The sequence below is a fragment of the Leucopleurus acutus genome, assembly GCF_964270905.1.
Source record: "Leucopleurus acutus genome assembly, chromosome: 9".
Classification (NCBI taxonomy): domain Eukaryota; kingdom Metazoa; phylum Chordata; class Mammalia; order Artiodactyla; family Delphinidae; genus Leucopleurus; species Leucopleurus acutus.
In genome coordinates this window covers 48665319-48809497 of record NC_139144.1, presented here as the reverse complement: position 1 = coordinate 48809497, position 144179 = coordinate 48665319, and the positions used below count along the sequence as shown (strand labels likewise).

Here is a 144179-nt window from a genome sequence, read left to right as displayed (position 1 = left end):
CACTGCTGGACCAGCACATCATGTCTGGGATGTAGAAGGCCTTTGCCCTCAGAAGCTCCTGAATTCTCTGCATTGCCCTGAAACTGGAATGTCTGGTGTGCTGAAATCACAGTGCGAGATGAACTGGAACAAGGTGTGAGATGAATCTCTCAGATTTTGTGCTCTTAGGAGTCCAGCTGAGGAAGTGACCAAGTAGTTCCCCACAGATGCAGATGACTGGAAAAAAAAGGTAATTTGTCCTACAAGGCATGGAGGACCTGGCTGCATATGCCTCCCAAAATTCCTGAAAAAGAATGAGGTTTGGGGCTTCCCTGGTGGCACAGTGGTTGAGAGTCTGCCTGCCGATGCAGGGTACACGGGTTCGTGCCCCAGTCCGGGAAGATTCCACATGCAGTGGAGCGGCTGGGCCCGTGAGCCATGGCCGCTGAGCCTGCGCGTCCGGAGCCTGTGCTCCGCAACTGGAGAGGCCACAGCAGTGAGAGGCCCGCGTACTGCAAAAAAAAAAAAAAAAAAAAAAAAAAGAATGAAGTTTGGACACATCAAAAATTAAAAAACAAAACTTTCTGATTAAAAAATCTATACCCATTCTCATGAATTTGAAGAACAATTATGCATCTATAATCCCTTCATTCAATGAAATGGTATTTTGTGATATCCCCTTCTTTAACTCCTTTATGAAATTACAATCAGAGACGGAACAGGAGCTGGAATCACATGATTCTGTTACCCTGAAAAAAACAGGAGATGCAGAAGAACTCAGATGCTTAAGATGGCAGGCTTGTGAATCCTTGCTTCCACGTTCGTGTGTGGCTGGCTTCCCACCACCTTAATTTAAATAGTATCTTTGAGGAGTAGGAAAAAAACTCAAAGAATCTGGGTTAAATACAATTTGGTTACCATAGGGGATGGTCATTAAATATTTCATAAGGTATTTTATGTAGTATCTATTTACAAAAAAGACATACAATGCTACTTAAGAGCCTTTATTAGGCACACAAAATGTTGTTATAAGATGCTATGTTCAGAACATAAGCTATAGCCTAAACATCTCGAATAACTAAAATATCCAAAATATCTTTAATGGCTCAGTAATGAGAACTGTGTAAACACATGAGAGAGTGTGCTTTGAGCTTCCAAATTGCCCACTGTATTAAAAGTCACATTATGAAACAGTGAAACAGAATTCAGGGATTCTGATGTAGCAATAGACCTGTGACACATGTAACTAAATGGAACGCTCAAAGTCAGATATCAAGTGATTAAAAAAATTTTAAAAACCACTTGAAAAAGAACTAACCCACTAAGTCAATATGGCTGCATATACTGCTTAAGAAACGACATCCCAGTCCTAAGCACAGCACTGCAGTATGCTCAGTGCTAAGGAAGAAAGCTGAATTAAAAATAAGAATGCAACATTTTGCAGCCAGCCTATTTTAGAAATTATAATATACCCTCAGACAGGTAGCCTGAATTTGCCTCCTGGGCAGAGACTGGATGTGGGGGAGATCTGGGTTATGGAGCATTTTGGCTGCAAGTATTATGGATTTAAAAATTTTCTCTTGCGTTGAAAGCTATTTAAAACGCACTGTACTTCTAATTCTAACCCTGTGGTAGGCTAGCAACAGTGACATCTAGTGGTCACCTCTCTCCCTCGCTCTCTCTCTCCCTCTCTCTCTCTCTCTCTCTCTCCCTTCTTTCTCTTTCCTTGACTCCCCCCACCAAAGAAACAATGTTATCAGAGTTAAGCATTTCAAGTTGAATCTCTCTATTAATATCCACACTTAAATGGTCTTTCTGGGTCTCCAACACGTGCTTCAAATACATGTGTTGATGGATTACGACTGAAATGTTAACTGACTATTTCTTCGACTTGTAATGAAAGTCACCTAGCTGTATAGTAAAGGGAGAATAATTGGGCTCAAGTATTTAAAAGGACAAGTTTGACAGCCCAAAGCACATGGTGATGGATTGAATGCTCGCAGGTGCTCCATTTGCTTCAGCACTGCCCCTGCCCGCTTCATCCCATCCACACAGAAGGCTGCCACTAGACTAATCGTCCTGCAGAGTAACTCTCCTCAGTCCTTCAGTTGCCCACCACACTGAACTCAAACGTGCCTACCTAGCTTTTAACCACCCATAAGAATAATCCACTTTACCTATTTCTCACAGTTCCTCAACTCTTTTCTCTATTTCAGTCAAATCAGTTTCCTCACTGTCCTCTCGACCCATCATATTAATTTCTCCTTTCCTGCATTTTTTCTTCTCTCTCCCTTTCTATTCTGTGGCCTATCTTTCAAGGCTCAGTGTAAGCTCATCTCCTCTATGAAGCCATATCTTCTTTATTCTTTAAATCTACATTGATCTCTCTGTTCTCTGAATTCCTATTTTATTTATACTTAGTACCACACTGTTTAGCATTAAACTGCTTTTCTAGTATTTCGTGCTTCTTTATCTTGTTTTGTTTGCTAGAGTTCAAATCCTGCAAAAGCAATGGTTGATGTCTTATATGTATTTTTGTATTTTCCTTAGGGTTTTTGTTGAATTGGGGGGTAGAGGGTGCCGAATTACTTTACTTGAAGGAATGGTACAAGTGGAAGAACTTAGGCAGATGTTTTGGTACAATCTGTTTTTTAATGGTGTAAAATAAGGAAAACATATCCTCTTCTAAACCATTCCTTAAACTTTCCTCATGTTTCAGTGGAAAAGTTCTATTTCCTTTTGTCCAACCAGCTGAAGGACTATAGTTTTTGATGCTAAGTTGTTACACGAGTCAGTAAAATAAGCCTTAGATCAACTTGAGTTGTGAAAGTTTATTCTCAGGAGATTCTCAGGGAAACGTAAGCATGAAATAAATTCTCGTAGAAACATGTGATCCTACACAGACAGAGTAGAATGACATAGAATAGTGTGGAAATCTTTCTCAGTATTTGAAGAGCTCTATTTATTTTCCTTTTGGAAGGTCATCCGCTCTAAAAATGTTATCCTCTATCTCCAACTCAAGTTCTGTTCGCTGTTGTTTGACATCTCACTGCTTTTCAAATACTGTCGTATACTATCATGTGGCCTACCTAAAGAACACTTGAATGTCAAGTTAAAAATCCCTAATTTCTATCATTTTTTAAATAAAAGGAACTTCCATACCAGAATTTGGATAAGTAATATTTGAGATTCTATTACACATGCTGTAAGCATTGACCAGGTTAATAACATATTGGGTAAGATTCAACGGAAGGATTTAATTCTCTCCTGGGCACCACATTTTAAAAGAGAGAGACAAATTGGACAGGGTTCAGAGGGGAAGAACAAAAATGATCAAGTTTGGAAAATCAGCCCTGTGAGGAAAGGTGAAGAGAATCAAGCTGGTTCTGCCTAGAGAAGAGAAGCCTGAAAAGGGCTATAATAACTCTCCAAAATACATAAAAGGATGTTTTCAGGAGGAAAGGGACCAATTATCCTCATTAGTCAACAAGGACGGGACCAGGAGTAATGGGACTTAGGCTACAGCAAAGGAAGAAGAAAAAGGATTAAATATTCTGAAAACCTTCATTTCAAGGCTAGGCCTAATGCTTTTTCTGAGTTAGGGATAAAGATATCAGTCCTGCTGTGATGATTGGGGAAATATTAGAAATTACCAGAGAAAACCCTGACAACTCAGTAATTCTAAGGAAAAAAAACAAGCAGGGAATTTTTATGTTACTTTTAATGTTTAAATAATGTCTACCACACCAGCCCAATGAGGGGGTTATTTTCACCCAAAGTCATAAAAACACATATTAGTCACACACAAAGATGCACAGAGACATAGATCACAAAAGAAAAAGATACTTAATTACCCATTCCTATACCATCTTGGCTCATTCTTTCACAGAACGAACACAGAAAAATAGGTTTATCTTAAAATAATATACTGTCAATGTGCTTTGTTCCTGGGTTAAATATAATAATAATATTAGGTGACGGTAGGACTGCTAGACATTTAAGTACAGATAAGTCAAGCATGAAAGCAATGACCATAGATTGAAAGAAAATATAATAGATCTGAAAATAATCAACATTTGTCCGTATGTGATTTGTTTTTATTGCTTGCAATTTACTCACTGTTTTCTTAACCTCTTACTTCACTGAGGAAGTCAGTGTTATCTAGCTTCAGTGCTGTATGTTCATTTTATTCCGCTTATATCTACATACATTTCCTTTCTGTACAACCCTGATTCTAAATCTGCTTTTCTCCATCCTTTCCTTCTTTCAACTCTTATATTATATCTGCTGTTTGACCAGAAACTGGGATAGTGCTTTTACCCAGTTTCATTGAATCAATCACCCAATTGTTTATTCAATGAACATTTATTGAGTAACTCCTATATCCTGGGCACCATGCTAAACACCCTGGCTATACCCAAGGCCAAGACATATTTTTTCCCTGCCCTCGTGGAGCATACAATCTAGACATAAACACGCACATACAATGCGTGATGGAGTGTTGGGAAGGAGAGGTTAGGAGTGCCGTGGGAGCACATAACAGGAGAACCCAAGTTAGCCCAGGGAAAACTGCCTTCCAAAGGAGGTGAGATCGGAAAAACAAATAGAACTTAGGAGGTAAATGTGAGGGGAAGGTGACGAGGCCAATCTTCTAGGTAAAGGGACTAGCGTGTGCAAAACTTCAGAAAGGAGAGAGAGAATTCGCAGTTCACATAAATTGTAAATTTTTGTATTTTATAAAACCACCGTAGCAGGTCTTTTTACAGAGTGGGATTGGGCTTCTACACAACTTCAAACCATTTGTAGGAGTTGCCCCATAGATACATATAGACTTCCAAAAAAGAGATATCTACCTCTACAGAAAAAAACAAAACAACTCATATTTATATTTACCCCACAAGTGTTATCTTTTTAGAAACTTTTTATGATTATATTATAAGTGTAGAGCTATTAGTATTATGAATTCATCACCTAGTTTCAACGATAATCAACATATGTCCAATCTGTTTCATCCATGTACATCACTCCCCCCACCACACTACAGTTGTTTTGAAGTAAATCAATGGCTTTGTTTTTTGGTATGAAATGTTTTGTCTACCTGTTCTGGAGTGGAGGTTAAGAGATTATTCTGCATAGAAAATGTTAGAATTATTGAGTTTCCTCTAGCAGTTGGGGAGAGAGGGTCTAAGGTGCCCTCTTAGGCCTGAAAGGGGAGGAAATTGGAAAAAGATGTATGCATCAAGGAGAGATAGATCCCCCCAAGTATGGTGGAAAGTGGAGCCCAGGGAGAAAAACTGACATTGAGAAATTCCTTAGGACTGGGATGGGTAAGAATAAATAAGATTTAGAAAATTCTATTTAATGTTATTTACTACTTGATTTGAAATATGTCTCCATTTCCCTCAAATTCTAGTAAAAGTGGGAATATCTGTGAAACTTTGTGTTAATGACGTTTGGGAAATGAAGATGGCTAACAGTGCAGAAGCACTTGAAGATGAGCAGAAAGGGAGGGCGAGCAAGATGATGAATGTAGATCAAAAAGTTAGCCAGAGCACGGCTTCCCTGGTAGTGCAGTGGTTAATAATCCACCTGCCAATGCAGGGGACACGGGTTTGAGCCCTGGTCCAGGAAGATCCCACATGCTGCGGAGCAACTAAGCCCATGCACCACAACTACTGAGCCTGCGCTCTAGAGCCCGCGAGCCACAACTACTGAAGCCCACGTGCCACAACTACTGAAGCCCGCACGCCTAGAGCCCATGCTCCGCAACAAAGAGATGCCACTGCAATGAGAAGCCCGCGCACCACAACGAAGGGTAGCCCCCGCTCGCCGCAACTAGACGAAGACCCAACACAGCCAAAAAAAAAAAAAAAAAAATTAACCAGAGTAGATACTTGGGCCCAGAGATGGTGATGATAACTGCTGTAAAGGAATCCCAAGACACTTTGGGATGTGTGCTAGATACTGTAGACATTGGGTAAAAATTTAAGCCACTCGATTTGGATATTACTAGAAAGGGATATTAAAGTAGGATGGAAGCCTTGGCGATTTTTTTTTTTCAAATCAGGATTAACCTAAAAAAATTTTTTAATTGAAGTATAGTTGATGTGTAATATTATATGTTATAGGTGCACAATATAGTGATTCACAACTTTTGAAGTTTATATTCCATTTATAGTTATTATAAAATGACTATATTCCCTGTGTTGTATAATATATCCTTGTAGCTTATTTTATACATAATAGTTTGTACATCTTAATCCCCTACCCCTATATTTCCCCTCCCCACTTCCCTCTCCCCACTGGTAACCATTAGTTTGTTTTTTATATGACTTGGGGATATTTGGATTATCTATATTTTTCATTTCTCAGATGCCAGTGATTGTATGAGGAACCGTTATTTTATTTTATTTTATTTATTTATTTATTTATTTTTTTTGCGGTACGCGGGCCTCTCACTGTTGTGGCCTCTCCCGTTGCAGAGCACAGGCTCCGGACGCGCAGGCTCTGCGGCCATGGCTCACAGGCCTAGCTGCTCCGCGGCATGTGGGATCTTCCCGGACCAGGGCACGAACCCGTGTCCCCTGCATCGGCAGGCAGACTCTCAACCACTGCACCACCAGGGAAGCCCTGAACCGTTATTTTAATAATAAGTTTGAGGGATTGAAAAAACACTTCCACATTAAAATGAGGGAAGAAATATGTCTTGAACATATTTGTAAATGTTTTAACAAATGGGATCTTTTTTTTAAATTTAATTTAATTTATTTATTTTATACAGCAGGTTCTTATTAGTTATCTATTTAATACATATTAGTGTATATATGTCAGTCCCAATCTCCCAGTTCATCACACCACCACCCCCCACCCAGCTTTCCCCCCTTGGCGTCCGCACATTTGTTCTCTACATCTATGTCTCTCTTCCTGCCTTGCAAACTGGTTCATCTATACCATTTTTCTAGAGACCACATACATGAGTTAATATACAATATTTGTTTTTGTCTTTCTGACTTCACTCTGTATGACAGTCTCTAGATCCATCCACGCCTCTACAAATGAACCAATTTCGTTCCTTTTTGTGGCTGAGTAATATTCCATTATATATACATGCACCATATCTTTTTTACCCGTTAATCTGTTGATGGACATTTAGGTTGCTTCCATGTCCTGGCTATTGTAAAGAGTGCTGCAATGAACATTGGGGTGCATGTGTCTTTTTTTTTTTTTTTTTTTTTGCGGTACGTGGGTCTCTCACTGTTGTGGGCTCTCCGGTTACAGAGCACAGGCTCCGGATGCACAGGCTCAGCGGCCATGGCTCACGGGCCCAGCCGCTCCACGGCATGTGGGGTCTTCCCAGACCAGGGCACGAACTCGTGTCCCCTGCATTGGCAGGCGGACTCTCAACTACTGCGCCACCAGGGAAGCCCCTGCATGTGTCTTTTTGAATTATGGTTTTCTCTGGGTATATGCCCAGTAGTGGGATTGCTGGGTCATATGGTAGTTCTATTTTTAGTTTTTTAAGGAACCTCCATACTTCTCTCCATAGTGGCTGTACCAAATTATATTCCCACCAACAATGCAAGAGGGTTCCCTTTTCTCCGCACCTTCTCCAGCATTTGCTGTTTGTAGATTTTCTGATGATGCACATTCTAACGGGTGTGAGGTGATACCTCATTGTAGTTTTGATTTGCTTTTCTCTAATAATTAGTGTTGCTGAGAAGCTTTTCATGTGGTTCTTGGCCATCTGTATGTCTTCTTTGGAGAAATGTCTATTTAGGTCTTCTGCCCATTTTTGGATTTGGTTGTTTGTTTTTTTGATATTGAGCTGCATGAGCTGCTTGTATATTTTGGAGATTAGTCCTCTGTCATTTGCTTCGTTTGCAAATATTTTCTCCCATTCTGAGGGTTGTCTTTTCATCTTGTCTATGGTTTCCTTTGCTGTGCAAAAGCTTTGAAGTTTCATTAGGTCCCATTTGTTTATTTTTGTTTTTATTTCCATTACTCTAGGAGGTGGGTCAAAAAAGATCCTGCTGTGATTTATGTCAAAGAGTGTTCTTCCTATGTTTTCCTCTAACAATTTTATAGTGTCTGGTCTTACATTTAGGTCTTTAATCCATTTTTAGTTTATTTTTGTGCATGGTGTTAGGGAGTGTTCTAATTTCATTCTTTTACATGTAGCTGTCCAGTTTCCCCAGCACCACTTATCGAAGAGGCTGTCTTTTCTCCATCGTATATTCTTGCCTCCTTTATCAAATATAAGGTGACCATACGTGTGTGGGTTTATCTCTGGGCTTTCTGTCCTGTTCCATTGATCTGTATTTCTGTTTTTGTTCCAGTACCATATTGTCTTGATTATTGTAGCTTTGTAGTAGAGTCTGAAGTCAGGGAGCCTGATTCCTCCAGCTCAGTTTTTTTCCCTCAAGATTGCTCTGGTTACTTGGGGGTCTTTTGTGTCTCCATACAAAGTTGAAGATTTTTTGTTCTAGTTCTATAAAAATTGCCATTGGTAATTTGATAGGCATTGCATTGAATCTCTAGATTGCTTTGGGTAGTATAGTCATTTTCACAATATTGATTCTTTCAATCCAAGAACATGGTATCTCTCTCCATCTGTTTGTATCATCTTTGATTTCTTTCATCAGTGTCTTGTAGTTTTCTGAGTACAGGTCTTTTACCTCCTTAGGTAGGTTTATTCTTAGGTATTTTATTCTTTTTGTTGCAATGGTGAATGAGATTGTTTCCTTAATTTTTCTTTCTGATCTTTCTTTGTTAGTGTATAAGAATGCAAGAGATTTCTGTGCATTAATTTTTTATCCTGCAACTTCACCAAATTCATTGATTAGCTCCAGTAGTTTTCTGGTGACATCTTTAGGATTCTCTATGTATAGTATCATGTCATCCACTAACAGTGACAGTCTTACTTCTTCTTTTCCAATTTGTATTCCTTTTATTTCTTTTTTTTCTCTGATTGCCGTGGCTTGGACTTCCAAAACAATGTTGAACAATAGTGGCGAGAATGGACATCCTTGTCTTGTTCCTGATCTTAGAGGAAATGCTTTCAGTTTTTCACCATTGAGAATGATGTTTGCTGTGGGTTTGTCATATATGGCCTTTATTATGTTGAGGTAGTTACCCTCTATGCCGACTTTCTGAAGAATTTTTATCAAAAATGGGTGTTGAATTTTGTCAAAAGCTTTTTCCACATCTATTGAGATGTTCATATGGTTTTTATTCTTCAATTTGTTAATGTGGTGTATCACATTGATTGATTTGCATATATTGAAGAATCCTTGCATCCCTGGGATAAATCCCACTTGATCATTGGTGGATGACCCTTTTAATGTGTTGTTGCATTCTGTTTGCTAGTATTTTGTTGAGTATTTTTGCATCTATATTCATCAGTGGTATTGCTCTGTAATTATCTTTTCTTGTAGTATCTTTGTCTGCTTTTGGTATCAGGGTGATGGTGGCTTCGTAGAACAAGTTTGGGAGTGTTCCTTCCTCTGCAGTTTTTTGGAAGAGTTTGAGAAGGATGGGTGTTAGCTCTTCTCTAAATGTTTGTTAGAATTAACCTGAGAAGCCATCTGGTCCTGACTTTTGTTTGTTGGAAGATTTTTAATCACAATTTCAATTACATTACATGTGATTGGTCTGTTCATATTTTCTATTTCTTCCTGGTTCAGTCTTGGAAGGTTATACCTTTCTAAAAATTTGTCCATTTCTTCCAGGTTGTCCATTTTATTGGCATAGAGTTGCATGTAGTCGTCTTTTAGGATGCTTTGTATTTCTGTGGTGTCCGTTGTAACTTCTCCTTTTTCATTTCTAATTTTATTGATTTGAGTCCTCTCCCTCTTTTTCTTGATGAATCTGGCTAAAGGTTTATCAATTTTGTTTATCTTCTCAAAGAACCAGCTTTTAGGTTTATTGATCTTTGCTCTTGTTTTCTTTATTTCTATTTCATTTATTTCTGCTCTGATCTTTATGATTTCTTTCCTTCTCCTAACTTTGGATTTTGTTTGTTCTTCTTTCTCTAGTTCCCTAAAATGGGATCTTATAGACACAATGTTCTGAAACTTTGAGTATTCTTTGGAAAATGACAATATTTTCTTTTTTTAAAAAAAAATTTTATTGAATGTAGCTGTTTTTCAATGTTGTATTCTTTTCTGGTGTACAGCAAAGTGATTCAGTTATACACACATATATATTATTTTTTATATTCTTTTGCATTATGGTTTATTACAGGATATTGAATATAGTTCTCTGTGCTATACAGTTGGAACTTGTTGTTTATCTGTTTTATATATAGTAGTTTGTATTTGCTAATCCCCAAACTCCTAATTTATCCCTCTGCCACCCCCTTTCCCATTTGGTAACCATAAGTTTGTTTGTGAGTCTCTTTCTGTTTTGTAAATAAGTTCATTTGTATCATATTTTAGATTCCACATACAAGTGATATCATATGGTATTCATCTTTCTTACTTACTTCACTTAGTATGATAATCTCCAGGTCCTTCCATGTTGCTGCAAATGGCATTGTTTCATTCTTTTTTATGGCTGAGTAGTATTTCATCGTGTATATATGCCACACCTTCTTTATCCATTCATCTGGTGATGGACAATTAGGTTGTTTCCATGTCTTGGCTATTGTAAATAGTGCTGCTATGAAAATTGGGGTGCATGTATCTTTTCAAATTACAGTTTTGTCCATATATATGCCCAAGAATGGGATCGCTGGATCACATGGCAACTCTATTTTTAGTTTTTATGAGGAACCTCCATAGTGTTTTCCGTAGTGGCTGCACCAACTTACATTAGCACCAACAGTGTAGGAGGGTTCCCTTTTCTCCATACTCTCTGCATCATTTGTTATTTGTAGACTTTTTAATGATGGCCATTCTGACTGGTATGAGGTGATACCTCATTATAGTTTTGATTTGCATTTCTCTAATAATTCGCGATGAGCGTCTTTTCATGTGCCTATTGGCCATCTATATGTCTTTGGAGAAATGTCTATTTACATCTCTGCCCATTTTTTGATTAGTTTGTTTTTTTGATATTGAATCGCATGAGCAGTCATATATTTTGGAAATTAAGCCCTTGTTGGTCGCATTGTTTGCAAATATTTTCTTCCATTCTGTAGGTTGTATTGTTGTTTTGTTTATGGCTCCCTTTGCTGTGCAAAAGCTTATAAGTTTGATTTGGTCCCATTTGTTTATTTTTGGATTTATTTCTATTGCCTTGGGAGACTGACCTAAGAAAACATTGGTACAATTTATGTCAGAGAACATTTTGCTTATGTCCTCTACTAGGAGTCATAAAATCATGTCATGTCATTTTATGGAGTCATGTCATTTTATGGAGTTATGTCTTATGTGTAAGTTTTTAGGCCGTTTTGAGTTTATTTTTATTTATGGTGTGAGGAAGTGTTCTATCTTCATTGATTTGCATGCAGCTGTCCAGCTTTCCCAACACCACTTGCTGAAGAGACTGTCTTTTCTCCTGAATATTCTTGCCTCCTTTGAATGACTGTATTTTTGTTCTTTGGGGATAAACTTGATTTTCAGACAGAAAAAATAGCACTAGATTTTTTTTTTTTTTTTTTGCGGTATGCGGGCCTCTCACTGTTGTGACCTCTCCCGTTGCGGAGCACAGGCTCCGGACGCACAGGCTCAGCGGCCATGGCTCACAGGCCCAGCCACTCTGCGGCATGTGGGATCTTCTTGGACCGGGACATGAACCCGTGTCCCCTGCATCAGCAGGCAGACTCTCAACCACTGCGCCACCAGGGAAGCCCACACTAGATGTTTTGATGGTCAAAAAGATTGTGAGACTACCTAACTCTAACAGAGGATTTACAAAAATATTTTGTCCTGTTCACAAAATGTATAAAACCTGAAGGTGTCTACTTTAAATAATATTCTTTTGGATGTATGCATTTGCTGTTTACTTTTCAAAGTCTCATTATTTTATGGTTAAGCTTTAATATTACAAATAAACTGGAATTAACATATATACACCACTATGTATAAAATCGATAACTGGGGGGTTCCCTGGTGGCGCAGTGGTTGACAGTCCACCTGCCGATGCAGGGGACACGGGTTCGTGCCCTGGTCTGGGAAGATCCCACATGCTGCAGAGTGGCTGGGCCCATGAGCCATGGCCGCTGAGCCTGCGCGTCCGGAGCCTGTGCTCCGCAACGGGAGAGGCCACAACGGTGAGAGGCCCGTGTACCGCAAAAAAAAAAAAAAAAAAAAAAAAATCGATAACTAATGAGAGCCTACTGTATAGCACAGGGAATTCTACTCAGTGCTCTGTGTTGACCTAAATGGGAAGGAAATCTAAAAAAGAGGGGACATATGTATACATATAACTGATTCACTTTGCTGTGCGGCAGAAATGTACACAACATTGTAAAGCAACTATACTCCAATAAAAATTTAGAAAAAAGCACGAATAAGCTGGAAAATAAAGTACTTACTTGAAAGTCTCCAGTGAAGCTAGAGGAATTTTGTCGCTAAGAAAATCATGAAAGGAGCGGTGATTGGGTAGCAGCTGAGCTGGACATGGCCACTGCTGTATTAACCCCAGTCTCTCCTGCTCCTCTTCATCTGAAGGTCCTCTGTCGACCTGGCAGAAGGCATTCAGACCCTCAGATATGGGAAGAGTTGTAAAAAGAAATCTTAGCACACTGGAACTACTGGGGAGTAGCCAAGAATCCTCAGTTGTAGATGCTCTTAACAGAAGTGAGAAATGTGTATTTGAGCTGCCTCACTCTGTACTAATAGCAAGTTCAATGGCTACTCAAAGGGCGTGTGTGTATGTTGTGTGTGTGTGTTTAGTGAAAAAAACTTTGAATATTCTTAACACCATCTTCCATTTAAAAAGATACTGAAGAAAAGGGTGACCAGAACCACGTGTTACAGATTTTCTCCTAATTATATTATTTTTATCATTTTCTTCGTTGTGAAATTAAGTTTACAGTACTATGTAGGCATTATTTAGGTAAATTAATTTAGTATTTAAATTAAAAAGGTGTGACAGCTGTCCTAAGTACAGTTCTTTGGTTTCAAGTAACGAAAACCAACTCTGGCTAATTTAAACAAACAAGGAAATTAGTAGAAGGATACTGTTGCCAGAGCTCAAAGTGCCTGGTCTCTAAGAGGATGGGAATTAGAATAGCTCCAGGAGTAGAGGTAACAGGAATCAGAGGACAGTTCTTAGGGTCGCTGCCGTCAGAATGAATGAACTTGAATTTATCTTAGTTCTTGTTGCTTGCTCGAGATTCAGTTTCTAGGAAGAGAGCCTCAGATTGGCCTAATCTTGATCACATGCTCATTTCCTTGATTTCAGTCCTCTCAAGGGCATAGCCAATGAATGAGACTTGGTCTCCCAAAGAGGAACAGTTAGTAGATGCTGAGTGGGCAAAAACAGCAGATGTGCGCTTCTCAAAAGCATCTTCACTTGCAAAAATATGAAGTGCCACATAAGTAGCATTTCCGTTGTACTATGCACAGTGATTCTTGAGCTCGAAATTTTGATTAAGATTCATGCCTATGAAACTATGATTGTCATGGCTTTTTTTTTTTACCCATCAGTACTTACTTCTAGACTCTAATTAATATGGTCCAGAGTGCAGACCTTCAAACACAGAGATGCTTCTGTATCAAACGTTATCCTTATATAAGTGCAAGTCACATGCCTACCTTGAAAACCAGAAAAAAGCAAACAGTTTTCTAGAGTCACATGCTAAAGTCTTTTCAAAGATAAATCACAATTTTAGTCAAATTACATGGGGTTGGGAGACAGAACCATAATCTTTTCAGGACTTGGAGTCAGCCCTTAGCAAGAAAGGAGGCAGAAATATGAGTTGGGAGAGTGCTGAAGCAGTCTTGATATGAGATCGTCATTTAAAAAAAAAAATTATTTATTTATTTTTACCTGCGTTGGGTCTTCGTTGCTGCGTGCGACCTTTCTCTAGTTGCGGCGAGCAGGGGCTCCTCTTTGTTGCACTGCGCGAGCTTCTCATTGCGGTGGCTTCTCTTGTTGTGGAGCATGGGCTCTAGGCGCGTGGGCTTCAGTAGCTGTGGCATGAAGCCTCAGTAGTTGTGGCTTGTGGGCTGTAGAGTGCAGACTCAGTAGTTGTGGCGCATGGGCTTAGTTGCTCCGTGGCATGTGGGATCTTCCTGGACCAGGGCTCGAACCCGTGTCCCCTGCATCGGCAGGTGGATTCTTAACCACTGTGCCACCAGGGAAGTCCCCAAGTCATTTTAAATTAGGGTTATGATGATGGAGATGAAGACAAATATGTAGATTCAAGAGATATATTGGACGTGGGATTTATAGGATTCTACATTGTAAATAATTTTAGAAGTGAGAATCTGAAATGCCTGTAATAATACTATGAAGTATTTGCTTTTAACATCCTCTTACCTGGTACTGTAAAATGTCCCTCTGAGTATGAGTAACGTTATTATTACTACAACTCTGCAAATACAAAAAGAAGACCTGCATATATTTAGAGCTTTATGCAAGATGAAAATGGAATCCTGTCACCTTCTTTTATATTGTCAACTTGTTTTATATTGTGTTATAGCACATGTGATATCTGTTTTTTCTGCATTTTTATTAACTATAGGTTTTCAAGGCACTTCCAGTTACCTTGCTACCTTCAAAATCAAGACGTGTTCATCCATCTGTCTAAAAGCCCCCATTTTTTTTTATGTTGTGCATTTTGGAATGGAAGACAACTGTATATACATTTTCAATGAGGAAACGGACAGCATATCACAGAAATCAGGACCTTTTCAAAAACCTGCTTGGAAATTCTACTCCTTTTATATCTGTTTTGTCATATTTTGTTTGTTCTGACAGTAGTTAAGATGATGGCAATTTTCATGAAAAATGTTTGTTAGGGAAGAAACCCATCATGATTTCTTTTTACCACATCTACTATGTGGAGACTCTACAATTGCAAAAAGACAGATGGCAAAAACCATGTCTGCTCTACTGAAAACATGAGGTTTCTTAGCATTTGTTTAATTAAATACGGCTGCTTCCACAGCTTCTGAGCTGATGTTTTGAAGAAACAAACTCTCTTTAAAGAAAAACTTATTCATTTCATTTTATTTGCACAGTTGATGCCAAGTTTTCCAACCAACTTTCTTTACAGAGCTGTAATAATATCCAGGAGAACTCAGGGAAATATGTGAAAAATGGGTTGACTATGGAGTGTTTAGAGTAGGGATTTGGGTTCAGCTCTGGGTGCTCACAAGTTCGTATTTAGCACTTGCTGGTGGCATTTACAGTTTCTAGCCATTGGGACACACCCCCCGAAAAATCCGGTTGCTGAGGTTGTGATGCTTGTTGGAAGGATTTAGTGGATTAGGCTAAAGGAAACGGGGTTTTGGTTTCTGGCTCTGTTAGTGATGTCTGTGTGACTTCAGACAAGTTACTTAGCTTCTTTGTGTACCCCTCTCCCACTTTTCCCCCCAGCAATGAAAGGGGAAGTGAAAAATAGAGGGGAAGAATATGATACTAACATACATTTCAGGGCCAACATAAGTAAATCTGAGTTGATGCTTCGTGATACATTGTCTCTTTGTGATCCAAAAAGAAAAGAGTGTGATTAAGAAGTCATGTTATGTAACATGGTCCTTTTATTTACACTTTCAGAGGACTCTTTTATTATATACTTCCCTGCATTGTTGAACTTCAAGATTTCAAAATTCATTTCAATCAGCTTCTCTTGGTCTATATCTATCTGAACCCTGTAAGCTGAAAGTGTATCTCTTTTTAAGAGATATTTTTCCATTATTATTTTTTGCAAAGGTTTTTATTGTTCTATTTCATGCCTGACAAATTTCACTCAGAGGAAAAGATAATAATGACTGATGTGTCAAAGGAAGTTTGTTTGGGCGTGCATTAAGGATACAACTTGATGTTTTCATAAAATACTGTGTGCAATAGATCTAGTCCAGTGCTTGCTTTTAGCAGATGCCTAGTTCTAAAAGAGAGCGTAGTTTTTGTCTGTGGGCAGTAAAGTACTTGGCAATTGATCATCTGCAAGTATATTTTGCCTTTTACAAATGATCACTTTCTGATTATTTGTTCCTCAATTCCCTTTAGCCTGGGAGCATTTACCCCAGTTGAAGGCATGGAAATACATTTAAGCCATATGCCATGATGTCTAAAGTTGGGGACTGTGTAGTTTTCCTTAGTCTGGCTCAGGGCTGTGATGTTTGTTGCTCCCAGTTCAACTGGGTTGACTCCATCCCCTGGCATTATGGTTGGCACATGGCCCAGGCCTCACTGATGAAGGTGCCACTCTATCCCTTACACATGGTGACTGGTTCAGTGGTGTGTGTGTGTGTGTGTGTGTGTGTGTGTGTGTGTGTGTGTGTGTGTTATCCTATCCAGGCAGTGACAGTCAGTTTGGGAAAGAGAGGCTCTTTTTCCTGGCACTGCTATGCTAGTAGGATGTAAGCCTAAAGCTGATATTGCACATCTTTGCCATCATACTCTATTCATTTTTGTAAAAAGACATAAGTTTGTAGGGTGGAAATTTCTGTAATTTTTCTCATACCCAGGACTAATTTATTTTGTAACTGAAAGTTTGTACCTCTTTTGTTCCCCTCCCCAGCTCCCTCCCCTTTGACAACCATCTGTTTGTTCTCTGTACCTATGACTCTGTTTCTGTTTAGTTATGTCTGTTCATTTGTTTTGTTTTTTAGATTCCACATATAAGTGAAATCATACAGTACATCTTTCTATGACTTATTTCACTTAATGTAATACCCTCTGGGTCCATCTGTGTTGTCACAAATGGCAGGATTCCATTCTTTTTTATGGTTGAGTAATATTCCATTGTGTGTGTGCGTATATATACATATATATATATATATATGAATATATACGCACACACACACACATACATAAAGCATCTTCTTTATCCATTCATCTGTTGATGAAACCTTATGTTGCTTCCATATCTTGGCCATTTTAAATAATGCTGCAATGAACATAGTGTGCATATATCTTTTCAGATTAGTGTTTTCATTTTCTTTGGTTAAATACCCAGGAGTGGAATTGCTGAAACATATACTCTTTTCCATAGTGGCTGTCTGTAATGTTTTTTTTTTTTAATTTTTATTTATTTATGTATATATGTATGTACGTATTGGCTGCATCGGGTCTTCCTTGCTGCGCACGGGCTTTCTCTAGATGTGGTGAGCAGGGGCTACTCTTCGTTGTGGTACGCAGGCTTCTCATTGCGGTGGCTTCTTTTGTTGTGGAGCCTGCGCTCTAGGCGCGCAGGCTTCAGTAGTTGTGGCGCGCGGGCTCAGTACTTGTGGCTCGTGGGCTCTAGAGTGCAGGCTCAGTAGTTGTCGCGCACGGGCTTAGTTGCTCCGCGGCATGTGGGATCTTCCCGGACCAGGGCTCGAACCCACGTCTCCTGCATTGGCAGGCAGACTCTTAACCACTGCGCCATCAGGTAAACCCTGTAAGGTTTTTTGAAAGCAATTGAAAATACTTATCAATATTCTTTGTCAATATCATATTCTTTGTCCCAATAACTGGGAAACTATTCTAAAGAAATAACTCTAAATACAGAAGAGTTTGGCACACAAAACCAGAAACAACTAATGTCCAAAGACAAGAAAATATTAAATAAATTATAGCAGATACATTTGACATTTTGAAGTCAAGTGAAGAATAAAAAATTGTAAACTTATAGTCCCTAAATGCCATTTATATTATAATTGATTTGTTATAAATATGATTTGTCTCCATGATACTTTCCTTTATAATATATATTAAACACTCACTATTGTCACTTTAAATGACACTTTAAATTTCCCCCATATTCCAAGTGCTAATGTGCTGTCTCAGCCAGTGATACCTAGTGGAGTCTATAAGACCTTTAGCTTCAGCTCGCCCACATTCAGTATATTGTGCAGTGGATGCTGTTTATTCTTCCAGGGTCTCTCTTCCTGCCATTTAGTTTGTACTTAGGGAATAGTTTTGCCTCAAAATGGTTGACGCGACGTGTGCAACTAGGAGTGGAGCAACTGTTTCCAAGCATCAGATGTTAAAACTCAAGTTTTCTGGAAGCTTGAGGAGTCTTCAAGGAAATGGCAGAGGCAATAATAAATACATAAAAATAAAATAAAATAAAGAGGATAAGGAAATTAGGGGTTGGTGGAAATCCTTCAACCTTTCGAAAGTATATACACATCATTATAAGTGAGTAAACATTTTTAGGACAGAATTCCTCTCTCTGTGAGAAAATAACTCTTTCTGGCTATGTAATTTGTAATACATAATAAAAACAAAAAAATCTCTACATAATACGTAAATAATACACTACATAATAAAAACTCTTTCTGACTAAATAATTTGCAAGATAAAAAGAAAAATGTGGAGCCCTTGTTTAGAAAGCAGGTGGAAAAGTAAAGGTATATGAAGCACTTACCTGGTGGCACAGTGGTTAAGAATCCGCCTGCTAATGCAGGGGACACAGGAGCGAGCCTTGGTCCAGGAAGATCCCACATGCTGCAGAGCAACTAATCCCGTGCGTCACAACTACTGAGCCTGCGTGCCACAACTACTGAAGGCTGCGCACCTAGAGCCTGTGCTCTGCAATAAGAGAAGGCACCGCAATGAAAAGCTGGCACACTGCAACAAAGAGTAGCCCCTGCTCGCCACAACTAGAGAAAGCCCGTGCACAGCAACGAAGACCCAACACAGCCAAAAATAAATAAATAAATTTATTTTTAAAAAAGAAGGTATATGAGAAGCTTTTTCCTTTTTGCCATCCTCTCTCTCTTGACCTTGCCATGGTGTTTTTTTTTTTAATTTGCTATTTAATATCATTCTAAGTAAAGAAAAAAATAGATATTAAATAAAAATTAGATATTAAATGAGTATTCCCACTTTTTATATTGTGCAATGTCAATTTTAATAAATATCAGAGCACAGTGTAAAAATGAAGTGGAAATATTTCCTGGCTCTCGGGGACCAGAAGAGCAAATACCAGCGGTACTCAGACAGGAGGAAGGAGGAAGAGAGGGCTCCCCCAGACAGGAGCTGGGGGTGCTTGTGGAGTGAGTGCAGCCCCTCACAGCTGCCCAAGGTCGTGTGTGCTTGGGCTTGACAGTTACCAGCTTCTGCTTCTGGCAGCTGTCAACCCAGGCAAGGTGCCTTGGCTGGGGGCGGGGTCTAGGGAAATTGAGGCCACAGCAAGATGGATGACCCCCTGAGATCTTTAAACCTCAGGGCCTGCAGGTGCTGCGGATCTGGATGAGGGTAGGGAAGAGGCTCGCCCACCCCCAGACGCAGCCTCTGGCCGGTTGCCCAGCAGATGCTGCTGTCTGCCGAGGGCGAGCAATGGCCACCACTCATCCCTTCAGTCCCCACACTGCGCCCGGGCTCCTGCCAGCGGAGAGGGCGTTAGCAGTGCTGGGGCGGGAGGGGGAGGTCGGACTGCCTAGTGTGTGGGGCGTGGGCGTGTGAGCGGGGAAGGCCGTTGAGAACCAGTCCCGGGAAGATGGAGGTAGGCGGGATCATGCTGGAGCGGAGGCGCTAAGATCCTGGCGCATGCTCTATTGCCTCGTTGGACTTCACTCACAAAATCCAGATCCAAAGGTAACATTATTAAGAATTTCAAGACAGCAGCCACAGAGCATTAAACCCCAATTGTGGGACCTTTCCAGCACCTGGCCCTGTGTGACTGCGCTGTCTTTTTGTGGGAGGCACCTGGGCTAGTTAATCTTGCCGCAGTCTTCCAGTTTCAGGTTATGTGGTTCCAGTCTAGGTCACGTTTCTGTCTCTCTGTATGCATATGGCATTTAAGATTATATAACCTAATTTAGTACTTATTAAAAAACATTGGGTGGTGGCGCAGTGGTTGGGAGTCTGCCTGCTGATGCAGGGGACACGGGTTCGCGCCCCGGTCCGGGAAGATCCCACATGCCGCAGAGCGGCTGGGCCCGTGAGCCATGGCCGCTGAGCCTGCGCGTCCGGAGCCTGTGCTCCACAACGGGAGAGGCCACAACTGTGAGAGGCCTGCGTACCGCAAAAAAAAGAAAACAAAAAAAACAAAAAAGAACATTGCCCCAGTAAAACTACCTGGACACCAGTTAGACCCGTAGCGTGTACAAGACCAATGTGAACATTATCTATTTATTTTCTTACGTGAAAGTCTGTCTCCCCAGCTGCCTTGTTAATGCCTTGGAGGACAGAGACCCTGTTTTATACTTCTTTAATCCCCTTGCCCCTCATCATCAGCTTGTCATTGCCTAACATGTGACTTGAGTCTTCTGTGTATGATGGTGGTAAAGTTTGCTCTCTCCAAATGAGGTGTAGTTACCTTATTTAGAGCAATAAACACATACCTAGTCTTAGATTAATATTTATGATTCATTAAGAAAGGATATTGAGTCCTATGATTTTAAAGCTGGGCTTCCCTGGTGGCGCAGTGGTTGAGAGTCCGCCTGCCGATGCAGGGGATACGGGTTCGTGCCCCGGTCCAGGAGGATCCCACATGCCGCGGAGCGGCTGGGCCCGTGAGCCGTGGCCGCTGAGCCAGCGCATCCGGAGCCTGTGCTCTGCAACGGGAGAGACCCCAACAGTGAGAGGCCCGCGTACAGCAAAAAAAAAAAAAAAAAAAAAAAAAAAAAAAAAAAAAAAAAAAAGCTGGAAGGAAGATAGGAGAAGTGGGTTTGCACTACTGGTCTAGAGTAACACAGCTTATTATTGACACGTTCAGGACTAGAAACCACGTCTCCAAATTCCAGCTCAAATGCTCTTTATAATGTATGATACCCCTTCTGCTACAAGTTAAATTAGCAACCTACTTTGAATCTTCATAAGCTCAGAGCTAGTTGTACTATACACAATGGGGAGATGACTTAAGTTATATCTGAGAAATAAGAACAAACTGTGAGAGTTATACGTGTTAGAATATGATTCATTAGCAACTTGAGGAGGATAATGAGAAAAAGGAATGGCTTATTCACATAATATAAATAATACTGCTATTTGTATTTTCCTGTTAAATCTCTGCTACCTCCATGAAGTGTATTCTTTGTGGTATAGAAATGGAAAATGTAAATTCCAGACCAGTCATTCTCCCCCGTCATTCTCCATCTCTCTGGCAGACTTCCTTCACCATCTGTAATGCTAATGTTAACCTTAATTTGCTGCTCCTCGAAAGATATCTCAGTTGATTTCCCCCAATTATTCAGTGCTTATTTAACTCAACACGTTTTTGCTGAAAACCTATACTGGGTTAGATACTATGGAGGATATAAAAATAATTAAATAAACAAACAAATCTAAAAAACCCCATTTTCAAGGAGCCCAGGAACAAGGAAGGGTCACGGAGTTTATTTGCTATTTTGTTTAATCCAGCTCACTGCTACCTCTTACTATGACTAATCAAAAGTTGAGGTGTAATAGAAGAAACTAACAGCAGATGGGGAAGCTGGAGACATGGAATCTAGTCCTTACTCAACATTTAATTAGCTGTATGACCTTGGGCACGTCACTTAATCACAATGGAACTCCATATATATATATTTTTATCTCTAAAATGAGAGGTTTAGACAGGAAATAATTTCAAAGCGCCCTTCAGAGTCTAACGTCTCAATTTATGATTACAATATATTTATGGGAACTAAGCAATCTTCTAATTTATTCCAGATTATGCCAAAATTAACTTATAATTAACTGATGTTACCCTCACTTTAATTTAGAGCACTGAATAAAACTGAAATTACAAATTGAAATCAAAATGAAACAAAGGTTTTAGTGTTAGTGATGTTGGCAAGAAAGTTGGTAGTTAAGGTTCAAATGACTACTATAGATTCTTTTTGTTTAGCTTTTGCCCCATCCATAGTTGCTGAGCCTTACTCTCTGATGTCTTTTTATTGCGATTTAAGGTACAAAGCATGTGTGTGCGTGTGCACACACACACACGCACACAGACACAAATCCTACTTAAGGACAGAGGAAGGTAAAAGAAGGTATTTTGACCCAGGGCTCACAATTCACCTATTCTTTGCACCAAATGAAGGTTTCCTCTTTCAGCTGTGGTTAGTCTTGGTTTCTGTGTGGAGCACTGGGCAGGCTGGTACAGATGCATATACAGCTTTGCCACAGATCATGCCCTTCACAGCTAAAAACTGTACATTGGTGGTCCTGACCCTTAGGAGCCCTATTTGACAGGGTGCAGTATAGAAGAACTCACATTCTTGTTTGTGTCCTCAAAATTGATGTGTGTGTGTGTTTTTTTTTTTTAACATTTCAGCATATCTTTGCTTTCCTTTGATTCTTCTGAGGTTTAAGGGTGGTCATTGGCAGAATTACACAAATAGAGTGTTCACAGCTCAGCAGTCGTTGGATCCACATTTGGAGTTCTACGTGGGTGGCACAGGAATAAATGCCAATGAGAAGCCAGGACAGATCTGTTAACAGAAATTAAATGACTCAGGATACAGCTCTGAAAGCTTCCATTAAAAAGCCTGAAACACTTAAAAATTATAATAGTAGGAAAAAGGCTGATTTAAAAATTGCTTTGAATCTATTAATCTTTTCAAAAGCATATATCTTTTCATATGTCCAATAATTAGTATTTTTAATATTTTTAAAAGTGAGAGGCAAAGTAGTCTTCAGAATTGAGTTTTGCTTCACTTTAGATTTTTAAAAATTGAAGCCAGAAACAGAATTTCTTTGTGTTCCTGCTCTGGCAAAAATGGAGTTGTGGGAACAGATTGAAAGATGAGAAAAATATTACCGAAAACATAGTCTATGAAATACAGCCTGTTCTTCTAAATTTATACCTTTCTATGGGATGTTATCAGTTATACTGATGCAATCAAAATCGATTTCAACGTAAGTATTTAGTTACATTTCCAGAATTGTAAGTAGTGCAATATCAATGATCTGTGCCCAGCTTTCTTTTTTCAAAAATATTGAGCTTGGCTCACCTTACTATTAATAAGTAGCTTGCTTAAGAGTTTCACTCAAAAATTACAATGATTAAACAATTCATTTTGCATTTGTGTAGAAGTATAGACATATATTTTTCAGAAAATAATCTCAATTTTAGCTTTTAGGGTAGCAGCTATTTCTGGTTCTGCTTCTGTCTGGTTGCAGGCAGGATAAATACTGAAATATATAGTAAAAATAATTAATTTTCAGTATTTTCCTTTAACCATTGAACATTAGAAGTATCCTAGGTTAAGGACTGTGTCCGCAGTTGCTGCCCACCTGGTTGGCTGGCCACCCATGCTGAGAAGCCACAGACCCTGATTTCTGTAGTAAAGCATTATTTTCCTTTAGTGGTCACCATACCATGCTAGGATTGCCATTAAATGATGGCCTTAGGGCTTTCCTGGGACACTGTAATGTGTTCTTTCCTGCCTCATTGCCAGGGCGATTATTCTCAGGGAAAAGCTATTTCCAGGGGGATTGTAAGAGATGTGCTGGCTGCCCAAGAAGGAATTTTGAAAAGAGCTGTGGTGCTGGAAGAAATGATGCTGACCACATGTGTTCTCTGAGATCTCACAGAGAGCAAAGCCCAGAAAAAGAGGCCATTTAGAGAAGACTTTTTCTACTGTTCCTCCCATTGAAAAGCAATGGGGCCTCCCCCTGTGGAGTTACGGAAGAGAGATTTAGGATGGGAAGCAGCATTCCCCTCTGCAAATCATGGAAGGGCTAGTGCCTTTCATCTGTAATTTAACAAGTCAGAAGGTAACTGACATTGACCTGGAGTCCATTGGCTCTACTGAGTCTGTGGAGATGCACTAGAGGAAGTCTGCTCATCAAATTGTTATCTATGTCATGCAGCTTCAGCTTCTTCATAGATTTTCATGAAGATGAGCAGGCATGAGGATATCAAGCCACAGGTGACAGTTACTGAACACTTGCCTTGGGAGGATTGTTCCTTCTGTGTCCTGTTGACCCTCACAGCCTTCCTAAAAGCCACATAGGCTCTTTGTAGAAGAGTCTGTGGAATCCAAAAACTCAGGTGAATTGCTTAAACTCATCCTTTTCAGGCAAGTTGGGGCAAAGGGGAAAGACTAAGACTCTTACCTCCAAACGCTGTGGTCTGTATGCTAAAATTCTCAGGCAGCAAGGCCTCTGGCCGGAAAAACTCCTTTTCCCTCATGGCCCCAGCAAAACTGGGTAGTGAGCTCTGTACTTTGTACTTTGTACTCTGTTCTAGTTATCTGTGCCGTGTAACAAACTACCCCAAAACTTGGTGGCTTAAAATAACAGCATATTTTATAATATTTTGTGGTTTTTATGGGACAACAATTCAAGAAGGGTTCAGCTAGGTAGTTCTGTCTCAGAATCTCTCATCTAATTATAGATAGACAGTGGTTGGAGCTGGAATAGTAGACGACTAGAACATCTGGAAGCTGACCAGTCATCTCTCTCTTCCTATAGTCCTAGAGGCCTTTCCTTGTGGACTCTCTTTGTAGGTTTAGTTTGGGCTTCCTCACCGCATGGCAGCTGAAAGGTAGAACTTCTTAACATGGCATCTCAGGGCTTCAACACAAGTGTTTCAGCAAACTGGGTGGGAGCTATATCTGAGATTGTATCCTGGTTGGAATTTAGTCATATGCCTCTCCCTAGGTACAAGGAGAACTAGACAGTATGATGCCAGCTTGGCAGCCATGGGTTCAGTTAAAATGTGAGATTTCTATTTCTAAAAGGGAGGTGTGAGGATAGTATCAGGGACAATAAATAGTCTCTGCCACAAAGTTATCATGGAGTTACAGAGTCCACATAGAAATGCTGGTAGAAGGTATGATTACAATGATGATCTTGTGCCCCCTTCACTCTCGTCTGAGCCACTGCAACCATATCTAGTCTGAGTATATTTGCAGAATATCCAGATTATAAAAGGGATCTGACTGAGGGTCCAAAAGGAATGGAGCCAGATAGCTGATCAGCTCCAGATTTACAGGGGACAGTTTTTACTTTGTGGTATTTCTTTTTTTTAATTTTATTGAAGTATAGTTGATCTACAATGTTGTGTTAATTTCTGCTGTACAGCAAAGTGACTCAGTTAAACATATATGTATTCTTTTAAATATTCTTTTCCATTACAGTTTATCACAGGATATTGAATATAGTTCCCTGTGCTGTACAGTAGGACCTTGTTGTTTATCCATTCTATGTATAATAGTTTGCTTCTGCTAATCCCAAACTCCTAATGCTTCCCTTGCTCTCCCTTCCCCTCCCTTGGCAACCACAAGTCTGTTCTCCATATCTTTGAGTCTGTTTTTGTTTTGTAGATGTTTTAGATTCTACATGTAAGTGATATCATATGGTATTTGTCTTCCTTTTTCTGACTTACTTCGCTTAGTATGATAATCTCTAGGTCCATCCATGTTGCTGCAAATGGCATTATTTTATTCTTTTTAATAGCTGGGTAATAGTCCGTTGTATATATGTACTATATCTTCTTTATCCATTCATCTGTCAATGGACATTTAGGTTGTTTCCATGTCTTGGCTATTGCAAATAGTGCTGCTATAAACATTGGGGTAATGTATCTTTTAGAATTAGAGTTTTGTCTGGATATATGCCCAGGATTAGGATTGCTGGATCATATGGCAACTCTATTTTTAGTTTTTTTTAGGACCCTCCATACTGTTCTCCATAGTGGCTGTACCAGTTTACATTCCCACCAACAGTGTGAGAGGGCTCCCTTTTCTCCACACCCTCTGCAACATTTATTATTTGTAGATGTTTTAATGATGGACATTCTGACTGGTGTGAGGTAGTACCTCATTGTAGTTTTGATTTGCATTTCTCTAATAATTAGTGATGATGAGCATCTTTTCATGTGCCTCCTGGCCATCTGTATGTCTTCTTTGGAGAAATGTCTATTTAGGTCTTCTGCCCATTTTTTGATTGGGTTGTTTGGTTTTTTTCTGGTTATTGACTTGTAGGAGCTGTTTGTATATTTTGGAAATTAAGCCCTTGGTCACATCATTTGCAAATATTTTCTCCCAGTCTGTAGGTTGCCTTTTCGTTTTGTTTCAGGTTTCCTTTGCTGTGCAAAAGCTTATAAGTTTGATTGAGTCACATTTGTTTATTTTTGCCTTGGGAGACTGACCTAAGAAAATATTGCTATGATTTACGTCAGAGAACATTTTGCCTATGTTCTCTTCTAGGAGTTTTATGGTGTCTTGTCTTGTATTTAAGTCTTTGAGCCATTTGAGTTTATTTTTGTGTATGGTGTGAGGGTGTGTTCTAGCTTCCTTGATTTACATGCAGCTGTCCAACTTTCCCAACACCACTTGCTGGAGAGACTCTCTTTTCCCCATTGTATATTCTTGCCTCCTTTGTCGAAGATTAATTGTCCATAGGTGTGTTTATTTCTGGTCTCTCTATTCTGTTCCATTGGTCCATATGTCTATTTTTGTGCCAGTACCATACTGTTTTGATTACTGTAGCTTTGTAGTATTGGCTGAAGTCTGGGAGGGTTATGACTCCAGCTTTGTTCTTTTTCCTCAGGATTGCTTTGGCAATTCTGGGTCTCTTATGGTTCCATATAAATTTTACGGTTATTTGTTCTAGTTCTGTGAAAAATGTCATGGGTATTTTGCTTTGTGGTATTTCTAGGGGACCACTTTGTCATTGATAGTATTGAATAAAAACATAAAGAAACACTAATCTGCGGAGCACCAAAGATAATGCAGAGCATTGCCTTGGGAACCTGAGAGATAAAAGGAGTATGAGATGATACTTGTCTCCAAAGAACACGAAGTCTACTTGCATAGACTCAATCTTGAAAAGTTAAAGAGCCACGAGGTTATACAATGATGATTTAACATTTCTTTGGTTACTCTTCGTGTGCTCTGTAACACAAAAGAACCCTATGGCCCATTGGAGATCCATCTAAGCTCGCTATTAGATGGGCTGTCTTATGCAGGCCAAAGACAAGAAAGCCAAAGCAACAGTAAGGAGCTGGAGAGAGAAGATGCTCTAAGAGTGTGTAGACTGGGGATCGACAGCCTCACCCAATCGCAACCATCTACCCCCTTAGTCCCACTCATGGCCTAATGAGTTCTATAGAGAGAAGCACAATGGAGTCCAAGGATAGAGGGCCTTCTGGAGGTTGAAGTCCTCTTAAGAAGTTTACTGAAGAAGTAAATGTCACCTGGAGAATGGATAAAATAGAGAAAAGAAAGGAAGTCTTTTGAGATTAAGAGACAAAAAAGGGAAAATGAGAGGCATGTTCTGGGACTAGCCAGTTATGACAGTTCACTGGAGAGAAAGGTCATGCAGACACAGAGTGTGAGGAACAAGGGCTGGGATCAGTGTATGAAGGACCGTGAGTGCCCAGTCAAGAAATCTTTGTAATATGCTGTCTGTTGTGGAAAGCAACAGGCTGGGCTTGGCAAAAGATGTTTTTAAATAACACGCTACACCTAGACAGTGCAGGCACACCACTTAGCTACATTGGAATTTAAATGTTAGCTGGAAGTTGTTAATCACAGTGGTTTCTTCTGGAACCTGGGGGCATACACAAAAGTTTCATTTTGAAGAGATCTATATTTAACTAGCTAAGCATCTTTTCCAGACTTTGGTCTTTGAGTGTTTAATCAGTTTTTGTTTATTCTGTTTGATGAGCCTGCTCTCACAGAGCTTTCTTTGGGGCTTCCTAAGTATGAGCGTCTTCAGAAGGGAGAGGAGCAGACATCTCCCCAAGCCTGCCTCTGCCTCGAGGGGGTGTGGGAGCTGCTGTGCCATTGCTGTTCTTAGCACAGAGCCACAAAAAGACAGATGTGAGGCCTGCGCACTTGTGCCTTCAGGGTTGAAGGCGGTTCCGCTGCAAACATCAAGTGACATTACTTTCACTAAAGATCAAAACAAAGTGATTAAAAAACGTTTGCTTAGTCAGAGTAAGTCTACTCTCAGTGACGTTAAGAAAAGGTGGAGAGTAAGGATCCAGGTGTAACTTGGAGCCTGCATTTCTAGCACCCTTCCATAGGTCAATGAAGAGGATTTGGCTAATATTTGTTTGATAAACACATGTAATGTATGTATATTAGTGCATTGCAGTGCCAAGCACAGTGTCTGGGACATAGGAGATTCTTAATAAATTGCGTTGAATGACTGAATTAAGTAACCTACGTAAAATAGCTGTGGAAACAAGTATCAATAAGAAGAATCGTTAATTATGCTTCTGCTTGTAGTATAGTCTTCTTTGTTTGTTTGCTTTTCTTTTAAACAGCTCAGAAATTTGGGGAGGGAGGAGAGAAGAAACACATAAAAAATAAAAAGAATCACCTCTCATTTCACTTTTCAAAGGTAATCACTTTCAACATGTAGGTATATTTCTTCCAGTCTTTTTCCTATGTATATCTTTGTTCATATACAAATTGTAATTTATTTAAACCAAGTATATAACCTGAAGAACAGAAGCATAAATTAAAGAATACTATATGGATTTATTGTCTTCTCTGCTCTAGTCTGAAAACATAAAAAAGATATGTAAACATATACCTATATTTTATGTGAGTCACCATTAGCTTAATCACACATTTGGAGCCTGCTGTGTCAACACACACACGTCGTATTATACCTGTGCTCCTTTTTGCTCTCCATTTTAGCAGCATTCATTTAAAGTCGAATTAATGTTAAACTAAAAACAAAATCCAAAACAAAAAGGCAGGCAAAAACTCACAACGTTTTGAGGCCATTCAGCCTTCTAATCAGGCAAGCTGGTCAGCGTGTGACCATTAGTCAGACCTTGCCTTCCTCACCAAGGCTTGCACAAAAGATGTTAGAGGCCTGTGTATTGATTGCCCCCTTGTTGGTTATTTTGCTAAGACATGATTACAGCCTCTGAAATTGGCTTGTAGAGGGAGCCTCCAGGCCAGAGATCTACGGTGAAGATAGCACAGGAGCCAGCAAAATATTTTAATACGTTGGCACTATAAAATTGGACAGTATCCTTGTTTTCCATAAGCCTTGGAAGGCTGTCCACGTACTTGATGTTAAGGGTTTTGAGTATCCCCACTCTGTCAATATGCTAGGAAGATAATGGGCTTTTCTTAGGTACGATAGAAGGAGGTTTCCATGAAGGGCATTTACTTGTGCAGTTGGGATGTTTTGCCCTCCTTTTCCTCCTGCTTTTCTATCTAGCTGCACAGGAGGTAGGATAAGGCGCCCAGGAGGGATATGAGGTGGCTGGTATGTGCTCTCCCAACCCTTCACCACAAACCCGGCTGCCTAAGCTGAAGCAGCCACACAGAGAGCTAAGGAAACTTTAAAAACTTAATTAAGGGGAAAAAAGCAAACAAAATAATGCTATAGTGGATTTACTTAGTGCTGTAGCCTTGCCAGGGAAACCACAGAGTCTGCATTTATATAAGACATATCTAATTAAAACGGGAGACGGGACAACGAGCTTTCTTTTAAGTTCATTTAAATACATGTTTATGTTGTGTTTAAGTTCCGTGTGGGGTAATGTAACACTGATCCAAAGGCATAAAAGCAGTTTGATTAGGCAACTGTAGGTCTTCGTGAATACTTTGAGCCTTAAGTACTTAAGACTTAATCTCCCCCATACCCCATACCAAGGTTATCCACTGAGGCTGGGCGAGCCCCACCCCTGAAGGCAATACGTCTGAGGCTGGACTGATTCATCTTCCCTTTGTAGTCTCCTTTCCCTCCTGCCTTGGTTCTTTCACTCAAGGTTATCATACTTGAGCCTTATTTTTGTTCTTCTCTGCTCTCAATGATTTATGTTATCCTTTCAGATGATATATTTATTTGACAAAGAATAACTTTCCTTTCTCTTTGCTTCTCATACCACTTCTTTCTGAGGGCAATGCAAATATTTTAAATAGGACTTCAATTTGGAGAAATTTTAAATGTTTACAAGTCAGCCAAAATATCCACATTCGATATACATCTAAACAAGAAGATGAAGTTTGGGGAACTAAAATGTCTTTCTTTGTTTGCTCCCGATATGTATTATGTTTTAGCACCTCACTTCTTAAAGCGAGTGGTCCAGCCGCATTAGCGTCACCTGGGAGCTTGCTGGAGCTACAGACTCTCAGGGCCATCCCCAGGCCAACTGAACTGGAATCTGCATTTTAATAAGATACCCAGATGATTAGTGAGTACATTACAGTTGGAGAAGCACCAATTCCCTCAGACTCATCTCCTTGAGACATTATGTAGGTTCTCCAGTAGGAAGACTGTGGAAAACATCCTGTATGCTCAGGTTAGATTCTTCCTTAGGCATCTTGAATGGCCTTTTTATGGACTCATTAGAAGTCTGCTACATAGAATAAAAATGAAGAATCACTGCACAGCGTTTTAAGTCTCCCCTTTAATTATGTCTGAATTTAATTTGTAATGGTTCTGGACTATAATTAGTACATTAAAAATTGATTTACTATTCATTTAGGAATACATTTAAATTGGGTACTTGTGAACAAAAAATTTTCTTTAATATTATATACCTATATGTGGCAAAGTAGCTTCTCTATAGAATGTTTATTCTGCCACAGATTTTGAAAAAGGCTATAATCACATCATATATCCATAAAGGAACACTAGAGTTACGTTCTTCTTTTGAAATTTTTCATTAATATAGACCCTATTTGATCTAACTGAAATGGATATTTCATCACTGGCTGCATGTGTTGTCACATTCTTGAGAAAGAATGTAACAATTTTAAAATCTCATCTGCTTAAGAACGTTATTGTACTATCTGAAAGGCCATTTGGGGTTCGATTAAACAAAGTAATTAAAATAAATTTATGATTTGTTCTAAAACTCGAGCTGAATTTAATATATGATAATTGCTGTTATATTTTTAAAGAAATGCTGTAATCTTTCGTTGTCAAAGTCTTGTCTAATGAAGCAAGAACAAATGCTTCTTTGTTTAACCACTCTTAGTGCAATCTTGAAATTAATTTTTAAGAAGTTATTGGTTCAGAATTATGTAGCTTCAAGAATTATCCAGCCCCCACTCTTTATTCTGTAGATAAATGATCCTCCTTCCTCATCCTCATGGCTACAGTATCGTAGACAGAGACTAAACACTAATTTTCCTTTAATTTGTTAGTCATTCCCAGCCATCATGAGTAATAGCAATTCAAGGGATTTCACAACACAAGCCCAAGACTGAAAAGTTCCGTTCCCATTGTTGATGCTGAGGGCCTGTTAGATACTGCAGGATTTATCTTGAATCAATAAACACAGTCCAGAGTTACAGGAGAGTCTCACCTCAAGAGCAACTGTTCTTGTTGCTCAAAGGAACGCCATCATGCTTGTGTATAGTAGGGGCTCAGGCACAAATGTTGGTTTATAATTTTAGATGTCACAGTGTAATTGCATTATATCATTTCAGTTAGTTTAAGTTTCATACCTCTAAGATTGTTGTATTCTGAAGCGGGAAATAGTTTTAAAAAACCTTAAACGAAGATTCACAGTTTTTACTGGCTATCATTTTATTTTTTTTAATTTCGAAAAAAGATTTATTTATTATTTATTTATTTTTGGCTTCGTCGGGTCTCAGTTGTGGCATGCGGGCTCTTCATTGTGGTGCATGGGCTTCTGTCTAGTTGTGGTGTGCGGGTTTTCTCTCTCTAGTTGTGGTGCACAGGCTCCAGGGCACGTGGGCTCTGTAGTTGTGGCTCACAGGTTCTAGAGCACCTGGGCTCTGTAGTTTGCAGCACGTGGGCTCTAGTTGAGGTTTGTGAGCTCAGTAGTTGTGGTGCGTGGGCTTAGTTGCCCCGTGGCATGTGGGATCTTAGTTCCCTGACCAGGGATCGAACCCGTGTTCCCTGTATTGTAAGGTGGATTCTTTACCACTGGACCACCAGGGAAGTCCCCGGCTATCATTTTATGTCATCATCATCATTGCTAACACTATGCACACTTTCTATATGCTGCAGACAAACTAGTCTAAATCCCTTTTACATATCAAATCATTAAAGCACACAGGAAGCTTTTTAGGTACGTAATATTATTCTCATTTTAAGAGAAGGAAACTTGCGACTCAGAAAGCTTAAACATAGTCCAAGATCACATAGTTAAGAAATGGTAAAGCTGGAATCTAATGGTATATGAATATAATTTAGTCACTTTAAATTTGTGAGCCTGAAGAACACATACTGTGAACTTATTCTAATTTGGGGGGTGGGGAGAGGAATGCCTTCTCTTGTAAGACAATTACTTTTTGCATTTGTTTATCTATTTACTTACTTTTGCTTTCTGCAGGTTAAAAGTGTAATGGCATTATAAAATTGAAATCTCTGTCTGAAGTTATCATTTAGAATTTTTCCTTCAATTTTAAGAAAATTGTATAACGTATAGTTGTATATTATAATGAAAATATAATTTTATACATGTATATTATAATGAAAAAGTAGATCAGTAATAGCTCAGCTGCAAGTCTTGCCTTTGGTTGCAATGTGATTTTTTAAATACAATTTTATATTCTGGGGCACATACTTCACACTGAAGACAATGGAAAATCTTTCGAATTTTGAAGAAAGGGAATCCAATCAGAAGACTGTTGTAGTCATTTAAACGAGGGATATGGAGTCAAGGCAGGTGGGTCAATGACATGGGAAAAAAGTGACTGATTTACAAAAGAAGTCTCAACAAGGGCTCCTCAATAACAAGATACATGAAGAGGGTGAAAGATGTTACAGAACCCTAAGTCTTTTTTTTTTTTTTTGAGGTACGTGGGGCTCTCACTGTTGTTGCCTCTCCCGTTGCGGAGCACAGGCTCCGGACGCGCAGGCTCAGCGGCCATGGCTTACGGGCCCAGCCGCTCCGCGGCATGTGGGATCTTCCCGGACCGGGGCACGAACCCGTGTCCGCTGCATCAGCAGGCACACTCTCAACCACTGCGCCACCAGGGAAGCCCCAGAACTCTAAGTCTTGAGCCTAGGTAAATTTAAGAACGGTGGCAAGAGAAAAGTCTTTGGAGAAAAATGATGAGTTTAATTTGCGACATAGACTATGAAGGAATGACAGGATATCCAATTTGAATTTATCCAGTGCTTAGCAAGGAAGGTTGAAACTGTAGAGAGGTCGGGGTGCGTGTGAGAGTTGGTTAAGATGTCCTTACCCTTTCCAGGTTAAGGGTCCAGCGAGGGCCTCCAAAATGGTTAGAATGGGGTTGGCCAGGTGGGGGCAGCAGAGCATCACCAATTGCTGAGGACAGCTGGCCAGGACAAGGGCACTGACACTGATGTTTGTTTGGACTGATGCATTCTCATTTGGAGGCAGGAATGGAAAGATTTCTAGGTCAGGGGAGAGTAGGTGTGTGAACAGAAGCAAGTAACTAGGGAATTTGAAGAAAGTGATTTTAGAGGAGTAGTGGGGACAATAGATTAAAAGGGATTAAGCAGGGAATGAGAATGGAAATGGAGAAATATTTGTTTCAAGTTTGCCAACGAAGGAAGCAGGGTGATAGGATGGTAGTTTGAGGGGGAGGTAGAATGGAGGGATTTTTTTTTTTTAATGTGAAGTGTTCTTGTGAATGTTTATGAGCTGAATGGACTAGTCTTATGAAGAGAATAATTGAAGATGCCAGTGAGAGAAAGAATGAGGGGATAATTATGAAGCTACCTCTCAGAAGAGTTGGGATACAATCAAGAGCTCTAGTGGAAGGCTTGGGTTGGAGGAGAGTACAGATGATAGAGATTTTGTGGAGTTTTATTGAGTGCCAAGTTTGCATAAGTAAGCTGTGTTCTAAATGTTCATTACTTATTTGGAAAGCTTAAACCATGTCCTCTGGGAGACACGGTGGTGCTGTGGATGTGGCATGTGGGAAGTGGGATGATTCTGGAGTGAGCTCTTCAGATAGCCCTTAAGTTATTAATCACCTCCTGTTGATAATTGTGCATATAGCCTGGAGTTATATAACTTATTTTTCACTCTTACATCCTCTTTTTCAGAGATGTTTTACTGTTTTTTTCTTTCTTTTTGATTATGTTTTTTAAAATCTTTATTGCAGTGTAGTTAATTTACAATGCTGTTAGTTTCAGGTGTACAGCAAAGTGAATCAGTTATGTATATACACACATCCCCTCTTTTTTTAGATTCTTTTCCCATATAGGTCATTACAGAGTACTGAGTAGAGTTCCCTGTGCTATACAGTAGGTCCTTATTAGTTACTTATTTTATGTATAGTAGTGTGTACATTTCAACCCCAATCTCCCAATCTATCCCCCCATTTTACTTTTATGTTTAAAATATTTTTAGCTATATCAAAATCTTTACCCCCATTGTTGCAGGAACACTTTAATATTGAAGGACTGGATATTTAGTAATCAGTTTTTAACAGTGTCAATAACTTGGGTACTATTCCTGGAACCCAGGTGTTTCCAAGCTGGAAACTTAGACCATTGGTTATCAATCCTGGCTGCACATTAGAATCACTTGGAGGGGTTTCTAAGCAATAGCCATGCCTCACCCCACTCGCAAAGATGCTGATTCAAGTGGTTTGGAGTGGGTCTTATCAGTTTTTTTAAACCAGTTTCCCAGGTGATTGTAATATACAGCCAAAGTTGAAAACCACTGACTTAGACCAACAGCACTTTTACTATTAGGCAACTTGTTCAATGCATCATTTAACATAGGCTGTCCCTGCAAACTCAATATGAGTAAAGTAAAATGCATTTCCAAAAGTAATTTTCCCTCCTGATTTTTCTTTGTCAATTGCACTTCCATAAAGGAAAACATGGAGACCGCTTTGATTCAAATTTTGAGGAGTTTCCCCTTCTTAAACAAAAATCTTTTCAAAGCAATTATTTCAGAGTGGGTACATATCTGCTGCTCCTTTTACAAAAAATTTTGGAGGGGACTGGGGACAAATCATGATTAGCAGAGTTGAAAGGTACTGAGAATTACCTAACCCAATTTATTTGACACGTGAGAAAATCGAGGTGCAGATTGTTTGAGTGACTTGCTGAATAACACACAGGAAAATGAATTACATGGAGGAAGGATAAAGGAAAGGCCTGCATGAAGTGTACTGATCTGGATTAGTGGCCAGGAATAGAACTCAGATCTTATTTTCAGTTCATGGCTATTTTGACCACAAGAGGAAAACTGGTCAGCCTAAATTGGTAGGTCAAAGAAACAGAAAATTTTGTCCTCAAAACATAACTCATTGTCCAGCCCACTGTAAAAAAATAAAGGTCATCTACCATTATTCTCACTGTTATTCTTGATTCCTCTCCTCTAACCATTATGTCTTGGCTTTTCTCTTACCCATCATTTGTCATTTTTGAGCATTGATTACTCAAAGCTTTATGGACCTTTTCTGCTCCCTTTATGCTGAATTAATTCTTTTATTATGTTTTATTAATTTACCGGCAGAATTTTTTCCCACATTTTTATAAGAGCTTTGGCTCTAAAAGAAGCATTTATTATACATGTACTTTAACCCCAAAGGAAACCAGAAAAAAAGTAAACTGGAACAATAAATTAATTTTTAATTTACAGGGATATTAAGAGATGAAGTATGGTTAGAAAAAGATTTCCTGAAGTAAAATAACCATGCTGCCATTCAATCCTTGCCATGAATGTGGTTTGTCAAAAAACCAAATTAAATCCATTTAAAAAAATGTTCTGTGTTCTTTTAAACAAATATTTTTCTACAATTTCAGCAAAAGGAAAATAGTCCATTCAAGGTAATAAATATTAGAGTGCTTACTATTTGTAAGGCACTACGGTGGACCCTGAAAAGAATACTAAAATGAGTTAAGTCCCTGCCCTTGGTAGAGGGGTGTGTGTCTTTTTGTCTTTCAAGAAGTCTTTGCATAAACAAGAATCTGGGGTCTCAGAGGGAATCACATAAATTTTCCCACATTCTTGCCCTTTCATCACCAGCAGGTCATATAAATCACTTGACACCCTTAAAATCACAAAATCCCTGCCCTCCGGGAATTTGTAATCTAGTGGGGGCAAGCAATAGGCAAACAAGTAAAATATGTATGTGTTACAGAGAAAAATAAAGCAGAGAGGGGGCTTAGGGAGTTCTTAGCATGATGTTGTAGCAATTTCAAATATGCTTGCCAGGGAGGATCTTAATCAGAAAGAGACCTGAAATAATGAGCTGAGTGAAATAAGGGTGTTAGCCAAGAAAGATACCTGAAGCAGAACATTCCAAGCAGATGGAAGAGCAAATACCAAGGCCCTCGGTTGGAAGAGTGCCTGGCCTGTTCAAAGATGAATTAGGGGCTTTGAAGGCCAGTGTGGCTGGAATAGACCAACTAGGGAAAGAGCAGTAGGAGAAAATTTAGACAGCTAAGAAGCAGAGAGGCTTTGCGTTTTACTCTAATGAGAAGCCACTGGAGGATTTTGGCGAGCAGAGTAGTAACATGTTTTTGTTTTGTTTTGTTTTGCGGTACGCGGGCCTCTCACTGTCGTGGCCTCTCCCGTTGTGGAGCACAGGCTCCGGATGCGCAGGCTCAGCGGCCATGGCTCACGGGCCCAGCCACTCTGCGGCATGTGGGATCTTCCTGGACCGGGGCACGAACCCGTGTCCCCTGCCTCGGCAGGCGGACTCTCAACCACTGCGCCACCAGGGAAACCCTGTTGTTTTTTTTTTAAAAACCTATTAATAATTTAATAAAAAGCTATGTAAAAAGGTGTGGTCAGAATGATGGGAACCAGCAAGGATTTCTAAGGCAGCCAGATACTACCAGTAGCAGAGGCTGTTACAGTTTAGGTGGATCATGATCAAAGCTGATCATGGCAGAAGCAGAAACACAAAAAGTGACTACAGCATCCGGTAAAGAGAGACCATTGTGGAAGAGGGAGTAGTGAGAAATGATCGAATTCTGCATACATTTTGTTGGTGGAGCCATCAGGATTTGTTGAAGGTCCAAAGGTGTGATGGGACAGAAAGAACGAGGCTAAACTGCTGCCAGCTTTGATTGGTCACACTCTCAGTATCACCGTTGTAAAAGGTGAAGATTTGTGAACGTTCTGATTCTACGTTTTCATCTCAGACTATTTAATCAGAATATCCCGGATCGTGACCTTGGACACAATACAATTAAAATGGTCTCTAATTATTCTTCTAAAGCCAACTTGACATGAGCTAAGGATTGAAACCTGCTGGCTCAGGTCTCACTTGAGTTACATGAAACAGGCCACGCCATCAGGGTACAAATTAGGAGCACAGCCCTGTGCAAGGTACGTGGGTGGGTGGGCTTGTGAATGGAGAGATTAATCCCATTTCGATCCCTCGCGCAGAACGCAGGAACACTGCAAAGACATCTGAAGTGTCTTTAGCCAACCATGGAAGGCTTCCTGGAGGAGTCCGATTTTGACGGAGACTTTCTTAAGCCTTTATCAGGAGGAAAAGGGGTAAGATGAATGGAAAAGATGATGGGGTGTAACGGAGTGGTTAACAAGCACCCAAGCCAGACTCCTGGTGGACGACCGCTCCGCCCCAGACGCAGGCCCTAAGTAGTCGCTGCGCTGGCGCTCCACGAAAGCTACGCCCCTTTCAGAGAAGGACCGGCCCATTTCTGCCCGCCGCTGCCCCTCGCGTTTCCGGAAGGTCCTGATATTAGGCCGGACCCAACCGGATGCAGGTCGCACGCCCTCTTCCGCTTGTATTTGGGTTACTTATACTCAGCTTGTAAGGAGAGGCAGGCGCGCGCGGTCTCTCTGCGCAGGCGCGGCCTGTGGTCCACGCTCGGAGTTATGCCTGTTCGGCACGTCTCGCGTGTCCGGGCCTTGTATCGGCGCATTTTGCTGCTGCACCGGGTTCTGCCCCCAGACCTCAAAGCCCTTGGTGACCAGTACGTGAAGGACGAATTTAGGAGACATAAGACCGTTGGTTCTGACGAGGCCGAGCTATTCTTGCAGGAATGGGAGGCAAGTAACTGCCCCCTTTTCTTCGCCCCAGATCTTTGAGGTCCCTCAGCGGTGTCCCGGTTTGTCTCTGGGAGAGGCCGCCTGACCCGGCTGGTTTCCCCGGGCCTCACGAGCTCGAACACAGCGGCAGCCTGTTCCGTTTGAATTAAACAGCGCAAAGCCGTTCAAACAATACTTCCCAAAGTTACGTCCCAAGCTGGTCTGTTTATCCCACAGGTTCCTCGCTGGAGCACATCCCGTTACGACAGCGTGTCCAGTTCAGTTCAAGTTTTGCCAGGCGCTGGAGGGGTGAGGATGGAGGTTACAAAATTGAATAAGTCACCGTCAGGTGCTTAAAGAGCTTACCGTTTGGCAGCTTTTTTGTCTCCTCCAGTGCCTTGCACGTAGCAAGCGCCTATTGATAAATTAATGGTTTTCTCGTTACTAGTTTTCAGAGTTTTAGAGTCTTGTTTCTATAATTACTATTTTTAAAATCCCAGTGCTCTTTGTTGGGTCTTAATAATATTCTCAGTTGACTGATAACAGAAATCGGATAAGACTGGGGGTAATTACAAGCGGTGGGCAAAAATGCTGGTCAGAGGTAAGTCAGGTGAAAGTTGGTTTCTTCGTAGTCTCAAGTCACGTTATTCTGTTGAATTGCTCTGCGTCATTGCACTAAATCTTAATGAGACACATGCATTAGGGATTAACCCTTTGATTTTTCCCTCCCTTTTTTGAGTGAAGTCAAATGATATTCAGAGTGTTTCATTTAGAGTGTTTCGTGGGGTTGGGAGCCATGCAGCACTGCCCCTCGTTATTTGCAAATATAAAGAAATGAATGAAATTGGCAATTAGAGCGACAGGTATTTGAAAGCATGAAGCAGTGTTGGTTTAAGAACTGAGGTAAGCAATTCTTCAGCCTAAAAAGTTGATGGCTATAGAGATTATTGAAGTCTGTTTTTTTAAAAAAAATCATAAAGGGTGAACACAGGGTGAACATTAGGGTGAACACCGAACTTTTTCACTGAATTGCAGAATTTTTTATTGTAGACTCATGTACGCTTGCAAGAGGGACATTTAGGACAACGGTGAAATTTAGAACTTGCCTAAAAATTATGTGTATTAGATGTAGTGAGGCTGCCTAGAGCCAGGGAAGTTGAATCTTAAAATGCAGACTGCTGCAGACTGCTCTCTTTTAATATGGTAACTTGGTCTTGAAGCCAGAAGAACTGGATTCAAATTCAGGTACCGGCATTTATTAAATGTCAGGTCACTTTTCCTAGTCTTATTTTCTTATCTGTAAAATCATAACAGTATTTACAATATGCACCTCTAAATTAGTGTATGTAAATGTAAGTGACATCTTTTAAGCCAAGTCAGTTTGTGGCAGGACAGGAAGAAGTCTAGCTCTATGTTGGGAAGAAATAAGGGCACTTTGGGAGGTCCTAAGAACTGGGAAGCTTTTTAGGGAAAGAGTAGGAACCCAGAATAAATTGGTAATAGGCTAGAGGAAAGAGACATTTTAAAAAAACTGTTTTTTTTAAAAAAATGTGTTGATCAACTGAGGAGACTTGGTGTCAGGCGTTCAGCTTAAAAAAAACAAACCCACAAAAAACCAAAAAACTCTCCTAGTGCTATGTGGCATTTGGTCTCTAGGATTCTTTCACACACTTCTAAAATTGCTTATGAACTTGAATTTGCTTTACTTTAAAAGGCAAAGTTGGGTATGGATACCACTGGAGAAGAGAAGGGAAGGGTCAGGAATATGAGAGGACTCAGTATCGGGAGGAGAGTTCCCTATTCCCTTTCATCCATTCCCTTCTGATCACAGAAAACTGGCAAATATTAGAGCAAATTCATCGGGGGAAATTTCTGTTCAAGGACCTTTGGGGGAAGGTAAGAGGAAAGTATTTCATTTTATCTTAAGGATAAAAATGTAAATGCATATTTACAGAGTAAATAGTGAATTTGTATAATTTCTTACCATAGAGAAAAAATGTTAAGTTCAGGGAGAGATGTTTGATAACTGGTTAGTAAAATACCCCTTGTAATCTTATTCCCGAGCCTTTTAGGGGACAACTGTTAAAAGTGGAATTGGGGCAGGGTAGATCAGGGGGTCTTACTTATTATGACACTTTTAAAGTTCTGACTATGCTCAGTTTTGAAGAATAGCTGTTTTAGGTAATGCTTTCCATTTTTCTTTCTGCGCCGACCCAGTTGTGGAGAGAAGAACTTCTTACCACTATTTTCTGGGAAATTAGAATAAACGTTGAAAATTAAATAGCAAGTAGAAGACCTTCGTGTTAGAATGTGAGACGAAACACGGCTCCTTAGGAGCGAGCCACTTTGAAAAGACTCCGTGTGTTTAATTTTTCATTTTTTTTGCCCCATTTATTTATGTCTGTTGCTTTCTTGCCTGGTTTCCATTGTTTTCCTTAAGTAGCTGCTTTGCTCTGTGTCTCTTGGGGGAGGTTTATAGTGGAAGTTTCTGGAAAAAGCAAAATGCTTAAACATTCTTTAAATAGTTATTGATCACTTATTGCCAGGCAAAGTGCTAGGCATTGTAGGACACACAGTGAATAATATATGTGTTTTACTTCTATGGTGTACAAGTTTAGAGTATAATAGACGATTATAGTATGAAAGGGTGTCTCTGAAGTGCTATAGGGGCAAGGAGGGAATGGAGGAAGCTGAGGCCACATGTAATGTCTGAGCTGAGGTTTGAGCAGGTCAGAGTTACCTTGTCAAGAAAAAGACTCTAGAAAGAGGGAATAACCTATGCAGAGTTATTGAGGTAAGAAACAGTATGACTTTTTCCAGGATATGCAGTGATGTGTTTAGAATTTAGTGTATTACATGGGAGATAAGGAAGAGATAAAGCTAAAGAGGTGACAAGAGACAGGATATTCTGTTAAAGGATTTTAGGTCTTTATTTTGAATCATTGAAAGATTTTAAGCAGTGGTGAAAATGTTTCAAATTATATTCTAGAAAGATCACTTTAACAGCAATAGAAAGGAATGATTGAAGAATGAGACAGATTGAAGGTAGGGAGAACTGTTAGGAGAGATGTAGTAATCCCAAATATGTATGTGCCTGAACCAAGACAGAGATGCTGAGGATGGAGAGTATGGGCTTTTGCGTTACCCTTTTTAAGGTAGAAAGGGATTTGACTTGGTGACTGATACAGGATTAATTACAGGGGAGGCCACAGAATGGATAACTCTCAAGTTTTGGAATACGATACCAATAACCAGAATAAGTATATAGGAAGAGGAGGTGGAGGATGAGTTCAGTATGGTACATTTTTGTGTTAAAAATTCTGGTGGGACAGTCAAGTGGAGATGTTTTGAGATATATTTACCCTGATACTCAGGAGACAGATTGTGGCTGGAGATAGAGATTTGGAATTCATTATTTGTAACTGATGGTCCAAAGGTGTGAATTAAAGTGCCCAGGCTGGGTATAACGGGGGAAGCTAGATAGATAGTGGTCAAAGATAGACCACTAACATTTAGGAGTTAAAGAGAATGAAGGTAGTAGTAGGGTAGTGCTGGAACTGTTCTGTTCTTTTCTTTTTCTGTACTCAGTTGTTCCTAAGCTGCTTCTGCAAAGGAACATACTTTAGATTTGTATGATAGTCTTTATCATAATAATTGCTCTTTTGTTTTATTTTGTTGTATTCATTTTAGAGAGGAGGAAATGCTTCAAATTTCATGTAACTGTGCATTTGTAACTCATGTGGGATATCTTATGAGTTTGAAGTGGATCATCAGATTAAAAAAATGTATGATTACATTGCATGTCATCTGTATTTAGAGTTTCCTTAACTTAATATAATTAGGGTTGGATGGATATTTTGCAGTTTTTATAATTGTACGTCTCTCTTACCTAATTTGAGGACCTCATTTTGTTGGTTTTGAACATCCTGATTTGAACTTTGTATTTTAGTTTGTGGGAGAAAAGGAATGAATTACCTCTCTGTTCAGTAGATGGATTGTGTGTGTGTGGGATCATCTACCAAGTATGAGGGAGTCATCTGGGAACCTCTTAGTTGTACTGTTTATTCCGCATGTTACTCAGTGTGGTGTTTTTGTGATGGTTTATTGGGTGGTGATGGTTTATTGAATGGTGATATGTCACACATGTGTGTTTTCCACATTAAGCTTTACCATTTTAAAAATTTTAGCCATACTGTGGTCCTTAACTAATGGTTGAAAAAGGGGTGAAGGTGAGGATTTGAAACAGTATATCCTTGGAACATAAAATGTTTCTTTTTTTCATTTCTGAAGTATTTGGAAGCTTTTACGATATTTTTTGTTTAGAAATACTTAACTTTTATTGGTGTCAGTTGTGTTATTACAGTGCTTATGTTATAAAGTAACTTAAGATGTTTTTAAAAATCATAGTTTGATCAACATTGCAAATATTATTGACTTTATATTACTGGAACACAGAGGTACGTCCTTTTATTTAAGTGATTTTAAAGTTATTGGAATTTATAGATTTAAAATAATGGTAATAGAATGATAGTATTAATATGCTAGTAGTTATGGTTCTAAAACAGATCTGTGTGTGTAGGGCTGTGTGTATGTCTATATACCACACAGACTTAAGAATTTGAAGTAAGTTTTTCCGTGGAATTTAATAAAAGGATTATATATATGCATAATGTTGATTTTACTGGTTTACCTCTTATTTTATGAGATAAATTATTTTACGGTTGCTTAATAAGAACAGATGTCTGAAATTTTACATAGGGAGTATTAGAATTGATTGAAAGGGGCTTCACATTGCTTCAGTAAACTTGTTTTTTAGGTTAATGCTCTTAAGCTTTTTTGAAAAACCAAAGTAATGTATGTATGTGGTTAAAAAAAATTAGTGTGGGAGGGCTTATAATAAAGAGCAATATATTCTTTTCTATTCCTTAATTTATCTGTTCTGGGGACATTTTTCATTTTATTTTGGTGTCTTTCAGGTTTCAAGTATCTTGTGAATTTTGTTATCTGTCCAAATATACAAGTAAAGCAATAAGAAACTGAGAACTCTGTATATAGGTAGGCTTGTTGATTAGAGAATTACTTTTAGGATCACAGAGTTTCAGTAAATCTCCCTTGGATTTGCTTCTTGCTCCTCATTTTCTTTACCTCCCTGGTGTTTGTGTTCAGTTGGTTCTGGCAGTTTGGCTTTATCTTCAGCTGTTATTCTCTGTTTTGTTTTCTAAGCTGTGGCTGCTTCTACTGAGGCTGTTTTATTGGTTAAACTTCTCCACCTGCTTTCCATTTTGAGAACCTTACTGAAATCTCTTGGCTTCTAATGGCTCCTTTCTTAGTCATTATGGATCGCTCCTTTAAAAGTTTTTCTATTAGTTCAGTGGAGTTTTGGAAGGGAGAAGAAATAAGAAACAAGCTTCTGTGATTTCTCCAATCTGCCATCTCAAACTGGGGATTCTCAAGTGTTTTCATTTTAAAGATGAAGAAACTAAGGCCTGTGGAAGTAAAATGACTTGTTTGGTGCCACACAACTAGGTACGATGAAAATCTTGTGCTCTCACCTCATGAAAATCAGTTAAGATTTTGGAAATTAATGTTTCCAAAAGACTATTCAATTTTTGTTTAATGTAAAATGATTATATATTTTTTCTTTGAATTTTGCTTGTTTGCTTATTACAGTTTATTTGTATATTTGGTTTGTTTTCCATTTTTGGTATTTTTCCTAAGGGACAGGGAAGATTTTTTTAAAATCATGTTTCTACCTGATACACCTCTAGCATAATTAGGAAATGTTTAGGTAATGATTTATTTGTATGTTTATTATCCCAAGGTGCTAATTGCGACACATTTCTTTCTCAAAGATTTTTTTCATTAATGACATGAGAATAGAAGTTGCTGTAATGTAACTGTTAAACTGTTGTGCTAGTCAGGCACATATATTTCCTGTGTGATTTTTTTGGCTTCAGTTGTCTTAGTAGGGGAAGTAATATTTTACCCTTGAAATTACAGACGGACCAAAAAGTTCTCTTCTACCTCTAAGGTATGATTATATTAGGAGATGAGTTAAAACTATATCAAACGGCTTAACCCACTTTACACTTTTCATTGGCACCACTGATTTCTCTCTTTAATCTTTTCTTTTAGCTTTAGGGTTGTGTGTTACCATAGTAATACCACGGACAATAAAAATACAGTACATTTTATTTCTCTTTGTAATACTTACCATTAACATAAAATTAATAATTCCTGAATTAAAAATTAGTTAAAATAAAAGGCAAATGGAATGTATTTGGGATTAATGTGATAGATGCTTGATAGCATTAGTATAAGAAGAACTTAGCTTGGACTGGGAGAACACTTAACAGCTTTAATACAGGAATGGGCAAAAGGGACTCTAATAAGAGGTCATTCTCTGATTTATATATGAATTTAACTGCTGTGTTGAATGTATATGGTAATAGTGAAAAATTTAAATCAGTATAGATGTCCAGTGATGGCAGAAGAATGAAATTATAACATAGCCATATGATGGATGGGTTAGTATGCAGCTCTTAGTAATGGTGTTTCAGAAGAATTAATGGTATAGAAAACTGCTCATGATACAATTAAAAATAAACAGTGTTTATCTTTGGGTGCTGGGATTAAGGATGATTATAATTTTCTTCCTTGTACCTCAGAATTCCAGATCATGTGCTACTTTAGTAATTATAAGAAAGCCAATAAATGTGATTTTAAACAATGCAGTTGGATATACTCAGCATTTTTGTTACCAATCTTGTGTCACAAAGCACAGGAAAACACATACATTGAGTCAGCTAGCACCTTATAAATATAGTTCCTAATTTTGCTCTTTAAATTTTGTAGGTTAAACTTAGACTTCTTCATGTTTAATAAATAATGTCAGCTATATATCTTAATTATTTCTTGCTGAGTTTTGTAAAATTAAAACAATGTAAATGTGTAGACTTTTTTATTCAGTATTGTAAATGGCCACTGAAATAAGAGAAGAAATAAAAGGCATCCAGATTGAAAAGAAAGAAATAAAACTGCCTTTATTCACAGGAGATATGATTATGTAGACAATTTGATGTAATCTACTAAAAAACTTCTGGAATTTAATAAGTCAGTTTAGCAAGGTTGTATGATACATGGTCAGTATATAAAAATTAACTGTACTTTTATATACTAGCAGTGAAAACTTGGAAATTTAACTTTTTAAATATCACTTACCATCAAAAAATATGAAATGCTTAGGGAAAATTCAGACAAAGGATGTTCAGACCTGTACACTGAAAACTACAAAGCATTGCTGGGAAAGAATAAACATGTATAGATTAAAAATTAAACTTTATCTAGTTACTGGTTTTTCCTTAACCACTAGAAGACATATTTAGAATTTAGAATCTTTAGGGCTCTAAACTGAGATCAGAAAAGAGTCATCAGGGCCATCTATCTGGTATGGTTTTAAGTCTTTTTAAGCAACGTGAAGAATCTTCTCATGTTAATTTCTTAGAGATCATACTTAAATAGTCATAATTCTCCAATAACTTCATTTAATGAAAATTAACTTGCTACTTAATAACTGTTAGAAATCTATTTTAATTTTTTACCTTTTACTAAGTATTGTAGAAGGTTGCATGAAGGCTGACAGTGTATTAGGACTGGCAGAGGAAATTGGTTAACTGTTGGTTTGTCTTCTGGCAAGTGAGACAGAGAGAGGATGGAAGGTGGCTTGGAAACCAGTAGGCTTAGGAAGGAGATTCTAGGTAGGTTTGTGCCACCCAAGATTGTCATTGTAAGTTCTGGTAATTGATCTTGTACATTTGGAATTGGACTTTATCAGCATACTCAGAGATGATCGAATATTGACTTCAGATTCACACTAACTAAATTTATGTAATACTGAAGTATAAGCTAGATGCTGATTTCTATGGGTTGGGGAGGGGGGCCGATGAAGAGGGCTCTCCTTTTCCAGGAGTCAGAATATTCATATTTAGATCCAGGGACACTTCTTTCAGAGGTGTCTCAGAATTTAGAATTTTTTAGATTTTAGAAAGGTAAGAAGGAGTATGATTGAATTTTAAGACACACCCCTGTGGGATCTGGAGTGGTACCCTGTAATCAAGTACATTAATATTTCTGCAGTAAAGCATTTGACTGTTCATATTAAGCAGAGTAAATAAATGCTTCACATAATCCATTTAGGTCCGGATTTGCTACCAGATGAGTTCTGAAACAGCTTTTGTTTTTTGAAACTTCTTTGACTTCAGAATTGCAAGTAAGGGATTGTGGACCTCTATTAAGCTTTCTAGGAAACTGAATTAATGTTTAGAAGGTTGCCTGGTAAACACGGAATTAAAATAATGGGAACTGGGTAGGCATGAGAGATTTTTCATCAGGCCTTGTAGTAGGAAACATCCTTTTAGTTTGCAGTAGAAAACATTGTGGGTCCTCATGCTTCACTGCCCTTTTTTCCTGGACAGTGCTGAACACACATTAGGAAGTTTGCCTCCTCTTGATACTTTATTTTTATTTTAAGCACATTTTCTCCTGCCAAAGCATTATTATTATTATCAGTGTGTTGATAGATTCAGCTACCTAATTGGTCTTCTGGGCCTGAGAGAATTCAGATGTTTCCCATTGTGTGATTTTTTTAGCTCAGTTCCCAAGGGAGGATCATATTTATTTTATTTAGAAGTTTTTGGTCTTCCCTAATCCTAAATTAGTAAACTTGGAGCATTTCTAAAATAAATTGAATTTTGACTTCTGAGCTTTCAAACACTAAAATATTTATGCTTTACTTGAATAGATTTTAAACATGGCCTATTTTTTTTCAAAAAACATTTCATCATTATAAACATAAAAAAATAGCAGAATGTTGTATATTGTATGTTTAAGTAGCAAAGCTTTCTGGACTTTGCTGCAGGACTCTTCACTTTGCTGCAGATGAAGTTGTCTAGTTTGTTTAAAACTATCCCATTGAATAAAAAAAAAATCACACACTTCTCATAGGAACTTTACCCTTTCCACACTAAGAATGGCAGCTGATGGCATGGCAAATACGTATATATAAAAACAACTATAGGGCTTCCCCGGTGGTGCAGTGGTGCCAATGCAGGGGACGTGGGTTCGAGCCCCGGTCTGGGGAAGATCCCACATGCCACGGAGCAGCTAAGCCCGTGTGCCACAACTACTGAGTCTGTGCTCTAGAGCCCGTGAGCCACAACTGCTGAGCCCGTGTGCCGCAACTGCTGAAGCCCACGCACCTAGAGCCCATGCGCTGCAACAAGAGAAGCCACCTTAATGAGAGGCCAGAACACCACAACGAAGAGTAGCCCCGGATCGCTGCAACTAACAAGAAAGCCCACACGAAGCAACGAAGACCCAATGCAGCCAAAATAAATAAATAAATTTATAAACAAACAAACAACTATAATAACATCAGCATGCAGCATCAATGGGTCTAGCCTCCCAGCACAGACCCAAAGCTCTAACCCCTCCAAAAGGTAGCTTGTTCACTGCCTCACACTTCCCAGCCTGGCTGCCTACTTATTCATTCTATAAGGTATAAGTACGTACAGTTGATAATGCAGGATTTCTAGCCAATAACCATAGTTAACAGCACTTAAAAAACACCGTGAACATATTTACATGCCTTTACTAGGCTAAGCAAGATGCACAGAGTGAGAAAAACGTCTTATTTTAAAATATTTGGAAATATATACAACTTTGATACAGTTTCAGGGTACTAATAACGACCTTGGCTACTTCATGTAAATTACTTTAAATTTCTAGTACACTTCTAGAAACTGCAATATGATTATATTTGAATTTTGTAATTAAATCTAATGAGGGCAGAGCCATCTCAAAGAAGTTTGTTGTATTTTTCCCTACTCTGGAATTCATGTGGAGTTAGATACTCAAGTTTATTTCTCTATCCTCCTCTTTCTCAACCCCCTTCTTCCTCCTGTCATCCTCTTCATCTTCTGTTTTTTAGGCAACATCTGTCTCCTTTGCACCATCAGATTTTCCTGAGTTGGCTAAACCTTTTTCCTATTTCTCCTTCAGCCTCACTGCCTTATTATTGTAAGGCTGCTTTTTTTGCTCTCAGATTACTCCACATCTGTTTGGTCTTCAGTGGAGGTGCCAGGGTTTGTGGATTTGATCTCAGGGTGGAACTCTGAACAGAACACTCCCAGTAGTGGCTACTCGGGAGCATTAGGTCCTTCCTGCTTCTCTTAGTTCTTCCACAATGCTCCATTTCTGGATCATCAGATTTGGATTTCCTTTTCCCAGAGATTGTCTTCTATATCTCAGAGCACTTCTTAGAAAACTGCAAAGGAAAAATCAAAAACAAGCTGCAACGCTGATGGGATCTCTTGGATTTTTCTTCTTTTGTACCTCTGGCTTGCCTGCACAATGAAGGCAGAGAAGACCCTTTGCTCTGTGGTTTCTTAGGTCACCTTCAGCCGTATTGATTCATTGTTTGCTAGCCTCTGCGTGCAATTTTACTGCACGCAGTAAAGAAACAGTTAACAAGAAACCAGTATTAATGATTATGGTAGACATACATGTATATAGTTAAGAACTATATAAAATTTGCTTTTCTGTGCCATTTTCAGCTATTGTATTTAATCTTTTTGTGTCACCTGCTAGGTTAGTCAAGCGATTGGGACAAAGATTGTAATAATAACGTTTTGGAAGCTTGATACTTTTGTAACTACTTTTATGCTATGAGTGCATTTCTGAAAAGTTGTTTATAAGTTGATTTTAAAAAATTTTAACTATTTTAAGTATACTGGCAGATTAACTATTTAAAGAAATTCTTTTGTTAATCCTTTTGTAAAATGAATAATCAGCCCATAATTTCCTTCTTTGTGTAAACCTGCATTTGCATACATGAAATTTGTTTTAAATAGGGTTTGTCTACAAATGTCGATGCATGTGTCTAAAAAGAAAAAAATTTAATTTCTGTTTGTGAAGAACAAATTCACATTTGGCACTTTTGATAAGTAAGACATACCAGATTATTTTAGTTCTATTCTTTTCAACTAAAGCATATTTTAGATAGCATTTTGCTATCAAAATATGCTCTACACCTTTAATTAAGGGGTGGCAAGAAGTTCATATGTTAAGATTGAACTGTAGTATATTTTTAAAGTATATTTTCTTAAATAGTAATAGAGCTAGTGTGAAGTTATATAAAGTTTAAAAAGCTATTTAGTAGTTTTATCTTTTCTTAAAAGCATAACTGGAATCTCAAATCTTAATGATTTTTGTCTTTAAAAATTTTGCTTTATCTTAGTCTGTACTTACAGAGGTAGATGTATATGTTGCTTTTAATTATGTTGGTTAGCTTTCTACTTAACTGTAGTTGGGTGATACCCAGCAGTTTACTCCTCTGCTTGATACTTGGATGATAGATAACTCATCCTTCTTTTAGTTTGGATACTGAAATCTTGTTAACCAGGATTAACCATAAACAGCTATTTAGTCCACAGTATAGCATAAATGTGGTATATTTATGATGAAAAAATAAAAATGTAATTGCCATTGTGTAATATTTTAACTGTACTGTGGTTAAATAGACTTTTTCTGCAGGGCTGTCTGGGAGCCTTACTACTATTTGCTATACTGTTTCTTTGGGAAAGTATATACGAATTAAAGTCTAGAGCATTGGGAACTTGGCCCCATCTCTTAGACCAGCTGCACAACCTATTGGATAGTCAGTCAAAGGAGAAGCCCTCATGATTTAACATGGGTACTGTTTGATTCCATGGAAGGTAAAGCCTTTCCTCGATAACTGAGGAAGAAGTCAGTGGGTTAGAGAACCCTTGGAAATGTCCTGGGATCTAGTAGAGACACGTCTTCTAATATAAATAAGGCCAGCCATTTGTTTGTTCATGGCCTTAACATGTAGAGTGTCAGGGATAATCTAGACGACATTATTAAGGACAAAAACTGGAAAGAAAGCAAAGAATCAGGAGGAGAGGTTTCAGCAACAAGTTCAAGGTGGGACATGGAGAAATTGTTCCAAATGTAGGTCTTGAATTGTGTGAGGCTGGGAGGACTAGACAGGAGGAGCCCAACTGAGTTTATTTGTTCACTGATTGATTCAATGCCTACTATTTTTCAGGGGATACAGAGATTAATGGTCAGTATCTGTAAGGAGTTCATAAGTGTGGTACATGTCTGTATAAGATAGAAGAAGACTCATTGTACTCTAAAGAGTAGTAGTTGAGAATGTTGGTCTTCTGGCAGCAGGGCAAACAGAGTGGTGTGATTATAGGAGGAAACTTCTCTTTCCCTTAGCCATTCAATTTATGATTGTTAGGCAGTTCTCTAACCAGTATATCTACCCTGTCACTTGCTGTTCCTTATTCTGACTCTGTTCTGTTGGATTTTGAAGATCTTTTTATCTTTGAGTTTCTTTTTAAAATATAATTACCCTATGAGAGATTCCATTTTAAATTATTAGCAGCTAACACTTTAATGATTAACAATGACATTGATTAACATCCAGCTACTTACTGTGTGAATGGATAATTTGATTAACCACTCCAAGCCTCAGTTTCCTCATCAGTGAAATGGGAATACCAACAGTACTTACTTCAAAGGTTAAGGATGAAATAAGATAATATATGCACAATAGTTGCCTTGTACATGGTAAGTTCTCAATAAGTGTTAACTATTTTAGCTGTAGCGTGTCGTAGGAAGGAGATTTGATAGGAAGGAGTTTTGAAGGTACTGAAAACAAATTTTGTAATTTCATTATTCTTAATTCTTCCTTCTTTCCTATCTTCCATATCCAGTTAGTTGCCAAATCTGGTTGATTCCTTTTACCATATCAGAACTCTGACCTGTTGTCTCCATTCTCTTTGCCTCTGGATGTTTGTAGTAATTTCATAAATAAGCTTGCCTTTAGTCCCTTTTAAATGTCAGCTTATAAAACACAACTTTGATCATATTATTGCCCTCGTAAAAAGCCATCACTGTTTTCCGATTGACCTCTCTTGAACACAAGTTAAAAACTATGCAAAATCTGACTTGAATATGTCTTTCCTACCTTACATCTCAATATTCTTTTTCAAGTTTCCTAAGTTCCAGTCATACTCAACAGAGAATGTGGCCTTAAGTTGTCTTGGCCTCACTATGGCCCCTAAATGTTTTCCTGTCTTTTTCTGTATAGCCAAATCCTAAAATGTCTTTCATAACAGCTCCAATCCTTTGCTATCAACTGTTTCTTGATTAATTTTCCCAGTAAAAGCAAAACTCTGTCTTCTAATTTTCTAAAACATTATTTTGTATTTTTGTTTTCTTCATGCTTTCTACAGTGTATTATAATTATTTGTGTACATCCTTTTTGGTGCTAGTAGAGGGTAAATTCCTTGAGGACGAAAACTATGTTTTATGTATCTTTGTGTACCTTAAAGCTCCTAGGACAGTATTTTGCTTATGATAGATGCACAGTAAATCTTGGTTTTTTCCTCCAAAAGAAAAATGTGTGATTTTTCAGATGAAGACCAAACATGTTGGATAAAAAGTTAACCAAATATGTGAATTATAGTTTATAAAGATTAATAGTTTAAGCAGAGGCTTTTAGCCTGATTATGGCAATTCTTAAATTGTATTTCATAAATAAATGAGAATTCAGTGTTATATTTCATAGTGTACTAGGCTTATTCCAAGCACTTTAATCCATGTTTTTATCTAGATATGCTGTCAAGTCAGTAGGCATATGAATGCATGAATAGCTGGTTCAGGTTTTTTTTTTTTAATTAAATAATTAATTTATTTTTGGCTGCGTTGGGTCTTGGTTGCTTCACGTGGGCTTTCTCTAGTTGCGGCAAGTGGGGGCTACTCTTCGTTGCAGTGCGTGGGCTTCTCATTGTGGTGGCTTTTCTTTTGCAGTGCACAGGCTCTAGGCGTGTGGGCTTCAGTAGTTGTGGCACACGGGCTCAGTAGTTGTGGCTCGTGGGCTCTAGAGCACAGGCTTAGTTGTGGCGCACGGGCTTACCTGCTCTGTGGCATGTGGGATCTTCCCGGACCAGGGCTCTAACCCGTGTCCCCTGAATTGGCAGGCGGATTCTTAACCACTGCACCACCAGGGATGTCCTGGTTCAGTTTTTTATATATATATATATTTTTTTCTTTTTCCATTTAATATAGTGATTTAAGTGCCTAAGAATGGAGAGAGATAATTAAAGAGTATTTAGGAAATTTAAGATCATGAACTGGGAGAGTCCTAGGACAGGCATAATTGCTAAGAATCTTGGAAACAGAAAAAGAAGTTGGGTGTCTGTCATGCAGTTTCCTTAAGCTACAGTGAACACCATCTTCTCTCCAGAAGAAGAGAGAAACTAGGAGCAACTGTGCATGGTCATTTTCACTAAATTCTTCTAAGAATATTTACCTTGTTTACAACCAGATTCATTCATTCCTTCTAGTATTGACTGGAATACTCCAGTCAGATACAGGAATTTTTTGTGTAAGTGTAATTTCAAAAATTTCCACATGATGGCAGAAGATATCTGGAAACACGTTATTGAATGAAATTCAGAAAACGTTGTATTTCAGTTTTATCTGAAATAGTGTCTTTTCACATTTCTGCTAGTAATTTTCACACTTGTATTGTCTGATAGAGATAGTTATTGGTATTTTGAACATTGTAAATGTTTTCACTAATTTTAAAATTTTAAAAAGAATAATTTTTTTCCTGATTTCTTTTATATAATTTAAATTCATTTTTGAAGGTTTCATGGGTCTCCCCTGAATAGTGTTTTAAATACTTGTTTTGGTAAATGTCTTTTTTCTTAGTAAGCCAGCTTAGCGGAGATTGAGTTCAGTTATTTACTATTTATAGATAAATGTGTGAAACCAAATATGTGGACTTTTATTCAACTTTATGTTAGAAATTAAGGAATCGATTCAACATACATTCTTTTGTGTGAATGCACCTCATGCTCTGTTGACTGTTTTGTTTTTTGCCTCCCTTCTCTATCACTGTCAGGTCTTCTCTGAAATCTTCCCTGTATTAATTTAAGAAATTCATTCATTCTGGGGCCTTCCCTGGCGGTCCAGTGGTTAAGACTCCACACTCCCAATGTAGGGGGTTAGGGTTCAATCCCTGGACGGGGAACTAATATCATGCTGCACAGTGTGGCAAAAAAAAAAAAAAAGAGAGAGAGAGGTTCATTCATTCTGTATATGTTTGTTAAATATTTACCATGCTTCACATAGTGCCCTCAACAATGATAATTGATAGTGTTAAAAAAAAAAAAATTCACCAGATGTAATCTTCGTTTGCTGGAGTTCACAATCTTACAAGGCAGATAGCTACCAAATACATTATTGTGTTTGAGTTGATGTTTGTGGTTCTTATAAAGCGGTATACTTTGCATAAAACTTTAAAGAGTATGCAGCTTTTACATAGTTATGGTAGATTACTTCTGAAAGCATGAATTAGAAGAACAATGACCTGAAAAACATCAAAATAAACATATGGAAATTTTGTGAAAATGTAAATAGACCAAGGTATTTTGTTTGTTTGTTTTTTGAACACTAGGTGATAGATGATCTAGTTAAAAAAGAGAGGGGGGAATAACATGGCAATTTTTGTTTTGGTTAGTAACATTCTGGTTTTTTTTTAAAATGATGTGTATCAAGAAGCTATTTTATTTTTACATATTTTTTTAACATCTTTATTGGAGAATAATTGCTTTACAATGGTGTGTTAGTTCCTGCTTTATAACAAAGTGAATCAGTTATACATACACATATGTTCCCATATCTCTTGCCTCTTGCATCTCCCTCCCTCCCACCCTCTGTATCCCACCCCTCTAGGTGGTCACAAAGCACCGAGCTGATCTCCCTGTGCTATGCGGCTGCTTCCCATTAGCTATCTATTTTACGTTTGGTAGTGTATATATATCCATCCCACTCTCTCACTTTGTCACAGTTTACCCTTCCCCCTCCTCATATCCTCAAGTCCATTCTCTAGTAGGTCTGTGTCTTTATTCGCGTCTTACCCCTAGGTTCTTCATGACATTTTTTTTTTCTTGGATTCCATATATATGTGTTAGCATACGGTATTTGTCTTTCTCCTTCTGACTTACTTCACTCCGTATGACAGACTCTAGGTCCGTCCGCCTCACTACAAATAACTCAATTTCGTTTCTTTTTATGGCTGAGTAATATTCCATCGTATATATGTGCCACATCTTCTTTATCCATTCATCCGATGATGGACACTTAGGTTGCTTCCATGTCCTGGCTGTTGTTAATAGAGCTGCAATGAAAATTTTGGTACGTGACTCTTTTTGAATTATGGTTTTCTCACGGTATATGCCCAGTAGTGGGATTGCTGGGTCATATGGTAGTTCTATTTTTAGTTTTTTAAGGAATCTCCATACTGTTCTCCATAGAGGCTGTATCAATTTGCGTTCCCACCAGCAGTGCAAAAGTGTTCCCTTTTCTCCACACCCTCTCCAGCATTTATTGTTTCTAGATTTTTTGATGATGGCCATTCTGTCCGGTGTGAGATGATATCTCATTGTAGTTTCTTTTTTTTTTTTTTACTGTACGCGGGCCTCTCACTGTTGTGGCCTCTCCCATCGTGGAGCAACAGGCTCTGGACATGCAGGCTCAGCGTCCATGGCTTATGGGCCTAGCCGCTCCACGGCATGTGGGATCTTCCTGGACCGGGGCATGAATCCATATCCCCTGCATTGTCAGGCGGACTCTCAACCACTACGCCACCAGGGAAGCCCTGTTGAAAAATTTTTAATCACGGTTTCAATTTCAGTGCTTGTGATTGGTCTGTTCATATTTTCTATTTCTTCCTGATTCAGTTTTGGCAGGTTGTGCATTTCTAAGCATTTTTCCATTTCTTCCAGGTTGTCCATTTTATTGGCATAGAGTTGCTTGTAGTACTCTCTCATGATCTTTTGTATTTCTGCAGTCAGTTGTTACTTCTCCTTTTTCGTTTCTAATTCTATTTTGTTTTTTTTTGTTTTTTTTTTTGCGGTACGCAGGCCTCTCACTGCTGCGGCCTCTCCTGTTGCGGAGCACAGGCTCCGGACGCGCAGGCCCAGCGGCCATGGCCCACGGGCCCAGGTGCTCTGCGGCATGTGGGATCCTCCCGGACCGGGGCACGAACCCATGTCCCCTGCAAAGGCAGGCGGACCCTCAACCACTGCGCCACCAGGGAAGCCCTCTAAGTCTATTGATTTGAGTCTTCTCCCTTTTTTTTCTTGATGTGTCTGGCTAATGGTTTATCAATTTTGTTTATCTTCTCGAAGAACCAGCTTTTAGTTTTATTGATCTTTGCTATCGTTTCCTTCATTTCTTTTTCATTTATTTCTGATATGATCTTTATGATTTGTTTCCTTCTGCTAACTTTGGGGTTTTTTTGTTCTTCTTTTCTCTAATTGCTCTAGGTGCAAGGTTAGGTTGTTTATTCAAGATGTTTCCTGTTTCTTAAGGTAGGATTGTATTGCTATATACTTCCCTCTTAGAACTGCTTTTGCTGCATCCCATAGTTTTGGGTCGTCATGTCTCCATTGTCATTTGTTTCTAGGTATTTTTTGATTTCCTCTTGATTTCTTCAGTGATCACTTCGTTATTAAGTAGTATATTGTTTAGCCTCCATGTGTTTGTATTTTTTACAGATCTTTTCCTGTAATTGATATTTAGTCTCATAGCATTGTGGTCGGAAAAGATACTTCATACAATTTTAATTTTCTTAAATTTACCAAGGCTTGATTTGTGACCCAAGATATGATCTATCCTGGAGAATGTTCCATGAGCACTTGAGAAAAATGTGTATTCTGTTGTTTTTGGATGGAATGTCCTGTAAATATCATTTAAGTCCATCTTGTTTAATGTATCATTTAAAGCTTGTGTTTCCTTATTTATTTTCATTTTGGATGATCTGTCCATTGGTGAAAGTGGGGTGTTAAAGTCCCCTACTATGAATGTGTTGCTGTCGATTTCCCCTTTTATGGCTGTTAGTATTTGCCTTATGTATTGAGGTGCTCCTATGTTGGGTGCATAAATATTTACAATTGTTATATCTTCTTCTTGGGTCAATCCCTTGATCATTATGTAGTGTCCTTCTTTGTCTCTTGTAATAGTCTTTATTTTAAAGTTTATTTTGTCTGATAGGAGAATTGCTGCTCCAGCTTTCTTTTGATTTCCATTTGCTTGGAATATCTTTTTCCATCCCCTCACTTTCAGTCTGTATGTGTCCCTAGGTCTGAAGTGGGTCTCTTGTAGACAGCATATATATGGGTCTTGTTTTTGTGTCCATTCAGCCAGTCTGTGTTTTTGGGTGGGAGTATTTAATCCATTTACATTTAAGGTAATTATTGATATGTATGTTCCTATTCCCATTTTCTTAACTGTTTTGGGTTTGTTATTGTAGGTCTTTTCCTTCTCTTGTGTTTCTTGCCTAGAGGAGTTCCTTTAGCATTTGTTGTAAAGCTGGTTTGGTGGTGCTGAACTCTCTCAGCTTTTGCTTGTCTGTAAAGGTTTTAATTTCTCTGTCGAATCTGAATGAGATCCTTGCTGGGTAGAGTAATCTTGGTGGTAGGTTTTCTCCTTCATCACTTTAAATATGTCCTGCCTGTCTCTTCTGGCTTGCAGAGTTTCTGCTGAAAGATCAGCTGTTAACCTTATGGGAATTCCCTTGTGTCTTATTTGTTGTTTTTTTGCTGCTTTTAATATGTTTTCTTTGTATTTAATTTTTGATAGTTTGATTAATATGTGTCTTGGCGTGTTTCTCCTTGGGTTTATCCTGTATGGGACCTCTCTGTGCTTCCTGGACTTGATTAATTATTTCCTTTCCCATATTAGGGAAGTTTTCCACTATAATCTTTTCAAATATTTTCTCAGTCCCTTTCTTTTTCTCTTCTTCTGGGATCTATAATTCGAGTATTGGTGCGTTTAATGTTGTCCGAGAGGTCTCTGAGACTGTCCTCAGTTCTTTTCATTCTTTTTTCTTTATTCTGCTCTGCAGTAGTTATTTCCACTATTTTATCTTCCAGGTCACTTATCCGTTGTTCTGCCTCAGTTATTCTGCTATTGATCCCTTCTAGAGTATTTTTAATTTCATTTATTGTATTGTTCGTTCTTGCTTGTTTCCTCTTTAGTTCTTCTAGGTCCTTGTTAAATGTTTCTTGCATTTTCTCTATTTCCAAGATTTTGGATCATCTTTACTATCATTATTCTGAATTCTTTTTCAGGTAGACTGCCTATTTCCTCTTCATTTGTTAGGTCTGGTGGGTTTTTATCTTGCTCCTTCATCTGCTGTGTGTTTTCCTGTCTTCTCATTTTGCTTATCTTACTGTGTTTGGGGTCTCTTTTTGCAGGCTGCAGGTTCGTAGTTCCCGTTGTTTTTGGTGTCTGTCGCCAGTGGCTAAGGTTGGTTCAGTGGGTTGTGTAGGCTTCCTGGTGGAGGGGACTGGTGCCTGTGTTCTGGTGGATGAGTTTGGATCTTGTCTTTCTGGTGGGCAGGTCCACGTCTGGTGGTGTGTTTTGGGGTGTCTGTGGCCTTATTATGATTTAGGCAGCCTCTCTGCTAATGGATGGGGCTGTGTTCCTGTCTTGCTAGTTGTTTCGCATAAGGTGTCTAGCACTGTAGCTTGCTGGTCGTTGAGTGAAGCTGGGTGTTGGCGTTGAGATGGAGATCTCTGGGAGATTTTCGCCGTTTGATATTACATGGAGCTGGGAGGGAAAGGAAGGAAGGAAGGAAGAAAGAAAGTGAAAAAAAGAAAGGAGAAGGAAGGAAGAAAGAAAGAGGATAAAATAAAATAAAGTTATTAAAATAAAAAATAATAATTAAGAAAAAAATTGTTTTAATTAAAAAAAAAAGGACGGACAGAACCCAAGGACAAATGGTGAAAGCAAAGCTATACAGACAAAATCTCACAGAGAAGCATACACATACACACTCACAAAAAGAGGAAAAGAGGAAAAAATAATAAATCTTGCTCTCAAAGTCCACCTCCTCAATTTGGGATGATTCGTTGTCTATTCAGGTATTCCACAGATGCAGTGTACATCAGGTTGATTGTGGAGCTTTAATCTGCTGCTTCTGAGGCTGCTGGGAGAGATTTCCCTTTCTTTGCACAGCTCCCTGGGATCAGCTTTGGATTTGGCCCCGCCTCTACGTGTAGGTCGCCTGAGGGCGTCTGTTCTTCGCTCAGACAGGACGGGGTTAAAGGAGCCGCTGCTTTGGGGCTCTGGCTCACTCAGACCGGGGGTAGGGAGGGTCACGGAGTGCGGGGTGGGCCTGCAGCGTCAGAGGCCGGCGTGACGTTGCTAGCCTGAGGCGTGCCGTGCGTTCTCCCGGGGGAGTTGTCCCTGGATCCTGGGACCCTGGCAGTGGCAGGCTGCACAGGCTCCCGGGAGGGGAGGTGTGGAGAGTGACCTGTGCTCGCACACAGGCTTCTTGGCGGCGGCAGCAGCAGCCTTAGCGTCTCATGCCCGTCTCTGGGGTCCGCGCTTTTAGCCGCGGCTCGCGCCAGTCTGGAGCTCCTTTAAGCAGTGCTCTTAATCTATCCTCTCCTCGTGCACCAGGAAAGAAAGAGGGAAGAAAAAGTCTCTTGCCTCTTTGGCAGCTCTAGACTTACCCGGACTCCCTCCCGGCTAGCCGTGGTGCACTAACCCTTTCAGGCTGTGTTCACGCCGCCAACCCCAGTCCTCTCCCTGGGATCCAACCGAAACCCGAGCCCCGGCAGGTGAGAAGACAAGCCTCTTGGGCTGGTGAGTGCTGGTCGGCACCGATTCTCTGTGCGGTAATCTCTCCGCTTTGCCCTCCACACCCCTGTTGCTGCGCTCTCCTCCGCGGCTCCAAAGCTTCTCCCACCCCTCCGCCACCCGCAGTCTCTGCCCATGAAGGGGCTTCCTAGTGTGTGGAAACCTTTCCTCCTTCACAGCTCCCTTCCATTTGTGCAGGTCCTCTTCCTATTCTTTTGTTTTTTCTTTTTTCTTTTCCCCTACCCAGGTACCTGGGGAGTTTCTTGCCTTTTGGGAAGTCTGAGGTCTTCTGCCAGCATTGAGCAGGTGTTCTATAGGAGCAGTTCCACGTGTAGATGTATTTCTAATGTATCTGTGGGGAGGAAGGTGATCTCCACGTCCTACTGTTCTGCCATCTTCCCCGTTGCTCCTGTTTTTACATATTGATGTTCATTAAGCTTTTTAAAATGTTTTATTGAAGTATAGTTGATCTGGTCTTTTTCAATGTGCAGTTTTATCTTATGTCTGAACTTGATTGTATAATTTGTTAAAACTGGGACACTTGGAAGTTTAGAAGTACTAAAATAAAATCATAAAACACACATACACATCTGAAATGTATACTTACTGACTTATAAATTTGGTTTATTGATATAGCTATAAAATAGTTCTTTATGAAAACTGTTCTCAAAAATAAGTTTTTAAAATGTGAGAATTACATATATCTGTTTAAGGCCAAAAACATGGCCTTTATAATGAGTATATGACCATTACAAAAAGAAGATAAATAGAATAATTACTCTTGGGATATATTAAAGTACTTTTTTTTTAGATGTTGTTGTCTGTAATGTGTCATTTTTTCTGAAGAATATAGGTTTTGCATATGGTTTTGTTATTTAAATTGTTTTCTTACAATTGCTTGCAATAAGCTTTATCAAAGTTACATTTTATGGCTAATGCATTTGAATTGTTGACTTCTTTAATTGAGAAAACTTTCTATAAATGTTGAGATATCAGAGGAGCTCTGGGCAAATTCTGCTCGATGGAGGATATTTTCAAATCAATATTTTTTGTATTGGAATTGTGTAAATATTTAAGCCACAATATTTTAACAGGTACTGTCTTTTTATCTCCATTTATAGTAGCTTTTTTTGATCTGTATGTATATATATTTTTTGGCCGTGGCGTGCGGCATGTGGGATCTTGGTTCCCCACCCAGGGATCTAGCCTGTGCCCCCTGCAGTGGAAGTGTGGGGTCTTTTTTTTTTTAAAAACTTTTTTTTTTTATTGGAGCATAGTTGCTTTACAATGTGTGTAAGTTTCTGCTGTACAACGCAGTGAATCGGCTATATATATACATATATCTTCTCCCTCTTGGACCTCCCTCCCACCCCACACCCTATCCCACCCATCTAGGTCATCACAGAGCACCAAACCGAGCTCCCTGTGCTATACAGCAGGTTCCCACTAGCTATCTCTTTTACACATGGTTGTGTATATATGTCAATCCTAACCTCCCAATTCGTCCCACCCTCCTCTTCCCCTGCTGTGTCCACATGTCCGTTTTCTATGTCTGCGTCTCTATTCCTACCCTGCATATAGGTTCATCTGTACCAGTTTTCTAGATTCAACATATATGTGTTAATATACAATATTTGTTTTTCTCTTTCTGACTTCACTCTGTATGACAGACTCTGTGTCCATCCACATCTCTACAAATGACCCAATTTCATCCTTTTTATGGTTGAGTAATATTTCATTGTATATATGTACCACATCTTTATCCGGTCATCTGTTTTTGGACATTTAGGTTGTTTCCAGGTCCTGGCTCTTGGAAATAGTGGTGCAGTGAATGTTGGGGTACATGTGTCTTTTTGAATTATGGTTTTCTCAGGGTATATGCCCAGTAGTGGGATTGTTGGGTCATATGACAGTTCTATTTTTAGTTTTTTAATGAACATCCATACTGTTCTCCATAGTGGCTGTATCAATTTACATGCCCACCAACAGTGCAAGAGGGTTCCCTTTTCTCTACACCCTCTCCAGCATTTACTGTTTGTAGATTTTTTTTTTTAAAGAAGATGTTGGGGGTAGGAGTTTATTAACTAATTTATTTATTTTTGCTGTGTTGCGTCTTCGTTTCTGTGCGAGGGGTCTCTAGTTGCGGCAAGCAGGGACCACTCTTCATCGCGGCGCATGGGCCTCTCACTACAGCGGCCTCTCTTGCTGTGGAGCAGAGGTTCCAGTCGCACAGGCTCAGCAGTTGTGGCTCACAAGCCCAGCTGCTCCGCGGCATGTGGGATCCCCCCAGACCAGGGCTCGAACCCATGTCCCCTGCATTAGCAGGCAGATTCTCAACCACTGCGCCACCAGGGAAGCCCCTGTAGATTTTTTTAATGATGCCCATTCTGACCAGTGTGAGGTGATATCTCATTGTAGTTTTGATTTGCATTTCCCTAATAATTAGTGATGTTGAGCATCTTTTCACGTGTCTCTTGGCCATCTGTATGTCTTCTTTGGAGAAATGTCTATTTAGGTCTTCCCATTTTTTGATTGGGTTGTTTGTTTTTTAATATTGAGCTGCATGAGCTGTTTATATATTTTGGAGATTAATCCTTTATCCATTGATTCGTTTGCAAATATTTTCTCCCATTCTGAGGGTTGTCTTTGTCTTGTTTATGGTTTCCTTTGCTGTGCAAAAGCTTTTAAGTTTCATTAGGTCCCATTTGTTTATTTTTGTTTTTATTTTCATTACTCTAGGAGGTAGGTCAGAAAAGATCTTGCTGTGATTTATGTCAAAGAGTGTTCTTCCTATGTTTTCCTCTAAGAGTTTTCCTCTAAGTTGTTTTCCTCTAAGAGTTTTCCTCTGGTCTTATATTTAGGTCTTTAATCCATTTTGAGTTTATTTTTGTGTGTGGTGTCGGGAGTGTTCTAATTTCATCTTTTACATGTAGCTGTCCAGTTTTCCCAGCACCACTTATTGAAGAGGCTGTCTTTTCTCCATTGTATATCCTTGTCTCCTTTGTCATAGATTAGTTGACCATAGGTGTGTGGGTGTATCTCTGGGCTTTCTATCCTGTTCCATAGTTCTGTATTTCTGTTTTTGTGCCAGTACCATATTGTCTTGATTACTGTAGCTTTGTAGTATAGTCTGAAGTCAGGGAGTCTGATTTCTCCAGCTCCGTTTTTTTCCCCCCAAGATTGCTTTGGCTATTCGGGGTCTTTTGTGTCTCCATACAAATTTTAAGATTTTTTGTTGTAGTTCTGTAAAAAAATGCCATTGGTAATTTGATGGGGATTGCATTGAATCTGTAGATTGCTTTGGGTAGTATAGTCATTTTCACAATGTTGATTCTTCCATTCCAAGAACATGGTATATCTCTCCATTTGTCTGTGTCATCTTTGATTTCTTTCATCAGTATCTTATAGTTTTCTGAGTTACAGGTCTTTTGCCTCCTTAGATAGGTTTACTTGTAGGTAGTTTATTCTTTTTGTTGCAGTGATGAATGAGATTGTTTCCTTAATTTCTCTTTTTGATCTTTCATTGTTAGTGTATAGGAATGCAAGAGATTTCTGTGCATTAATTTTGTATCTTGTAGGTTTACTGAAGTCATTGATTAGCTCTAGTAGTTTTCTGGTGGCATCTTTAGAATTCTCTATGTATGGTATCATGTCATCCGCAAACAGTGACTGTCTTACTGCTTCTTTTCCAATTTTTATTCTTTTTATTTATTTTTCTTCTCTGATTGCCGTGTCTAGGACTTCCAAAACTATATTGAATAATAGTGGTGAGAGTGGACATCCTTGTCTTGTTCCTAATCTTAGAGGAAATGCTTTCAGTTTTTCACCATTGAGAACTATGTTTGCTGTGGGTTTGTCGTATATGGCCTTTATTGTGTTGAGGTAGGTTCCCTCTATGCCTACTTTCTGGAGAAACCCATTTTTTATCATAAATGGGTGTTGAATTTTGTCAAAAGCTTTTTCTCTGTCTATTGAGATGATCGTGTGGTTTTTATTCTTTCAATTTGTTAATATCGTGTATCTCATTGATTGATTTGCACATATTGAAGAATCCTTGTATCCCTGGGATAAATCCCACTTGATCATGGTGTATGATCCTTTTACTGTGTTGTTGGATTCTGTTTGCTAGAAATTTGTTGAGGATTTTTGTGTCTGTGTTCATCAGTGATGTTGGTATGTAACTTTCTTTTTCGATGATATCTTTGGTTTTGGTATCAGGGTGATGGTCACCTCATAGAATGAGTTTGGCAGTGTTTTTCCCTCTGCAGTTTTTTGGAAGAGTTTGAGAAGGATAGATGTTAACTATTCTCTAAATGTTTGATAGAATTCGCCTGTGAAGCCATCTGGTCCTGTACTCTTAATTTGCTGGAAGAGTTTAGATTACAGTTCAATTTCATTACTTGTGTTTGGTCTGTTTATATTTTCTAATACTTCCTGGTTCAGTCTTGAAAAGTTGTACCTTTCTAAGAATTTGTCCATTTTTTTGTGGTTGTTCATTTTATTTGCACAGAGTTGCTTGTAATCTATTATGATGCTTTGTATTTCTGCAGTGTGTGTTGTAACTTCTTTTTCATTTTTAATTTTATTGATTTGAATCCTCTCCCTTTTTTTCTTGATGAGTCTGGCTAAAGGTTTATCAATTTTCTTTCTCTTCTCAAAGAACCAACTTTTAGTTTTATTGATATCTGCTATTGTTTTCTTCATTTCTATTTCATTTGTTTCTGCTCTGATCTTTATGATTTCTTTCCTTCTGCTAACTTTGGGTTTTCTTTGTTATTCTTTCTCTAGTTTGCTTTAGGTGTAAGCTTAGGTTGTTTATTTGAGATTTTTCTTGTTTCTTGAGGTGAGATTGAATTGCTATAAAGTTCCCTCTGAGAACTGCTTTTGTTGTGTCCCGTAGGTTTTGGGGCATTGTGTTTTCACTGTCATTTGTTTCTAGGTGTTTTTTGATTTCCTCTTTGATTTCTTCAGTGATCTCTTGGTTATTTAGTAGCTCATTGTTTAGCCTCCACGTGTTTGTGTTTTTAATAGTTTTTTTCCTGTAATTGATTTCTAATCTCATAGCATTGTGGTCGGAAAAGATACTTGATACAATTTCAATTTTCTTAAATTTACCAAGGCTTGATTTGTGACCCAAGATATGATCTATCCTGGAGAATGTTTCATGAGCACTTGAGAAAAATGTGTATTCTGTTGTTTTTGGATGGAATGTCCTGTAAATATCATTTAAGTCCATCTTGTTTAATGTATCATTTAAAGCTTGTGTTTCCTTATTTATTTTCATTTTGGATGATCTGTCCATTGGTGAAAGTGGGGTGTTAAAGTCCCCCACTATTATTTTGTTACTGTCGATTTCCCCTTTTATGGCTGGCAGCAGTTGCCTTATGTATTGAGATGCTCCTGTGTTGGTTGTGTAAATATTTGTAATTGTTATATCTTCTTCTTGGATTGATTCCTTGATCATTATGTAGTGTCCTTCCTTATCTTTTATAAGTTTTTATTTTAAAGTTATTTTATCTGATATGAGTATTGCTACTCCAGCTTTCTTGTGATTTCTATTTGCATGGTACATCTTTTTCCATCTGCTCACTTTCAGTCTGTATGTATCCCTAGGTCTGAAGTGGTCTCTTGTAGACAAGCATATATATGGGTCTTATTTTTATATCCATTCAGCTACTCTGTGTCTTTTGGTTGGAGCATTTAATCCATTTACATTCAAGGTAATTATTGATATGTATGTTGTTAATTGTTTTGGGTTTGTTTTTCTGGTTCTTTTTCTTCTCTTGTTTCCCGCCTAGAGAAGTTCCTTTAGCATTTGTTGTAAAGCTGGTTTGGTGGTACTGAATTCTCTTAGCTTTTGCCTGTCGGTAAAGCTTTTGATTTCTCCGTTGAATCTGAATGATGTCCTTTCTGGGTAGAGTAATCTTGGTTGTAGGTTCTTCCCTTTCATCACTTTAAATATATCCTGCCACTGCCTTCTGGCCTGCAGAGTTTCTGCTGAAAAAATCAGCTGATAACCTTATGGGGATTCCCTTGAATGTTACTTGTTGCTTTTTCCTTCCTGCTTTTAATATTTTTTCTTTGAATTTAATTTTTGTTAGTTTGATTAGTATGTGTCTTGGTGTGTTTCTCCTTGGGTTTCTCCTGTATGGGACTCTCTGCGCTTCCTGGACTTGGGTGGCTATTTCCTTTCCCATGTTAGGGAAGTTTTTGACTCTAATCTCTTCAAATATTTTCTCAGACCCTTTTTCTTTCTCTTCTTCTGGGACCCCTATAATTCAAATGTTTTAGTGTTTAATGTTGTCCCAGAGGTCTCTAAGATTGTTCTCATTTCTTTTTATGTTTATTTTCTTTATTCTGTTCCTCAGCAGTTATTTCCACCATTCTATCTTCCAGCCCCCTTATTCGTTCTTCTGCTTCAGTTGTTCTGCTATTGATTCCTCCTAGTGTATTCTTCATTTCATTTATTGTGTTGTTCATCACTGTTTGTTCTTCAGTTCTTCTAGGTCCTTGTTAAAAATTTCTTGTATTTTCTCAATCCGTGCTTCCATTCTATTTCTGAGATTTTGGATTATCTTTACTGTCATTACTCAATTCTTTTTCAGGTAGGTTGACTCTTTTCTCTTCATTTTTTTGATCTTGTAAGTTTTTACCTTGCTCCTTTGTCTGTAACATTTTTTTGTCATCTCATTTTTTTTTTTTTTTTTGATGGGTGGGGCTGTGTTCCTCTCTTACTGGTTGTTTGGCCTGAGGTGTCCAGTACTGGAGTTTGCAGGAAGTTGGGTAGAGCTGGGTTTTGGTGCTGAGATGAGGACCTCCAGGAGACCTCACACCGATTAATATTCCCCGGCGTCTGAGGTTCTGTGTTAGTCCAGCAATTCGGATTCAGCGCTCCCACCACAGGAGCTCAAGCTTGACCCCTGGCCTGAGAACTATGATCCTGTAAGCTGTGTGGAAAAAAAAAAAAAAGACAAAGAATAAAATATAAAATAAAATCAGAAAAATATGTTTGAAAAAATAAAAATATACATGAAACAAGTGCCAAAAAGACCAGAAAAGGCCTTGGTGGGACGGGGGGCGGGGGCGGCTCAGGCAGGGGTGGGGCTTAGGTGGGGGGGGGGCCTAGGCTTAGCACAGATGGAGGGGGCCCTGAAGGGCGGAAGTTTAGTCCTGGGACCCCAGCAGGCTTGTGGGTGCCTGAGTGGGCAGGGGAAACGCTGGTTGCATTCCCCTCTGATTTCCGGATGGTCTCTTGTCATTCCTGTGAATCCCCACTCTGTGGGTGGGCCCCTCAGAGTGTGGGAACTCCTTCCCCCACCACCCCTCAGGGGTGCTGGTCCCCTCACACCTCCACTTTTCCTCCCCCTATCCCTCACTCCCACGCCCCCAGGACCCACTCGGCTGGAGGGGAGCCCTGGAGGGCTGAGGTTTAGGTCCAGGACCCCAGCTGGCTCGCTGGGGCCCAAGTGGTTGGGGGAGTCACTAGTCGTGTTCCCCTCCAATCCCCTGATTCCCTCAAGGTCTCTCCCTGTCCTCACTGATCCCTGCTCCGTGGGTGGGCCTCTTTGATCTTGGGAACCCATCCCCTACCCCAGCCGCCCCTCAGGGCTGCTGGTCATGACCCGCCTCTACTTTAACTTTCCCCATCCTTCACCGCCCGTGTCCTACCCAGTTGTGTGGGGATTTGTCCCGTCCCTCTAGGTGTCCGATCCCCAACCTGGTACGTGCCCTAGTTGTGAGGAAATGTGAACTCTGTGTCTTCTTACTCTGCCATCTTGACTTCTCTCTCACCCCACGTGCACAGTGTTATCTACTGGACACTGGGGAAGTCCCAACAAATATTTTTATAAGACAAAACTCGTTAGATAAATTGTCTTTATTTATTGATTATTTTGAATGTTTTATCAGATTCAGCTGGTCCAAAATAACAGGCCCTTTTAATTTTTCATCCATTTTGGTATGAATATAAATACATCCAACTGTAAATATTGGAGATCCTTCAAAAGATTGTTCCCAGGAGGCTTCCCTGGTGGTGTAGTGGTTATGAATCTGCCTGCCAATTCAGGGGACATGGGTTCGAGTCCTGGTCCGGGAAGATCCCACATGCCATGGAGCAGCTAAGCCCGTGTGCCACAACTACTGAGCCTGCGCTCTAGAGCCCACGGGCCACAACTACTGAGCCCGCATGCCACAACTACTGAAGCCCGCATGCCTAGAGCCCGTGCTCTGCAACAAGAGAAGCCACTGCAATGAGAAGCCCATGCACCACAACAAAGAGTAGCCCCTGCTTGTCGCAACTAGAAAAAGCCCGCACGCAGCAACTAAGACCCAACACAGCCATAAATAAATAAATAAAATAAATTAAAAAAATAAAAAATGAAAGAAGTTACCTTGCTTAAAAAAAAAAAAGATTGTTCCTAGAAGTTGAGATAAATATGCAATGACAGAATTTCATAGTTACGTCTTGTATACCATTTGTGTTCTTAAAATTTAATTTTAATTTATTGTTTCTTGTTTTTGTAGCAGTAAATCTCAGTCTTCCTGTTTATAAGCTTTATTTTCAAAAAATGCCATTTGTTAAGAGTTAAAAGGTTAAGCTTTTTGCTTCTTTGTCTCATATTTGAAGAATTCCTACTGATTTTAACAAAATGCAACCAAAATGTAAGGAACTCCTTTACAAAAAAGTTCAGTATCTTTGTAGGACACTTAAGTTGATTTATAAATTAGGTTTTTAAAAGGTTCAGTATTTCTAAAATTTGTATGTGATAGCACAAAGAGAAAGTTCATACAGCAATGCTGAATTGTTGCATTCGATGTCAGCCTTGTTATAAAGATTTTGTAGATTATTCTTTCTGTATAAACTACAGAGTTTTTAAAAAAATGTATCAGTTTTGACAACAGATTCTGCTTTGATTAGTAGAATATCACAGTTTGGGCATAGTTATAAATTATGTACATACCACAACCAATGCCAAGTACATTGCTTCTCTAAGTGTCTCTAAATTTAATAGTAACTTTTTTTCTTGGCATTTTGCTCTACCAAAATTTATATTCATGTTATCACTGTAAAAACAAGTAATTTTATCTTTCATGTTGCACTTTTAAACAGAATTTATAGTAGCTCAATAGTGTCAGATATTTCACCTTTAAGAATGAATTTCTAATAGCTTTACTTTGATTCCATGAATTGGATAAAGAAATCAAGCTATTATTTAATTGGTTTTCTATTTGAAGCATCTGGTATCACTGATACCAAGCTAACATCATTTAAGTTTTTGCAAAGTTACTCTTTTGCAAACAGTTTAACAGTGATTGCTTTTTATTTAAGCAGATGATAATCTAGAGTAGAAATGAGTAAAATTAATTTAGACGATTAGAGATTTGATCTAATTGAAAAAAATGCTTCTAGTGTAATGTGTAAACATAGTATCTGTAACTACACATGTTAGGTTGTCTCCATGCACAGTCTTCTTAAAATACTTCATTATAACTTTAAAGTAGATACCGGTGCTGAATCAGTGAATTTGTATCTGCTGCTTTTCATGTGGTCAGTGATACTGCCTGCAGTAGTGTCCATGTTGCACATTTATTATCAAATTTTTTTAAGAAATGGAAATTCTGTACTTAATTTTTTATTCAAGACGCATTTTTTTGAACACTGGTGCCAAAAGAGTTGATGACAAAATAAAAAAGCGTTGCCAGACAATATACATAAATAGTTGTAGATTTGTGCTGTATGTTAAATGACGAAACTACTCTGGTAGGTTCAAACTCTGTGTTTTTTCCCCTATATACTCTATTTCCCTTACATATTTCACATGTACCTAACCTATAATTTCCCATGTTTCCTGCTGAGCCTACAGAATGGCAGCTTTGTATTTGGGTGAAGCACAGACCAGAGCAGAACTGCCTGGTAGACTAAGTATTTGGTAAGGGAAGTAGAGTCAAAAACTTATTTGACTGTTCTACTCCCAACCAGAAGGAGTTATATCTCTGGACCCTCTGTGCCTCTGTGTACTTGATTTTATTTGTTTCATAGCTGGCCAAAGCTACAGGCTCAGATCCTATTAAAAACTGTTTAAAATTTCTTTACTTGACATGTAATTCTGATTTTAGGTAACTAATTTTATCAGTTCTTTTTTAACTTTTGAAAGGAAACTTATCAAAATCACTGTTTACTAAAAATGTCTCTTTAGATTGTCTCTTATCTTAAAAATACTTTTTTTTACATGACTGGGACCAATCAGCAGGGGAAACCACACAGTAATTTGAATAGGAAGGTATAATAAAAAGAATTAGTAATTATAACAAGAGATTGGAGTAACAAGAGATTGGCTAGGAAGAAATGAAGAGAATAGGAATAACATAAAAGGAGCAACCACTCCCCTCAGGGCTGAGGGAGAGTGCACAAAGCCATGTCCCCCCACTCCAGGTGAGAGCTAGACCTTGTTGGAGAGGGTGCAGCAATAGCTCTCTGGATGGCAGAGAAGTTGCTGTGGTGCGGTGTTGTCAGAACTTGCCAGAAATTAGCACCTAAGGGTGCTGAGGAAAGCTGTTTACAGGGAGGTGTCTCACTGGGGACCTCTGAGCGGGGTGACTAGAGGAGCTGTGGCCTGCTGGTTGTTGCTGGCTACCAGGCACCACAGGAGATGTGAGTGCTACAGGAGCGGCTCTGGAGAAAGCTGTGCACGCTTAAGCACTCCAGAATAAGAAGGCAAAACCTTCCTCCTGCACTTTCTCCCATGCCCTCTCCTGACGCAGCTTAACATCCAGCCTGCTGGCAAAGGAAGAATAGTTAAAGGGCCCAGATGCATTTCACAGAGCAGGCTTTGAGCGAATTTGGAGCTGTGGCTGTAAATTAATAACCAGCACAAAAACAGCCTTCTCATTTTGCTGTGCTCTAGTAAATTGCAGTTGCCATTCATCATGAAATTTGTAGTACCTTCTTCCAGTCCTTTTTTTTCTTTTTTAATGTTTTGGTCATTGTACTAGCTTTTGCATCTACTCGATTCTGCATCAGTAATATGCCTTTCTATTAAATTTTAAAAGTTGTCTGTACTAAATTTTTAAGCTTAAAAAACAAATTTAATTATATTTTAACTTTAAGTATTTTGATTTAATTACCAATTAATAGGTATCACTGTAAGTCATTCTGTCTTGCATAAAGTATTCTAATACATGTTACCTTGGTGCCTATAAAAACATCACTTGAGCGGGACCAATCCATTCACACTAACTGGATTGGTTAATATGCTTGTGTGTAATACTAGAAATAATGCTTGCACTCCCGTCCCCCTAGTATAATACAGTAATGATATCTTACACAAAGCAACTGTTAAACCGAAATCGAAACAAGAAAGTTGTGTTTACTAGGAAGATATTTTATGTTAGTTGTTTTTTTTTAAGTTTATTTTGAATCCATTATAGATTCATAGGAGGTTGCAAAGAAATGTACAGGGGTCTTGACCCATCTTTGCCCAGTGTTAACATCGTGTATAACTATAGTACAATATCAAAACCAAGCAATTGGCATTGTTTACAGTCCAGAGAACTTACTCATATTCCTCTAGTTACAAATGCACTTCGTGTGTGTGTGTGTGTGTGTGTGTGTGTGTTATAGATCTGTGCAATTTTATATGGATAGGTAAGCACCACCACAATGAAGATAGATATGTACCATCACTAGAAGGCTTTTTTGTGCTACCCCTTTGTAGGCACATTTACCCTATTCCTAATCCCTGGCCACTAATCTGGTCTCCATTTTAATAATTTTGTTATTCAGAAATGTTATATAAATGGTATCATGTAACTTTTTGAGGTTTGCCTTCTCCCTTAGCACAATTCCCTTGAGGTTCATCCAAACTGCTTTGTGTAGCAACAGTTCCTTTTGTATTGCTGAGTAATATTCCATGGTGTAGTTGTGCCACAGTTGGTTTAACCATTCTTAAACCACTGTCCACTGAAGGACATTTAGGTAGTTTGCAGTTTTTGACTATTATGAATAAAACTGTTACGAACATTTGTATATAAACTCCTATATAAAATGTCCTCATTTTTCTGGGTTAATTCCCAAGAGTACAATTGCTGGGGTATATGGTAAGTCCATTTGAAAGGCATTTCCAAGCTATATGCTAGAGTGACTGCCATTTTATATACCTATCTGTAATGTATAATTGACCAGTTTCTCTACATCCTCATTAGTGTTTATTGTCACTGTTCTTAATTTTAGCTATTTTGATACGTGTGTAGTGATATCTCATTGTGTTTTAATTTGCATTTTCCTAAAGACTAAGATGGTGAACATCTTTTCATGTGCTTATTTGTCATCTGTATGTTGTCTTTGGTGAAATGTCTGTTCATGCCTTTTTGTGCATTTTCTAATTAGATTTTCTTTCCCTTGAGTTTTGAGAATTCTTTATATATTCTAATACTGGTCTTTTGTCAGATACATGGTTTGTACATATTTCTTGTAGTCTATAGTTTGTTTTTCATCCTCTTAACAAGATCTTTTTCAGAGAAAAAGTTTTAAATTTTGATGAAGTCCAACTTACTGTTTTTTTCCTTTTATGGGTCATGTTTTTGGTGTCAAGTCTAAGAACTCATTTACTCCCAGGTCCTGAAGATTTGCTCCAGTTTTTTTTTTAATGAAAGTTTTATAGTTTTATATTTAACATTTAAGGCAGTGATTCGTTTTGAATTAACTTTTGCATATGGTGTGAGGTTTAACTCAAGGTTCATTTTTTGGCCTATGGATGTTGAGTTGCTTCAGCACAGTTTCTTGAAAAGGCTGTTTCTCTTCCATTGAATTGCTTTTGCACCTAAAAAATCAATTAGGTATGTTTCTGTGAGTCTGTTTCTGGGTTCTGTGTTTTCCATTGATCTTTGAGTCTATGCTTCACCACACTGTCTTGTTTGCTATGGCGATATAGTGAGCCCTAACATCAGGAAGCGTGATTCCTGTCACTTTATTTTTCTTTTTCAAAACTGTTTTGGCCATTCTAGGGCCCTTCCTTTTCCATATACATTTTAGGATAAGTTTGTCTATGTGTAAAAAAAAAAAAAAAATTTCTGGGATCTTGATAGGGATCGTGTTAAAACTTGGGGAGATCAACTTAGGGAGCATTGACATCTTTACCATGCTGAACTGCTTCAGTTTTTAAATTTAAATTTTAATGAAATAAAATTAAGAATTCATATTCTCAGTAATCATATTTCAGGTACTCAGTAGTCCTGTTGGTTTGTGCTACTCTGTTGGACAATGTAGCTCTAGACTCCTGAACCTACTGTTCCTTGTTTCTGGAACCCTTCTTCCTATTTAGCTTTAATCAACTTTAAGCTTATTCCTGTAGACTCAGCTTAGATGGCACCTTGTCCTAGACACCTTCTCTGCCCCATGTCTCGTTTCTCAGCCCAAGTTCTCCCACTGGACTCTGTTCATTTCTATTTATGGCGATTATTATGTGGTCATTCCTCTTCATTATTACATTGTATGCTAATTACCTTTCTTACTTGTCTGCTTCATCACTAAATTATAAGCTGCCTTGAATCAAATTGTGTGATTATCCTTGTATCTCTAGTACTTCACATTGTGTGCTCAGTAAATAATTGGTGAGATAGGAATAGTAGTATCACATCTAGTTAATTTACTTATTTTCTAGAATTGTCTCAGCTTTTGGAGCATGTATTACATATGTGTATATATATTTATTATAAAATCTGAACATGTCTTATGATTAGCTAATATCTGCAGCAAATTATAACTCAGGGTAGAGCATTCATCATTAACAACAGTGGATGTCAATTTGTATTTCAAATAGTCTTGATACTTCTGAAAATTTGTGGCTGATTTGTTTTTAGATCTGATTATATTTACATTTTTTAAAAAAGTATGGTGCCTCCGTCACAACTAATGAACAAGTCTTGGTACACTGTTGCTTACTGAAGTCCATTCTTTATTCATATTTGCTTAGATTTTACCTAAGGACCTTTTTCTGATTTAGGATCCCATCCAGCAGACCACATTACATGTCTCCTTAGCCTCTTCTAGACTGTGACAGTTTCTCAGGCTCTCCCTGTTTTTGATGACCTTAAGTTTTGAGGAGTATAAGTCAACTGTTTTGTGGAATGTCCTCCAAATGGCATTCATCTAATATTTTCCTCATGAATAGACTTGAAATTACAGGTTTTGGGGGGAAGACCACAGAAGAAGTAAGTGCCATTCTCATCACATCATATCAAGGTACATTATTGCCATTGTTTTTACCTTGTTAATGTGGCTGATGAGCTTGTACTCGTCATTGGAAAAGTGTCCATTCTCCATTATCTTCTTTGCTTGTGCTAGCATTATTAATATTGTCTTCAACCAGAAGTTTCTCTATAGGCATCTCTTAAAGCCATTGTTCATTTTATGAGTTAATTAAACTAGATAATATAAATTATAAATATACTTAACTGACCCATCACATTGGAGCACATCCAAATACTGTACACCAGAAGCAGATGCACGGGTTACAGGGACAGGTCTCTGTCAGTTCGGTGACATGGGGGAACTGGAGAACTAACCTCATGTTATCTTTTGCCTGAATCCTGCATGACCTTGACTATATTACACAGTTATGAGGATGCCAGTGATAACCTGTAATTTAAATAGCAATAAAGTAAAATTTCTCTTATATTTGAATGAAAAACGTAAATAGAAATTCTGATATTTTCTACCTTTACCCCAGTGGATTGCCTTGCTGTAATCCCTGTATCCCTGAGGTGCTCACATCTGCTCTGGAGACGAATGATCTACTGGAAGAATTTCAGAGATCATTTTACTACCTCCCTAAATTGATTCTTTTCTGTATTCTCCAGGCTTCCTCACATTATTATTCCTTTGTGCACAGTTTCCTTGTTATGACATTTCCTTCTGTTTTCTGATAACAAGACTGGATGTACATTACTACATTCCAGTTAGTTAGAACCTGGGAATCCATATAGAAACCCCAGCCATTGCTAGATTACTTGTCTTAAAAATTTTCTTTTGGGGAGTGGGTTAATTAGGAGGGTACTTCTAGGAGGCTGACATTTATATTCTCTAGGAGTATAGATGAATGCTTTCGCTCTTTTGCCTTTTTTTCAAAACAAGTCTCCATTTCTTTTCATCTTATAATAAACACTTTCCTATTTTGCCAATGTTTATGAGTAACTCTTTGAAATGGGAAGATGCATGTGCTGTAACACTGGAAAAAAAATTAGAAAATAATATAGACCAAGATCATTTTAAGGAAATCCAGTGTATAGCATATAAAGCTAAATCATGATTAATTAGGACTATTTTATCTCTGAAGGGATTTTTAAGCATTAACAAAGTATTTAGGAAGAAACCCTTTCATTCTGTAGTTCATTTAATATATTTCAACTTATCAAAATTTGACTCATGAAACTTTTTCAGAATTTTCCACTATAAAGTGAGGCATATATCTCTAGGCATTTATGACTGATTCCTGTTGTTAAGGAATTCCAGTTAATGGATTTTATATAAAGCAATATTTGGGCAAGCTATGCTACTATATATTATTATACTTCACAAGTGTAATAGTTAACGATACATGTTTTGTTGGGGGGGGATCTTGGGGGGTATCTGTAATCTTTTTAAGGAAAATAAGTATAATATATTCCATTTTATACAGTATTACAAGCATTATGTAATATTTCTATGTGACTTTTACTTATTTCAACATTTACGGTCTATGTAATAGTCTGAAAATTCCAACCTAACGTTAACTATATAATACTAAATGCTAAGTCTCTAAATATGAAAGGTAAATTGCAAAATTCAGTAACTGGCATTTTGATGCTGCTGTAAGGAGAAGAAATTCATGATACTTTTTTTTTTTTTTTTTTTTTTGCGGTACGCGGGCCTCTCACTGTTGTGGCCTCTCCCATTGCGGAGCACAGGCTCTGGACGCGCAGGCTCAACGGCCATGGCTCGTGGGCCTAGCCGCTCCGCGGCATGTGGGATCTTCCTGGACCGGGGCACAAACCCATGTCCCCTGCATCGGCAGATGGACTCTCAACCACTGCGCCACCAGGGAAGCCCTCATGGTACTTTTAAGTGTGACATATGGCAGCATGCTTAAGGAAGTTATTAGTATTTTATGTCTGTTTGACATTTTTGAGATACTGTTTCCTGAATTTTTTTTAATGTATATGTTTTAGTGAATTTCGTGAAACTCTTGTTAATTTTTTTGTTTAAAAATATTTATTCAAGATGAATGCAGGTTTTGGTCATTCCAGGTAAACTGTTAACAATTGCATGTTTTTGCATTTGGTACTTTGCCTTCCCATTGTTTCAAATGATTCTCTTTTTATTATTCAGAGCTATTCTCTTGTCATATATTCCTCATCTAAAGCATTTTCAGAAGAGTAATTGAATGGATTTGAATAGATTTGTATTGACTATGTTACTCTACAATTTTAGCTTGAAACTAGTGATAGTTATTATTTTCACAGTTACTTCTGCCAGATGTTAATACTAAAACTCTGACTCAGAAGAAACTCACCTTGTAAGATAGATTCTAGCAAAGTTACATTTGAGCATATATAATTCCATTTACCTAATGACCTACATTATGAAATATAAGATTTGGTTGGGCTAGCCAACATACACTGCTCTAAGTAACTTATTGGAAAGTATATCTATCTGTAAACACATTTAAACAGCCTATTTTTTGGTATTTTTTTCCTTTTAATTTTTTTGTTAGTCAACAATATAAATAAAATATATTTGCTAAGAGCCTAATTAAACAAGAACATAGTATAAAGAAGTCACTCATTTTTCTTTAAACAAGTTCTTTATTTCACAGCAAAATAGCATGCATATCTTCTAGGTTTTTTAGATTCTAGGTCTGAATTACTCATAGAATTAACACCAACTTCTGTAACAAATAATCCCCAAATCTTGGTGGCTTAATATAAAAATTTATGTCTTGCTCTTGAGAAGTGTGTGTAGATGTTCCTATTCAGATAGCTTTCCCGGAAGGATCTCCTCTAAGCAGTGACTCTGGAATCTTAACTCCGTCAACATTTTAGACATGTGGCCATTTGCATGACCTTGTAAATTCTCAGAAATATGTGGGTGTTTTTCAAAACCCTTACTCCCCAAAGGTATCTCATTCCTCAGCCTTTTCTTCTAGGGTTTTTGGTTAGTCTGTTGCTTGCCTCAACTGTTATCCCTTGCCCCAGGTATCAGTGTACATTTGCCTTACATGTTTTTGACAAATGTGCCTTGGTGGTCCCCCAGCACTGGGTGATTTCCGAGTAGGACGAGATAAAGGAACGCTGCTTCTCCGGGGAGTAACCAAACAGGTCACAACAAATAATCCCAATTGTTTGAGAATAAGGTCTGTTCTGTTCCCTCTGATACTGGGTACGCGTTCTGGGACCGTTAGCTGTTGTCTTCAAGACCAGCCCAAGGCTCTCTTACTGAGATTCAGCTGTTTTTCCTTGACTAAACATTTACCTGGTTACTGCAAGCTTTCCATTAGTTTCCAGAATTCTGGAAAAGTTGGTTTTGACAATTTATACCAGTGTATTTGTTGCTTTTGTGGAGGAGTTAACTATTGGGGGGTTCCCTACTCCACCATTGTTGCTGACATCTGGTTCTACGATTTTTAATGTTTAAGAATGGTTCTATCCTGAGGACATTGGGAAAGAAGAGGTGATAATGACAAGGAGATATTACCCATTTGATACTAATGGAAAAGTACCGAAATGGAGATGCACTGTAGGCAGTTGTAAATGTGGAACTGTAGTGAAAGGCAGAGGTGTCAGGGTTTGAGATTGGAGTTTGGATTTGGTAATGTTGAACCTCTGGAACTCAGAAGTGAATTTGTAGAAAGAATAGTAAAGGGCTTCTGAGGCCTTAGGTTTGGAGAACAGTCTATAGTTGTGTAAAATGAAACTGAAATTGGTGTGGTGCAGTAGAACTTTTTCAAATGGGAAAATTATTTTTGGAATTTGGTGTAAACTAACATTAATTTCTCCTTGTGCCAGTTTCTTTGTCATTTCTGAAAAAGATATTTAGTGTATAGAGTCTTTGGGACTCTACTTCACAATTAGCTGCCATTGGTTGGGATTGGAAGAAGGAATGATATCAATAGTAGTGTTTCTCTGCTTAGTTTTTATCAGAGAATCACTGATTTGTTACCTTTCTTTTACTTTCCCAATTTCTTACCCCTCCTCAAACTCAAGTAGATTATTTGTAGTTACTATTAATACCAGAGTTTTTTGATCTCTGCTGAATCATCTTGAACAACCAATTTAGCGAAACTAACTTTCTGTTATCTAGCCAGTCCTTCAAGTATTCAAACCAATCTTACCCCGTTTTCCACTTCTCATTCTCCTTTCCCTTCCAGTTTTTACTTCTCTCATATTTAACGCTTTTATTACAGGCTTATATGAAAAGGCAATGAGATGAAATTTATTAAAAATTCCAATATACTTCACTAATTTCCAGGGTGAAATACCAGAGGCTTTAATTATTTACAACTGCCAAAAATCTCATTAAATTTCAAAATTGTAGTTCATAAATATAGACTGAATCATAACCTCTTAGGAATTGCAAAATAATTTCTCTCTAGTGACTCATAAGTTGTCTTTTAAAAATCAATCCGTAATTAGACTGTAAAAGAAAGGACATGATCATGAAAGTTTTAATTGCTCCCTACGTGTATTTTACCAAAGTAATAACATTAAAAAAAATTGGAATAGGACAGTATACTCTAGACTGTGTTGTTGAAAGGAGAAACACCAAAAGCATTTCCCCTAGCATACTGGTTTAGAACATGTTAATTTGTATATCAACTAATGAAGTATAGAGATTTTAAGGAAATTTTGTTTAGAGTTGAATATTCAGTTTTGTGAATATGTATTCTTTAAAGTATTCTTACTCTATTGTATGAGGAGTAGTATAAAAACTTACATTAATCTGTATGCACTGGAGAATATGTGCACGCCTTGAAGGCTGGTTTCATTATAAGCCCAGGACTTAACTCAGTGAAATGGGGAAACTTGTTAAGGGACATGGCGGCAGGAATCCTGTGGAGTGCAGCATCTCCAGTTCTCTGCATTTTCTTACTGTCTTAATATGAGCTTAACTGGGAAATGAGGAAGGTGACAATTACAGCGTGCTGGCAGGGTTCCCCTTTACTCACTTGGCAGCATGGGAGACGGGTCCAGCCTACTCAGTCATTGTCTCATTCTTCTTGGTACCTGTAGGGACTAAGATTTTTAGTAGCTGTATTGGTTCTGATCTCAACTTGTTTAAAGTTGTGGTCTAGCAGGGCAGGCTGCCTTTGGAAAAAGATTCTAAGGTCCAATTCACCTGGGAGGAGTGTACATCAAATTTAACCCTGTGTGACCTGTATGTCTCTTCATTATTCTGATGATTAAGAATTGCTGTTATGGAAATTAATAATTTTTACACTTAGAAATTTTATAGTTAAGCTGTATTTAAGAGGCTTTTAAAGATAGGTTCCTAATTCTGTTTGAGAAGTTATTTTCTTGAAAAAGAATGGATAAGACTATATGAAATGGCACTTTTGTTTTGTAAGAGAGAATTATTTTTCTTAAGCTGATTTTACTACGCTATGGTATAACATTTATGAGGAGTAAGCCAGAACTTACAGTTGAGCTTGAGTAGGTGCATGCATTGTAAATAATCAGAAATTTTTTCATGGTTTTCATTTTGAGTCATTTTAGTGATTGACCATCATGCAAATGTGTCCAGTTTTTCTTTATTGTGATTAAAGTGTAGAATTTTTACTTAATAATGGTGGGATTATTTGATACATGTAACGTAACATGCACCTCTTAGTTTCTAGTAAATCTAGGCTAACGTGTTTATGTCCATGAATATCCCAGAAATTTTCCTGTGCTAAATATGATATATAGAAATGTGTATATTGTAGAATGTTGTTCTTACGTTAATAATGAATTATACGTCTGTTATTTTCATCCTGAGATCATATTGAATACGTTAAATTGCCATTTTAACATATTCAATAAAGACTTTATTGAAGAAAGTAACCCTTCTCCAAGCCCTTGATAGCATCTGAATGTTAATATTTTTGTGTTTGTTTAAAATTTTTTGAAATTTAAGATATACCAAAGTAGAATAAAATTACAAAAAAATCTTGCTAAGTTATCTGGCCTTTAGAGTCACTTTAATTTTATAATGATAATTTTTTAGAAACTAAAACTACCAACAGATTATGATCACAGTACCTCTGTTGAAGTTTACTTTGGTACTAAGTTAAGCTCCATTTAACTATGTTACTTTCTTTTCCAACAGACATTCAGTTGATTTCAGTAATGTTCCAGGGTCCATATTAGCTTTTTATCTTTAGAATGGGAGTTGACTTTTCCAAATATTTATTGTTGTGAAGTACTGAACACACTTTATGATGTGACATTTAAAAAAACAGTATTTTTATTTGAATCCTTTATTAAATTTAAGCTGTCTTTCTTTGCTACTATAAAGTTTTAAAATTTTAATTTAAAAATAATCCTTAGAAGCTGTGTTTTGGTTTATTAGCATTTATGAGCATATGCTATAGGACATGTTCTGTGGTTTTATTTGATTGTAAGAATTAAGAGACGGTAAGTAAAAGTGGTCAAAAATGTGATATTTTATGTACACTCAGTTTTTTACTGTTATAGTAGTTGTCTTTGTTGCACCTTACAGTTAAAAAGGATACTTTTATTTGGTGACAAGTTCTCCAGGGCATCCTTTTCGTACTATTTCTTTAAATTAAACACTTATGACATTTCAGCTTTATCATTAAACACCTATCGTCCCTGGATATTAGAGGGCAGAATAAAGAGCAGTGTTTATAATTGGTGCCTTCTCCCCAGGTATTTATGTTAAGCAGAACTGATCTTCTGTGTGGGCTGTGCACTTACATACATGGTTGTATGGAAATTGACAGATTGCAGCCTTCCTGAAGGAAGGAGTCAGGAAAAGAGAATGTTGAACCATTATAGTAGTCATTCTCAAACTTTAGTGTACATAAGAATCATGTGGAGGACTTTGTTTGTTTGTTTGTTTGTTTTTTTCTGCGGTAAGCGGGCCTCTCTCTGTTGTGGCCTCTCCCGTTGCGGAGCACAGGCTCCGGACGCGCAGACTCAGCGGCCATGGCTCACGGGCCTAGCCGCTCCACGGCATGTGGGATCTTCCCGGACCGGGGCACGAACCCGTGTCCCCTGCATCGGCAGGCGGACTCAACCGCTGCGCCACCAGGGAAGCCCGTGGAGGGCTTCTTAAACACAGATTGCTGGATCCCAATTGAAGTTTCTGCTTTGAAGATCTGGGATGAGACATGATTATTTGCGTATTTAACAAGTTCCCAGCTGATGCTGGCGCTGTTTCCTGTTTCAGAGACTTAAGACAGATAAGGCTGACAGGAAAATCAGAAGGAAGACTGCACTTTAAAAATGAAGGCAGATTGGAAATCTAAGAAGCAATTAGATATAGGGTTATGGAAAAATTGGTTCTAGTTCACAAACACCTACCCTACCTGCCAGAGAGGCAATATCATCATATGTTCTTTTAAAATTTTTTTCAGTTTTAAGTTTACATAGTTTCAAAAGTCAAGTAGTACCAAAACATTTATAATAAAAAAAAAATCATTACCCTATCTTATCCTTCTCCATTCCTGCATTTTTGCTTCCCAGAGGCAATCACTTTTTATTAAGTTTTAAGTCACATAATTAGATGTTCAGCTGATAGATCTTACATATAAACACAAAAATGCCTTTTTACTGTATGCATATTACCTATAATGAAGAAAAATGGGTAAGCATCTGGTTGAAGTACAGAAAAGGGAAAGGAGAAAGCATAAAAATTTGTAATATGCAAATAGATTGAGTAAGTAATTTTGATTTAATATATATATCATTGATACCTTATTTAATTAGCTGTCTAGTATTGTTGTTCTTTTTAAAGTATGAATCCCAAAATACAAAGGGCTTTTATAGCTGCAGTTTCAGTGTTGGTCTCCCTATCATCCTGTAAGATTTTAGATTAATAAACAAGAAAAGAGATGGCATTTCAGGTGGAGAGAATAGCTGGAGTAAACGTTTAGAAGCAGAATAAAGCAGATATAGAGATGGATCTAATGAGATAGGTGATTTGGTATTTGCTTGCTTATTAGTTCATTCATTGATTGTTCATTGTCTATTATGTGAATAAAACATCTTCCCTTCCAAGGAGGAGCTTTAGGTCCAGTAGCTGTGATAGGTGTATAAATAAAAAATTAATAAAACTGTGATAAATGCCGGAGTTGGATATATATATATATATATATATATATATATGTATGTATATTACTGTGGGAGTAGGGAATACCAATTAAATTTAAGTTGAAAATAATTTTGGACTGGTTAACTGGGGTTGGTTGATAGAATTTAAATTTGATCCAGTGGGAACTAGGACACCATTGTGGTTTCTAACATAAGAGAATGACTGTGTTAATGTCATTGTTTCTAAATATATAGGGGAAAGGTAATAATTACCTCCAAACTAAACACAGGGCGATTCATGGTTCTTTTATATAGCTCTGACAGTTAGGCCACCAGCCATCTTGATGAATTGTTTTGAGTTGTTCACAGTGAATAACTGGGGGTGAAGTTTTAGAGTGAAACTAGTCTACCAGTTTGGGGAAGGAGGGAGGACAGACTAACATAATTTCTTATAATTTGCTGCATACTGAAGCAATATATTATTATCGTGTAAATAACTACTGAACTTAAACTATAGGAAAGATGGCAAAATAAATATATTAGGGAACATAGTTTAAAATGATGTATCATGGCTATGAGGAAATTCTAATGGAAAGCAATAGCTTGGAGTTCTTTGATCAGTGGAGTAACTCACTTTTTAAAAGATTAAACTGTAGCTGGCTGAAGAGCAAAGAGACAGTGTCTCCATGAGAATCATCATCTGAAACAGTGGTTTTTTATTAAGCAGTCTTTTAGATTTATCATCATTTGAAAAAGTTTACACATATGCAAAGTGGCTACATTGATACTATCCTTTAAATAAAAATAAAAGCTAAAGGAAACTGATGTGATAAATTATTTACTACAGAGACTATTTTTAGTGATGCAGGTTTTACATATATAGAGAGAAAAGAGAAGAGGAAGGCATGGACATCCTTAGAACTGCTTTGAGGTTGAATTTTTAAGAGAGCAGACTATACTTGTATTTATAACTGGCAAAATTAATTTCTTGATTTCAAATTAGAGTATCTGAAACTTTTTTCCTGTTTGTTTTTTTGCTTGTTTCGCTTTCATTTTGGTTACTGTTTAGTATTCTGTTAGGCAGTTTTTTAAGTATTTTATTTATTTGAAAAATAACATTTGACTTTCAAATGTGGGATTAAAGAGACCTTTCTGCCTCTTTAATAATATTTTTTGATTAAAAAATAAAGTGATATTAGGGAAGATTTTGCAAAACAGTATAAAGGAGAAATTAAAACCACTCTCAAATAATCATGTTTATATTAATCCTCACTGAATAGCCTCATTTTATTGGGATAAATCAGGGTCTGAAATCTGATGTTTAAATTTGCAAGTTCGTTCAGATTTGTCAAGTTCTCTGTGTTTTTGTGGTAATTTAGACTGTGGTGTTAAATTGGCAATTTCCTTTGTGAAACCTTCAAAGTCTAACACAAACAACATAACATATATGAACTTCCTTAAGATGTGTGTTAAAGGAAATGTGTACAGAGTGCCAGCAGAGCACTAAAGGCAAACCTAGAGTGAGGGTACAGACATCATGGAGAAGAAAGTGATGAGCTGAGTCTTGAAGTTGTATGCCATGAAATAAATAAGGACAGTCCACATAGAGGGAATAAATGGATGTTGATGCATGAACGAGCAGGGATATATTTGGGAACTATAGGCAGTTTGTAATGAGGCTGGTGACATCAGCAGGGGCCAGATGATGAAGGATCTTATAGATCAGTAGAAATAATAGCTACCATCCTTGCAATTTAAGGAATCAAATGCATGTCTGAAAGTTATTCATTAAGCATACTCAGAGCGATGTAAAAGAGCTTTTACGATTAAGCTTTTACAGTGATAAACCTTCTTCCACTCAAAGGTCGTGTTCAAGGATAAAGATACTGATCTAGGCACCCTCTCACTTGAAAATACTTGGTAACATTTTACAATATTCAGTGCCTTTTTCATGCCAGAGCAGTTAAAGAGGGATGTGTTCAGATGGATTTACACTTTGGCTTTGTGTTTTCCTCATGCCTTTTACTTTTGCCTTTTACTTTTTAAAAAATCATTGCTCTATAAACTAATTTTTGTTCCCTCTTCCTGTTATTTTTCTTTTTAAACCTATGTATAAATATCCTATGTTCATTTTTTGTATGCTTAATCATGTAGTCTCCTTTAGTGATTGAGTTATTTTTGTTTGTTTTGTTTTGTGGTTTAGTTATAGACATGTAGATTCTGGGTAACTCATGTAACATAATTGTCATAATGATAATGCTACACTCCCTCATTTGGTTCATTCAAATAATATTTAAATGTAGAAAATAACTGTTAAGACATACTGTATTTTTCTGTTAAAATTTGTCTTTCAGAAATAAGTAGTATTTAATGTAATAATAGCCTGCTTTGGATCATGGCACACAACCCCAATTTGAAGTGTGGAATTACCGTCAATTTCATCTGTGATTTTTAAAATGCATTGTTTAACTCGTTAGACTAACTCACTTGATTTTTTAATAGATTGCTGTGGAGAGTGTCTGAGAATTTTATAGGTTGCTATGGATTTTTTCATGCAACCCAGAATATTAAGCAGTAATTAGTTAGAAAACATACTGCTCGTTTTATTTTCTTGATAAAATCTCGAAGATGTTCTAAAAAGTTTACACGAAAGTATAATTTGAATGCATCATCTTTCTTAGTTTATATAATTGTTTATTCTCTTTTTAAAAAAATATGAAATTATTCTGCATTGTAGATAAACGGATAGTAAAAAAAAAATCCTCTATTGGTAAATGCAGAAAATTGAGTTTTAGAAAAATATATAAATTTATACAGGTTTTTATTTACAAAATACGTGTCTGTAGAGTGAAAAAGAAATGAATTATAAAAATTTATCATTTTAGTTCTTGTATGTTTTTGTGATTTTTTTTTTTTACCTTGTATAAATGAGATAACTGCAGGGGGGGAATGTATCAATTTAAGAAGAAGAACCAAAGTATAATGTTGATTCTGTATATTATTATCTTCCTTTTTTTCTATTTTCTTCGATCAGTGTATCAGCGATGTAAGCTGTTTCTGTTCCCTATGATTTACTACATCAGTTGGGTATATGCATTCTTATTTCACTGTATTCTTGCAATCTTTATTATAGTTAATTTTATTTCCTTGCTAATTTTCTGAATCCTCCCCCCTTCAATGGCATCAGGTTGCGAATAGGGAGTAGGTAAGGACGGGTTGGCTAGTTCCTTTTTCTTAACAGCTTTACTGTGGTACCATTGATGTACAGTGAGCTGCACATATTAAAAGTGTATAATTCGATGAATTTTGGCCTATGTATATACCCATGAAGCCATCACCACTACTAAAGTAACAAAAGATTACTAATTTTTGTTCCTTCTTCCTGTTATGTCTTTTTAAATCTATGAATAAATATCCTAAGTTCATTTTTTGTATGCTTAATCATGTAGTCTCCTTTAGTGATTGAGTTATTTTTGTTTTTTGGTTTAGTTATAGATATGTAGATTCTGGGTGACTCATGTAACATAATTGTCATAATGATAATTCTACACTCCCTCATTTGGTTCATTCAAATAATATTTAAATGTAGAAAATAACTCCAAAAAGATTCCTTGTGCCTTACTTTATTCTATTTTCTTTATTGCACTCCACCTTCCCCCTTGGGCCCAGGACAGCACTGGGTTTGTTTGTTTGTTTTTTGTCAGTACAAATCAGTTTATATTTTCTAAAATTTTATATAAATGGTATCATACAGTAAGTACTTGCTTTTGTCTGGCTTTCACTCAGCATAATTATTTTGGGGATTTATCAGTGTTGTAGCTGAGTAATAATACATTGGCCATAACAGAATTTGTTTATTCATTCACCCCTTATGGAACAATTTGGGTTGTTTCCAACTTTGGTTGGTATGTGTACAGGTCTTTGTGTGGGCATATGCTTTTATTTCTCTTGGGTAAATATCTCAGATTGAAATAGCTGGGTCATTTTTTTTCACATTTTAAGGAACTACCCTACTGTTTTCCAAAGTGCTTGTACCATTTTACATCATCCCCAGCAGTGTTGGAGAGTTCAAGTTATGCATCCTTGCTAACACTTGGTATGGTTAATCCTTTTAATTTTAGCCATCTGATGTGTGTGTAGTTGTAGCTCAGTGTGGTTTAAATTTGCATTTCCTTGATAACTAATGATTTTGAGCATCTTTCCATGTGCTTATTGCGATCCCTATATTTTCAGTGAAGTATCTGATCAAATCTTTTGCCTCCTCCCCTACCCTTTTTTCAAATTGAAGTATAGTAGATTTACCATGTCGTGTTAGTTTCAGGTGTACAGCATGGTGATTCAGTTATATATGTTCTTTTTCATATTATTTTCCATTATAGGGTATTACAAGATATTGAACTTCATTCCCTGTGGTATACAGTAAATTCTTGTTGCCCATCTATTTTGTATATAGTAGTATCTGTTAATCCCATACTTCTAATTTATTCCTCCCTGCCATCCCCGTTGGTAACCATAAGTTTATTTTCTATGTCTGTGAGTCTGTTTCTGTTTTGTAAATAGATTCATTTGTATTATTTTTTAGATTTCACATGTAAGTGATTATAATACTTGACTTTCTCTGACTTACTTCACTTAGGATATACTCTAGGTCCATCCATGTTGCTGAAAATAGCGATATTTTATTCTGTTTTATGGATGAGTAGTATTCCATTGTATATGTATACCACATCTTCTTTATCCATTCATCTGTTGATGGACACCTAGGTTGCTTCCATGTCGTGGCTGTTGTAAATACTGCTGCTATGAACATTGGGGTGTATGTATCTTTTCAAATTAGAGTTTTTGTCTCTTCTGGATGTATGCCCAGGAGTGGGATTGCTGGATCATATGTTTTTTTTTAGTTTTTTTAAGGAATCTCCATACTGTTTTCTGTAGTGGTTGCACCAATTTACATTCCCACCAACAGTGTAGGAGGGTTCCCTTTTCTTTACACCCTCTCCAGCATTTATTATTTGTAGACTTTTCCATGATGGCCATTCTCACTGGTGTGAGGTGATTGCTCATTGTGGTTTTGATTTGCATTTCTCTAATAATTAGGCATGTTGAGCATCTTTTCACGTGCCTGTTGGCCATCTGTGTGTCTTTTTTGGAGAAATGTCTATTTAGGTCTTTTGCCCATTTTTTGATTGGGTTTTTTTTTTGATACTGAGTTGTATGAGCTGTTTGTATATTTTGGAAATTAACCCTTTCTCAGCCGCACCCTCCTTTTTAAATTGAGTTGTCTCTTTATTACTGAATTATGAGAATTCTTTAAATGTCCTAAGTACAAGTCCTTGTCAGATATGTTTTGATGGACATATTCATCAATCTGTGGCTTGCCTTTTCATTTTTCTAACAGTGCCTTTAGAAAAGCAAGCCCAGTTTATCAATTTTATCTTATATGGATTGTTTTTAGTGTTGTATATAAGAAAGTTTTGTGACCCCAAGGTCACAAAAATGTTTCCTTGGGTTTTTTTCTAGAGGTTTTAACTTTGGGGTATATGATTAATTTTGACTTAATTTTTGCTCATGGTGTGATGGAAGGATTGAGTTTTCACTTTTTTGCATATAAATGTTCAGTTGTTCTAGTATATTTTACTGAAAAGATGATCCTTTTTCCATTGAATTCCTTTGTGCCATGTAAAAAATCATTTGGCTGTTGGGGCTACTTCTGGGTTCTCTACTTCATTCTGTTGTTCTTTGTGTCTGTCTTTTTTGCCAACCACACTGTCTGGATTATTGTACTTTCATAGTGAAGTCTTGAAATCAAGTAAGCAAGTCGTTCAACTTTGTTGTTCTTTCTCAGAACTGAACTTTTCTAGTTCCTTTGACTTTCCATAAGTGTTTTAGAATCAACATGTCAATTCCTACAAACACCCTACTGTAATTTTGATTGGGATTACATTGAATCTGTGAATCAGTTTGGGGAGAATTGACACAGGTATGTCTTTGATTTTGTGAGTGTGTGTGTGTGTGTGTGTGTGTGTGTGTGTGTGTGTGTGTGTGGTGCTATTCATTTTGGTACTAACTCCTTTTTCCTGAGTGCCTGTATTAATCCTAATACTTTTAGTCAATTTTTAAAAGTTTTCTTGATAACTATATTATATACAAATCAGTTTTCCTCTTTTCTAATAGTTATATCTCATTTATTTTATATCTTACTGAGTTGCCCATACATCTCATTTTGACATGTTTTCTCCCAAATAGAAATAAAAAAGACTTCAGTTGTTTTGTTTTTATAGATTTTATTTTTATTTTTTTAACATCTTTACTGGAGTATAATTGCTTTACAATGGTGTGCTAGTTTCTACTGTATAACAAAGTAAATCAACTATACATATACATATATCCCCATATCCCCTCCCTCTTGTGTCTCCCTGCCACTTTCCCTATCTCACCCCTCTAGGTGGTCACAAAGCACCCAGCTGACCTCCCCGTGCTATGCAGCTGCTTCCCTGCTATGCAGCTGCTTCCCACTACCTGTTTTACATTTGGTAGTGTATATATGTCACTGTTACACTCTCACTTTGTCCCAGCTTACCCTTCCCTCTCCCCGTGTCTGCAAGTGCGTTCTCTACGTCTGCTTGTTTATTCCTGTCCTGCCCCTAGGTTCATGAGAACCTTTTTTTTTTTTAGATTCCATATATATGTGTTAGCATATGGTGTTTGTTTTTCTCTTTCTGACTTACTTCACTCTGTATGACAGACTCTAGGTCCATCCACCTCACTACAAATAGCTCAATTTCGTTTCTTTTTATGGCTGAATAATATTCCATTGTATATATGTGCCACATCTTCTTTATCCATTCATCTGTTGATGGACACTTAGGATGCTTCCATGTCCTGGCTGTGGTAAATAGTACTGCAGTGAACATTGTGGTACATAACTCTTTTTGAATTATGGTTCTTTCAGGGTATGTGCCCAGTAGTGGGATTGCTGGGTCATATGGTAGTTATATTTTTAGTTTTTTAAGAAACCTCCGTACTGTTCCCCATAGTGGCTGTATCAATTTACATTCCCACCAACAGTGCAAGAGTGTTCCGTTTTCTCTACACCCTCTCCAGCATTTATTGTGTGTAGACTTTTTGATGATGGCTATCCTGACCAGTGCGAGGTGATAGGTCATTGAGGTTTTGATTTGCATTTCTCTAATGATTAGTGATGTTGAGCATCCTTTCGTGTGTTTGTTGGCAATCTGTATATCTTCTTTGGAGAAATGTCCATTTAGGTCTTCTGCCCATTTTTCGATTGAGTTGTTTTTTTGATATTGAGCTGCATGAACTGCTTGTATATTTTGGAGATTAATCCTTTGTCAGTTGCTTCCTTTGCAAATATTTTCTCCCATTCTGAGTGTTCTCTTTCTGTCTGTTTATGGTTTCCTTTGCTGTGCAAAAGCTTTAAGTTTTATTAGGTCCCATTTGTTTATTTTTATTTCCATTTCTCTAGGAGGTGGGTGAAAAAGGATCTTGCTGTGATTTATGTCATAGAGTGTTGTGCTTATGTTTTTCTCTAAGAGTTTTATACTGTCTGGCCTTATATTTAGGTCTTTGATCCATTTTAAGTTTCTTTTTGTGTTGGTGTTAGGGAGTGTTCTAAGTTCATTCTTTTATATGTAGCTGTCCAGTTTTCCCAGCACCACTTTTTGAAGAGGCTGTCTTTTCTCCAATGTATATTCTTGTCTCCTTTATCATAGATAAGGTGACCATATGTGCATGGGTTTATTTCTGGGCTTTCTGTCCTGTTCCATTGATCTGTATTTCTGTTTTTGTGCCAGTACCATACTGTCTTGATTACTGTAGCTTTGTAGTATGGTATGAAGTCAGGGAGCCTGATTCCTCCAGCTCCATTTTTCTTTCTCAAGATTGTTTTGGTGCTTTGGGGTCTTTTCTGTTTCCATAAGACTGTGAAATTTTTTGTGGTAGTGCTGTGAAAAATGCCATTGGTAGTTTGATAGGGATTGCATTGAATCTGTAGATTGCTTTGGGTAGTAGAGTCATTTTCACAATATTGATTCTTCCAATCTAAGAACATGGTATATCTCTTCATCTGTTCGTATCATCTTTAATTTCTTTCATCAGTGTCTTATAGTTTTCTGCATACACGTCTTTTGTCTCCTTAGGTAGGTTTATTACTACGTATTTTATTCTTTTTGTTGCAGTGGTAAATGGGAGTGTTTCCTTAAATTCTCTTTCAGATTTTTCATGATTAGTGTATAGGAATGCAAGAGATTTCTGTACATTAATTTTGTATCCTGCTACTTTTTCAAATTCATTGATTAGCTCTTGTAGTTTTCTGGTAGCATCTTTAGGATTCTCTATGTATAGTATCATGTCATCTGCAAACAGTGACAGCTTTACTACTTCTTTTCCGATTTAGATTCCTTTTATTTCTTTTTCTTCTCTGATTGCTGTGGCTGAAACTTCCAAAACTACGTTGAATAGTAGTGATGAGAGTGGGCAACCTTGTCTTGTTCCTGATCTTAGTGGAAGTGGTTTCCGTTTTCACCACTGAGAATGATGTTGGCTGTGGGTTTGCATATATGGCCTTTATTGAAGTAAGTTCCCTCTATGCCTACTTTTTGGAGTTTTTTTTTTTTTTTAACATAAATGAGTGTTGAATTTTGTTGAAAACTTTTGCTGCATCTATTGATATGATCATATGGTTTTTATCCTTCAATTTGTTAATATGCTGTATCACATTGATTTGTGTATATTGAAGAATCCTTGCATTCCTAGGATAAACCCCACTTGATCATGGTGCATGATCCTTTTAATGTGCTGCTGGATTCTGTTTGCTAGTATTTTGTTGAGGATTTCTGCATCTATGTTCATCAGTGATATTGGCCTGTAGTATTCTTTTTTTGTGACATCTTTGTCTGGTTTTGGTATCAGTGTGATGGTGGCCTTGTAGAATGAGTTTGGGAGTCTTCCCTCTGCTTATATTTTGGAAGAGTTTGAGAAGGATAGGTATTAGCTCTTCTCTAAATGGGCTTTTGTTTGTTGGAAGATTTTTAATCACGGTTTCAATTTCATTGGTTGTGATTGGTCTGTGTATATTTTCTATTTCCTCCTGGTTCAGTCTCGGAAGTTTGTGCTTTTCTAAGAATTTGTCCCTTTTTTCCAGGTTGTCCATTTTATTGGCCTGTAGTTGCTGTAGTAATCTCTCATGATCCTTTGTATTTCTGCAGTGTCAGTTGTTACTTCTCCTTTTTTATTTCTAATTCTGTTGATTTGAGTCTTTTCCCTTTTTTCTTGATGAGTCTGGCTAATGGTTTATCAATTTTATCTTCTCAAAGAACCAGCTTTTAGTTTTTTGATCTTTGCTATTGTTTCCTTTATGTCTTTTTCATGTATTTCTGATCTGATCTTTATGATTTCTTTCCTTCTGCTAACTTTGGGGGTTTTTTGTTCTTCTTTTTCTAATTGCTTTAGGTGTAAGGTTAGGTTTTTTATTTGAGATGTTTCTTGAGGTAGGATTCTTTTGCTATAAACTCTTCTCTTAGAACTGCTTTTGCTGCATCCCATAGGCTTTGGGTCTTCGTGTTTTCATTGTCATTTGTTTCTAGGTATTTTTTGATTTCCTCTTTGATTTCTTCAGTGATCTCTTGGTTATTTAGTAGTGCATTGTTTAGTCTCCATGTGTTTATATTTTTTACAGAATTTTTCCTGTATTTGATATCCAGTCTCATAGCATTGTAGTCGGAAACGACACTTGATACGATTTCAGTTTTTAAGTTTCCCAAGGCTTGATTTGTGACCCAAGATATGATCTATCCTGGAGAATGTTCCATGAGCACTTGAGAATAAAGTGTATTCTGTTGTTTTGGGGTGGAATGTCCTATAAATATCAATTAAGTCTCTCTTGTTTAATGTATCATTTAAAGCTCGTGTTTCATTATTTATTTTCATTATGGATGATCTATCCATTGGTGAAAGTGGGGTGTTAAAGCCCCCTGCTCTTATTGTGTTACTGTCGATGACTGTTAGCATTTGCTGTATGTATTGAGGTGTTCCTATGTTGGGTGCGTAAATATTTACAATTGTGATATTTTCTTCTTGGATTGACCCCTTGATCATTATGTAGTGTCCTTTTTTGTCTCTTGTAATAGTTTTTATTTTAAAGTCTTTTGTCTGATGAGAATAGCTACTCCAGCCTTCTTTTTATTTCCATTTGCATGGAATGTCTTTTTCTATCCCCTCACTTTCACTCTGTATGTGTCCGTAGGTCTGAAGTGGGTCTCTTGTAGACAGCATATAGATGGGTCTTGTTTTTGTATCCATTAAGCTAGTCTGTGTCTTTTGGTTGGAGCATTTAACCCACTTACATTTAAGGTAATTATTGATATGTATGTTCCTATTACCATTTTCTTAATTGTTTTGGGTTTGTTATTGTACGTCTTTTCCTTCTCTTGTGTTTCCTGCCTAGAGAAGTTCCTTCAGCATTTGTTGTAAAGCTGGTTTAGTGGTGCTGAATTCTGTTAACTTTTGCGTGTCTGTAAAGGTTTTAATTTTTCTGTCGAATCTGAATGAGATCCTTACTGTGTAGAGAATCTTGCTTGTAGGTTTTTCTCTTTCATCACTTTAAATATGGCCTACCACTCCTTTGTGGCTTGCAGAGTTTCTGCTGAAAGATCAGCTGTTAACCTTATGGGGATTCCCTTGTATGTTATTTGTTGCTTTTCCCTTGCTGATTTTAATATTTTTCTTTGTTATTAATTTTTGATAGTTTGATTAATATGTGTCTTGGTATGTTTCTCTTTGGATTTTTCCTGTATGGGACTCTCTGCACTTCCTGGACTTGATTATTTCCTTTCCACGTTAGTGAAGTTTTCAAGTGTAATCTCTTCAAATATTTTCTCAGTCCTTTTATTTTTCTGTTCTTCTGCTGGGACCCCTATAATTTGAATATTGGTGCATTTAATGTTGTCTCAGAGGTCTCTGAGACTGTCCTCAATTCTTTTCAACCTTTCTTCTGTATTGTGCTCTGCTATAGTAATTTCCACTCTTTTATCTTCCGGGTCACTTTCTGTTCTTCTGCCTCAGTTATTCTGCTATTGATTCCTTCTAAAGAATTTTTAATTTCATTTATTGTGTTGTTTATCATTGTTTCTTTGCTCTTTAGTTCTTCTAAGTCCTGCTAAAATGTTTCTTGTATTTTCTCCATTCTATTTCCAAGATTTTGGATCATGTTTACTATCATTACTGTGAATTCTTCTTCAGGTAGACTGCCTATTTCCTCTTTCTCTGTTTGGTCTGGTGGGTTTTTACCTTGCTCCTTCATCTGCTGTGTTTCTCTGTCTTCTCATTTTACTTAACTTACTGTGTTTAGGGTCTCCTTTTTGCAAGCTGCAGTTTCGTAGTTCCCATTGTTTTTGGTGTCTGCCCCTAGTTGGTAACGTTGGTTCAGTGGGTTTTGTAGGCTTCCTGGCAGAAGGGACTGGTGCCTGTGTTCTGGTAGATGAGACTGGATCTTGTCTTTCTGGTGGGAAGGACTGTGTCCAGTGGTGTGTTTTGGGGCATCTGTGAACTTACTATGATTTTAGGCAGCTTCTCTGCTACTGGGTGTGGTTGTGTTCCTGTCTTGCTAGTTGTTTGGCATGAGGTATCCAGCACTGGAGCTTGCTGGTTGTTGAGTGGAGCTGGGTCTTAGCCTTGAGACAGAGATCTCTGGGAGAGCTCTCACTGATTGATATTACGAGGGGCCAGGAGGTCTCTGGTGGTCCAATGTCCTGAACTCGGCTCTCCAACCGCAGAGGCTCAGGCCAGACACCTGGCCACACAGCTCAGAAGAAAAGGGAGAAAAGAAAAAAAGAAAATGAAGTTATTAAAATAAAAAAGTAATTTAAAAAAAAGGAAGAGAGCAGCCAAAGCAATAAACAAATCCACCAATGATAACAAGTGCTAAAAACTGTAGTAAAAAATCATGGACAGACAGAACCTTAGGGCAAACGGTAAAAGCAAACCTATACAGACAAAATCACACAAAGAAACATACACAAACACAGTCACGAAAAGAAAAAATATATAAATATTTAAATTAGTATATATAAATATAATATGTATATAAAAGAAAGGGAGAGAGCCACCAAATCAATAAACAAATCTACCAATGATAATAAGCTCTAGATCGTAAACTAAGATGAACATAAAGCTAGAAACAAATTATATGCAGAAGGCACACCCATAGTGTACAGTTGCTCCCAAAGTCCACTTCAATTTTTGGATGATTTGTTGTTTATTCAGGTATTCCTCAGATGCAGGGTACATGAAGTTGATTGTGGGGAATTAATCCACTGCTCCTGAGGCTGCATGGAGACATTTCCCTTTCTCTTCTTTGTTCAGAACACAGCTCCTGGGTTCAGCTTTGGATTTCGCCCGACCTCTGCATGTAGGTCGCCCTCTGGCGTTTGGTCTTCACCCAGACAGGAGGGGTTAAAGGAGCAGCTGACTCTGGGCCTCTGGCTCACTCAGGTGGGGCGGGGTAGGGAATGCGGGGTGAGCCTGTGGCGGCAGAGGCCAGCATGACGTTGCACCAGCCTGAGGTGTGCCTGTTCTCCCGGGGAAGTTGTCCCTGGATCATGGGACCCTGGCAGTGGCGGGCTGCACAGGCTCTCGGGAGGGGAGGTGTGGAGAGTGACCTGTGCTCACACACAGGCTTCTTGGTGGCTGCAGCAGCAGACTTAGCGTTTCATGCCCGTCTCTAGGGTCTGCACTGATTGCCGCGGCTCGCCCTCGCCTCTGGAGCTCGTTTAGGCGGTGCTCTGAATCCCCTCCTCGTGCACCCCAAAACAATGGTCTCTTGTCTCTTCGGCAGCTCCAGACTTCTCCCGGACTCCCTCCTGACTAGGCTAGCCGTGGTGCACTAGCCCCATTCAGGCTGTCTTCACGCAGCCAATCCGAGTCCTGTCCCTGGGATCCACCCGAAGCCCGAGCCTCAGCTCCCAGCCCCCGCCCACCCCTGTGGGTGAGCAGACAAGCCTCTCGGGCTGGTGAGTGTTGGTTGGCACCGATCCTCTGTGCGGGAATCTCTCCACTTTGCCCTCCGCACCCCTGTTGCTGCGCTCTCCTCCGTGGCTCTGAAGCTTCCCCCCTGCCACTCCCTGTCTCCACCAGTGAAGGGGCTTCCTAGTGTGTGGAAACCTTTCCTCCTTCACAGCTCCCTCCGGGTGGTGTGGTCCCGTCCCTTTTTTTTGGTCTGTTTTTTCTTTTGCCCTACCCAGGTATGTGAGGAGTTTCTTGCCTTTTGGGAAGTCTGAGGTCTTCTGCCAGCGTTCAGTAGGTGTTCTGTAGGAGCTGTTCCACATGTAGATGTCTTTTTGATGTATTTGTGGGGAGGAAGGTGATCTCCACATCTTATTCCTCTGCCATCTTGAAGGTCCTCTCCTAGATTTTATTTTTGTTAAATCCTTATAGCAGTTAGATAATTGACAACTTATTTATTTGCACTGACGTCTCATTTCTGCCATCATGACATATTTGATTTGTATGTGACTACAGAATTCATAGTAAACAAGTGTAAGGAGCATTTGTGAACCACATTGTCTACATTTCCTTATTATTTTCCTAACCAAGAATCTTCCATGTTCTTGTTCCAGTCTTTTTTTCCTGCTTTAGGTAGTAATTAATACCTTTTTTGTTCATCCCTGGAGTCACAGGTGAGACCTGAGTTTGCTTTACTGCACTGGGCAGAGGAACCTGGGAAACTTGATTCCAGGGAGGCCCAGCTTCATGGCCACCTGAGAAATACAATGATTGGTGACACTGGTGCTACTTTGTATTCTTTTTATTCTGTGAGTCAGTGTGATGTAATAAAAGTGTTTGGGGGCTATGAAATAGCATAGGTGGTTATTTGATATTTTTTGTGCTGTAAAAAGGGATAATCTGTCATCAGTGACTTGAAAATCATAAAACCTGATTAAAGAGAGCCAAGAAGTCAAATTTATTATTATTGACAACATGGATTCCTTTTTTATTCTGTAACATAAAGTATTCTGTATTAATGACAGGCAGCTCTGCTTCAAATCCCCAAGGTGTCTTTGAATTTAGTCATTGTAATTCGGGTAACTTTCAGGTTTCTTACAGAGCGGCTGTTTTTGTTGGTTTTGTTCCTTGAGGAGGAGGACACATGGCATTTTTAATCAGTTCTCTGGGGAAAGCTTGACTAAATGCTCCAAACTTAAGTTTATTGGTTCAATGTTGCTAAATAAAATTTTTAAATCAGTAATTTGGGCAAAAGGTAATTTTTTTCCTTTTAGATCTAGTAGTTGTCCTTCTCTTTGTGAGTTTACACTGAAGGAGTATAAATAATTTAGTTTGCCAAAACTTTGAAAAATTATTGTCATTTTAGCTTTCCAGGAAATTGTGGGCATGGCAGCACCATATATGCCTATCTTGTAATGGAATTAATAATATGACTTATATAGTTCAAAAGAAAGATATCTTAAACCATTTGGTTTCATTAAAGGAGGTCTATGATAAATGCTTTTCTAAGTATGAATATCCTTTTGGGATGCAATCCTTTTATTTACAAAGTTTGACGGTTTGGATAGTCATATGTCATGGTTTCTTACAGAACCAAAAGTGTTTCTGACTGTGCTTTTGGGATATTTAGTTGTAATTTTGTTTTAAAGAACAAAGAAGGACAAGTAGTAGGTATGTGATTAAACAAGATAATGGAATTTGAGTTTTCTTTTGTTAATCTTTATGGCCAAGTTAATTAAGCACAATAGGCAAATTGATTTGGTCTCTGCTGTTAGGATAAATCATGAAAAAGCAGAGTTGTAACTTCCTCCATTCCAAAATTTCTCATATAAGCTTCTCTTTGCTTTCTTTCCCTCCCATTTAACTACTTAAATAATATTAACTATTAAAATAATGTTCATTATAAAAGATCAAAACAGTACAGAGGTGAGATGTTCAGAACAAAATATGAAAGACATCCCCCCAAACTTTTGTGGGCATTCTTTCAGCTTCTGTGTTTACATAAATATATAAAAATTCTATTACATGCATAAATTTGTACATATTTTTAAAACATATGCAAATGGAATTGTATTCACATAATCTGCAAGTTGCTTTTTTTAACTTGTCTTGGGGAGCTCTTTATGTCAGTACATTTTTTACTTTATTCCTTTTAACTGTTGCATACTATTCTATAGAATAGATGTACCATAGTTAATTTGACCAATCCTTATATTTTTCTCTATATACATGTATTTTTTTAAGATATGAATACGTCCGGTATCTTTTCTACCCACATATTCCTGTTACTTGCACTTAAAGTCTCAATTCTCTGAAATCTATAGCTTCTGGGCTTTCTGAGATTCTATCACCATCTCATATTCAATCCCATTCTCTTCTCTTCCTGCCAACGGTGTTTCTCATTGTCATCTTTAAAAATTGTGGCCCAGCTTTGTTCATAAGAACCAATCAGTGTCAAGTTTTGTATGTCAGGTGTATAAGGAATTTTATTCTACTTTGATGCTAGCCTGTGGGGCAGGTAGCACAAATTCAGTGATTTACATTAATTATAAATACAAATGGTAATTAAGTGGTGCACAAACTGAATTTAATCAACAGTTACAAGCGTGTGTTAAAGTATCAATTCAAAATTCTATTCTTTTGGTGAGGAAATTGTTGTGAAGCCTATTTAAAAATGGTTTTGGGGCTTCCCTGGTGGCGCAGTGGTTGAGAGTCTACCTGCCGATGCAGGGGATGCGGGCTCGTGCCCCAGTCCAGGAAGATCCCACATGCCGCGGAGGGGCTGGGCCCGTGAGCCATGGCTGCTGGGCCTGTGCGTCCGGAGCCTGTGCTCCGCAACAGGAGAGGCCACAACAGTGAGAGGCCCGCATACCGCAAAAAAAAAAAAAAGATTTTGGTATGTTTTACTTCAATTTTAAAAATGTGTCTGTCTTAAAAATTATAGTAATTCTAAAGTGTTAAGAATATTGTCAGAAACAAAAAAGAAAAATGGATGATGAATGTAGGGTATTTTTAAATTAAAGAACCTTAGTGTGCTCTCTAATGAACACTTAATAAAGAAGGAGAAACCTAAGGAAATGGTTAATTGGTGCAGGAGAGACTGAGGCTCAAATAAGATTAATTAACAAGGACTAAAAGGGATGAAACTTTGTTACCCAGGTAATCATTGGAAACAAAGTTCTCAGGACTGAAAAAAGATACCCTCAAAGCTACCTAGTTTTCTTATTTGAACCCTGCTGAATCCACAAAAACAAACAAAAACCCCGAAGGGTATTTTAGAAGTTGAGGCGGCAAAGAACAAATAATACTTGAATCTGAGTAAAAGTTTGCTTTTTTCTGTGCTGATTCATAAAAATTAATTTAAATTTAGCATTGAAGACACTAATATCACTCATTGAAACAAAAAGAATTGAGAGCTATGATTTTTGGTTTGAGAAGTTAAAGCAACATATGAGAGCACTCTCTAGAGTTGCAGGCTTGGGGTTAGATTAGGCCAATGGTAGCGTTTCAGTGTCTGGGAAGCTTTGGAGGTAAGTTAAATTTCATACTCATAGTTGAAATTTATAAGTGATGGGAATAGTTTTAGTTTAGTGCTGTTTGTACACAGTTAATTCTGTTTAAGTTATATGTTATATATGCATGTGTATATGTATGTACATATTTTTTTTAGTTAATGGAAAAAAATTCAAACATATACAAATATAGAGAAAATATAAGAAACCACCATGTACCTATCACTTGGCTTCCAACATTTTAACATCAGTTTAAGGCCAGTCTTGTTTCATCCGTATTCCCACCTACTTTTCCTCTCACCCCTAGGTTATTTTAAAGCAAATCACAAGCGTATAATTTTATTCACAAATATTTCAATATTTAGGAGACTTTAAAATAATGACCATAATACCTCCAAAATTAGAAATAATTCCTAATTCATGTATCATCAAACATCTAATCAGTTTTTTAAATTTCCTAGTTGTCTATTTGTTAATAGCACTTTCATTTGAATAAGAATCCAAATAAACTGATGCATTGTGATTAGTTGATATGTCCATTAAATCTCTTTTAGATATTTTTTCCTTATTCTTTTAGCTTCTTACAGAGTTATAGTACAATTATCAGAAGTAAGCAATTAACATTGGTGCAATATTAGTTACTAAGTGTGTTCAATTTCACCAGTTTTTACACTAATATTCTTTTTCTGTTCTAAGGCCTAATCTAGTATTACACGTTGGATTTGGTTGTTATGCTGCCTTAGTTTCCTCTAATGTGTGATAGTTCCTTAGTTTTTCCTTGTCTTTTGTGACATTAAAGCTTTTGAAGATTCCTGGTCTGTTATTTTCTAGAGTGTCTTTTTTTAAAAATTAATTAATTTATGGCTGCATTGGGCCTTTGTTGCTGCGTGCAGGCTTTCTCTAGTTGTGGTGTGTGGGGGCTACTCTTCGTTGTGGTGCGGTGGCTTCTTTTGTTGTGGAGCATGGGCTCTAGGTGCACGGGCTTCAGTAGTTGTGGCATGTGAGCTCAGTAGTTGTGGCTCGTGGCTTTGGAGCACAGGCTCAGTAGTTGTGGCACATGGGTTTAGTTGCTCCGTGGCATGTGGGATCTTCCTGGATCAGAGGTCAAAGTGGTGTCCCCTGCATTGGCAGGCGATTCTTAACCACTGCACCACCAGGGAGGTCCCTCTAGAGTGTCTCTTAATTGAGGTTTGTCTGATATTTTCTTATGCTTAGATTGAAGTTGTATATTACTGAGATGAATATTACAGAGCTTAATACCCATCTCAGTGTGTAATTATCTGAGGGTCATGATATTAATATCATGTATTGTTTTTAGTTTTCTTTATTGAAGTAACATTGGATTATAACTTCATATATGTTTTAAACATGTGTACATTGTATTTCTACTTCTCTATACACTACATTGTGCTCACCACCAAAAATTTAGTTTCCACCTGTAAACATACAGTTGATCCTCTTTACCCATTTCACCCTGCCCTGCCAACCCTTTCCCCTCTGGTTACCACTAATCTGTTCTCTGACCTATGTGTTTGTTGTTTCTGTTTGGTTTGGCTTGTTCGTTTATTTTGTTTTTTATATTCCATATATGAGTGAAGTCATATATTTCTTTCTCTGTCTGACTTATTTCACTTAGCATAATACCCTCAAGATCCATCCATGTTGTCACAAGGCAAGATTTCATCTCTTTTATGTCTGAATGGTTATACACACACACATACACACACACACACACACACACACACACACCCCATTTCTTCTTTATCCATTCATCTGTTAATGGACACTTAGGTTATTTCCATATTTGGCTATTGTAAATAATGCTGCCATTAATATTAGGGGTGCTTATTTCTTTTTGAATTAGTGTTTTCATATTCTTTGGATAATATCCAGAAGTGGAATAGCTGGATCATATGGTAGTTGTTTTTTTGAGGAATCGCCATACTGTTTTCCATAGTGACTGCACCAATTTACATTTCTGCCAGTACAGTATGAGGGTTCCCTTTTCTCCAGATCCTTGCCAACACTTGTTTTTGACAATAGCCATTCTAACAGGCAAGATGTGATATTTCATTGTGGGTTTGATTTGCGTATCTCTAATTATTAGTGATGCTGAACATCTTTTCGTGTGTCTGTTGGCCATCTTTAGAAAATGTCTATTCAGTTCCTCCTCCCATTTTTTAATCAGGTTGTTTGTTGAGTTATATGCCTTCTTTATGTATTTTGAATATTAACTCCTTATCAAATATGTGATTTGAAAATATCTTCTTCCATTTGATAGATTGTCTTTTCATTTTGTTGATGGTTTCCTTTGCTGTGCAAAAGCTTTTTAGTTTGATGTTCCATTTGTTTATTTTTGCTTTTGTTTCCCTTGCCTGAGGAGACATATCCAGAAAGATATTACTAAGACTGATGTCAAAGAGTGTACTGCCTATAGTTTTTGTTTAGGAGTTTTATGGTTTCAGGTCTGATATTCAAGTCTTTCATCCATCTTGAGTTAATTTTGTATATGGTATAAGGCAGGGATTCTTTTGCATGTGACTGTCCAGTTTTCCCAAGAGACTGTCCTTTCCCCATAGTATAGTTTTCATAAATTAGTTGACCACATATAAGGGGTTTATTTCTGGGCTCTCAATTCTGTTCTATTGATCTGCGTATCTGTTTTTCTGCTAACATGCTGTTTTGATTACTATAGCTTTGTAATACAGTTTGAGATCAGGGAGTGTGATACCTCCAGCTTTGTTCTTTGTTCTCAGAATTGCTTTGACTATTTGGGGTCTTTTGTGGTTCCATTTGTATTTTAGAATTTTTGGTCTTATTTCTATGAACAATGTCCTTGGGATTTTGATAGATATTGCATTGAACCCATAGATTGCTTTAGGTAATGTGGACATTTTAACAGTGTTAGTTCTTTCAATCCATGAACATTGACTGTCTTTCCATTTATTTGTGTCTTCACCAATTTCTTTCAACAGTGTCTTATAGTTTTCAGTATAGGTTTTTCACTTCTTTGGTTAAATTTATTTCTAGGTATTTTATTCTTTTTATTGTGATTGTAAGTGGGATTTTCTTTTTTCTTTAAGTTTGTGATGAATTTTGATATGGATTAATTTTATGATGAAATATTTAATAAAGAGCAGAGTATAAAATGATAAATACATGAATTAATAATGGAAAGGAAAAGCACATGTAACTTTTGTCTATAACATTTTTATAGGATTGTTTTCTTAATTTCTCTCTCTGCTAACTCACTGTTAGTGTTAGAAACACAACAGACTTCTTTTGTTGATTTTGTATCCTGCAATTTTACTTTATTATTTATAATAGTTCTTTGGTGGAGTCTTATGGGTTTTCTAAATAAAATGTCATCTGCAAATAGTGACAGTTTTACTTCATTCTTTGCAGTTTGGATGCCTTTTACTTATTTTTTTCTTGCCTAGTTGTTCTTGCTAGAACTTCCAATACTGTGTTGAGTAAGAGAGAACTTCCAATACTGTGTTGAGTAAGAGTGCTGGGAGTGGGCATCCTTGTCTTGTTCATGATTTTAGAAGGATCATTTTCAGTTTTTTATCATTCAGTATGATGTTAGCTGTGGGTTTGTCATATATGGCCTTTGTTATGTTGAGGTATATTCCTTCTATACCCATTTTATTGAGAGACTTTATGATAAATGGGTGTTGAATCTTTTCAGATCATTTTTATGCATCTGTTGAGATGATCATATGGTTTTTATCCTTCATTTTGTTAGTGTGGTGTATCAGGTTGATTGGTTTGATGATGTTGAACCATCCTTCATACCTGGAATAAATCCCACTTGATCATGGTGTATTATCTTTTTAATGTATTGTTGTATTGGGCTTGCTAATAATTTTGTTGAAAATTTTTACATCTATGTTCATCAGAGATATTGACCTGTAATTTTGTGTTGTCCTTGTCTGGTTTTGGTATTAGAGTAATGTTGGCCTCGTAAAGTGAGTTAGGAAGCATTCCTTCCTCTTCAGTTTTTTGGAAGAGTTTGAAAAGGATAGTTATCAAATTTTCTTTGAATGTTTGGTAGAATTCACCAGTGAAGCTGTATGGTCCTGGACTTTTGTCTGCTGGGAGATTTTGATTAGTGTTTCAATCTCTTAACTAGTGATTGGCCTATTCAGATTTGTTTTATTCAGTATTTAGTCTTGGAAAAGACCAACCTTCTTGGAAGGTTGTATGATTCTAAGAATTTGTCCATTTCTTCTAGGTTGTCCAATTTGTTGGCATATTGCTGTTCATAATATTCTCTTATAATCCTTTGTATTTCTGTGCCATCCATTGTTATTTCTTATCTTTCATCTCTGATTTATCAGAGCCTTTTCTTTTTTCTTAGTGAGTCTAGCTAAAGGTTTGTTGATTTTATCTTTTAAAAGAACCAGCTCTTAGTTTCATTGATCTTTTCTGTTGTCCTTTTAGTTTCTATTTCATTTATTTCTCCCCTGATCTCTTTTATTTTCTTCTTTCTGCTGACTTTGGGATTTGTTTGTTCTTCTTCTCATTCCTTTAGGTGTAAGTTTATTTATTTGAGATTTTTTCTTGTTACTTGATGTAGGCCTATATTGCTATAAATGTTCCTCTAAGCACTGCTTTTGCTGTATCCCGTAGATTTTGGTATGTTGTATTTTCATTTTCATTTCTATTCAGGTATTTTTAAATTTCCTCTTTGAGTTTTTCATTGATCCAGTAGTTGTTCAGTAGCCTGTTGTTCAGTCTCCACATATTTCTGATTTTACCAGTTTTCTTCTTAGAGTTGATTTCTAATTTCATACAACTGTGATCAGTAAAGATGCTTGATATGATTTCAGTCTTAAATTTATTGATCTTGTTTTGCATCCCAACATATGGTCTGTCCTTAAGAATGTTGCATGTCCACTTGAGAGGAATGTGTATTCTGCTGCATTTGGATGGAATGTTCTATAAAACCATATCAAATCAATCTGGTCTACTGCTTCACTTAAGGCCACTGTTTCCTTTTTGACTTTCTGTCTGGATGATTTATCTGTTGATGTAAGTGGGGTGTTAAAGTCCCTTACTACTACTGTGTTCCTGTCAATTTCTCCTGTTAGGTCTGTTAATAATTGCTGTATATATTTTGTGCTCCTATGTTAGGTGCATTTATATTAATAACTGTTATGTCTTCTTGATGAAATATCTCCTTTATCATTATTAATGTCCATCTTTGTCTCTTGTTACCTTTTTTGGCTTGAAGTCTGTTTTGTCTGATGTGATTATGGCTATGCGTGCTTTCTTTTGGCTGCCATTTGCTTGTAGTATCATCTTCTATCCCTTCACTTTTGAGCCCAAGTTTGTCTTTAGAGCTGAGATGAGTCTCTTGGAGATAGAATATAGTTGGGTCATGTTTTATAATGCAGCTGTGCACTCTGTGTCTGAATTGGTGAATTCATTCCATTTACATTTAGGATGATTATTAATAAATGGGAACTTAGTATTGCCATTTTATGCTTTGTTTTCTGGTTGCTCTCTGTCTCCACTGTTTCTTTTTCCTTATGTTTCTGTCTGCCATTTTCCTTTGGTGGTCTTCTATGTTTTCTCAGTTTCCTCTTTTTCTATATTTTGTGTCTGTGTTCTGGATTTGTATTTTGTGGTTAACATGAGGTTTGTATAAAATGTCTCATAGGTAAAATAGTCTTTTTTGTGATGACAGCATCTTGTCTTCATTTGCCTAAATGGGTTCTGTCCTTTTCCTCTCCCCTGCTGCCTTTGTTTTTGTTGTCTCAAATTATCCTTTTCTATATTGTGAGTTCGTTACCTTTATTCTATAATAATATTCTGATGTAGAGTTGAAATGTTCAGATTTATCACTTTATGTGAAGTTTTGTGTACTCTGGCCTTTTGTTTCTGGTAGAAGAGCTCCTTTCAGCATTTCTTGTAAGGCAGGTCTAGTGTTGATGAGCTCCCTCAGAGATGGGAAAGTCTTTATTTCCCCTTCATATCTGAATAACTTTGCTGGACAGAGTGTCCTTGGCTGACAGTGTTTATCATTGAGAATTTTGAGGTGATCATTTCATACTCACCTGGACTGTAGAATTTCTGGTGAGAAATCTGCTCATTTCCTAGTGGTGGTTCCTTTGTCAGTTATCATACATTTTTCCCTAGCTGCCTCTAAAATTCTTTGTCATTGACTTTTGACAGTTTAAATATAGAATGTCTTGGAGAAAGTCTTTTGCATTGAGGTAATTAGGTGTTCTCTTAGCTTCATTGACTTGTATATCCAGTTCCTTCCCCAGGATTGGGAAGTTCTCAGCTATTATTTCTTTAGATAAACTCTGTTTCCTTCTCCCTCCCTTCTCCTTCTGGGATACTCATTATCCTAATGTTGCCTTTCCTAAAGGAGTTGGATAGGTCTTAGAGAATTTCCTCTTTTTAAAAAATATTTATTTGTTATTAATTTTTATTGAAGAATATTTGAATTACAATGTTGTGTTAGTTTCTGCTGTATAGCAAAGTGAATCAGTTATACATATACATATATCCACTCTTTTTTAGATTCGTTTCCCATATAGGTTATTACAGAGTATTGAGTAGAGTTCCCTGTGCTGTACAGTAGGTTCTTATTAGTTATCTGTTTTATATATAGTAGTGTGTTTATGTCAATCCCAATCTCCCAATTTATCTGTCCCTTCCCCCTTTCCCCCTTGGTAACCATAAGTTTGTTTTCTACATCTGTGACTCTATTTCTGTTCTGTAAATAAGTTCATTTGTACCATTTTTTTAGATTCCACATATGTGATATCATATATTTGTCTTTCTCTGTCTGACTTCACTTAGTATGACAATCTCTAGGTCCATCCATGTCACTGCAAATGGCATTCTTTCTTTTTTATTTTTCAGTTTTTTTGGATCTTCATTCGTTTTCTTCTTCTATCTATATTATTTATAGATTTCTATCTGCAGGCTTACTAATTCTCTGTTCCATGGGGTCTGCTCTGTTTTTAGTGCTTTCTAATGCAGTCTTCATTTTGATTATTGAGTTCCTCACCTCCAGAATTTGTTTGGTTCTTTTACCTTTCAATCTTTTTGGTAAGGTATTCCTTCTTGTCGTTAATTTTATTCCTGAGCTCATTTCAGAGTTTTCGTGAAGCTTATTAGTTTCTTCGTGGCAGCTATTTTGACTTTTCTATCAGTTAGATCACAATATTACATGCCTTTAAGTTTGGTTTCTGGAGAATTGTCATTCTCTTTTTGTGATACAGTGTAGGGGTCCCCAACCCCCAGGCCACAGACTGGTACTAGTCCATGGCCTGTTAGGAACCAGGCTGCACAGCAGCAGGAGAGTGCTGGGCAGGGGAGCGAAGCTTCATCTGTATTTACAGCTGCTCCCCATTGCTCGCGTTACTACCTGAGCTCCACCTCCTGTCAGGTCAGCAGCAGCATTAGATTGTCATAGGAGCGTGAACCCTACTGTGAACTGTGCATGTGAGGGATCTAGGTTGCGTGCTCCTTATGAGAATCTAATGCCTGATGATCTGAGGAGAGGCGGTGATGCTAGTGCTGGGGAGTGGCTGCAAATACCGATTATCATTAGCAGCGAGGTTTGACTGAACAGGGACCATAATAAATCAGTTGCTTGCAAACTCATATCAAAACCCTATCAGTGAGTGGCAAGTGACAATTAAGCTGCATCTTATGGAGTAGACTGGAAATAAGCAACACACTTCAGGTGTCACTGTCTCCCATCACCCCCAGGCAAGACCTCTAGTTGCAGGAAAACAAGCTCAGGGCGTCCACTGATTCTGCATTATGGTGAGTTGTAAAATTCTTTCTTTATATATTACAATGTAATAATAGTAGAAGTAAAGTGCACAATAAATGTAATGTGCTTGAATCATCCTGAAACCATTCCCATTCCCACCCAGCCCTGGTCCATGGAAGAACTGTCTTCCACAAAACTGGTCCCTGATGCCAGAAAGGTTCGGGACTGCTGATACAGTGTTACTGTGTTTCTTCATGGTACTTGATGACTTGTTCCTCTGCTGGTGCATTTGAAATAGCAAACATCTTTCTTCTTTAAAGTTATTGGTTTTAGTTTTGGTTTTTTAATTTAATTCTAAGGATTCAACAGGTTAGAAATTAGAGTCCTTTCTTTTGTTTTCCAGTGGGTGATACTATGACACAAGTTTTTTGTTTTTCTTACCTTAGCTGCCTGTGGTTATATTTGAGAGTTGGCACTTTCCACCCTCTACCACCTGTCATAGGTGTTGCCAGTTGACCTTGTTGCTGCTTGTGCCTCGAGGGTTGTTGGTGCCTTGCTGCTGTGGTATTGCTGGCATTGCCACCAGGGACACTGGGATGGTAAGCGCTTCTGCTGTGTCCAGGATCTCCCAAGCCACAGGCTCTGCTGCTGTGGGGGGAGGGGAATGGGGAGGAGCTGGGGCAAGGTTGCCTCTTCTGTGTCCGGGGTTGTCGTGTTTGCAGGCACCACTGCTCTGAGCAAGGGGTCAGAGTGGTGGGTGCCTCTGTGGCTGGAGGAATGTGGTCATAGGCCCCTCTGCTGCTGCTGCTGCTGCCCAATTCCCATGGCCAGGAGTGCCAACGTGGCCAGGTGTCTGGAGTCATGTGTGCTACCTCCTCTGCTGTTACTGGGCTCCCTGGGGCTGTGGGCTCTGCTGCCACAACCAGGTAGCTGGGATTGCAGGCACTGCCTTTGCTCTTTTCCTGGTTCTGTCTTCTCTGTGTGTTCCAGTCTACCCACCTTTAGATGTACAGATGTGTGGATCTCTGGCATCCTGATGTGTTGGGCAGAGGTACCTGTGTTGAGGGCAGATGTTTTAGTGGTTGCAGATTGAAGAGGAGAGACAAAGGGAGCATCTTACTTCACCATGATGTTTTCAATATCATTTATTACTGGTAATGTTAATCTTGATCATTTGGTTAATGCGGTGTCTTCTAGGTTTCTCCACTGTAAAGTTATTTTTTCTTTATTAGCTCTAAGACTGGGGTTGTTTGTTTTTGTAGCTTTTCATAGTCTGGATTCTGCTGATTGAATTTACATAGTGATATTTAATGTATTCTGTAAATCGGGTTAAGTACTTCCATCAGGAGGCCCATAATATCTGGTTATTTCTCTTTTTGAGTTATTCCTTTAGTTTTTTAAGTCCCAAAGCTGGTTTAAAAAACTCTAATACAGTTCATTTTTATTCTTAAAAAAGTCTTTGCCTGCATTTTGCTAATACTTTGCTTTAGAGGTAATTTTATTAGATGGACAGTTTATTTTTACCTTTTAAGTTAAAGTTATGTTATAAAAGATTCTATCTACTTAGTTTATTTTTATCTTTTAAGTTAAAGTCATGTTATAAAAGATTCTACTTTGTTACCAGTAATTTAATGGTAATCAGTTGGATTCAGACTATAGACAAGTTTAATACATAAAGAATAAGAAAGTACAGTGAAGGCATAACTAGTCTCTTAAAATATTTCTAATTATTGTCACTGATAAGACTAGGTACTCTGGTAGTCTAGGTTCTCTACCTTTTTAAAAACTCTAGTGAGAAGGAGAATTAGCAAGCCACACTTCAAGTTGTTACCATAGCATGAAGGGTAGTTTTTCCTGTTAAAAGCCTTTCCTAACATCGTATTTCTGTAGTTTACTGCTGTATTAGTTTCCTGGAGCTGCTGTAACAACTTAGCACAACTTGGTGACTTCAAACAACAGAATTTTATTCTCATACTGTTCTGGAGGCTCTGTGTCCTAATCAAGATGTTGGAGGTTCTCAGGGAGAAACCGTGCTTTGCTTCTCCTAGCTTCTGGTGGGTGAAGGCATTCCTTGACGTGTTGCCATGTCATTCCAGACTGTCTCCATCTTCACAACACCTTCTCCTCTGGTGTGTCTAATTTCAGTCTCTCCTTTATGAACATCTGTGATGGTATTTAGAGCCCACCAGGATAATCTCCTCAGCTCAAAGATTCGTAATTTAAATACATCTGCAAACCCTTTACCATATAAGGTAATACAGGTTTCAGGAATCAGGACTTGTTATCTTTGGAGGACATCATTCAACTCACTACACCTTCTCTCACCATACTCAAAGAGTCTTCCTTTGATGGCTTTCTGCTACCTGAGGAAGCACTGTGCATTCATTTTGGTTCAAGAGATCAAATCATAGGAGTCTTCTAACTTGAGGAAAATTCTGGGATAGCTTTATTCTTAGAGGCTAGCATGACAAGCTTGAAACCAAAGGGTGCTGTAGCTCATATGAGATGTTTTTCTATTCTCTGTCTTTCTCCCTCTAGGGAGGTTTTCATGGCAGGGGATCTAGTCAGAAAATTAATATTTTATTGCTGCTTCTCCCTATATCTGGACACATACAAATTGTCTTAAAGTTGTTGGGTTGTTTGTTTGTTTTACATTTTTCTTGTATCCTGTCAATAGAGGAATGTTGAAAGTGCATGGGGCAGACTGGTAGGCAATAGAGGGTGACAGAAGGGGGGAAGGGTGTTCTTTTTCCCTGCTGTGACAGTCTTTACACTCAAAATGTTCACTGATCATTCCCCTTAGATCTTTTTTTTTTTTTTTTGGCATTTTATCAAACCAATATGGACTTGAATTATCAGATTTTTAAAAATCGAGATATAATTGACATGTAGTTGGCCCTCTGTGTCTGTGAGTTCCGCAATTACTAATACAGAGGGCCGACTGTACTACACCATTTTATATAAGGGACTTGAGCATCCTTGGATTTTGGTATCCACAGGGGGTCCTGTAACCAATACCCTGTGGATACCAAGGGATGATTGTATAACATTGTATTAGTTTTAGGTCTACAACATAATGATCTAATGTATGTATATATTGTGAAATGACTACCAGAATAAGTTGGTTAACATCCATCACCACACATTTACATTTTTTCTAGTGACGAAAATTTTTATGATTTACTCTTTAACAACTTTCAAATATACAATACAGTATTGTTAACTATGGTTACCATGTATACATTACATGCCAAGGACTTATTTATCTTATAACTGGACGTTTGTACCTTTTGACTACCTTCACCCATTTCCTCCCTTCTCTGCCCAGCTCCCTCCCTCTAGTAACTACCAATTTGTTCTCTGAATCTGTGAGGTTTTTTTTTTAAGATTCCTCATATAAGTGAGATTATACTATATTTGTGTTGTTCTATCTGACTTATTTCACTTGGCACAATGCCCCCATGTTGCAAATAGCTTAATGATATTCCTTTGTGTGTGTGCGTGTATATATATCGTATTATATATGGTATTATATATATAAAATCACATATACCACATTTTCTTTATCCAGGAAGAGACTGTCCTTTCTCCATTGTATAGTTGTGGCTCTTTTGTCATAAATTAGTTGACCACATATGCATGGATTTACTCCTGGGCTATTTCTGTTCCATTGATCTGTTTCTGTTTTTTATTGCAATACCATACTGTTTTGATTATTAAAGCTATGTAATATAGTTTGAAAGCAGGAAGTGTAATGCCTCTTGCTTTGTTCTTCTTTCTCAAGATTGCTTTGGCTATTTTGTGGTTCCATACAAATATTAGTATTGTTTACTGTAAAATGCCATTGGAATCTTGATAGGGGTTACATTGGATACATAGATTGCCCTGGGTAGTATGGATTTTAACAATATTCTAGTCCGTGAGCATGGAGTATCTCTTCATTTGTGCCTTCTTCCATTTCTTTCATCCGTGTCTTACAGTTTTCAGTATACAGGTCTTTCAGCTCCTTGGTTAAATTTATTCCTAAGTATTTTATTCTTTTTGATCCAGTTGTAAATGGGATTGTCTTAATTTTTCTAATAGTTTGTTACTAGTGTATAAAAATACAGCTAATTTTTGTATATGGATTTTGTATCCTGTAACTTTACCTAATTCATGTATGAGGTTTTTTCTTGGAGTCTTTAAGGTTTTATATGTAAGTCATTTACAAATAATGACAGCTTTACTACTTTATTTTATTTGGATGCCTTTTCTTTTTTTTTCCTTTTTGTTCTGATTGCTCTGGCTAGGACTTCTAGTAGTATGTTGAATAAAAGGGGCAATAGTGGACTTCCTTCTATCATTGCTGATCTTAGATGACAAGCTTTCAGTTTTTCATCACTGAGTATGATATTAACTGTGGGCTTGTTATATATGGCCTTTATTATGTTGAGGCATGTTCCCTCTGTACCCAGTTGTTGAGAGTTTTCATAATTGAATTTGAATTTTGTCAAATGCTTTTTTGGCATCTACTCAGATGATCATATGATTTTTATCCTTAGTTTTGTTAATGTGGTGTATCACATTGTTTTTCTGATGTTGAACCATGTCATCCCAGGGATAAATCACATTTGATCATGGTGTATGAACCTTTTTGTGTATTGTTATATTGGGCTTGCTAATGTTTTGTTGAGAATTTTTGCATTCATGTTTATGAGGAATATTGGCCTGTAATTTTCTTTTCTTGTTTGTTTTGTCTAGTTTCAGAATCAGAGTAATAGTGCTGGCCTTGTAAAATGAGTTTGGAAGTATTCTCTTCTCTTCTGTCTTTTGGAAGGGTTTGAAAGGGATTGGTATTAATTCTTAAAATGTTTGGTTGAATTTATCAGTAAATCCATTTGGACTTATGTTTTTTGGGAGCTTTGTGATTACTGATTCAATCACCTTGTTTCTAATCGGTCTGTTCAGATTTTCTATTTGTTCATGATTCAGTCTTATTTAGTAGGTTTTATGTTTCTAGCAGTTTATCCATTTCTTGTAGGTTGTCTAAATTGTTAATGGATAATTGTTCATTGTAGTCTCTGATGATCCTTTGCATTTCTGTGGGAACAGTTGTATTGTTCTCTTTCATGTCTAACATCATTTGAGTCTTCTTTCCTTAGTGAATCTAGCTAAAGGTATGTGTGCTTGGTTTATCTTTTCAAAAAATCAGCTTAGTTTCATTGAACTTTTGTATTGTCCTTTCTTGTCTTTATTTATTTCTGCTCTGATCTTTATTTTCTTCCTTCTACTAACTTTAGGCTTAGGTTTTTCTTTTTCTCGTTCCTTCAGGTATATAGTTAGGTTTTTTATTGAGGTGTTTCTTTTTTCTTAATGTAGTCATTTATCACTATGAACTTCCCTCTTAGAACTGCTTTTGCTGCATCCTATACGTTTTGGTGTGTTGTATTTCCATTTTTGTTTGTCTCAAGATATTTTTTGATTTCTCTTTTGATTTCTTCTTTGACCCATTGGTTGTTCAATTTCATGGTATTTAATCACCACATATTTATGAATTTTCCAGTTTTCTTTCTGGAATTGATTTCTAGTGTAATAATACCATTGTGGTTGGAAGAGATGCTTGATGTGATTTCGGTCTTCTTAATCTGTGTCCTAACATAAGATCTATCCTGCAGAATGTGTCATGTGTGCTTAAGAAGAATGTGTACTGTGCTGCTTTTGAATGAAATGTTCTGTAAATGTTTGTTAAAGTGCATGTTACACCAGATGGACTTGAATGTTTTCTTACTGATTTTCTGTCTGGATTATTTGTACATTGATGAAAGTATGGTATTAAAGCCCCCTACTGTTATTGTAGTTCCTGTCTCTCTCATTAGATCTGTTAATATTTGCTGCATACATATTAAAAATGTCATTCTATTTTGGATGGACCCCCTTTTCATTATACAGTGACCTTCCTTGTATCTCTTTTTATCTTTGTCTGTTTTATCTGATGTAAGTATAGCTACCCCAGCTTTCTTTTGGTTTCCACTTGCATGGAATATCTTTTTCCATGTGTCTGTTTGTGTCCTTAAAGCTGAATTGAGTCTCTTGTAGGCAGCATATAGTTATGTCTGTTTTTTTAATCCATTCAGCTACTCTGTGTCTTTCGATTGAATAATTTAGTTCATGACATTTAAAATAACTGTTGATAGATATGGACTTACTATTGACAGAGAAGCAAAAGCTGAAAGAGTTCATCACTGTTAGACCAGCCTTACAAGCTTCTTTCATAGAGATACTGACAACCTGTGGCAGGGTAATGGGAGCATGCCAGGATGGTGCCCACCTATTTGCAGATCCTCAGTGCTGGGTTGGGGTTTATGGGGAGATTGTGTCTCAGCCTCTGTTACCTTTTTCAGTGTGGATTTTTTTTTTATTTACCCAATATGTAAGAGTCATGCAGCTAGTTTCTGGATTTTTTTCAGAGGAAATTGTTCTATGTATAGCTGTAGATTTGGTGTGTTTGTGGGAAGAGAAGAGTTCAGGAGCCTTCTTTGTTGTCATCTTGAACTGGGACCTCCTCCTCATACTTCTGTGTGAAATGCATTTCTAGTTTTCTCAAGAAACATAAGAATTTAAGATAAGCATTAGATTGTTACCTTAATTATTATAAATTATACCCCAGTGAAATGTTCTAGAATTTTGTATACTTAAATTTTTAAGTGTAAAATTATGAAAATTTCCAAAATATAGGAAGAAGAAAATTGTATAAAGTACATTCATATATCCACCACCCAGATTTAACACATACTGACATTTTACAGTATTTGCTAAAGTCAGTCTTTTAAAAAGCAAATAGAATACTAAAAGTACAGCTAAAACTTTACCCCAGTCTTTGCCTCGAAAAACAAGGAAGGGGGAAATCAGTATCCTGACATTGGTGTCTGTTGTTTCCACGCTTGTTTTCATACATTTTGAACATATGTATATAACTCTAAAGAATATATATTTTCTATACATATGGTCATACTATATAAGTTTCTTTTAGGATTTTTACTTTATGGGTCCTTTTCAACAATCTGACTACTGTATGCCTAGGTGTGGCTTCATTTTGTATTTATCTTGCTTGGAGCTTGCTAATCTTTTTGAACCTGTACATTTATTTTTCAAAAAAAATTTTTGCCTCATTGTCTTCTGGGATTCCATTTAAACACAGTTTTGACATTGTCCCACAGATAACTGATCTTAAGTTCATTTTTTTAAACATCTTTATTAGAGTATAATTGCTTTACAGTGGTATGTTAGTTTCTGTTTTATAACAAAGTGAGTCAGCTATACATATACATATGTCCACATATCTCTTCCCTCTGGCATCTCCCTCCCTCCCACCCTCCCTATCCCACCCCTGTAGGTGGTCACAAAGCACCGAGCTGATCTCCCTGTGCTATGCGGCTGCTTCCCACTAGCTATCTATTTTACGTTTGGTAGTGTATATATGTCCATGCCACTCTCACTTTCTCCCAGCTTACCCTTCCCCCTCCCCATATCCTCAAGTCCATTCTCTACTAGGTCTGCATCTTTATTCCTGTCTTGCCCCTAGGTTCTTCTGACCAATTTTTTTTTCTTTTTTTAGATTCCATATATATGTGTTAGCATACGGTATTTGTTTTTCTCTTTCTGACTTACTTCACTCTTCACACTAGGGCCATCCACCTCACTACAAATAACTCAATTTCGTTTATTTTTATGGCTGAGTAATATTCCATTGTATATATGTGCCACATCTTTATCCATTCATCTGTTGATGGACACTTAGGTTGCTTCCATGTCCTGGCTATTGTAAATAGAGCTGCAATGAACATTGTGGAACATGACTCTTTTTGAATTATGGTTTTCTCAAGGTATGTGCCCCGTAGTGGGATTGCTGGGTCATATGGTAGTTCTATTTTTAGTTTTTTAAGGAACCTCCATACTGTTCTCCATAGTGGCTGTATCAATTTACATTCCCATCAACAGTGCAAGACTGTTCCCTTTTCTCCACACCCTCTCCAGCATTTATTGTTTGTAGATTTTTTGATGATGGCCATTCTGACCAGTGTGAGATGATATCTCATTGTAGTTTTGATTTGCATTTCTCTAATGATCAGTGATGTTGAGTATCCTTTCATGTGTTTGTTGGCAATCTGTATATCTTCTTTGGAGAAATGTCTATTTAGGTCTTCTGCCCATTTTTGGATTGGGTTGTTTGTTTTTTTGTTATTGAGCTGCATGAGTTGCTTGTATGTTTTGGAGATAATCCTTTGTCAGCTGCTTCATTTGCAAATATTTTCTCCCATTCTGAGGGTTGTCTTTTGGTCTTGTTTATGGTTTCCTTTGCTGTGCAAAAGCTTTTAAGTTTCATTAGGTCCCATTTGTTTATTTTTGTTTTTATTTCTGTTTCTCTAGGAGGTGGGTGAAAAAGGATCTTGCTGTGATTTATGTCACAGAGTGTTCTGCCTGTTTTCCTCTAAGAGTTTGATGGTGTCTGCCCTTACATTTTGGTCTTTAATCCATTTTGAGTTTATTTTTGTGTATGGTTTTAGGGAGTGTTCTAATTTCCTTCTTTTACATGTAGCTGTCCAGTTTTCCCAGCACCACTTATTGAAGAGGCTGTCTTTTCTCCACTGTATATTCTTGCCTCCTTTATCAAAGCTAAGGTGACGATATGTGTGTGGGTTTATCTCTGGGCTTTCTCTCCTGTTCCATTGATCTATATTTCTGTTTTTGTGCCAGTACCATACTGTCTTGCTTACCATATCACTGATGAACATAGATGCAAAAATCCTCAACAAAATACTAGCAAACAGAATCCAACAGCCCATTAAAAGGATCATACACCATGATCAAGTGGGGTTTATCCCAGGAATGCAAGGATTCTTCCATATACGCAAATCAGTCAACGTGATACACCATCTTAACAAACTGAGGGAGAAAAACCATATGATCATCTCAATAGATGCAGAGAAAGCTTTTGACAAAATTCAACACCCATTTATGATAAAAACCCTGCAGAAAGTAGGCATAGAGGGAACTTTCCTCAACATAATAAAGGCCATATATGACAAACCCACAGCCAACATCATCCTCAATGGTGAAAAACTGAAACCATTTCCACTAAGGTCAGGAAGAAGACAAGGTTGCCCACTCTCACCACTATTATTTAACATAGTTTTGGAAGTTTTAGCTACAGCAGTCAGAGAAGAAAAAGAAATAAAAGGAATCCAAATCAGAAAAGAAGAAGTAAAGCTGTCACTGTTGGCAGATGACATGATACTATACACAGAGAATCCTAAAGATGCTACCAGAAAACTACTAGAGCTAATCAATGAATTTGGTAAAGTAGCAGGATACAAAATGAATGCACAGAAATCTCTTGCATCCCTATACACTAATGATGAAAAATCTGAAAGAGAAAGTAAGGAAACACTCCCATTTTCCATTGCAACAAAAAGAATAAAATATCTAGGAATAAACCTACCTAAGGAGACAAAAGATCTGTATGCACAAAATTTTAAGACACTGATGAAAGAAATTAAAGATGATACAAATAGATGGAGAGATATACCATGTTCCTGGAAGAATCAACATTGTGAAAATGACTCTACTACCCAAAGCAATCTACAGATTCAGTGCAATCCCTTTCAAACTACCACTGGCATTTTTCACAGAACTAGAACAAAGAAATCACACAGTTCGTATGTAAACACAAAAGACCCCGAATAGCCAAAGCAATCTTGAGAAAGAAAAATGGAGCTGGAGGAATCAGGCTCCCTGACTTCAGAATATACTACAAAGCTACTCAAGACAGTATGGTACTGGCACAAAAACAGGAATGTAGATTAAGTTCATTTTTTAATAGTTTTTCACTTTCAGGTTGGATAATTTCTACTGACATACTTTAAAGTTCATTGAATCTTTCTTTTCTCATCTCTAGCATGCTGTTAAACCCATTCAATGAGGATTTTTAAATTTCAGATAACTGCATTTTAGAGTTCTAGAGTTTTCTTTTGGTTCTTACAGTTTCTCATTTTCTGCTGAGATTTCTCATCTATGCATTTATTATGACATTTTCTTTTATGTATTTGAACATAACTAATAGCTGCTTCAGAATCCTTTGCTGCTAGTTTTAATGTCTGAACCATTTCAGGCATTGCCTTTTCTCTTGATTATGGGTCACATTTTCTGTTTCTTCATGATTCTTGTAATTTTGGATTTTTTTCTGGACACTGAATGATAGATACATTGTAGAGACATTATTCCACTGTGTTCTTCCAAAGTGTATTGATTTTTGTTTTATCAAGCAGTTAACTTGGCAGAACCCAGATTCCAAACTCTGTGTCCCCCTTGACAAAAAGTGTCTATTTAGTTCTTTTTGCCTTAGCTGGGCTTTAGTCTGTCATGAGCATGCTTAGTTAAGGGGTTAGCCAGAGATTTTGGCAGAGTTTATTTGCAGAATTTGGGGTTCCCCTTTTGTAGTTCTTTTTCTGAGATTTCCCTTTCTTACTTTCCAGCTGCTGCTGTTCTCCCACACTGTGCTCTGAGTCCTCAGTAACCTTGCAGCACCAACTGGCATCTTCCCTCGGAAAAAATGCCATAAAAGTGGCAGTCTAACCCTGTGTTCCCTGCCATTCACCATTCTGTCAGCTCCTTTCTACTTTCTGATTTGGTTGCTCTCCAGTGTCTTGGGATTGTTGTTGGATTATATTTTGTGTAGACTTTATGTTATCTGCAGGAGGGTTGGTTTGATAGAAGGTACTGCACTATTAATGGGAGTAGAACTCCTTGCATAGCTTTTTTTTTAATGTGGTAAAAATACATATAACATAAAATTTACCACTTTGGCCTTTTTTTTTTTTTTTTTGCGGTACGCGTGCCTCTCACTGTTGTGGCCTCTCCTGTTGCGGAGCACAGGCTCCGGACACGCAGGCTCAGCGGCCATGGCTCACGGGCGTAGCTGCTCCGTGGCATGTGGGATCTTCCCAGACCGGGGCACAAACCCGTGTCCCCTGCATTGGCAGGTGGACTCTCGACCACTGCGCCACCAGGGAAGCCCCACTTTAGCCATTTTTAAGTGTACCACTCAGGGGCATTGACTGCATTTACAGTCTTGTTCATCGGTTACCACTGTCTATACCCGAAACATTTTCTTACCCAAACAAACTCTGTGCCCCAAAAGCAGTACATCCCCACTCCCTCTCCCCCAGCCCCTGGTGTTCTCTATTACACTTTTGTCTCTATAAATTTGCCTGTTCTACATATTTCACATGAGTGGAATCCTGCAATATTTGTTTTTTTCTGTCTGGCTTATTTCAGTTTTAGCATAATGTTTTCAAGTTTCATCTGTGTTGTAGAATGTACCAGAATTCTTTTTAAGTGTGAATAATATTCCATTGTATGTTCACACCACATTTTATTTATCTGTTCATCTGTTGATGGATATGTTTCCACATATTTGCTGTTGTGAATAATGAATGCTGTTATGAACATGGATGTACAAGTATCTGTTTGAGTTCCTACTTTGATTTGTTTCGGGTATATACCTGTAAGTGGAGTTGCTGGATCAGACGGTAATTCTTTAACTTCTTGAGGAACTGCCAAACTGTTTTCCACAGTGGCTATACCATTTTATATTCCCACTAGCAATGTACAAGTTTCCAGTTTCTAAAAATTCTCACCCATATGTGTTATTTTCCTTTTATTTATTGTCTATTATTATAGTCATCCTAGTGGGTATTAAGTGGTATCTCATTGTGATTTGGATTTTCATTTCTCTAATGACTAATTATGTTGAGTATCTTTTCATGTCCTTGTTGATGGTTTATATATCTTTGGAGAAATGTCTACTCAAGTCTTCTGCCCATTTTTTGAGTTGTCTTTTTATTGTCTTGACATATTCTGGTTATTAAATGCTTATCAGACATAGTTTGCAAATATTTTTTCCCATTCTGCAGATTCTTTTCACTCTGAGTGTCTTCTGATGCACGTCTTCTGATGGATTTTGATGAAATCCAATTTATCTAGTTTTTCTTTTGTTGCTTATGCCTTTGGTGTCATATCTTAGACTTGTTGCCAAATCCAAAGTCATGAAAATTTACCCCTGTTTTCTTCCAGGAGTTTTATGGTTTTCGCTCTTATGTTTGTTTTTCATCCATTTTGTGTTAATTTCTGTATATGGTGGGAGGTAGGGATGCAACTTTACTCTTTTGCATGTGGAAATCCAATTTTCCCAGCAGTATCTGTTGAAGAGATATTCTTTCCCCCATTGATGGATTTGACACCATTGTCAAAAGTCAGTTGGCCATATATGTAAGGGTTTATTTCTGGATGCTCAGTTCTATTCCATTATTCTCTATATATCTACCCTAAAGCCAGTAGGTTTTGAAATTGGGAACTGTGTATGCTCCAACTTTGTTTCTTTTTCAAGATTGTTTTGGCTCTTCAAGGCCTCTCACATTTTCATATGAATTTGAGTATTGGTTTTTCTATTTCTACAAATGTATAAATTTTTTTAACTTGCTTTTTGGATTCTGATTATTTTAGAGATTTATTCATGTTAATACAGACATTTAATTACTTAATGGATTATAAAGAAGTGTCTAAACACTTTATTAATAAACAGTGTTTTGCTTTTATAAGGAATGCCACAATGAACATGCTTTGAATGCCTCTTGTCCACATGTTGTAAAGTGTCTTTAGGACAGTAGTTCTCAACCTGGGCAGTTTTGCTTGCAAGGAAACATTTGGCAGTCTTTGGAGACATTTTTGATTATCAAGACTAAGAGGAGGGGGTGCTGCAGGCATCTAGTGGGTAGAGACCAGGGACACTAGAGACCAGGGACACTATTAAGCATCCTACAATGCAAAAACAGATTCCCACCCACCCTATTACAAAGTATTATCCAAATTATACACTTTGTTAATAGTACTGAGGTTGAGAAACTATGCTCTGGGGCATATACTTAGAAGTGGAATTTATAAAGCCCTAGGGTGTGTGCAGTTTTTTAGTATTATATGAAATGGGTTTCTGTAAAATGTGACAAAGATATTATTTCCAATTCAAATAAAGGTTTGGAATATCTGAAATTAAAGTTTCTTTGGTGATGCTGGTATCTAACAGTTATAAGCAATTTAATTATCTTAAACCAGATACAATAGCAGCATTATCCAGAGTTAACTAATTTGTTTACTTACCCAGAGGGTGCACATAATTTAACTTCATGAACTGAAATACAGTGGTACTTCCTGCCTGATTAAAAGAATGAGAGAAAAATTAGTGTGAAAAATGTAGAATTTTTTTCTGGCAAAGATGGTTGTTAAATATTGAAAGCTTAAAGGTTTGAAAATTTTTTCTAAGTGTGATTTAAATTCGTTTTTAAACTGAAGACAGGGGAATGAACCTAAAGAATTTTGAGACCCACTTTTAAGCCTATAAGACCCATGACTCCCCCTTTGAAAATCTGATGAAAGTTATGGCCCCAGAACTATGTGCATGTTTGTGTACATACAATTTTGTGTATGATTTTTGGGTGGTTTATGCATGCTCCTGAAGCCCGTTCATGGACCACTCCTACCTGCCTTGAACCTTCTAGATTTCCAGATTCAGGACTTTGGTAATAAAACTCTTAAAATGCTAAAAATAAGATATATGTATTTGAAACTATCACTGAATAGTGAAGACACAGCTCTATATTGTTCGTGTCTTATTTGCCAAATGCACAAGACTCAGTGATAGGATTCTTTAAGTTCTTCAACATTAAATGAATGAATACAGATCTGATCTTAATATCTATAACCTTCAATTTTTTTTCTTTTTACTAGGCATATGCAGCGGTGCTATGGCAACAAGCTAATGAAAACAGACACAATTCAACTGAAAAAGCATGTTTTGGAATCTCCCTACCAGAAGAAAGACTTAATGACTTTCGTGATGAACAAATTGGACAGTTGCAGGAGCTGATGCAAGAAGCCACTAAACCCAATAGGCAGTTTAGTATTACTGAGTCCAGGAAACCAAAATTTTAGTCTATACAATAAAGTTTAACAAAGCATTTCAAATTCAGAGCCCCTTATTTTAACTGTCATTGGTTTTAAAAATTTATTTCTTAAGCTTTTAGGCTTTGAGAATGCCTGGTGTTAATGAAATATTCTTTTATCTGGGGATGAATGCTCTTTGTAATATACAGATCAGGATCATAAGTGGATGAAACTTTACATTATTGAAGCAACAGCACTTGCTGGATAGGATTTGTTTTTTGGATTGAACAAGAAAGAATGGCTCTAAAATGGACAAGCTTGTGAAATTTTGCCAAAAATTTTTTTATGTATAAATTCGTTTTAATGCTATTCTTGTTCAACCATTAGCTTCATGGCTTTAGCTTTATATTTATTATGATAATGATTGATTGATAGATGTAGAATTCTGAGGTTATTATTTAATTTCCATGTGCATGGAATATCTTTTTCCATCCCCTCACTTTCAATCTGTATGTGTCCCTGGATCTGAAGTGGGTCTCTTGTAGACAGCATATATAAGGGTCTTGTTTTCATATCCAGCCAGTCTGTGTCTTTTGGTTGGAGCATTTACTCCATTTACATTTAAGGAAATTATTGATATGCATGTTCTTACTGCCATTTTATTGTTTTGGATTTGTTTTTGTAGGTCTTTTTTCTTTTCCTCATTTTATTTATTTATTTATTGGCTGTGTTGGGTCTTTGTTGCTGTGTGTGGGCTTTCTCTAGTTGCAGTGACTGGGGGCTACCCTTCGTTGCAGTGCATGGGCTTCTCATTGCAGTGACTTCTCTTGTTGCAGAGCACGGGCTCTAGGCTTCAGTAGTTGTGGCTTGCAGGCTCTACAGCACAGGCTCAGTAGTTGTGGCACATGGGCTCAGTTGCTCTGTGGCATGTCCCAGACTAGGGATCAAACCTGTGACCCCTGCTTTGGCAGGCAGATTCTTAACCACTTTGCCACCAGGGAAGGCCCTTTTTTTTTCCCCCCCTTCCTCTGTTGTGCTCTTCTCTTGTGATTTGATGACTGTCTTTAGTGTTGTGTTTGGATTGCTTTTTCTTTTTTGTGTGCATCGTAGTTTTGGTTTGCGGTTACCATGCGGTTTTGATTTAGTAGTCTCTCTCTCTATATATATACAAGATTGTTTTAAGTTGCTGGTCTCAATTTCAAATGCATTTCCAATATCCTGCATTAGTAACTCTCTTCATGATTGCTGGTTTTGATATATTTGTGTGTGGATGATTTCCTGCCTTTACTGTATGTTTGCCTTTACTGGTGAGCTTTCCCATTCAGAATTTTCTTGTTTCTACTTGCAGCCTTTTCTTTTCCATCTGGAGAAGTTCCTTTAGCATTTGTTGTGAAGCTAGTTTGGTGGTGCTGAATTCTCTTAGCTTTTGCTTGTCTGTAAAGCTTTTGATTTCTCCATCCAATCTGAATGAGAGTTTTGCTGGCTATTCTTGATTGTAGGTTTTTTCCTTTCATCACTTTAATTATATCATGCCACTCCCTCTGGCCTGCAGAGTTTCTGCTGAAAAATCAGCTGATTGTGATTTTGGAGTTTTTGCGTGAGGAGGTGAGCTCAAGTCCAGCAAGGTTATTATTTAAATACATTGTTATCCTGAAAATTTCATCACTTCTGCTTTAATAATACATATGATTATTCTTTTAAATGTCCCTTTTCCCTGAGTCATTGTTTATTTACAATGAAAGGTTAAAAAGAAGCTTTAGGATTCAGTATTATACATATTACCATTTGTCTACTAGATTTTACAATGTTTAATACATTTCTCTGGTGTTTGTTAATAACAGATGACCCCTTAATTTGTAGTTACCTTGAGAATCTCATTTATGGCCTAATTCATGGGGAGATAAAAAACACTTTCATTATTTTTTTCTTACACTTAAGTCAATTTATACACTGAAAAGAAAAAAAGCATTTTAGAATGTGACTGGGATTATGAATTTAAAAAAATATTGTACACTAAAACAACTTGCATATATAATTATGTATGTGTACTTTGATTTTTTTAACACTGTTATTGGAGTATAATTGCTTTACAATGATGTTAATTTCTGCTTTATAACAAAGTGAATCAGTTATACATATACATATGTTCCCATATCTCTTCCCTCTTGCATCTCCCTCCCTCCCACCCTCCCTACCCCACCCCTCTAGGTGGTCACAAAGCACCGAGCTGATCTCCCTGTGCTATGCGGCTGCTTCCCACTAGCTAGCTATTTTACGTTTGGTAGTGTATATATGTCCATGCCACTCTCTCACTTTGTCCCAGCTTACCCTTCCCCATATCCTCAGGTTCATTCTCTAGTAGGTCTGTGTCTTTATTCCCATCTTACCTCTAGGTTCTTCATGACCTGTACTCTGAGATTCTTAATCATTTTTCAGATGCAATTGTGTTTATGTCAGCTTTTCAAAAAATTAATTCATATTTGCTCTGTTTTTCTGTCTTGTGCTTTCTCTATGTGTATGGCTGCTGGGTCCCTCAGTCCTTTCTTCTATTCCTGTCTGATCAGTCTATAGACTGATCAGTGAGTCTTTTCTCATACGTCAATCAGTAATTAGTCTTTACATTATAACAGGCTCCAGGAATAAAACAGTGAATAAGATAAAGCTCTGGCCCTGAAGTTAGTCTTACCAGTGCATTCAGGAACCCTGTTTCAGCATGAACGAATACATTACGTCCTCAAACTCTTTATAGTACTATCTTTTTCATCTTCTTGGTTAATAGAAACCTAACACCTGCGAGGACACTGCTGCTTTGTGTCTTGTGATGTGGGAGTTGGGGATCCTTTAGAACTCACTGGAACATAGAACCCCCTCCTGTTGTCCCTTTCAGCCCATTACTGTGTCACCCTTACTTAAGAAATCTTTCACTTGTAGTATTTTCTTTTTGGTTATACATTTTCTTGTTCTTTGGTACCTGGCTCATACCTCTTCATCTCATGTCTTGCCATCATTTTGGTGACATTAGTACTAATCTATGTGGTTGACTTACCTAGTAGCCAGATGGTTCTTTGATGGTTCATTATTCACTTTCACTAATCCAACCACCCATTTTCTTGGCTACACTTAAACCTGCTTTATTCAAAACTGAATAAAGCTCCAATTCTGAAATTATGAATTACTACATTCCGTGCTTTTGTCATTGCATCTTAATGTGATGAGTTTTTTACTCCTGCACCTGGGCATTCTTTCAACAAATAACAAAGAACCTTAATATGCCAGGCATCATTTTAGAGACTGGGATACAGCAGTTATCAAAGAGAAAATGTCTATCCCTATGGAATTTACATTCTAAAAGAGGGAAACAAAATACATAAATAAAATAGGTAGGGTGGTTAGAACTATGAAGAAGTAAAGCAAGGATAGGGATAGAGCTGTGGTTCCCAAAATATGAACTGAGATGCCCCAGGGCACCACAGAGAACCACAGCGGTGCTGCAGGATATTTCAAAATTTTCAGGAAATCACAGCCATATTTACTGGACACCACACAGTTACTAGTTTGAGGTATTTCAGTTTCACTGTTGTATTGCAACATTCTTTTGGATGACATATCTTTGTAAACCTGGGCTTTAGCAATTGCTGTGAGAAAAGCAAATACCACACAAAAATTAGTGACAGAAAATTTCCAGTATGATTACAGTGTTTGAGAAGCTGTGTTGTGTCCAGTAGGTGCTAAATTGTTTGTCAGTACTTAAATACCTACTGAGTTGTTTGAACTATGTAGTAAAACTGTTGTGGGGTTTTGTTTTGTTTTGTTTGCTGTAGGTGTGCTGTGTAAATACTGAGACACTAAGAGTGTGGGAACTGATGAAATCAGCAGCATGTCAGAGAGTGGTCTGTAACTGTGAACTCATTAGTCTTTTGACCACTCAGTTTGCTCAGTATCATTCCTTTACTGCCTTCATTTCCATCCCAATCTCCCCTAGTTTCTGTGATCTTTCACTTCATCCAGCCATTTAGCGATACCCTCAATGTCACTGTCTCCTTTTCCTTTTACCTCATCTGCTGCTCTCACCAAGGTAACCACTCACTCGCCAAAATTAATAGGGTATTAATCAGTATAAGATGGATATGTTAGGGACTTCCCTGGTGGTGCAGTGGTTAAGAATCCGCCTGCCAGTGCAGGGGACAGGGGTTCGAGCCCTGGTCCAGGAAGGTCCCACATGCTGCAGAGCAACTAAGCCCGTGTGTCACAAATACTGAGCCTGCACTACTGAGCCTGTGCGCCACAACTAGAGAAAGCCTGCATGCAGCAAAGAAGACCCACTGCAGCCAAAAATAATAAAAAATTAAAAGAAAAAGATTGATATGTTATCCTGTGAGGCTTGATAGTATTATTTACTCTCTCCTGCTTTTAACTCACTCCTGCTTGGTTTGTATACTGCCTAACTCTCCTCTAGGTTATTTTTTTTCTCGTTTTTAAAAAAGTGATGTTCTCTGGGATTTCGTCTTTAGGACCCCTACTTTACCTATCCATTGCTTCAGATATTAGCTATACTCTTAAATCTATAACACCAACCTAAATTTCATTTCTTCAGATAATTCTGTTCATTTTCCAACTCATATTTAAAATTACTTTTCTTCCCTCCTCAGGGAAAGAATGATATTAACATATACTCAGTCCAGAATTCTGTAATTTAGCCTAGATTTTCACAATTTTCCCGGAGGCCTCCCTCTCTTTATTCCATTCTGACAACTCCATGTGGTGGACTGCAAAATAGCCATAGTTCTCTATCGCTCCTAGTACCCATGCCCATTGTAGTGTGTCTTTGCAGTTCCTCCCGTCAGGAATTCCATCCGTGTTAGAATTCCGCAAACCTGGAGCTGGCCTTGTTTCTTGATTTGCTAAAAAGAATGTGGGTAATGACAGTATGCCAACTCAGGCTCTAGGCCTCAGAGCCTTGTACACTTCCACCTACACTACTGGAAACCTACCTGGCTACCATGTGAACAAACTTGGTCTTGTGGAGAATGTGGAGCAGCGGTGAAGCCATCCTAGACCAGCCAGCTCTCAGCCAACTGCAGTTACATGAATAAGCCCAGCCAGGCCCAGAAGGACTGCCCGGCTGATCCCAGCCCAAATTGCCAATTGTAAGTTAAATAAATGGTAGTCCTTTTAAGTCACTATATGTTTTATAAATGGTAGTCCTTTTAAGTCACTATATGTTTTGTGGTGGTTTGTTATATAGTTAAAACTGATACACTCTACTGCTTTACTATTTCAGAATCATTACCTTTTCTCTACCTAGTCTGATATTTCAGACTTAGAATTTTTTTCTTTTTCTGTAGTAAGTTATATATGGCTTCCTTGTCTTTGGCATACTCCTTTATATATTATTCTCCATGTGGCTGTAAACCTCGCCTTATTGACATGCAAATCTGATCTAGAGATGGTTCAGTTATCAACTTACCCTTGGTGGTGGTGGTTGAGGGGAATCTAGTACAGTTTATAGAAATTGGCAGTGTGTATTGAGAACTTAAAAAATTATCATACCTCTTGGACCCATTAACTCTATTTCTAGAATTCTGTCCTAAGGGGGGAAAAATTAGAAATGTGGACAAAGTTTTTGATATAAACATATTATTAGAATTGGTGTTTAAAAGAGTCAAAATTTGAGAACAAAAATTCCTCAAACATCAGAAAGGTTAAGTGAGTTGTGATAACATGTACAGTCAAACAATTTAAATTTAGATTTACAAAGGGTTTTTAAGGACATGGGAAATTACTTGATATTGATAAGCACGAAAAGGATGCTACGAAATAGACAACATTTCACAAAGACGTTAGATTTCCTTTTCAGTAATGTGGCAGACTTCGTTAACCTGAGCATTTCTCCTCATGAAAATGAAAACTTTTAGGTAGAATATAAAAGCACTTTTGAGAAGCATGTAGAGTTGGCAGTATTCTAAGAGATTAAGTAACAAGGCCAATATCTAAGTGAAACTGCTGAAGCCTCTTTGGCTCCAAGGGTGAATTTCAGCTTTGGTTTTGATAGTCCTTTGGAACAGTAGGCAGAGGACAAAGCATACAGGCCTCCAGAGGTGGAGAAAACCAGCCGCTAAGGACTACACCATCAGGGTAAGAGTGAGCCGGAAGCAAACCTGCTCCAGTGTTTGTGCAAAGTGAAGTAACCCCAAATTCAAGTTATCTGGGTGCTAAAACAGACAAAACTTGAGCTATAAATTTAGGGGCCCCAGAATGAATGCCTGGCAGATGTAAACAAATCTTTGGAGGATACTAGACAGTTTTCCTAGGAAATGAATGCCTTAAGTTTAAATAAAGTCCATAAGGAAGACTAGCATCATGAATGAAAGGCAGCAAAGATACAAGAAAATAACTTTGGAATTAGCACATGTATAATATAAAACATCTATGTTTATATGTTTAAAAAATAAAGTTTTAAAATATCTACAGGAAACAAGGCATTATAAAAACTGACCTAGCATATTTAAAAAAGAACCGAATAGAAATTCTGGGAATGGAAAATAGACGAGTTAAAATTAAAAATAAGCCAATGTGGAGGTTTAACACAAGATTAGATGGGCCTGAAAAGAGAATCAATGAGTACAAGATAGAAGAAATGATCCAGAATGTAACACAGAAGAGAAACTTAAAAATATCAGAGTGGAGAAATCCAAAGGGTCTAATGTATAGCTAATAATAGTCTCAAATAGATGATGGGGCACAAGCAGTATTTGAAGAAATCATTGCTGAGAATTTTTAAATCAATGAAAAATACCAGTCCACAGATTTATCCCAAGTGGGATAAATATGAAATCCTCACTTAGATTAACTGCAGTGAAACAGTGGAGTGCTGAAGACAAAAACTTGTAAAAGCAGCTAAAACAGAAGTTGCGGATAACCTTCAGAGCTACGTCAGCTAGACTTTTCTTTAGCTGATTTGGAAGCCAGAACCCAGTTGGATAACTGTAATGCGTGAGCAAAAAATAACTTTCAACTTAAAATTCTATACTTAGCAAATATATTTCAAGAATGACGGTGGAATAAAGACAGTTTCATACAACGAAGCATGAGCACAGTTGCCACCTGCAGGTTCTTACTAAAGGAAATTCTAAAGGATGTGCTTTGTATAGTAGAAAGGTGATGAAAGAAGGAATAAAGGACCAAGATTGTTGTAAATATAGATTAATCTAAAGGAACATTTACCATATGGAACAATAATGATGTTTCCTGGGGTTAAGAAATGAGGGATTTAGAAAACAATAATATGTAAGTTGGTAGGGTAGTGATTGGAATAAGTACTCTAAGTTTGGATGGACTGAGAAGAGAATAAAAGTACTGATTAAGTGGAAATGTGATTTCTAGTGTGTAACTCATTTCTGTATAACATGTTAGTGGTTGTTACATAGAAATGAGTATATAACTTTCAAGCTAGTAGAGGGGAAAAATGAAATAGGAAAAAACAATCATTATAAAATAAGGAAAGAGAAAAAACATAGAAGAGGAGCTAAGTAGAGAGATAAAAATTGAGAAATATAACTCAAAATGTCAGTAATTATCTTAAATGTAAATGGACTATGTTATCCAGTTAAGGGCAGATTGTTAAACTGGTTAAAAAATGAAACCAATTATATGCTATGGTAAGAGACCACACCTAAAGCATAAAATACAGAACGTTTGAAAGTAAAATGATGGTAAAAGTTATACTAACTGGAAATAAGCTGATGTAGATATATACATATTTGAAAAAAGTTGCTTAAGGCAGAGAGATTGCTAAGGAAAGTAACTTCATAAAATGAAAGGTTCAATTTACTAGGAGGATCATTTTAAATTGGTATTTACCTGGGAAGTAAGTGATTAAACAGCCCCATATTCTAGGAAGCTAACAGTTCCAAATAACCCATGAATTAATCAAGAAATCCTAATGGATCCTAGAATATAAGTGAAACTGAGCACTAGTGGAATACTTAATAAAATATGTGGGTTGTAGCTAAAGCAGTAGTTGAAGGAAATTAATAGCCTTAAATGTGTCTAGCAGAAGTAAAGAACGAAAAAAAAGGCTGAATATTGAGAGAAGCATCTAACTTAATAAATTAGAAAAACAGCATAAAATAATCTCAAAGGAAAGAAGAAAATCAAGATAAGGGCAGAAAATTTTTTAAAAAATCAAAAGTTCATTCTTTGAAAAAAGACAACAGTGACAAGTCTCTGGTGAAGTTAAGAAAAAAAAGCGGGCACAAATAATATCAGGAGTGCATAAGAGGACATAACTATTTCTGTGATTTTTAAATATGATATGAGCAACAAAAAACCAATAAATTTGTATCATGTAGAAGAAATGGACACATTTTTAGAAATATATAGCTTACCAAAATAGAAGAATGGTTTTACAGTTATTAAATAAATATTCCTAGAAAGAAAATTCTAGACCTAAATAACTTCTTTCATGAGTACTGCCAAGTATTCAATAAATAAATAATTCCGAACTTAAGCCCTTACATAGAACAGAGAAAGAGGGTTGCTCCCTAACTAATTTTATATCAGACTGGCAAATTCCTGATAGCAAATGATAAAATGGAAAATTACATGCCAATTTCACTTAGGAACATAGTTGCAAAATCCTAAACTAAGTATTCATCATGACCTTGTCAGGTTTATCCCAGGAGTCCAAAGTTGTTAGAAAATCAATTACTATGATCTGCCACATAATCAAATTAAAGGAGATTTACTCATGATCATCTCATTAGATGTAGAAAAAGCATTTGCTTAACATTCAACATCAATTCATGATAGAAATTCTCTTAACAAAGTAGGTATAAAGGTTACTTCATCAATCTGATTACATGGTTTCTACCAAACATCGGCAGCAAACATGATGAAGAATCCTTGAAAGCTTTCTCCTTGAGGCTGGGGAAAAGACAAGAATGTCTGTCATCACTGCTCTTCAAGTCAAAACTCTTAGTCTCATAATATTATCATATATGTAGAAAACCTAAGGGAATCTATAAATCATTAGAATGAATAAGAGAATTTAGCAAGTTTGTTAGATGCAAAAATTTCTATCTGAAAGTCAATTGCATTCCTATATAGCAAGAAACAACATGAAAATTTATGAAAGTATCCTTAAAATAATATCAAGTGTTAAATACTTAGAAAGCAGTTTCACAAAAGATATTCAAAACTCTCTGGAGAAAATTGTGAAATTTTACTTAAAGACACTAAAAGAAGACTTAAGTGAAGTTGTACTCTATGCTCAAAGATTTAAAGATTGAATATTGTAAATATCTTAAGTATCCCCAAATGGTTTGTAGTTTCATTGCGATTTTCATCAAAATTCCAGATGATCTTTTTCTAATTGACAAGTATATTTTAGAATTTATATGGATATGCAAAGACCAAGAATAGCCAAGGCACACTCTAAGAAGAACAATGTAATAGGATTTACCCTGCCTGTGAGATAGCCAAACATAACTGAGACAGGCTGGGACCTGGGACCCTTTGCTGCAGTGCTTGCACCTGGACAAATGTCTCCTCAAGCAGCAGAATACAAAGAAACTACAAGGGACTGAAAAGTAACTGTGTGCATGTACATTTGGGGCAAATTATGAAAAACAAGAAACAAAAAAGACCAAAACCCAACTGCCACTTCTGAGGTGCTGGGAGCAAAAGCAGGCTACTGCGCATGATCCCAGCACCACCAAAGGGGTGGGCAGGCCACCCAAGCCGCCCCTCCTGCCCGACCCGGACCTGCCCCTACCCTAACCCCATCTAAGGGACAGCTCACCCACACCCTAGAGAGCTAGCAAGGGAACCAGTTGCTTGCTTTCACTCCCTTGTGCTGCAGCACGAGTCCCAATAAAGCCTTGCCTGAATTTCTTGTCTGGCCTCTTACTAATTTCTATTGATTAAAGATTCGAAGAACTCCGGTCAGTAACATAACTATAGTTATTAAGACAGTGTAGCATTTAATTATATGGAGGTTTGGTTTATGGTGATGGTGGTACTGCCGTTGCCATAATGGTGGTGGAGAAAGGACTCCCTTTCAATAAATGGTTCTGGGACAATTGAGTATTTTTGGGGGGGGGGGAACTTTTTTTGGTGCCTAGAATTGGCTGTAGGTTTCTTAATTAAAAGCAAAATTACAACGCTGTAAGAATATAATACAGAGCATATCTTCAAAATGTTGGGGTGGTAGAGGATTTATAAAATAAGACACAACCAGTTCTAACTGTAAAGGAAAAAAATAAATCTGAATATATTAACGTGTTACTTTTTTTCATTAAAAGGAGTAAAGCGTGCAAATGCAAGACTCAGAGTGTGAAGAAATGGTTGCACCCCGTATAGTGGCCAAAGAAATAGTATTCAGAACATCTAAAGAATTCCTACATATCAATGAGAAAGATGTAAAATCCAATAGAAAATAGGCAAAAAACTTAAACAAGAAATTCACAAATAGGAAACCCACATGATAAGTAAACATAAAAAATACCCTTTGCCTCATCTGTAATAGAGGAATGCAAATGCAAATCACAATGATATTGTATTACACAACCTCCAGATTAAAATAAGGAATTTGACGAATAACAAGTGTTGTAAAAGATAGGAAATAATGAAAACTCTTATCCTACTTGTGGGAGTATAAATTAGTATAACCTCTTTGGAAAACATTTTAACATTCTCTTACAAATTTGAAGATGTTTATAGCCTATACATACTATTACATTATAATGTGGTGTGAGTACAGACTCTGCTGCCAACTATATGGATTTGAAGCCCATCTTTCTAGTTCTGTGATCTCGAGCATATGACTTTATACATAAAAAGAGTAAGATTTTGTCCTCCTACCCTGCCTCCAAGAATCAATTTTTGCCCTCGTGAGGATTAAATGAGTTAATGCTCAGAACAGTTCCTGGAAACTAAACACTATAAAGTGTTTGCTGAACTGCTCAGAACAGTTCCTGGAAAATAAACTCTATAAAGTGTTTGCTATCATTGTTATTTGCTAGTACTGTTGTTATTAATATTACTTTACCACTGACAAAATCACTCCTTCATATGTACACTTGTGGAGGATTAGGATACTATACAAGAATGTTTATGTAAGAATTATTTTAGCAGCTGCCAACTGGAAACAAACCTAATGTCCTTCAACAGTAGAATGGATAAAAAGTTATGGTATAGTCATATAACAATGAAACAATGAACTCTAGCTTCTCATAATACTAACTGAAAGAAGTCAAATACAAATGAATACATATGGTATGAATCCATTTGTACAAAGTTCAAAAGCAGCCAAAATGAAACAGAATTGTAAGAGACGCAGATACTAGTGGTAAAATTGTAAGGAAATAACAGTCATAAAAATTGGAAGGATGGTTATTTCCATGGGAGTGAACAAGGTTGTGACTGGTAACGGACATATGAGGGTTTTCTGTGGTCCAGGGTGGCTATGTTTTATATTTTGACTGGGTGATGTTTATGTGAATGTTTATCATTATTATTCAATTATACATGTATATCTTAATACATTCTTCTGTATATCTGGTATACATCATTGAGTTTCATTTTTTAAACTAGTAAAAACTTTGGGAGTGGGAAAGATAGCTGTTGTTTAAACTAACAGCAGAGGAAAGAGAAATAATAAAATAAAAATCTCTAAATAGACTGTCTGAAAGGCTTTTGGAGACACTTGCTTAAGATCATAGGAAGAAAAAGATATCAACAACCTCTTGCCCTGCCCCACACACGGCATATTGGGACTTATTTAAAGAGCATTTTACCATTGTGTATGATGTATCTTTAAAGATACAGATTACTGGGTGCCCACTCTGAAGATTCTATATGGGATAGGGCCTGGGCACTTAAGAGGGTTAGACAGTTTTTAAAAGCTCTCTAGGAAATTTTGACGAATTTCTGAGATTGTTTTTAGTAAAGCAGTAGAACTCAAACAACAACCACCCATGATTAAATAAAACAGGAAAATAATTATTTTGTTTCAATTAAGGATCAACAACAAGTTTTCTTTCTTTTTAATTAGCTCCCCTCTTTCTTTTAGCCTAAACAAACTCTCCACAATTTTGAAGTATTCATAGCATTTTATGAACTTGGTCAGTATGGTAATGTAAGAACATACCTGTTTGCCAGGGAAAATAAAGATAATGTTACTTTTGTGTCTGCCCTTGTTGCTTTAATTCATCTTTTATAAAGGTCTTTGCTGTCTAGCCCTTGGCACCAAGTTAGTTGATGTGTTTCAAATAAACTTGGCTTTGCAGTGAACAATACTTGAGGGTTGTTTGCATTTTCTCTTGGTTTCTAATTTTGCTCTTTTGGTAAGAGACCTGATAGAGAAAGGACTACAGGATCTTTGTAATGTCAATTAGATTCATATAAAATTACTGAATTTGAAGATGGTAAGTTTATCTAGCCTAATCTCATTTTTCATCTTTTCATTTTCAGAATTTATTTAAGAAATTCATTTTGACACTCAAGATTAGTGAATTTGAAACACTAATTCACTTATTCCAACTAGTTTTGTGTTCTGGATATCTCTTAAGTTTGACAGAAACATGTAGAAATGCTGGGTTCAATTGGCAATTATTATGTGCTTTAATAAATGTATCATTTTTGTACAAATTGTAAGATTAACTGGTTCTATTTTAACAAAGAAATAAGAGTTCAAAGCTAGATACCTGAAATAGTACACCCTCTTCAGGGTTTCAAAACATCTTTGTGCAAAAGCTGGTAAGAGCTGAATAGGGAATAATTGTTGCTAAGCAACTTCAAAAGAGTATCTGCATAGTAACAACATATCTATTGAATACTGCCACTCACCCTAGATGACTGAAACGGTACCAAGCACCAGGGTAGTAAAGAATAGTAAAATTTTAAATTTAAAATATATATCATAATGAACTTAGAAGACAAGCTCACTCAAAAGCAGTTTGACTTTAAAATATGATTAAACAAAAAGATTGTGGTAGATACATTTGAAGGAACTGGATTTGAATTAGTCAGTATTTTAAACCAACTTTTCTAAAGTAGGGAGCAGATGTGAGTTTTATCTCAAAGCTTAGGTTTATGAAACATGTGAGTGACACCTTGTGCCTTCTAGAGCCTAAGAGACACCTCACATCATTTAACTCCGATGCCCCAATCTTCCTATAGAGAATACAACTTTCCTAGGGCAGGAATTTTGTCTTGTTCACTGATGCTTTTGTTACTACTTAGAACAGTGCTGCCCACATTGCAAGAACTCAGTAACTACTTGTTGAATAAAATATCTAAAAATAGTGTACGAGGGTCCATTCTGGAGACAGAAACGACCATTAATTTGAATATGAAAAGTTTAAAATTAAAAAAGAATTAAATATAATAGGGAAGTAACTCTAAAGATGTAAAGGGGACTCTAGAGAATAGCCTACGGCTGAGGGAGGTTACCCAAGGAAGGACAAAGTTGGAATGAAGCACCCTCCCCGAGGCTGGGATTCTGAGCTCACTGGAGAAGGTGTGGTTGCAGCCCACACAATAGCAGAGATGTTTGCTGTGTTGCCCAGGCTCTAGAGCTAGTCTGTATTTTCCAGGCAAGCAGGAAATTACCCTGCGGCAGGTATGCTGAGGCAGGCTGGCTGGCAGGCAGGCTTACAGAGGAAGTTGGGGTATTGGGACCCTGCTCACTGGCAGGACAGTGCGCAGCCTGGGGTATGCAGTGTGCATGTCTGGAGGGCCTTGGAAAACAACTCAGGGAGTGCCGGCAGGCTGAGGCTGGCGGCAGGCACACGGAGCGAGCTGGGGCATCAGAAGCCTATCTGTGGGCAGAGTGCCACAAGGCCTGGGATGCTCTGTATCCACGTTAGGAGGGCCATGTGAAGTGATCACCAGTTCAGGCCAGGCTACATACAGCTGGGGCAGAGCACCACTGGATATCCCAACGCATGTGCCACTGACAGCCACACAGCAGGAGCGAGAAGCAAAAATGGCAGCATACCATACTCCGGGAGAGAAATCCCATCTCCTGCAAAAACCCTCCATTGATAAAGCTTAACACGGTGCTCACTGCAAAGGAGAAATATTTAAATCTCCAGGATCACAGAGCCAGTAATGCAGGCTGACTTTGGAGAGGAACCTAAATAAACTGCACAGATAGCTCACAGAGAAGTCTTATTATATACCAGGCATTGGGATGTATAAGGATTTTCTCATTTAAACGTCAACTTCCCTATGATTGGGGTTGCTATGACTTTCACCATTTCATCCAGGAATAATCTGAAGCTTAGAGGAGTGAGGTAACTTGCCGGAGGCCAAACAGCTGCTCAATGCAAGGTGCTGGGATCAGCTCTTTTAGTTTGTCTATCACCTGTGCCTTTAACCATTATACCATTATACTCCTCAAAGGAAAATAAAATTGAATTGGTCAAGGTAATAGATGGGTCCCCTGTTGGGTCAGCACCTATATGTCATGTCCTATCAAGTGGCCCTTTAGACGTGGCTTTGCAGTAGTCTAACTCACTCAGAGGTCTCGTGTTGCCCACAGGGTCTCAGCATTCCTTTGGCACCTCTGCATCAGTTCCTCAGAGACGAGCGCCCCACACTGGCCACCTAGGAGTCATGCCAATGAACAAGGCGGGCTCCGCTAGAATCCCCTATGCAGGGAGACACTGGCATGGCAGTGAACGCTAGACGACAGCATAGCAACTATCCCGAAAGGAGGAGATTGTGAAGCTCCTTTCTGAAGTCCTTAAGTCCCACAAATGGGCCCTAAATCTGAACAGAGCTGATAGTACCTTTCAAATTCAGAAATGGAGAGAACTACAACTGTTTACTCCAAAACCACACCAAACATACCTCACATTGTGTTTTAGGGTTTTGACCTTAGACCTCTTCTCACTCCCTTCTCCCCCGGGACACTCCATCAACTTCTTTTGCTCTCTTACCAGGCATTTTCATGACTCCCAAATCTGTATCTCCAGGTCAAATCTACTTCTCGTGAGTTCCGTATCTCTGAATCCAGCCACCCCTAGATGTCCTAAGACCCAAAGACCACAGTTTACAACCGAATTGATGTGACTGCCCTAAACCTGATTACCCTTCAGTGTTCGGGCTTCTTTTTCTGAATTGAATCACCAGCTGTCATTACATGAGGCTGTGTGTCATCCTTGATGGCTTCCTGTCTCACCTCCATGTGAAATAAATTCCTTTCCCTCCTTCCTACCTTTAACCAATTCATCACCAATTCCTGTTGATTCTAATAGTATTCGATATTTAATAGCTCTTACATTTACTCAGTTTTTTCTGTCAACACTTTCGCTTCTTCAGTTCAAGCCAGCATCTCGTCTGGATTTCTGCCACACCTTCTTAGCCACCTCTAGTATTGACCCCTCCAACCTATTCTGCTGAATTCAGCCAGGATAATACAAGTTGAATTTGAGAAAAATTATGTCACTTTCCTGCTTGAAAAACCCTTCAACCATCTTGTTGAGGGTAAGTCCAAACTTCTTACCAGGTGTATTGTACGATGCTTTATGATCCAGTCTGTGTGTGTCTTTTGAATCGAGTGCCACTCAGGAGATAGAAACCATACCAGGCACTTCCACTGAGATAATTTAATATAAAGAATTGGTAACTAGTTATTGAAGAACTGATAAAGCAAAGAGAGAACACTAAGATATCAAAGAGAGAGATTCCAGAAAGCAGCTATCAATTCTAGGGCTGGGAGAATAAAGGGAGAGGTTGAAATTATTACGCTTCAGAAGCTTCGAGATGGTGATTTGAGCAGCTGAAGCTCAGACCTCTGAGGAGAGCGCACGGGACAGCTAGTGGTCGCGTCTCTGAGATGGTCTGATGAGGCCAGTTTGCAAATGGCAGAGAATGAGCTGCCACTTATAAAGGGAAGTGAGGCTGGGCTGACCCTGAGAGAAGTGAAGAGCAAATAAGCAGCACACAGGAAGTAACAGGAGGGAGCAAGCCTCTTCCTCCCCCGCCTGTCCAGTAGTTTTTCTCTAGCGCCCCCTATTGGCAGAGCCTAACAAAGCCTTGCGGCAGAGCAGAGATGTGATTTGCAGAGGGGCAGCCCCAACCTCACAAAGCAGACGGTGGGTTTGAAGCTGAGAGATCATAACCTAATCACCGACAGACTCCTCCCTTTGGCTGCTCAGCACACACACACATCACTTCTATGCCTATTTGTCTCCTAAACAATGACAAAAACAACTCTATGTTTTTATGCAGAAATGCAACTATCCTTTGTTCAAATAAAGATATTCTCACCCTTTTCTCAAAATGAGGGGCCCAAAGTCTCAACCATAAATGAATCCACCTTCATTAGCAGTCACGCTGTGTACCTCTGGGCCATAATAATTCCCCCAATTCAGTCACAGTTCTATCTGAATATTTGGTCGCCTAGAGACTAAATGGTAAACATATATAAAATAGTACGTGGAAGGATGTGAAAGAAAAATAAATTTGTATTTACAAATACACACAAATACACCCATTCATACAAAATGCAAAGAAGAAATAATATATAGCCATTTAGTCATTGTTTCTACAGCTATTCACAGGGATATGTTTATAACTTCCTTCTTCCACTACCCATATCATGTTTCCTTGCCTCTCAGCCATAACTTCAGAAGGTCAAGGTTTTGTGCCTGGTGGGATGTTCTAAACCTTCATTCCTGAAGGGTCAGAATCTTCAGTGGACCTGCTATTTTTTTGGTTGGGGGGGGCGGGGAAATTTCTGCATTCCACATAATTCTCCCTGCTCTAATGCAGCACAGCAACCCAACTTCCTTTTAGTCATCAGGATCACTCTTCTCAGCAGTAGATTAAGCCCATCTTTACCTATAAGATCAGTAGCATGAGGACCTAGGTGTCAGTCTTAACTTCTAATTCAGTAACCACCATTGTGTGCAGTGATGGAAACATTGCTCCTTTCTAAACTGGCAAAGTCCAAGGTTGTGGGAACAGGAATCAAAAATTCTGCACTTGGATTATTAATAGTGAGGGAAACCACATGGGATTCCATATGTCGATTCCTGGACTTGTAAGCAGCTCTTTGCAAGAAATCGCCCTCAGCAAGAAGCCCCTTTTCTTGTCACTTTAGCAAAGTTTTATTGAAACTAACTTTTTTTTTTTTTTTTTGCGGTACGTGGGCCTCTCACTACTGTGGCCTCTCCCGCTGCGGAGCACAGGCTCCGGACACACAGGCTCAGCGGCCATGGCTCACGGGCCCAGCCGCTCCGTAGCATGTGGGATCTTCCCGGACCAGGGCACGAACCCGTGTCCCCTGCATCGGCAGGCGGACTCTCAATCACTGCGCCACCAGGGAAGCCCTGAAAGTAACTTTTAAACCAGACACCCCCATGCTCTACTCATCTCAAGCCCAAGCATACCTTTCAAATCTTTTAATCACACAATCCCTTGCTTAACTTGTCAGTTCTTTCCGTAGATCAAAGAAGTAGAAATGAAGAAGTAATTAACAGATGACTAGATCTCTTCCTTAGCTTCCCATTCAGTAACCTCCCAAACAAACTGTGACCAAACTGTATGAACAAGATAACATCTAGAGGAAGATCACAAGAAGCTGATGAGCCTGCACGCAGTGGGGGGATGGTGACAACTCTGACCCCCATCTCAATGATTGACTGAGATGACTTCCCTCCTTCCCTTTAAAAGTTTCATGCCCGAGCAGAAACTGGGGAGGTGATTTTTGGGGGATGTTGAGTCCACCATCTCCGCAGGTTGCTGACATTCTGATTAATTCTACCGACATTTGTGAGTACGTAATTGATTTTGTAAGTGGTGAGCAGTGGGGCCCCCATTCAATAACAGACCCACGTATTCCGACTATGGGAGAAACAGTACCATATATTGGTCACTGATTAAAAAATGTCAACTGCATCCTGTAAAATAGAGCCCCATCCATTCAGGATATTATCTCCAACTGGCATCATAGCTCGTCTTCAGGAGGCTGTTCCACCACTCTACTAGGTCAGCTGCTTCTAGGTGATGGGTAGTGGAAGACTGATGAACTCCACTGGAATGAGCCATTGTGCACTTTTGCTCTGAGATGAGGTCCCTGATGAGGAGCAATATTTATGTAATCCCATGATGGTGAATAAAGCATACCAGAGGTTCACAAACTGGGGTGCTGGCAGGGAACTATAAATAGGAAAGGCCAATTCATGTCCAGATACAGTTTATTTCAATGAGAAGAAGTCCATGACTCCCCCATGCAGGGAAGAGACCAATGTAATCAAACTGTACCAAGTAACTGTCTGGTCCCTCTGGGGAATACTGGCACATCAGGGGGCTCAGCATTAATCTCTGATGTTGGCAGCTCAGGCACTCAACAAGAGTGGAAGCCAGGTCAGCCTTGGTGAGGGGAAGTCTCCATTCCGGCCACCATGGCCACTTTGTACGTGGGCTCACTGAGTAAGCACTGGGGTAGCTGGGGAGAGATCGAATGACATCCACACACCATGTTAATTTGTTCTCCTGATTACTGAGAACCTCCTCTGCAATGGATGTGTTTTGATGACCAGTCACATGGGATACAAATATCTTCACACTCTGTGCCCTTTCTGAGAGATTCATCTTCATACTTCTTTCCCAGACCTCCCCGTCTGGTGTCTCCCAATATTGTTTTTTCCAAGTCCCTGATCATCTGGCTCAACTGTTAACAACTGCCCCTGAATCAATGTAGGTTCATACTTTTGTCCATCTCCTGGTGCAAAGTGAACAATCAAATAAACTGCTTGAAGTTCTGTGCAGGAGTGCAATGCTGCAGCCATTCTGGTTGGTGCTAGCACGTTGTGCAGAAACATCCGTACACCAGGACTGAGTTTTTTCCTTCTCAATCAATTGGTCAAAGGAACTCACAGGGGCCATAAATGTGGACTGAGGGAAAAGAGGTAATGCAAGCAAAGTAGGTGTCAAAGAAGTCTGAGCCATCTCATCGTAGAACTTGCTGATGGACTGCTGCTGTAAACACAATTGACGGTTTGGTGAGTCAGCACCCAGTTTGTTATAGGCAGCTCAGGTCACATAGTCACTCGATATCTCATGGTTAGGCATTTAATCTTTATCAGTACCTCACAGCAAGCCAAAAGCTGTTTCTCAGAAGGACAGTTTTCTGCAGAAGAGGGTGTGAGTTTGCTTTGAAACCCTTTAGCTCTAGGCTGTGATTCTTCTTATGTCGCTCACCAGAGGCTCGTACATCAGCCCCATTTGTTATAGACATTTTGGGTCTCAGTGGAAGCCCTGTCCTAAGGCCCAAGTGGAAGAGCAGTTGCACTGTATTCTTTTTTTTTTTTTTTTTTTTTTTGCACTGTATTCTTGACTTGCTGTAGAGCCTTCTACTGCTTTGGACCCCACTCAGAAAAGGCAGTCATATGAGTTATTAGATAAATGGGTAAGAGTAAAACCCTCATCTTACACTTTCCTCTTTCAAACGGGAGCCTTCTGGTGAAGTTCACGAACCTCATGCAGTTCCATGAAGGTGGCACGTTTTCTTTCTGCTTATATTTCTGTAGCCATACAATGTGTGTCCTAGTTCTGAGACACTCAGGAGGCAGCTGCACAACAAATTGAAGCCTAAGCTTGCTGATTTGCTGCCTTTCTCCTTTTTGAGGACAGGCGGGGCAATAGCGGAACTTCAGATCCAAGACTGTCCAAGCCCCTTTTCTTTATGTCCTAAAGGAGCATACTCTTTTTGCTTTGTCCATGTAATCATCTCCCTTTAAGCAAGTAAGTCTACTCACTGGCAGTTCTTTGTTCCTATCTCCTCTCTACTTTGTTCTACCCATTTCTTTCCTGCTTAGAAAGTCTTCTCTCTTCCCCCTCTCCCCTCAAATGCTGCCTCTTCATTTTTAGAGAACTCCAGCTTCAGGGTCCCTAACTTCCCCGGACCAACCTATTCCCTTCTCTCTGGTTCCACACTGGTCTCTCTCTCCTTCCCTAGAATTCCTCCAACATGGTTTAAATGCATCAAAAGAGACTGAATTTTCTTCTAATGCATAAGCTCCCTGTGAGACAGAATTGTGTTTTTCTCATTTTTTTTCTCTTTGCAGCTTTCACAATGTATCCATACCTACCTATTTTTAAAAAATGATTTATTTGGCTATGCCAGGTCATAGTTGCGGCATGTGGGATCTTTAGTTGTGGCATGCAGACTCTTGGTTGCAGCATGTGGGATCTAGTTCCCTGACCAGGGATTGAACCCGGGCCCCCTGCATTGGGAGCATGGAGTCTTAGCCACTGGACCACCAGGAAGTCCCCATGCATATATTTTGGCTAATTGTTCCATTGGCAATTGAAGCCCAGGCCTTGCTGCTGGGACGGGTGGTTGACAAGAGTTGAAGTGAAGCATTGCTGCCTTGGCAAGGTGGGTGGGGACCACCCCATTGCACTGGTTTTCCTGCCTCCTCTGTTGTGTGAGCAAAGCAGGCTCTTGGTGAAGCATCTTGTTCCCAAACTTGCTTTTCCTTGGCTGTTGGTCTTAATGTTCACGAGGCCAGAGAGGCCTCCCAAGTTATCCCAAACTCTCCTGGCTGTGGAGACCCAAGCAGAGTTAACCACAGGTCCAGTTCCCCTTCCTCTTCAAGGGGTTGTCTGTCTGTCTGTCTGACTGACTGACCAGAAAAGCTAAGTGGTGGGTCAGCGGTTCAAAAACAAGTCACAGGCAGCTGTGTGGTGCTTCTGAACTTTAGGCAGAATCCAGCAGAAACTGATCTTGCCCCTTAAGGTCTGTAGGTGGGATGGCTTAACTCAGATCAGGGTTTTAAACAGAAGTTAGAGCCAAACTAGAGTAAAAATGCTCAGAACAATCCTTTCACTGCAAAGGAGAAAAGAAAACCCTAACTCTACTGATCAGGGTTCTTTGTGGCGGAAAAAGAATCCCCTCCACCTGGTGGAAAGATGCATATGGAAAGGGTTTGGTTGGCCCATGGCATCTACACAGCCAGGAGCAAAGAGTCGGGAAATGCATCCCACCCAAACGGAATTAGTTATAAGGGAAAAATCCCTGCTCCTCGCACCTATGATGCTAGAGTCGGGACGGTGGAAAGACACTGGCATGCCCCAGAGAAAAACAGGTACTTCTGTCCTTGCACCTGCTCAAAGCTTTGATGGCTTTGCCACAACACCTGGTGCTCCCTTCTGCCTCCAAGTCACACTCAGGTGGATCCGCTTGACAGAACCTCAAGGCCAGGTCACCAGAGTGAGTTTCCCGTTTGGATGGTTATTCAGACCATCAAGGCACAATAGCCTTGCCCGACACAATTGGTTACTTAGCTTTAAGAAAGGATCCAGGAGAGAGAGCATCCAGAGCAACAGCGTCACAGAGGCCCTGGATGCAGCTTGTGATGTCCCCAGTCACACGCACTGGGTATGTTTTGGTCACAGGAAATGAAAAGAAACAAGTGTGGGTCATATCAGCAAAGGGATACCTCAGAGTTTAGGATCCCTGAGCTTAAACACTTTCCTAAGCATGTTAGCTTCCCAAAGTCACTGTGATGAGCTCCCACTCGTTACGGCAGCCACAGTCCCTAAATCACAGGTTATACAATAAACAATCCTGATAACTAGGTACAGCGTACTTAGCAACATCTTTGGATTCCTCAGTTAACCACAGTGGATACTTCAAGAAGTCTGACCAAAGATTGAACGGTGCTCAAGCATCAGTAAGATTTACAGTCCAGCTATTAATTCTTTCCTTTTAGCCGGTCACTTGTATAATCCTGGCTGAAAGTCTGGGTAATGCACTTTGCAGCTTTTCCAGAATCTATGGTCCAGGAAGCCAAACAAGAAGAAAGTTGGAACAGATGTTGTGTGGACCAGAACACAGAAGTACCACACCGTCTAGCTGGCTAAAGGCTAAAAATCCCTAGTCCGGGAGTCTGGCAACAGGCCTCTGAAACCATTTACCCTAAGTTGTAACTTTGGACAAATCACATACTCTGGTTTTCAACTTCCTCATCGGCCACAAGAGAGATTTGGACTGAACCGCTTTAGCGATTAGGCTAGCTGTAACACTGTATAATTCCATAATTTGGGGCAACTCTCTTCCAAATCCACTGAGCTTCAGCCCCACAGAGGACACATAAATAGGCAGGCTGTGTGTAACTGATGCCTTTAAACCAAAAATCCATCCCATATCAGAACCTTAGCTCTTCTGCATGGTCCTGCCATTCTCAGATATGTGAAATCATTTTCTTGCTCTGGTGTCGTGGGACTTGTATAAAACTCAGTTGGCTTTAATCCATGTCCATAATATTCCATTTTACAAGCTTAAAATCTCTAAGTATATTTTAAATTATTTTGGACATTTAATTTCTGGAAAGTACTATATATATATATGTGTATATATATATTATTATTTTTTTAACTTGCAGCACGCTCTTCAGGCATTTTTGTTGCCATTCTTGGAGGATGACAGAACTGGAGCATCTTCTTGCTGACTGCTGGGGAAGGTCGCTTTTACATGTACTTCCGCACTGGTACGGGAAGCACTGTAGGCTCAGAGAGGGATAGTTTCCCTGCACAGCCTTCCCTGACCCCTCAAGACCCAGTTAGATGCGCCTTCCAGGTGCCGCAGGGTGCCCCGTTCCCCCCCACCCCCACCCCGTGGGGCTTATCACACGGCGTTGAACTTGCCCGTGACTCGTCTGTCTCGGCTCTAGATTAGTGGGTTCCTGGAGACCCAGGAGAGTCTTTTGTTCTCCACCGTGTCCCCAGCACACAGGGAGACACACTGTAACTTTAATGCACATTCGTTGACTACATCACAGATTGAATGGCTGTGTGGCCCCGGGAGAGTCCAGGTGGGTAATCCAGTTTCCATCTCTGTCAAAATGACATTTTTTTTGTTAAACTGGCGTCTTTTCTGTGCAGGACCACCACCATGCAGGGGCTGGGGTGGGTCAATGGCTGTATTTGCCAGATAGGTTTGGAGCAAGGGTTACTTACAGGCTCTGTGGCAGGTGGGCATTTTCTAGCTCTTGGAAAAGTAATCTTTTTTTTAATAAACAAAAGAGCACTACATAAAAATATTGTGTCAGGTGGCATCAACTCTTGCTGCAAAAGCAAAACTACCTCAATGGAACCTAAATTCATAGTAAAGAGAAGTGTCAGGTCGTTACCTTCTAAGTTGAAATCCCTACAGGCACTTCTGTATACAAACACAAAACGAAACAATCAATGGTTGAATACTGATGATGTCTACACGTAACCATTTATTTACTACCTTGGGATCTTTCTCTCTGGCTTAGCTTTCCTCACAAATTTGCTTCTTAAGTCCTTGCCATAGGGATGGTCAAGCTCTATTTATTTCATTATCTTTTTAGAGTGATATAAACTTCAGAAAGACATTGAAAGGGCGTAACGGTTACAGAGACAGAGCTGAGAGAGATGCTATGTATAAATTAATTTAGAAATGAAAAATCCTCTCACTGAAAGTGATATTCACCTCACTGCAGTGGTCACCGAACCACCCCCCTCTTCAATTTGGTTATTTTTACAAGTTTAATGGGCTGAAACCTAATTGTGTCAAGTCATTTAGTCCAGATGATAGGGATACTAAGAAGAGATTAAAAATATTAACATATCTCGCCAAATTCTTTTGAGTATTTCTCAGGGGCAGTTTATCTTCTGCCTTTGTGGGTGAGATTAATTTTGGGAAATAGTCAAGTGTAATAAATACAGTGGATGATTCATCTGACAGTACCCAAGGCTTATCACACAAAATGTTATGATAGATAGGCTGATTTCCTGTGCAGGTGAAAACCAGTTCTGTTGAGGAGTTGGACCCACAGCTGATAAAGCTTATACGTGGAGGATTTTGTGTCCTGACATTTGCTTTCACAGTTCTTCATGTGCCGCCCTAATTCCCAACCCTCTCAGTTTTTAAACTAATAGACTAGGTTATAGGTCTTGAATTATTTAGTTCTCAAAATGACCTCCAGCTCTTTTGGCTTTTCTCTTAGTTTTAGAGCAAGGCTATGATGGAAGAGACCAGAATGTGCTTCTACCTGAAAAGGTCTGAAAGCCTTTAGTGACTGGGGAATGGAGAGAGTGTGGGCAGCCCAGGAGAGCAACTGGAAAGCTTAGCAACCTCTGAGGGAAATAACTACAAAACAAGTCCCTTCATTTGTCTACCTCTGTGACATAAAAACAAATCACCAGACCTTCCTGAGGTCCACACATCTATCCCTTTTACACTCAGAAAATGCTAAGAGATCCAACTGTGATGGCTTCATTAAATCTAGAGTTGAGCAAATATTTTATGTCTTTGTCTCTAAAAATGTTGTTATCACAAAATAATCCTGATACATAAAAGATGGCAGGTCTGTAATCACATAGTGTCTTGTCCCTCCAGAATTAAAGAACTGAAAGGAGGCATTTCAAAATTGGATCAAATAAAAAGGGGGGGGGGGCGGTGAGCAAAAGCACATAAACATGCCAGATAAATAAAGTTGGGAAAAGACTTTAAAGTGTAGCCTGAAAATATGAGGTTCCTCCTGGGAAGATGGTGTTGCCAGGCAAGGATTCGTAGGAAGAACATTCCTTTACCAATTTATTTCTGTTTCTGGATTGTCCTAATGTTTGCCTTGGTGACAGGGGAAAGACAGAGAGGACTGAAAATTATGAGAGAGGTCTACTCTTACCATTATGTCTGAAAGATGTGACAGGACATTTCATTTTTCAGCTCTGAAGTTACAGTGAAAATAGGGACAGTACCTCAAGAGAGTGGGTTCATTTGGGAGGGGACACTAAGCAGGCCCTAGCGAAAGATGAAACACGGTCTCTGGGAGGAGACTTGAACAGGTGGGAAGATAGCTTAGAGGTAGCATTGCCAGATTCAATAGCAAAATGAAACAAACACGTACACATGACAACACACACAAAACGAAACACATACAAAATGAAACAAAAACAGGACACTGAGTTAAATATGAATTTCAAAGAAAAAAAATTCCGTGTGTGTGTAGTATTTTTCATCAGTCCCAATGGACACACTAAATGA

General features: G+C 38.1%; 1 protein-coding gene across 1 annotated transcript; it reads left to right on the top strand.

Moving 5' to 3' along the window:
- Nucleotides 1-37647: 37647 nt before the first annotated feature.
- Nucleotides 37648-119211, top strand: SDHAF3 (succinate dehydrogenase complex assembly factor 3). Its single transcript, XM_082846472.1, has 2 exons — nt 37648-37876; nt 118988-119211. The coding sequence occupies exons 1-2, from the start codon at nt 37703-37705 to the stop codon at nt 119189-119191; spliced, it is 378 nt and encodes a 125-aa protein (XP_082702598.1). The 5' UTR covers nt 37648-37702; the 3' UTR covers nt 119192-119211.
- The last annotated feature ends 24968 nt before the right edge of the window (nt 119212-144179 follow it).

Bases quoted from the DNA above. Each gene is read 5' to 3' on its own strand.
- SDHAF3 (XM_082846472.1), top strand. From the start codon at position 37,703: ATGCCTGTTCGGCACGTCTCGCGTGTCCGGGCCTTGTATCGGCGCATT. The intron at 37,877-118,987 runs GCAAGTAACTGC...TCTTTTTACTAG, and splicing joins TATTCTTGCAGGAATGGGAG to GCATATGCAGCGGTGCTATG.